Source organism: Vanellus vanellus (genome assembly GCF_965231255.1).
Source record: "Vanellus vanellus genome assembly, chromosome: 5".
Taxonomy (NCBI): domain Eukaryota; kingdom Metazoa; phylum Chordata; class Aves; order Charadriiformes; family Charadriidae; genus Vanellus; species Vanellus vanellus.
This window is the reverse complement of record NC_138910.1, coordinates 31,720,861-31,865,039: the sequence shown is the minus strand read 5'-3', so window position 1 is coordinate 31,865,039 and position 144,179 is coordinate 31,720,861. Positions and strand designations below refer to the sequence as shown.

General features: G+C 40.1%; 1 protein-coding gene across 2 annotated transcripts; it reads left to right on the top strand.

Moving 5' to 3' along the window:
• Positions 1-74,744: 74,744 nt before the first annotated feature.
• Positions 74,745-142,784, top strand: SPATS2L (spermatogenesis associated serine rich 2 like). Of its 2 annotated transcripts, none has more exons than XM_082483663.1 (12): positions 74,745-74,763; positions 97,201-97,261; positions 109,196-109,304; positions 112,869-112,918; positions 113,902-114,142; positions 119,582-119,782; positions 120,212-120,347; positions 132,670-132,728; positions 136,172-136,281; positions 136,827-136,929; positions 139,997-140,217; positions 141,390-142,784. In XM_082483663.1, exons 2-12 carry the CDS (start codon positions 97,223-97,225, stop codon positions 141,786-141,788), a joined length of 1,668 nt encoding a protein of 555 aa, XP_082339789.1. In that variant the 5' UTR covers positions 74,745-74,763; positions 97,201-97,222; the 3' UTR covers positions 141,789-142,784. The 2 variants fall into 2 exon arrangements, with proteins under 2 accessions (XP_082339789.1, XP_082339788.1); XM_082483662.1 differs by lacking the exon at positions 74,745-74,763 and adding an exon at positions 96,802-96,866.
• Positions 142,785-144,179: the final 1,395 nt, after the last annotated feature.

The following is a 144,179-nucleotide window of genomic DNA, read 5'->3' as shown; positions in this document are numbered from 1 at the left end:
TGTATATTAGAGCAAGTCTGAGGCTGGGTTGAAGGTAGAGTTGTTGCCCACCTATGGGCTGCATGTCTGGCTATGGTTGACTGGAACTTTTCTCCTCTGGACTTGATGGGAAATGCTTTGAGCTGAAGAGGGCTGGCTGTGTAACCCCAGATCTAAAAAAATGTTGATAACGTTTGACTATGTGGGAGCTATACAGAGATTACCAGACTCTGCTGACAAGAGGTGTCACCAATAAGGAATCAGCTTATGATCCCTGTTGATTTGAAAGTTAGAAATACCAATATAACTTGTAGCCTGCCAAATAAAAATTTTCCTTCCAGGTATACACATTTTTCTATGTTTCAAGGGGGGCTGTTTCTGGCTTTTTATATGCACTGAATATTTAGAGCAATTTTTCTGCTTATTTAAAAAAAAAAATATGTAAAGAGGCCGACAGCAATAGCCAAGAAATGCATAATGCAGACTGCTTGTCCAAACACATTCCTCCTAACTTGCACCATGTTCTTTTAGTCCCTTCCTAGAGCTTGTGTGAATGGATAAAGCAGGTTAGAGGTCACTGGCGCCCTAAGCTTTTTCCAAAAGACCTTAAACTGCAGTTCTACCATCAGAACTATTCATTGGAGTTGTCCATAGTGAGAGTGTGAATGCAGGTCCAGCTTTGGACATTTTTATCACTCCTTAAAGGAGCTACAAAGTTAAGAGCGAAAAATTCTTAAGTTCAAAGCAAAACAGACAAAAAGGACTCTCTCGGGTAAATCTAAATAATACCTACTCTGAAGTGATGGATTTGGTATTGCTAGTAAAGCCAATTCTTGTGATTAAAATCAACATCTGAGAAGAGGAATCCTGTCCAGTGTGTGAAAGGGAATAAGCCCTTGAGCTCAGGCTCAAGTCAGAAGTTTGGTCGTAAGTAGACAAGATTTGTACTAGGATGAATCTCTGCCCAAAATGAGCTTTCCCTTGGAGAGTTATGATGAAGACAGTGATAGGAGCTGTCTCATTTCCACTTCCCATCTGTCTGAATGTATTTCCATGGGCAGGCATGTCTCTACAATATATATGAAATTTATCACCAGTAAGCACATAGCAGCAATAATTTTGTTTAGGATAAGGAGAGGAAAAAATAAGTTCCACTCAAGTCCTTAAAAGTATGGTTTAGACGTTTTACTCTTCTCTCCATTGCCACTCTTCCCCAAATTCAGTCTAAACAATTCCATGATGGTTTCCTTCATAAATTGTTTAAGTCTTTTTTGAATGCTTTCTCTTCATTTATTTTCAGACATAACCCTCAGATTGTTACAGAGCTGTATGTATTTATCATTGTGGCATTTGAAAGTGTGCAAATGACTTGCAGATGCTCTACCGGACTGTAACCAAACTTGGCTGTGTCAGTTTTAACATACACATGACAAAACCGCATTGGCTCTGAACAAAACTCTGCATAATAAGCTCTCTAGGTTCTCCTTCTACATAAACAATTTTATGTTCCTACTAATTAGAAACAGGAGCCTGTTTCTTTCAAAGTTCATGTGATAGCAATCAGGCCAAAGAATGAGGCACATGCAATATCTGAATGGTTTTATAATAATATTGCCAGGGATCTGAAGTTTATTTTTTTGGGAAATGTGTATGTATACGTGTATATATGCATATGTGTGTATGTATCTATACACACACATATATAAAAAAGTTAAACAAGCATAACCAGCAAAGTTTCCTGGAACATTTAATGTGGTACGTTTAGAGTTCATTCATTTCAGTATATATTTCACATGGCATATCGCTGACCTTAAACTTAAGTGAATATTTTCTTGCCCTTATGTCTTAATGTCTTTCAGCATGAACAGATCTTGAAGCTGCTTTATGAATTGGCAACAGCACTGTGGTTTACTGAAATAAAAATATGGAACAATCTGTTTTTAATTATATAAATCTCCATACAAAAACTCCTTTGGGTTGACTGTATGTTAGGATTATATATCAGTAACTTTTATCTTATGGCACTACTTCATAATATGGCAATATTTGAACATGAAGTACTTATTTGTGGCTGATTTAACTCTGGACAAATGGGAAATAACTTCATTATTGACCATTTGTTGACAAATAAACTGGCACAAGTAAGTGAGGACATGGTTTGACTACAGCAGTCCAATTACTTAAGAATTTCTTGACAAAAATTACTCATCCACTGTGCCAATCAACAAATACTTTTCAAAATTTCCTTTGATTATAAATCACCACAAACTGTAACTTTCTTTGCACTGATATCACATGAGTTGCAGCTTGGTAGATGGTACAGAAGCCAGGAAAGAGGATGGAGAGAAGGCAGATGGTAATGAAGAAAGCCCTCCCTTGCATGAAAGGGCATGTTTACAAGTTGCAGTGACGATGGGGGTAATGAACAAGCAGAGATTTCATCTCCTTAGTAGACCCATCTGTTGGGGCTGTTGTGGTACTGGAGAATAGTGGGAAATTCAGATAAATGTTGATAAAAATTCCCTAAGTCGATTGAAGAAGCCAGAAATGTTGATGAATAGCGCGCTAGTTAATGTGGACTGCTTCATGAAGATAAAGATGCGGCCTGGCTTAGTACATGTAGTGGAATCTGTTTCCCTTCAATAACTCATCAGCATCTGTTTCAGTCCTGATCGCTTTCCATCACCAGTTCATACAACTTTAAACTCCCCCAAAAGACCAGATTCATATTTTCTTGTTTAAGTTTCCGTTCCCACCAGAATCCCACTCCAATGGAAACAAATCCTGCTGCTTTTGTCCTGCTTTGTGTGAATGGGGCAGTAATGTGTATCCCAGGTGAACTTTTCCATTTAATTTTTTTAATGACCTTGTACCTGAAAGGATTGTGCGATTTTTCTCAAAGTCGTTAACATTCAAACTCTTGCTCTTCAGAAATATTATTTCTTGTACTTTGTAATTCACCTCTGTGCTTCAGGAAGATGTAAAAATAGCTATTTCAAGTACTTGCTTCAGCACACCCATGGGAGCTTCTTTCAGAATCTTAAGTTACTGCACTGCACTCACCACTGATGTGAAAGGGATGAATCTGTCAGTTACCTGCCTTTCTCTTTACTATAATCATATACATGAAAAAGCTATATATGAAGACAGCAGGTTCTTACCATATTGTTATTTGCAGGCTGTCCCCATCTTTTCATCTCTCTTTAGAGAGAAAGTATTTCAAGTGTATTCTGGAAACTAGCACTGTATTTGTTTATCTCTTTTTTGACTGTGTAATGAAGAAATGCTAGCTGTGTTATCACAACTCAATTTAAGGATTTCTTAGTCTGGATTGGGCCGTGTAATATAAAGGCTTGAAAGTGAGCTAGTTCGGACGTTGCAACCCTGGATCAGAAGATTCTGAGTTCAGTTTCTGCTCCTTCCCCTGAAATTTTACATGATCTTGGATAAAATAGTTTATTTTTGTGCCTCTCCTCCCTCCAGACAGTAAGGACTGACTGTTCTGCTTTTCATCCAATACGCTGTGTGTATGTGTGCATGCATGGGCTTAGTTCCAAGTGACAGAGCACTTAAATGTGAACATGGCTTTATTGACATGGAAATGTTAAGATAACTATGCGTTCGTACAGCACCTAGCAGTTGAAAAGCAGAGTATCATTTGGGACATCTAAAGACTATGATGATACATATAATGATGGTATGGTTTGCCATATAACAGAGGGAGCATGTGTACTCTGGCGGCAAAGTCTGTTTTAGATAATTATCTGCATAGCAGATTGGGAAGGATTTTAGTTAGCTACAACACATAAATGAAAAAGCATGACACTTTGACAAGGAAACATTAATTTAGGAGATTAATCTGCAGGATGGATGTTGATTGTAATTTCTGAAGGAAATGAAAAGGTCAATACTTGTTCTAGAGTTTGTAGAGCATTAAGATAATTAGAATGAGGTACCTTTTTATTTTAAAAAAGTCGTTTAATAGCAAGATGATATTAGTTCTACAAAAACTGTCTTACACTGAGGCTAAAATATCATAATTAGCGATGACAGTTCAAAAACTCATGCTGCCTAGAAGTGATTTGACAGTAAGCTTTATATATTTTACTGGTGTTGAGACATTGAACTATAACTGCTGTAGAACTTGTAGGTTTTTTCATCTTTCAGCTTTCTTTCCCAATCAACTTCTAACTTCACTGCACTGTTTTTTAAATAAACATCTATTCTGTGCAAACTACAAGAAGATTAAGCATTTCGAGGAAGTCTCTGGTTAAAGCAGAGTAATTGCCAAATTTTCTTTTTGGATTGATTCTGTTTGTTATTTGTCCCTGGCTCTAATGGAGAACTGTAGAGAGAGGCTCATGTGTCTAATGCTAGTCAGCAAAGTAAAGCCAGTGTGTCACAAGGGATTTTTTTATTCCTTCATAGATGGAGCCAAAGAAATTGTATTGTGCAAATAGAACCTAGACTAGCATGTATTCTTTTCCATCTGTACTGTTTTTTCTAAATTAAAATCCCTGTAGCCTGATTCACTTTTCAATTCTGTATCCTTTTCATCCCCATAACCAAGTACTTTGAGTATGTTTTTGTTAGTGCAAAATACCATATTTTACCTGAAAGACAGCATCTATTAAATCCTCTGCTAAAGTGCGGGTAACGGAAGGAGTTCCCAGAGCCATGGATGTCTGGATTTACAGGTGAGGTTTTCCATGCAAGTTTGATCAGACCAATTTTGCGTATATGGCTGTATTTGTAACATAGCATGGTCTAGCTGTAGGTCAGGTAGCAGAGAAGGTTACTATACTATCATATATCTTTATAAGATGGGTAATTTCAAAGGAAAACAGAGCTCATTCCCTATGCTTCCTTCTATAGATTATAAAAATACATAATAATTGACTACCTCATCTCGGCTTTCAGATAAGCGATAAAAATGACAAGAAATCCTACAGTTCTTTGAAACTTACTTTCCACATTAACAGTGCAGATAGGCAAAAGGAAATTAGCATTTTCATAAACAACAAAGGACATGAAATATTTTTCAAGTCTCAGCTGAGCCAGTGCATGAACAGCTGCCTGTCTGTGCTCAGTGCTCTCTCCACCTGCATCAAAGCAGTCTTTTTCCAGAAAGCATCTCATTCATGAGGCAACCTTACAGGAGTTTAATAGTGAAGGAGTATGCAATATGGGGCCATGGTGGATTCCTCAGGTGTTTAGAAAAGGAAAGCTAAAGATGTTTGATTTAAATATGTCCAATGGAAACACGTCACAGCTCACATCCTTTCTCAGGCCGGGATAAACCCAGGTGAAAAAAAAAAAGCCTTTTTGTTTTCTTTAGTGACCTGCATTATTGTGTGTCCAGTTTCATCTCATTAAGTACACAACACAGATTCTGCAAAGACATTGCCTTTGCACTCAGTCAGGACCCACCAAGGCAGGCACCCTTTCCTCACAGGAGATTCTCCAGGGTGACTTTGCAGGCCCAGGGTTGCGATTGGCATCTTCTGACTTAGAGGAGGATGGAGATGTGTGAGTACCAGGAGAAAGCATAATTTTACTTTCTGGCATCATCTATAAGTTTTACCCCTGACACTAGAAGAACGATAGTAAAGTGTGTATCAGATCCATAAACTCTAAGTTTGAGACCTGAACGCCTTTTCCCAACATCTTTCTGTAACCCTGAAATTATTATATAAATAAGACTGTAGAATGACCTCCCCCTTGTGTTTAAGGGGACAGATTCTTGTTCCACCACAACAGCCTGAGCATCTCAGTCAGGCAGAAGGCCAACAGGGTTCTGACATGTTTTCAGCCAAGCTTGAGGTGCATAATTACAGTCTGAACGGTACATGGCACTTTCAGCACTGAAAACACACAGCATCAGCTGAAAATCAGCAAAATAACCTTTACCCAGCCCTTCATGAAATGCTCCTGTTTTCCTCTTGCTTGTAGAACTTCATTATTTTATAAAATACACAGCTCTCTGTTATAATTAGATGCCTTTTTATGATCCCAGGGTCACACATTTATGGAATTTGATTCTAGTTATACCGACGGTGATATCAACTGTCATGCTGGTAGCAAGCTCTTCTGTTAGTGACACACCCACACCTCACAGCAAGCAAAGCCAGGATGTTTCACTACCACAGACAGCAAAGAAAACACTTTCTCTTTTACTAATTCAGTGAAATTCCATAAAGATGAAGGGTAAGGTTAAAGTGAAAACTGAGTTAAAACAAGAATTCAAGGGAGAAAGGAAGCTGATGCCAAGAATGCTTAAATAACCTTTATTTGCCCCAGTGTTTGTATCAAAGTAACCTCTTAGCTGCTTAAGCAAAAGGCAGTATTTGTTGTTTTCCATTCAATCACTTAGTCAGGGAAGCATTTAGTCCCACATATTGCATATGCTGTGATACAGTAATAGGATTTGTGTACCATTGATAAATCAATGTGGGAATAGTATACCATCAAGAAAGGCTTTGAACTTCTCTCTTACTTTGGGACAAAATGAGCAACTGAAGTAACAACTCTGGTTTCTATAGATTTCTGTTTCATAATTTATGCGAACTTTGACTTTTTTGCAGTTGCAAAATTTATGAGTAGTTTTCCAACTATATTCTCTGTCTAACAAAATCCATTCCCTTAGCCAGATGCTGAAGATAGTGTTCTCTATCTAGCTGCCTGTTTTCTCTTAATTATTTCCAAATTGCCTGTTCCTCTGACAACTTTGTTTGAAACCTGCTAATAAATTTATAAGTTACACAGGATGTGAACCTAGATGCACAAAAAATTACTCCTGCATTGTGGCTGTTACAGTCCCATTTCCTTTGGGAACCAGCTGATTAACCCAAAACAGAGAGAACTCCTTGAGCTGTCAGGAGATGCTTTGTAGCCGAGGGCTAAACTTTGTCACACAGCTTGCCAGATTAGTGCTCTCTCATACCAATTTAATGACTGAGTCAGGTCAGTCTTTTTGTTTGTCTGAAGGCTGGGTTGTGAGATGTGTGGTGTTTGTCATGAAAATAGGTCTATGTCCTGTAACACAGACTCATTGGAAAGCTCCAAGATAACTCTGGAGTCTGACAGGCCAACCCTCTTGCCTCATGGTGGGCTGATACATGCTTATGTCGTGGTTTGTAGTCATTTGCCTGCCTTATTCTCAAATAACTCCATTATCTCCCCAGGCAAGATATTTTCAGAATTTCCCTACTGTTACCAGAAGACCTTGCTAATAATTAACAGATTTTTTGAAAGTTGCAAGCTTTGCTATTGATTATATGCAAGTGAGAGTCTGTTGGTCTCGGCGCCATAGAGGAAAATGTAAAGTATAAACTTTATCAACTGTATTTAATCCACTAATATACACCATCCTAGCAGGGCACATATAGATTTCTTCCCTATAGCGCGGCCTGTAAAGTATCCAATTTCTGTTCTGCACTGCTGGTTCTGTGCCTCTGGAGGGGAACAGACTCTGATGGACCCAGACTTTTCTGCCCATTTCTCCATCAAGGTGAATCCTCTTTTTTCTCTTGTGTGTCCCACTATGTACTCATCCCCTTCTCTTTTTTATTGGCCGCACCAACGCTTTCACTCCTAGAGCTCTGTTGCTGTAACAAAACAAGTGGGCTAATGATTGAGTTATAACCGCACTGTTTTAAAGATACCCGCAGTGAGCAAGGACAATTGCCTGTGAAAATGGCATAATAAGATCGCGCTGCTTTCTCTCATAAATGGGGTTATTCTGCTTGCTCTACAAAAACTCAGCTATGACCTCAGACAGGAAAGCTGAAAGAGTAACAAAATCTGTTATAAACATCTATTACAAACTCCACCCAAATGTCTAAACCTTCTGGGCTGTTCCTCATGCTAAAGCTGCGAGTTTGTAGGGACGCTAGCTCTCTGAATTTCCAGACCTGTTTTGTATAAGAATAACCTCACAAGGACAGGAACATGTGAGGAAAAATTTTCCTGCTGGCCCTGACAGGAAGGTCCATCCTGCTGGTGGAGGGGCATTGTTTTCAGTGGTCAGTGATAACCTCTCACCAGAGCTGGTGGCTCATAATCTTCCCCAAAGCTCAGATCAGGCTACTCTGTAGAGCCAAGGAATTGTTTGCTGCCTGCTGATGCATCTGTGAGTACCTAGTAACAAGCTGATCTGCAAGAACTCATATAATTGAAGACCTTTCCAGATTGCCTGCCTACATCATTCTCTGGGAGGCCATCTGGATGTTATTCGATAATCTTTTCCACATCTCTTTTTGTATGGGGGGTGTCAGAGTTCTTACACTCAAGGTGTATAGCTGCTGCTCTTGTGATCTGCTGTGTCTCTGCACTGCTCTGCTGAGCAGCCTGTATGCAGATATGGACCCTCCTTTGTTGAGAGCTACTTCTTAAGAAAGGCACTGTTGCATAACAAACAGTTGCTAATATTTCCTGTCTTGTGTTATCAATCATAGAGTGGTTTAGGATGGAAGGGACCTTAAAGATCATCTTGTTCCAACCCTCTTGTCATGGGAAGGAACACCTCCCACTAGACCAGGTTGCTCAAAGCCCCGTCCAACCTGGCCTTGAACACGTCCAGGGATGGGGCATCCACGACTTCCCTGGGCAATTTATTCCCCTGCCTTACTACCCTCATAGTGAAAAATTTCTTCCTAATATCTAATCTAAATCTACCCTCTTCCAGTTTGAAGCCCTTCCGCCTCGTCCTATCACTACATGCCCTTGTAAAGAATCCATCTCCAGCTTTCTTGTAGGGACCCTTCAGATACTGGAAGGCTGCTTTAAGTTCTCCCCAGAGCCTTCTCTTCTCCAGGCTGAACAACCCCAACTCTCTCAGTTTGTCTTCATAGGAGAAGTGCTTCAGCCTTCTGATCATCTTTGTGGCCCTCCTCTGGACCTGCTCCAACAGGTCCATGTCCTTCTTATGTTGAGGGCTCCAGAGCTGCATGCAATATTCCAGGTGAGGTCTCACCAGGGTGGAGTAGAGGGGCAGAATCACCTCCCTCAACCTGCTGGCCACACTTCTTTTGATGCAGCCCAGGATACAGTTGGCTGTAGTAACTTAGTTATTGCTATCTCATGTACATCTTAAATGTTACCTGGGAGTGTCCTTTTTTAACACTGGACAGATGCCTCTGGAAAAATCTTAACTTCCATATCTGTCTGTAATGTAAAACTTACAGTTCTGGTGAAAAACATGAACTCACATGGTAGAACAGGAACTGAAAGCCAAAAGACCTAGGTGCTCTTACAAACTCTGCAATGGACTTATGGCTAGATCATTTTGCTTCTCAGTTGTTCTGTTTCCCTTTACCTTTTGTCTGTTTAGATCATCATTTCTATGAGGAGTGTGGTCCCATATTATGTATGTTTACCTGCTGTAGGTGAACCTGCTCTGGCTGGGGGATTGGACCAGAGGTCCCTTCCAACCCTGACCATTCTGTGATGTTATCTGTCTTATGCTTCTGCCATAATACAATTAAATAACACTTTTTAGTGTCTGTAAATGAACTGAAGTCCGTGTTTAACAGCACTCCAGTGATAAATCTGTAGTGATCACAGAAAAGCAAAGTTAACTTCTGTTAGCAGACTAGCCAGAAGTGTCACTGCCTGTTCGTCAGTCCATGGTTCTTGCCTACATAGCTGCAAATGACACAAAGCATTCTTATAACCACTGCATCCTTCGGGATGAGTAAACACATGCCTTGGAAGAATAGTTTTGGCCACTTATTGTGACTGGAGGCCAACTCACTGTAAGGTCATTTATTAAAAAGAGAGGGTTCTGGTACAGGTCTGTCCTACCTTGGCACCCCAGAAAATGGGACAAATGAGTTCGGTGGCTTCTGGGCCATATCTAGCACTGCTAGAAATTAGTGCAATTCTGTTGAGACAAGTGGAGTTATAGTTACTTGTTACCATTTTTAATTAAACAGGCAGAGTTCATTATTACAGTGTAGTAGGGAGAAATTGGGAAATTAAGTAGACTCATAGTTATTAACAGGTTAACTGCTTTTTAAAATAAAATAACCATGTCACTAATTCATATGTTACCTCAAGGTTATTGTGTTTTGATGCAGGTGTACTTCAGAGCAAGAGTTTTGTCCTGTGCAATAACTTAGTTATGTCACTTACCACTGTCGTCTTATTTTTCGGTGTTATCTGATGTATGAACAATATGCTAGAGAACAAGTGTATAGAAAGCCAATACAAAGTGTGAAAATGTAAATCAGGTGCCTGCCAATCCAGGACATGTGTGAAACAACTGTTATCACAGTGGTGCTGACAGGTGTTAGCGGCAGCCAGCATGTGGGTTTTCTGCTAGTGTTTTTTATTACATCCTTTTATTAAGTGAATCTCAGCTCTCATTTTTCCACATGAAAGCCTTCTGTCCTTTTATTTTTCTTTTTTATTCTATTTTTTCTTTTTAATAACAACAGATAAGTAATGTGGCGTTGTGACTGGTTCTGGACTAGTCCAGGCCCTGCAGCCCCTGGAAAGGGGTGGAGGGCCCTGCTTTCCTGCCTGCCTCCAGCTCCCTGTGTAAACCTTGAGAGTTCACCCGTCCTCATTAGCACAGATAGAAAGTGGTGAAGGTGGTTGAATGCTGAAATGAAGTACAAGTTGTGTTAGGTCTGCATATCTTGTGTTGGCCCTCTTGAGATGCACAGCTTCTGCAGCAAGAAGCAAAATGCCATATGGTGAGGCAGGTGGGGATGAGTTCTCTGAAATTTTGGGGGTGGGAGTGGGAAAAGAAAAGACATGAAGGCATTTAAAACCTCAGCTCAGCACATGCATTTAGAGCAATGCAGAAGGAACCCTGGAAGCTTGACTGGGAGCAGGACATAGGGAAGATAGAGTACTGTGTGAAGTAACACTGAAAGGGACTGAGGGACCATCTAAATGAGCAATTGCATATGCATTCCCAGTGTGATTCTGCAGCTCAGTGGAGTGATTGTTGTAAGCAAGGAACATCGTGTGGCTGTGGGGAAGAGACATTAACAAAATCATTCCACCAATAAGTTGTCTGGGTCTTTGGTGTCCATGCATTCAAAACTCTGTTGTACACTTGGAATACACGTTGAAAGAAAAAGTTATTTGAGAGCTTGGAAGGACTTTTGGGTGAGGGATTTAAGACTTACTTCATTTCAGTCTTAGTTTTGAGAGAACTTGCTTTCTGCTAACAAATATATAATTGGGGAAAATACATCTGGTAGCTCTCAGTTTAGCAGAGAATGGTATGTAGGATCTAATATTTGGAAGGTAAAGCTAGACAAGTTCAGATGAGGACCATATCACAGGATTTTAGCTGCGAAAGACCAATTTACTTTGCATGTGATGGTCTTCAGGTGAGGAATGTCTGGAATCTGAAACTAGATTTCCCAAATACCTATGCAAGCTCACATGAGAGTTATGTGTACAGATGCAGAAAAGAAGTAGAAAGAGGGGAAAAAGGGGGGGGGGGGGACACGGACACCAAACAAGCAGGAGATTCCAGTAGAGGCTTTCTCAGCATGAGAGGAACAGACTATTTATGCCATGTGTCGTGTAGGCTGTTCTCTGTGTGTGTCCTCAATGGGTGCGTCTCACTGTCTGCATGCAGTCCTGAGGTACCTAACCCAGCCTCTGGCTAAGGAGGGATAATCCGTTAGGGTCTTCCTCAGGAGCATTTACTGATAGCTTAACTCCCTGTCTTTCCAACAGGACCTTTCATTAGGTTCAGTGTCATTTTCATCTCTAGGATCTTGCTCTGTGAAATGCAGGTTGTACAGCTGTGTTACTCCCAGTCAGTGGCTGAGCTACTCTCTTTTGGTATTGGTCAGGTTGTTACTTATTGGGCCTTACTTATCTGCCTTTCTGCTTGTTTCCTTCCAGTTCCCCTATTCAACTGAGCAAAAACATTCCCTCATTTCAGTAGGTGAGTATAGCTCTAATAGACAGGTCCTGTATTCATAATCACAGTGCTGCCCCTTTACACATTTTAATTATTTACTGTAGCAGGCTGCAACCTTGTCATATTCCCCTAAATTGCCAAAAACATAAAATCACAGCTGATTTACTCTTTTAATATCCTTGTAACTCATCTTAAATGGCAGTAATGTTACCTAGAGAGAAAGTTTATGGCATAAAGGAACACCTTATGAGCTCTTCTGATGAGGAGCTGCACTAATGTTTGCCATGTGAGAATCTTACCCATTCTGTGGGAATCTGTTATGTATTTTTCTAGATGTACCGTGAGGCCTGGGTCCTGTGTATAATTTTACTTGCTGGTTGGTTCCATTGCTCTGTGATTATCTGCCCCCTTATTGAAACAGAATAGCATCACAAAAACTATTGCTGAATAAAGAGCTGTAAAAAATCTGTGTTGGAAGGGGTATCCATGGTCTATTGCCCCTAAAATTGTAGGACCCATCCAAGTCATCTAGAAATGCCCGTGGTCATTAGGTCTGTTGTGTGATCTGATGGATAAACACACACAGAGCTATGTATTCCATGCTTGTAAATATTCTCAGTTTACCACCATTTTTTGTCCACGGGCACCAAACATCATTGTCTCAAGAGGCAGTTTACATTGGGAGTAATTAAAAAAGGTTACTGTTAGTGTTGAAATGGAGTTGATTACGTTGTAGCATGAACCAGACTTTTCTTCTTGTGGCAAGACCTTTCCAGCTTCAGATTTAAAAACCTTAGGCCCTGATCCAGTCTTTCCAGTGCTTTTGCTGACAGCTGGAATAGGCCTTCAGTGCTCACATATTGGCTCGCTACCTGCGAAGTCCTTGGCTCCTCTGTTTTCTGGCATCTTCTGCAATAGATTAGATGATACAAAAAAATGCCTTGGCTTCTAGTTGCAATTTCACATATGGTAAAGTGAGCTCAGCACTTAGTTATTGGTTGGGTTTTGTTTTGGTTTCCCCCCCCCCCCCCCTTGATCATCTCTCCTGGTGACAATTCCAAGAGTGTATTTGGAAAATGGAAGTGGAAAATAAGAAAAATTAAAGCAAGTAGCAGAGCTGTGAAAGTATGGAGGTCTTGATACAAGCGTGATATGTCAAACAAACTTCTTCAAACTATCTTTGCCAACTCATAGAACTAAAGATGATGAATGGGTTTTGTGCAAAAGATGAAGAATCTGGAATGTTAATGCTCTTAGCTAATTTGAAGGTATCTGTGCTTGCCTGATACAGAGGCGATAGCACAAATGAGAAGGATTAAAACCTATTAGTTAGCCAATACTTGTTGGAAACAGAAATTGAGTCAAGCACAAACAGAGCTGACAGGACAGGAAACATCTGTCATACTGGCATAGTCAGCACTGTAACTGAAAAGGACCTTACCTTGCAGCCTTTGCTAGGGCAGGCTGCAGAATTTTAAGTTGAACTGTATAGTTAACATTTTAGAGAGCACATTCCAATTTTTTGCATCAATGACAACTGTGTGTTATTTTAAGATGACTAGACCTTATTTATTTGATACTGAATGGGATTAGTTAAGCTATCCACTTGATAGACCACTACTAAATGTCTTCCTTATACACACATTTGCAGTTCAGCCACTGAATTAAGAAAAATTAAAAAAATCATCTGTAGTCATGGCCATTATGTCTAAACATTTATCTCTTTTTAAATGCAGTATTCCAAAAGTCATTAAGTGTGGGTCTTTTTAAGTGACAGAAAAAGCAGTATTGCTGCTGAAAGTCAGGCACTTCATTTATAGAGAAACATCAAAGTTGAGTAACCACAGTGAGTCCAAGTCTATCATCAGTTCTGCTCTGTGCAGTAGTAATAGAAAGAAACTTGCTTGTTAAAACCATGTGCAGGTGGGATCACCCAATCACTTTACGCAGGCTTACCAAGCAATTATCTCAGCTTGATATGTAATTACCACTCAACGTACAGCATCTGTTAGGACATGCATGTTTTTGACAAAGCTTATAACAGACATATATCTGCCTTTGAGCCCACTCTTAATTTCTTTTTCTTGCGTAACCGCTGCTGCAGCTTTATAATACAAGATCATATTGCTTGAGCTGAATGTAACAAAATTAGCATCAAGATACAATTTGGAAGAATAAAAGAACTTTTCAGATGACAAACATCAAAGAGCTGATAAATGCTCCCTAACGAACATCTCTGCTATGAGGCTTTGTTTACATGTTTCATTTAATGGGCAAATGATTAACCAGCAGCCTGTGTCAAAATCCTCTTTTAGTCTGGCTTGCTCTTACTGGTTTTCTAGTAATTTAGGAAAGTGCTCCTAGCCATTCTGCAAGGCTGACGGAAGAACAGACCCACGAGATTTCAGAGATGCAAGCAAGATCCTCGTAGCTGTAAATAAGAAATGAATTTTGATGTCTTCACATTAGGTTGTATTTAGAGTTCCAAATATATCCTGCTGTGGGCTCTGTGGGAGATGTGCTCCTGCTGTGCACCTCCCCAGGGATGGCAGGCTCTTCCAAGGTCATGCAGTGCTTTCAGTCTTGCTCTGCAGTGTGTTTTCCTCACTGACGTGCAGTGTCAGCACTCTGTCCACAGCAGGGCTCTGCGTACACCCGAGGGAGAGGCTTTGCTTCTGCACTGTGCCGTATGGAGTCAAATTGTTTAATGCAGCCTGGTACATTGGTGTACTTCAGGCTTGTCTCTGAGACCATTATGGTTGATGCTTCACTCTTGAATGCAAAGATCAAACAGCCGTGAACACCAGCTGGACAACTCTTTTGAAGAGGAGAGTGTTCAGCTCCTGATGAGACCAGAGACAGGTGAATCTGTTGATTGTGGATACACACAAACACACTCTTTGGGGAGGAAAGGAGCTGGATATCTGTGTAGCTGTGGCAGGGCCACTACCACAGGGGTCCATCCAGCAGACAGCTTACCCAGTATAACTACGTTGGTTGATGTGGTTGTGATGTGGATGCAGGCACAAAAGAGCTGAGTATTGTCACTGTAGCGTGTCCACCAAATGTCCTAGGAGTATGTGCCTCGTATGACAGGAGCTGAGAGAGAAGGGACAGCCTTCTCAAATCTTCTGTAGTAAGTCTGCCTCTGATACAGGACTCTGACTAGATGCTGTGGCTGCAGTGGATTTGTGCTTGGGTTGAAATGAACCTTTAACCTTTACAAAAGAACTGGGTAAAGGAAGCAAAAGCTTTTTGATCCATAAACTCACTTGATCTGAAATCAATACCGACATTTCCTGGAACTCCTAGGCAATGATGGCTGGGGATTTCTTGAAATTGAATCTCATCAGCCTCAATATTTGCTTTTGCTGGAACAGTATTACATAGGTGCATCCTGGGACCATGACATCTTACTTACTAATGCAAAAATTAAATCAGACTGATGCTTTTTGATCCGGCATTCTTATCTGCATGTTCTCAGTTCTTAGCGTAGCATTGGTGTATGCAGCCTGATTTTTATTAATTTTCGTTAGATGGATGGGCCGAAGTCCGTGATGTTTGAGACTTTACCATGACTTTTGCATACAAATGTCTTAAAATACAGGAATTGTTCTTGAAGCTTATGATAGCTGAAACTGCCTGAAATCACCTTTATACTAAGTTTGTGTCTCACTTCTGCAGCAGCAATGAACTCTCTGTTACCTAGCAAATGTTGGTTGTTTTAAACATGTGACATTAACATCTAAGAATTATTAAATTTTTAGTAATTATTGTAATTCAGATGGAAAAGCAAAAATTTGCCCTTGCAAATTGTACTTTGAAATGAAGGATATAATGGCTAATTGCTGGGACTTAATCAAGTAGTTAGAACAAGTACTGGTACTGATAACTATGCAACTAGCGTTGAATGGTTTTTATTATGGCCAAAGTGATTCAGTTTAAGTGCTATATGTTTTATTGATGTGAGAACTGTTATGTTTGCACTTGACACTGTATTGAAACCAGTACAGAATCGTCAGGGTACAGGGTGTGTTTAACGGGTCACCCAATAAGTTGCTGTTTCCTGCAAGGACTTGATGACAGGAGAAAAATTTTTGTTGCGTGGGCTTACACAAGGTATCTGAATTTTTGCAGAGTACTGTGGTATAACTTTGTGAATTGAACTGCTAGTGAAATGAGTCCTGAGAATCGATATAATTAAACTGCTGAGAGCTGTAAAACCACTATGTTAAAGTATGACATGTACTTATTGTAAAGGATGATCTGTAAAGTTTCTGGAATAGAATCTAGCTACAAATTGCCAGCAGATTTTTAAACTCTTATGCAAAGCAGTTTCATATTTGGAAATCTTCATAGTTTGGGGTTGATAGTAGCTTACTTAAAAAAAATTATGGGTCTGTTCTCTCCTGATACAGCCTCTTCATTCACATTTATCCAGTGGAAGTTTATTATTCAAGATAATAAATTAAGCAAGATAGGGATCTGAGATTGCTCTTCTTGCATCTTATGTACAGTAAGGTTTTTGGTACAACTAAACAATAAAGTGTTAGTTTATAACGTGGTACATCCCAAAGTATTTAAAGCTTTGTCATGAATTGCTTTTTATGTTCACTGTGACTGATCTTCCACGGTGCAGGTCTGACATGGAAAGAGGTGTGGGAGAATGAGGTAGATCTTTCCTGGCCTATGAGTGTTGATCTGGAGGGGAAGGCTGTGGAGATTACTAGAATGAGTACTCAGCTTCTTAGCAAGTAGGGGAGAGGAGGATTCCTCATTCCAATACCCTGATATAAATTCATAGAAAGCCTATTCAGGTTTTTATCCAGGGAGAAGAAACTGAATCATCAGTACTCATACAGCAACATTTTATTGCCTTTAGGAATGGGATTTTGCCACCTTTACCTGCCACCAAACAGAGTAATAAATTTCTACGTTTCCAGTAAATCAGCTTATGGTCTAAGACACAATCCAAGATGTGTGTGTTATTCTGAATCTGGCCACCGAGTGCTTAATAGAGGTTTTAGATAAAAGATAACACAGATGTAGTGAGGCTGCCTTGTTTTTCTTGAGTCACAGAACTGGAATAACAGGACATTTTTGTCACTATTCACTGAACTGCTCATTTGCATGTGGAATTCATTTGCATGCCATTGACATTTTGGGGGAGAGCGCTGGGAAGTGTCTGGGAGGATCCACTCTCAATGCAGAACAGATCTCTGGCTGCAGTTGGATGGGAACAAAATTAGCCTGGCCTGTGGGAAAAACTGACAAATTAAACTTGGCTTCATGAAAACATCTCTCAAGTGTACATTTTTGTTTGGAAAGATGCAGCAATGCCATGTAGGTAAGGCAGAGTTGTTAGGTATTGGTAGGAAGGAGAATCTCATTGCAAATCACGTTCTGGTCTGCATAGCTCCTTCTCTCTTTGGGAATTTCTTGGCGATTCACTTTTTCCACCTTCAGAAACACTTTTCTGGTTTATTGAAAGGTTCTGTAGAGTCCAAAGTTCTATTCCTTACTGTGCCCACCTGGTTTATGATCTTGTATGAAAGAGACTTTTTCAAAGATAGCCTGTGAATGCTTTCTGGCGTTCTGAAATAGACCAGCTAAACACTTGTCAGCAAAATGTTCCTTTGGTTTAATAGGTACAGGAGCCAGGAAAACTTGTCCAGTGTTTACCAGGACCAAACAGTCTGGTGGAAGGAGTATTCAAGGTAGTGAACCGTGGCTGGAGTGAAGCAAATGTGTGTGGACACTCTCAAAGCTGTTCTTCTGCTTGGGGTGAATGTTAATAACACTTCTGTGTTTCATGATGGATTCATTCAGACATTAAGTCACTGGAAAAAATACTCTTTGAAAAATATGCATGTTCCTGCTGACTCAAAAACTTGTAATAGCAGCATGCCTACAAAAAAAAAAAAAGTTGTAGCTATTTTGTGATTTTAAAAATCAAATGTTGCCAGGAAATGTCCTGGATTCTGGTTGAACACATGGTCATTTGGTCATTTCAGCTTGTCCAGGATACTTAGCTTCCCTGTGGCTCAGTTAAAGACTGGGAGCTGAGATGTCTGTAAGTGAAAAAGCAGCCCCTGTTGCATAAAACCGAAGAGGACTTGGAATAATTGGTGACGTTGGACTGGAGAGAGGATATTTATCTTAAATTACTGTATTTGGTAAATCATTCTTTTTTAAAAAAAATACTTTTCAAAGACGATAACAGGGCAATGGTGGTGATTCCATTTATTCCCTTATTGCTATAATTGCTTTAATTTCTAGACTGGCACTGAAACTTTATCTAATCTTAATTAGTGAACGACTACTGTCTGAGCAAACAGAGCAGCACCTTTTGGGACTGCACCTGAGTTTGAATACATTAGGACATTTTCAACTCTGGCAAGCAGTAAAAGTAATTGCTTAGCTTGTGCAGTTGTGATGTGAGTGTTTTTGGCAAGGATTAGCCAGTTCTGGATTTGATGAGCCTTCCTCTGTGACTTTGGTCAACTTTTACTTGATCTTTCTTTGCCTCAGGTATGTCTGTTGAAGAGGCTGATCATTTTCCTAGATTTATTGGTTTGGTTGTTCTGTAAGGATCGTACACTCTTCCAGGGAAAGCTGTCTCCTTACTCATTGTGTGTATAGCAACTGGCACAGTATGTCCTCATAGGTGCTATTGTAGTACAGAGCTCACTCCTATTAATAGTTATAAAGAATTCCCAGCCACGTGAGCAGGAACTGAGCATCAGTAAAACCAGGGAAAAAGCTTGATTGGATGAGGTGGAGGGTGCGCTGGCCTTGTGCTAGTGTCACCCAGAGAAACATTAAATGTCTGCAGCATGAAGCAGGGCTGGGCATTGTGTAAGCCTCCAGGGTTGGTTTTTTTGGTTTTTTTTTTTTTTTTTTTTTTGTTTGTGTGAGAAAGCTTCAGATGGAGGACGAACTTTGAATTCTGCATTTAGTTTAGGCACCTGGAATGTTTTCATTACATTGTGTGTAGTAGCTGTACAATGAAGGTTTACGGGAGTTCAGTTTAGGGTGGGAGTGGGAGAGGAAGAAATGCATCTATTGAAGAATTCCTCTCCATTTCTACAATGATGCTGGCCATGTGACCAGCAGCTGGCATCTCCTATTTAGGGAATACTTGCATATGTGCTTATATATGAGCAACCCCCCCGTTACTAAGATGCTCTCTGCTAAGAAATGCACAGCAATAAGCTTAAGCAAGGAACTGATAAATCCATCAAAAAATAGTGGCTTGCCATTTTCTCCTTGCAATTTTTTTTTAACATGTATGCATGTTCTTTATACGCAGGAATAGGTAAGCTCACATGCAATTTTAAGCCTGTGGACAACACACACCAGCTTACAAATCAGTTCAGATGCAAGTGCTTAGACAGTATCAAGCTTGAAGGTTAATTTGCAGCAGAAGCTGCTGCTAGGTGAACACTAAAAGGAACATGAGTTTCCACTTTCTCTTTCAGTGGGTACTAAGAGGATCATGGATCCCTCAAGCCTGACATTATATAAAATTGTTATTACGATGTGGATTTCAAGTTTTGTGCCTTTTGGGTTCTATTCTTTTAGATTTAAGCATATAAAGCCAGACCTTGGAAAGGTCTGATTGGTGCTGATTTACATCAGCTAAGGATCTGGTTCAGGGGGCGTGTTGGCATCCTAACTTGTACAAATTCTGGTATGAAGCTGTTATTGTCAGTTCGTGTATTCTTGTGATGACTAACTTTGATTTTCACAGTGCATTGTATCTGAAATGTAGTTCACAGTTAAGCCAAAGTCACTTCTGAAAAGCTGTTTTTACAAGGGAGTTTATTTAAGTTTGAAATATATACAGGCACTTAGAAATGGCAGGTAAATCCCTCATTGCATTTGAAAATCCCATTTGGTGCTTACTCCCTGCTGACTTCCATGGGAATTGAGCTTGTTCGTGTTTTTTTAAAAACCCCGTGGGTACTTATATGCATCTTTATCTGCTTAAAATTCTGGCTGTTGACAGTTTTGAAAGTATCATCTGATGGCTAGCAAACTGGAGAGCTGATTTGTGTTTCTGTCCTGGATTTCAGTGACTGCTAACATGGTCCTGTCTACATAGTGTAACTTACTCTTTTGTTTAGCATGAAGATTACCTTCTGGCAAATGCCAATTGATTGATTTGTTGTTTATTTTGCATTTACAATGTTTCTTCTGCTGTGTGTTAAGGTGTGTCAGCTGCATGGGACAGAAAGGATTTCTGTGCCTGGAAGTTAAAGGCATACAACAGAAAACAGTGTTTACAGATGCGGTTCCCATTACATTGAGCAAATTTTCACAAAACCAGAGTCTGACCTTTAGAGTTGACAGCACTGTATTTAATGTGCTTTTAATTTATTTGAAGGCTTGACTGATTTTTATTTTAGCTTTTAATATCTGACACATTCCCATTACTAAGGGATCCTGCCAAAAGCAATCCAAATCACAACTGAAAAGGAAAAGATGCAGAGTGTGAAACGCCTCACCCCCTATTCACTCTTCATAGAAAATCTGAATGAATGGAGATATCGGATGTCTCCCTAGCCTGAGAGATTGGTGTTTTCTAGAAAGGGTATCAGCCAGCTTGCACATGTGAAGTGTGTCTCTTTTCTAAAGGTCCAATATTTAACTAGAAACGCAGGGTGAATTTTACTTTATGAAGTGTTGGTAATGAAGAAACTGACTGCGCATGAAAGTCATCCAGCAAAAATAAGTTGGATTTGAGTAGTTTGTGAACGTTAGAGTAATTTGTTCGTTGAGTGCTGGCAAGAAGCAGTAGGCATCACTGTTTGACTTGCTGCAATGATACCCTGCAAGAATAGGCAGCCAAGACAGGATGGACAACTGCAGCTGACACTGGCTGCTTGGCAAAAGAGCTCAGATAAATAGTTTTTAGTCCTCTGGATAAAGTTTGTTTGCTGCAGTTCCAGACCTAGAACTGCTTTGAGACAGCAAAAATTCATTAGGAAACAGAAAATCACAAATGCTGCAAATAGAGGTAGACATCACCTGATCTTCTGCTAGCCTTTCTAACAGGGAAGATCCAGAGGCCTTTGAGCAAAACAGAACAGTTTTTGCATCTGTGCTGGGTCTTGCCGAACGTCCATCCAACCTATTATTCTTCTTGGCCTTTTGGCTAAGATTGTCATGGCTGTTCTGGTATGCTTAATATCTGATAGGTCTTTGCTGTGAGGACTTGCTGTTCAAAAGCTCCGTGGAGCTGGGCTACGGACTGTGCACTTGCTTTGTCTTCTCACTGCACCAAAACCCATCAGTGACCCATTGTAGTAGAGTGCAGTAAGAGAACAAGGCAGGGAAAACACTGCTTCCCTGGGTATTCTCCCATCCTCCAGCAGTTTTCAGCTCAGGGATTTCCTAAACCAAAGTTGTTTGCCTTGTGGTTAGCTCTTGATGGAATCTAATAGTCATCTTAACAGACTCTTCATCTCTTCGAGAAACTAGTGATACGCGTGGTAATTAAGAACAGTATCTTTTGCTGGCTTTCTATCTGAACCTCAGTGGATCGCTGAGCTGCAGCGCTCAGGTATGGGTGGGTTGCAGAGGCTGACAGGAGGAAGCTTGAAGGTGAATTGTACTAAGTGTCTGCCAAGGACCAGAACCATCTGTGAGAGCTGCCTCTAAAACAAAGGCTGACCTGCCAGGCGGCGCTGTGAAGACTGCGGTCACAAGGAGCGTTTGCAGCAGAGCTGGTAGTTTATAAACCTACACGTGGCACTGGGCAAGTGGTGACAGTGAGACAGCTGTGACTAAAGCAGGAGCGTCTGGGGGCTTAAACTGTGGGCAAGCCAGAAGGCAGAAGCCAGAGGCTGGACTGCTTATTACCTGGACAGAAGACTTAAAAAATGTGGCAGAGCCAATGGGCCCCACATCACGCGGTATTGCTGACTGAAATGAGAGAGTTATTTGGCTTCAGAGATGACTAAGACTGTACGAATACAGAAAAATAGTGCTGGAAATGGAACTTTCGCCAAATTCAAAATTAGCAACTGTGACTGACAATTGTTAGCAGATGTCAGGTTTCTATTTATTTACTTGTTTTCTGGAATGTTTATAGGTTTCATTTTCATCTTTTTTTTTGTATGTTAGTCTTACAAATTTTCTCATGTGAGGTGCAGAGAATTTGTATACCAGCTCTTTAAAATGGCGTACTTGAGGCATCTGGGTGACAGTGTATATGACAAGGAAAATTCTGTGTGTAGGTCTTTGCTGTGAGGATCTTGTTTGTTTACAGAGTGAAATATTATTTAATAACTCGGGTGACCGGCTGAATAACCAGTCTACTCTCTCTAGGCTAGTGTTGACCATTATCCCCCACTTATCTTCTTTGCAGAGCCTGCTGATAAAATTAACAACCCTCCAAAAACTAAGTAACTGTCAAACAAGAAGTCTGGGCCCTGGCAAGGCAATGGCAAAACTGCTCCCCTCCCCTAGAAGAGAAGAGCAAGGACTTGCAACTTAAGCATGACACCGAGACACAGTGGCTCGGTGCTCTGGAGCCATCTGGCAACCTGGTGTCCACAGTGCAATTGCCAGAACTGTGGGTCTCTCCACTGATTCTCCACATTTGCAAGGAAAGCATGAAGCGAAAAGGAAGAGCTGTTTAATTTTGCTTCCAAGATAGTTCTTTTCACTCATCACTATTGACACTGTTCTTGGTCCAATAAACACTGCAGAAATCCATGTTAGCAGCTGTTTTCCCTATCAAAGCATTTTCTTTGGATGCGAGTGTCAGCTGGCTGAAGACTGTCTCCAACCGTTTGACTTTCCATGGTGGGAGCGTTACTTTTATCACCAATAAAATATGAGAACCTTTGGATGTGGTATTACCTGGCCGACTTACTCATCCTGGTAACATTTCCAACAGCTTTTTTTTTTGTGACTGTCAGCTTAATTTAAATCTCCTAATTTTTCTGTGCAGGGAAATCAGCAACACAAGCTGAAGGGTGGATTTTCAATGTGCTTCTTCCCCAAAAGGGGATACATGTTGTGTTCGGGGCGGGGGTGGGGAGATGGAGTGGGACAGGACAGGATGGGACAGGACACAAGCTCATTTCTCTGTAGTTTCAAAGGAAATTTGAAAATTTATTCTCATTTTATGTGCAGCTTCCTTGTGTAGGCAGCTAGACCCTTGGCAATGACTTGGTGTCCTCCGCTTCAGGAGTCTTGAGAATTTTACTTGTTGACTCTCTGGTTTTGTTCCATTTTAGAAATATATGGAGGGCGGGGATGGGGGGGGTGGGAGCGGGGCCTTCCCATGCTAGTTAAACTGTCGTCAGGGATAACCTGTCATTCACATGCTTGTTGACATCTTAGTTCTCTCCTAGATAAAATGTATTAAAAAGATCTCCCAGATACAAAGACGTTACTAAATGTAATAGGTTATCTGGGCATAAAAGTACTACCATGTGTTTGACATTGCTGTGGAGTATATGGAGAACAAGTGGTTTTCTAGGAGATGTGTAATCTTCCTGAAGTTTCTTTATGGAAAAATAATAAAGTACTTCATAATGCTCCTTTCTTTTGGTGGGCATTGAGACAAAATGGTGGAAATAACATTTGGTAAATATCTTCTTTCATCTTGGGTGAAATTGTAGCTCCAGGCAAGATAGCAGAATATCTGCCAAAGACTTAACTGAGGAAAGAGCTCACCTTCTGATTTAAATCTTGTTGCAAAAAAGAAATTTGGATTTGAGGCTGCGAGCCACTGTCTGCAGCTATTGCTTATTCAGAGCTCTAATACGTTGCAGAGACTGGAAGATAGTTACGTATTTTTCAATATACGGGTACTCAAAAGCCTGTCTTCCTTTCAGTGGTGGCAGTCTCTCAGCCACAGGCAGGGGTGCCGTTGCCCAGCGCTGTCTGCACCTGCCCGCAGAACGGCATCTTCCAGCTGTGCAGTCAGACTGCTCTGCTTAGTTGGCTCTGACGGTTTCAGGGGCCTCCAGTGAGTTACATCACGGGTGGACTTTGTCCAGCGATTCAGCCTTAATTTGAATTTACCACCTCTGCTCCCAGAAGCTAGGCTCTGAGCTTATTTTAGGAGTGTATGTGTATGTATGATAATTCTCATGTGTTTGCCTCAGCAGGGTCTGATAGACTGCTGTGCTCTTTTCTTTATTTTCCTTTTTTGACATAATGAATTGTAGCCACAATTGCATAAAGCCATCTACTAACTAATTTTTTCCAATGGTGACTTTTCTTTTTTTTTTTTTCCCAAAAGGTCACGGACTACACTGCTGCTCACTGTTTACTTAAAGAGAAAGAATGTAGTCACATATGTTCACATATATAAACCATAACTGGTCTGGTACTGTACTGTGTACAATGCTTTTTTTAAAATAACTGAAAACAGACCAGCACACAGAGCTTCAAAAGTTGAGTGCACAAGGAAAGAGGAGGAAAAAAAAAATGAGATTTACCAAGTATTGTGGGTACTGTAAAGCAAATAAATGGGTAACTTGTTTGAAAGTTAGGACATGGCTAACTGATAAAACTGAAACCCTGTTGTAAACATGTGGAAAGACAGTTATACTGACATGAGATCCCCTGGTACAGTGTAACTGAAGCATATGTAGCGCTTAGTGTTTCTGAACAGAACAGGAATGGCTTTGTGAAATCCTGCTTAGTTGGTGATTTCTGAAAAGAATAGGTCAGAGACTGTTGATGGTCTTCTTATGGCACTAAGGACTTCTTAATAAGATAACTTCAATACTTAGTTGAATGGGCTTTGTGTCTTCCTGCCAGAGGAGGTATGGCTTTCAAATTAGAGTGAATCACACCGCTAAATGATTTCTGAGGTCCAGTTATGACAGCTGTGTTCCAAAGGCTGAGGAGCACATGATATTTCCAGCTCTTCAGCTCTCACTCCAAGACTGTCAAGTAACTTGACTAGTGTGGTTCCAGGGACCTGGCAGAAGCTGCCTTTCTGTAAAAATTTGCTAGTGATTGCTGCAGCTTTTAGTTTAAATTGCAGGACATGAGAGGGACTGTGCAGAAAAACATCAGGTTATGGATAAGACACAGAGCAGAGGTGTAGAGGAAAATAAGCTATGAAATGTTGTAAAGGAGTAACATGGACTAAACACAGGAAGAAAAGAGCCCGTCGTGATCTTTGCTTACGTTCAACAAAAATTTAGTGTTGATTTATCAGAGCCTGACCTGCATCCCAACCATGGTTTACTCCACGCATTATGTAACACTCAGGGGACATAAACCATGCGACTCCGGGATCCACGTGGTTCTTGTGAAAAGTTCTGACATGTCTGGTTCTTCTGGTAATTCACAAATGGTCTGCACATGCAGACCTTGCTGCTTACATCATAGTATTGTTGTGTGAAGTCTTCTTGTTTTGCTATCAAAAGTACATTATTTCATCTTTAAGAATAAGGAATGAGGGTTACAGGAGCAAAGAGGAGACCTAGTACAGGTCAGTAATTAATTTTCTGGTTTTGAAAGGTTTATAAAAGATATGTGTGTTGAGATATGCTAAGTACGTGGATGTTGTTGCAAGTGTATATACAGCATATCAATGACCATAGAAGTATGCAAAAAATTATCCATACACAGTTGAGAATGCACTTCACTAGGACCACATACCCTGGCAGTAATGTAGATTTCCTGAAAAATGTTTATTTTATTGTGTCTGTATTTACTTAGATGGCTTAGTGTGCCCTTTGAAGCTATGGGGCTGCATTTGTGATTGTTTCCCTGACCAAGTATTATGTGGTAGACAAGCAAACTAGCTCATTAATGAAATGCACTAAAGAAAAATTAACACACTGATGTCCTCTGAGTACTCATCTTCCTCTGGATTAGAGAGTTGTGCTGTTGATAGTGAAATGATGCATAAGGACAGAGGATGATCAGTGAAAATCCAGTTGGAGTAACTGATAAGGCTTAAGAATGCTGGCTTTGATTGACAATGTCATTTAATGATGAGCACAGAGGAGTCCATTGTTGGACTGAAAACTATGCAAAGAAGATTGCTAGGTGATGTGCACTGTCTTTTCTCTGTGGGGTAGCTGTGAACACACTGAACTAAGACTGTCTTTGCTGCTTCGGTAGACCTGAGAACAGGATGTGTAATTAACATAGGATTATTGAAAATGGCGGAGAAGAATGTGTCCTTCAGATAACCCTCAAAACTTGCTGAAGGGCAAAGGGCCCTTTTACATACCAAGGCCCAAAGTATTGAATTCCCAGGAGAATAATCGCTACCGTAGCTGCTGCCGCCGCAGGTTCATGCTGTAGGACTCTCCAAGATACTTCGTTATTTTGTCCTCCTCCTTCTGATTTATTCATTGTGCTTTCCTCTGGTGTGTTTATATAAAGTTATCTATCACACAGAATTCCTTGCGACTAGGTAAAATTCGTTGAGGCTCCTTCATATCTCTTGGCTATCTTTCTGGCCATAAGGGAATTAATTGAAAAATTAGGCCCGTCAAGACTGAACCATTCTTTCTCTGACCCCAAGACTTTTCTCCTCCTCTGGATGCTGTGCTTGGAGAAGTGTTCCTTTGCTGTTTTTTAAGGGATATCAAGGAGGATTTCGAACCAAAAAAAACAAATACCAAAACATATATGCAAAACACTTTCCTCACTCTGCTGTGAATATTATGACAGTGAGTGTAGCAAGAAAAATATGTGTCCATTTAGGGAAGTAAAATAGGAAGGCATTTAGCAGGAATCCATCTGAGCTTAAAAGAATATAGAAGGAATTTCTGCGTTGTGCAGACAGAGGGAGGCTGGCTTATTATACCCAACTAGTTATCATGTGATTGCATTACTCTATAAAATCTCCTTCACAACTGTATGCAATATGATGCTGCAAAATCAATACTTTAGTTTCTGTATGCAATGTACTTAATGGCATGAAAAAATACAGAAGACTTTGTGTGAAATGGAGAATAACGTCAAGTCAGTAGAAAACTAAACAAAGCTTACAGTGTCATCCAAAGTCCAATGAATGCAATAGCATGATTTGTATCGGGCCCAAAGTAACTAACTTAAATTTATAGATGACGAACATGTTAATTTTCTTTCTGACTTTCTAATGGAGTAGTAGATTTTTCCAATAAGGCTGAAAATTGACTTTATTGTTTTACTCACAAGGGGGGAAAGAAGAACCTCAGGTTACACATTGATTTCTGTATGCAGAATGCTACATAGTCATTTGAAATTACTAAACATTTTCCATAGGAAAAGTGCCATTCACATGCTTAGAAAGTAAGGCAATTTTAAAGATAATTTATCTGCTGTCAAATTTAAAGCAGAAATCAACAAATGTTGTTAGCAAAAAAGAAAAAAGAGTGGATGAAGAACACTTCAGAAGTGTAATATTCCTATTCTACCTTATGAGCTATAGCTGAAAAAGTCTGTGAAAAGAAATCTGATTTCTGTAAATGTAAACCAGCCATCTCATGACACACCTTTCAACTGCAGTTTGTAAAGTAATCCTAGGTCCAGTTAAAAGACTGATTAAATAGTAATGTAGCCAAGGTTACACTATGTGTGTGTGCATAGTCACTGGATTCATAGTAATCTGTGCTACTTAATGCAATGTGGATTACTGTGAGTTTAATAACTCTGAGGATCTAGCTTAAAATAGAAGTGCAAGCATTGTTTGATACTGTTTTGGATATGTGTATCTATGACCTTTGCAATAGTTTTGCTGGAGAACAGTCAATTGTTCAGCTGCTGTAAATCTACCACATTCCAAAACCGTCAGTACATCTGCATTCTTTTGCATAAGCTGATACTCTCTCTCAGAGGATATTGTATTCTCTTATCCTAATACTAATAGCAAAAGCATGTAAATCAATTTATTAAGGGGAGTAGGCTCATGAAAAAAACTGTTGGATCACATCCTGTAAAATTAACTTCAGCTTAACTGGAAAAAAATAGATCATTGTTTTCTAAAATGGATACTTAGCAATAGATTGTTCATATTTGGGCAACTCTGTGAAGGAAGGTGCTGAGAATTGAATTCCCTACTCGTATTAGTGGGATTTCTACATAGCATACTTATCTGCCAATCCATGCAGAAAAATGATGCTGGGCTCTCTTAGTCAGAGTAACTCCTTAAGTTCAGTTTAGTTCACTCTCCTCACATCACAGCACAACTGCCTAACATTTCCACTTGCTCAGACTTGAGGCTTATAGAAAAGAGATGTCAGGAATAAAGAATCTGCACAGTCCATGGGAACAGAGGTAGATTGTCCAGAACGTACATGATGCTGGGAGTGATTGTGTTTATCAGCAATCCATCCCTGAACTGGTCTCCATTTGTAAGCTGCAGGTCAGTGGTACATTTCCTGGCATCTCCCTTGATTGGGTAGGGATCCTGTACTGATGTGTTTCCGCTGTAGAGAGGTCATATGCTTTTCCATACTAATGAAATCCATCGTTGCAGTGTAGTGTCTGGCCAGTAGAATCAGAGCTACAGTTTGGTGATGATTTACATAGCCATTAGAGGTAACGGGCACAAACTTGAACATAGGAAGTTCCATCTTAACATGAGGAGGAACTTCTTTACTTTGAGGGTGGCAGAGCACTGGAACAGGCTGCCCAGAGAGGTTGTAGAGTCTCCCACTCTGGAGACATTCAAAACCCTCCTGGACACCGTCCTGTGCAACTTGCTGTAGGTGACCCTGCTCTGGTGGGGGAGTTGGACTAGATGATCTCCAGAGGTCCCTTCCAACCCTGACCATTCTGTGATTCTGTGATTTGGACTCTGGTCTGATAGAAATCTTTACTCATTTCAAGAATAATAAGAAAATACATTTTGCTAACGGAAGAGACCCTACTTTTTCCTTGCATGTGTGTTCTCCCGTCATCCGCTCCTTCTCAGCAGTTCTAGTGCCCTGGCATTACACTGTGAATAGCTTCAGTCTGTGCTGTGGTAATCGTGGAGCAGCAATTCATTCAGGTATTGTGTATTCTTGTTCCACCACCATTAGTCACGGTGTAAAGTCATTTCACATTCACATAAAATAACATGTAATTCTACAAGAAATATCAAGTGTCTTATGCTACTTTAAATTGTAGCCTGTGAACCTGAGTCTGATATCTGAACCAAGATTGGGGTGGGAATTTGAGAAACAGCGAGCAATGGATAGTTTGTTCCACAGTCAAGAAAAGTACTTCTGATTCTGTCATCAAAGGAAGAAGCTGTGTCTGTATAAGCAGACCTGAATCCTTTTGAATGGGTTTCTGCACTCTTTATGGTCGCGGAGTGGCACCAATATTGGGCCTTCCAACAGCAGACCTCAGCCAGGTGAAGAAGTCCTATGACTACTTTTGAAGCTGATTCCTTCCTTGCAATTGTTCATGGAGAAGTTTCACTGGGGTTTAGTCTTGCCCAAGGAATATATTGAACTACTAATTTTTGCTTAATCACTTAAGAGTAATCTAGGCTGACGTCATGGTGTTGAGCTGAAAGTAAGTTGGTGCTCTTTTTCCACCTGCACGTTATATGTCATGTTGCAGCAGGGGCAAAACCAACATCCTACAAAAGCAAATTGAAGTACTGCAATACAATAAAAATCTTGCTGAAAAGACACTAGAAACATTTGCTGTGCTTCTGTTTTCTGTTCCAAAATCTCATTACCCAATAGGACTTGCAGAAAATATCCCACTGAGCTATGGTTAGCCCACCCATTGTGCCCTGGCCTGAAAGCATCAGTGGTTCAGTGAGCAGAGCAGTCAGCTACGAAAAGCAAAATTTTCTGGTTTGAGTTTGATCTGTGTTGACATGCAGGATGTGCATGCCATAAAGTAACCCACTGGTAAGCTGTTCCACCAAAATGTTTACAAACATTATGGTGGTCTCCCATTAGCCAGCTGAATAGCGAGTCCATCGCTAGGAGCTGGAGCATGCGGGGGGATGGAGGGACCCTTTATGACACAAAGTTGCTGTACCAGAAAATAGAAAGATAGCCTGGTTATGAAATTATGCGAGTTTGGATATGAGATTATGCTAATCTTTTGTATAGTGTCATCTTTTCCATCTATAATAGATTTCAATTATGAAATATTCTCATTTTGATTTATATATATTTTATACATAAAACTCATTTTGTTCATATCATAAATACCTCTCCAAGCTTGTCTGCATATTCCATTATAATTCATAGTTTTCTACTAAGATAGTCCCAAACTAATCAGTGCTTTACAAGCTAATCAGCTTATACTGTCACAAGTGGTATAACATAAGTAATGATGCTTTAATTCCAAACAAGGAGGAGAAAAAAAAAAATTAACAAGAAGCAGCTTATTGTGAACTCATGAATTGATAATCATGATTAGTGGAGGATCTCTGTGAGAAGATGCGGTTAAATCTCTTGCCTGTGACTCTTTCATTGGGCATGGTAGAAAAATAAGCACACATACTCCCATGGTATGTTGACCCAGCCAGTAGCCAAGAACCTGTAATCTCCAGCATCGCCTCCTAATCAAATCTGTTATCACTTCCATGTATTTAAAAAAAATCTTTTCTCTCTTAGACAATCTCACTATTAAATATATATATATATATATATCTCCTGGTTTTCTATATATCACATATGCATTCAAATGAAAGAACAGACTGTTTCTTTAAAAGTGCATAATGACAGTGAGCATGGATTCCCAGGTCCTGTTTTTCACTATGTTCTTGAATAACAGTAAACATATGGACAATAACTGTCTCTGTCTAATATTTATATAGAGATCTGCAAGGAAAGATGATATAAGCACAAAATAGCTTTGCTAGAAAGTTAACTTTTAGTATGGCTTTGTTTTAGAAAAATGCTTCTGTACTTTGGCTGATAATTCAACAAGACTGAAAGAGAAAACCTCTATAACCTTGCCAGACAAGACAGGTGAGAGATGAACCTTTGAGAAAGTAAAGGGAAGTAGTAAAAGTTCCGCTATTGCATCAAAAATGGACAATACAGTGCCTACTCTATGTCACAAATCACAAACCAAATAGACCTTGTTTCCCTTGAACATACATCAGTATCAAGCCAGAAGCTCCATTTTATTTAGCATAGGTATGAATTATTTCTAACTTGCACCCATTAGGCTACTTAGAAGGCAGTCGCTAAGTAAATTAGAACTTCTGTTGTATTAAAATTGGTGTTTGAGGAATAGATGGATTAGACTTCACTTGTATATTTACCTTTGCCATTCTGCAGAAATAACGAATGGCTTAAGAAGGGGTAAATCAGGATAAGACCCAGGCACATAGAGTCTGTCAGCTCTGCATTTTAACTTTCTTGGAAATAAAATTGAGATCCAGTGTGCCAGAAGAGAGCGCGGGGTTGCAAATGCAAACACTTTCCTATTGCTCTGGACAGAGTCTAGTGTAATATTTAGGATTTTTTCCTGTGCCAAGAAATTCTGCGTGATATTGGATGTTTAAATCTTATTATTTTTAGAATTTACCTATTCTGTAAACTAAAAGAATGGAACTATAGTTATCTAATGAGACTGGAATACAGATATTTTAAATCAGTTAAAAGAAATAAGCTTTTGTATAATATATAGGGTCCTTTGGCAATGAGTTCCATCAGTTTAAGTTCCAGAGATTAACAGGATTTTAAAAATTGTTAAAATGTAGACGGTGAAATCAACTGTTACATAGTTTTTTTAAGAGTAAGTTATATACTCCTGAACCCTCCAGCTAGAGGACATGAGAAAAAAATCTCCCTTTCATCAGGTCTTCAGTGAAACCAACTGCTCAGCTAACCAGACTAGAGATGGGAGATCTTGGATTGTTCTTCAGGAGTTGGTGGTGTACAATCTGCATGTGAAATGGGCTCTCTAATGTGCTGCAGAACTGACCACCGGCCTCCATTTGCTGCTTTCAGCAAACAGCTGGAGGCTGGCCCAGGGTCCAAACGTATGTGACCTACACTAGTGGCCTGAAGGCATTAGCTAAAATGAAATAGAAGATTTTGCGTCTTTTTACTTGGATTCCTTTGGAAGTATTATGTACAGAAAAATGGTGAAACAGATGCGCTACTTCTCAGTCTCCTACTCTTTAAAGGGTTTATTAGTTTGTGGTACTTTTTCCCCCCTTCTTTAAATCTTTCACTCTGGCTTGCTTTCTTCACCTTTTTTTATCTGTTAAAAGAATAAACACTGTATTTCTTCCTTCTCTGTACTAAATAAAGTGTCCCTGATAGCTCTGGGCCATGCCGTGCTATAAATGTTATTCCTCCAATGGGGTTATGGTAAAGAACTTTATTGCTTGCATTTCAAGCACATGAGCTTAGACTATTTTATTAGTCTTTCCGTATTTGTAATTTCCTTCTACATGGGTGATATGTTCATTGCTTTTCTGGAGAATGAAATAATAACTGGAGAATAATTTGTTTTGTTCATTTATGTCTTAGGGTTATATAATAGGTATATATGTAGGTAAAGTATTCCTAAAACTGTGCAGAATTGAATGCTGAAGGACTCTCGAACTGGATGAAGAAAATCCAGGCAGGTTCTGTGGTTGCAAGTCTGGGTAGTTGGAGTAAATGCAAACACTGCTGGTTTAGATTTTATTTTTTAAGTTTTATTTTTAAATGCCAGGTAGGCTCTGTTAAAGCACAGTACTAAATAAAGTGCCTCACATTCTAACCAGTATCTGACCCCAGCCAGTAGCCAAGCACCCACACAGCTCCTCCCTGAGCCCCCTCACCAGCCCATCACAGTAGGGAGAAAATAGGAAGAATAAAATCAAGACAACTCTTGAGTTTTGATAAAAAACAATTTAACAGGTACATAAAGAAGCAGGGGGAAAAAACAAGTGAAGCAAAGAAGAAGGCACACCACCTCCAGCCAGTCTCTGAACAGCCACTTTGGAAGAAAAAAAAAAGCTATCTTTCTCTTCCTGTACCCAGTTTTTGTTTCCGAGCTTGAGGATACATGGTGTGGAATATTCCTTTGGCCAGCCTGGGTCAGCTGTCCCAGCTGTGTCCCCTCCCAGCCTGCCGGCTGTGGGGGTGTAGTGGGAAACAGAGAAGGCCTTGGCACTGTGCAAGCGCAGCTCAGCAATAGCCAAAACACTGGTATGTTATCAGCACTGTTATATCCAAAGCATGGCACCATATGGGCTGCTGTGAAGAAAGTTAACTCCATCCCAGCCAGACCCAGCACAACCCCAAATCATATATATATATATATTTTTTTTTTAGTTTATCTTTGCATTTCCTGGTTTACAAATTCCAATTTCCTATTTTCTTTGGGATCATTTTCTCACTGTAGAGACATCAAATATTCAGCTTTCCTCAGGTGATTACCACATTTCATTGCTGCTGTGACTTCTTGGCCTACTCACTTGTCATGTTATTATTTCTGTACTGTTTTCCACTAGCACACCGGGGCCCATATTTTCTTACATTATCAGCAAAGTCTGTTTTGCTTAGCCTGGCTTTCTTCTTGGTACATGTGGTAGCTCTTCACAGGTTCTTTGAAATTATTCATTTAGGACCAGTAGAAAAAGTTACTAGCCCTCTTTGTTTTATTCAGTCCCCATGCATCTTTTAAATCTCTCTTTTACGATTGCTTATCTATCCCATATCTCCAAACGATCTTCATTAAGACAGACATCTGCCCTTGTCTTGGCAGATCATAGACTTGCAGGCACAGAGAACATGCTCACTCTATGCCAGTTGTCAAAATCATTATTATGATGTTCTGGGGCAATGCAGCATCCCCATTAGAGTTTACTACCAGACAAGGTGTGTCTGTTTTTTAATCAAATTGCCATGTATAATGTCTAGCTCTAGACTTTGTGTCACTGCATGTTTGCATATCCTCTGTATTTTTCTTGGGGCATTTCTGAGCAACTGACTTTTGCCTTTGCTGTTGTATTTCCCCATGACTGGAACTCACTTAATTCCTTTAGTTTCTCAATGTCTTTATTAAAATCGACAGCGCACACCCATCGTCATCTTTGCATAGCAATTCTTTCAGGTTACTGGTTTGAGCAGCTGGATACCAATTTCGCTCCCTAATTCACAGTGCTAAGGAGCCTTTGTAACCCTTTTTTTGCCTGTGGGAACACCCCGAACTTTGCACTGACCCACTCATACTATTACTCTGCCAAAGTCTCCTTGCCCGGCTTCAGATGTTCCTCGTGGCCCTGGAATAGATGGCTGATTCCTTCTTCTCAGGTCAGTTACAATCTTCCCTACAGCTTTTCTGCCTTTCTTTTCATATCTTTAGGTTAAAAACATTTATTATGTTCTGGTTTTGCGTATGGAGGGAAGTTAGTCATACAGTTTGCCCCCTTCACCTGCATTAGCTGAAATATATTACAAACACTCATTGGATCTGCGGAAAGGAAATCTTTTGATCTCTTCCTTTCCTTGGCATGCGTGGCTCAGAACTTTTGAGCTACTCCCTAGACTTCTCTCTGAGGAGAAAGCATTTACATTTGTTCCAAATTTCATCACCTTTATGAGAAAGTGAAACATTCCAGTAACTTTAAAATGTTTAAAATTCAAAACTGCTAGAGATAATATGCATGGGTTTTGTATATTATCTTAAATGTGGAAGGTGCATTACAGAATAGACATCAGTAAAGTTCCTATGCCAAATGTAATTGGAAAAAATACCGCAGGACAAGACAAAGGTTGTTGTGGAAGGATTGTGAATCTTTTGGCAGTGATGAGACTGTTGACTGACAAATTAATATAAATATATTAAACTGTAATGTATTCTTTTTTGATTGATTTAATGTTGTGGTGCTGTTTATACAAGTGCTTTTTTGGTTATTCATACATAAAGTAGGTCACCAGTTTTTGTGAGAACAGTACAAAGAACCTTATCCTGGAGAAGCTGGGATAATAATGAAAGCTAAGAAAATACAGCTTATGAGTTAAAGTCAGGGAAAGAGACTTTTTAGTCTAAAAAAGAAAAAGCTAAGTGAAGATAAAAATGAAAATATAAAAATTGTTCTAAGAAAAACAGTGGTAAGTTGTTCTTCCACCAGACATGGGGAAGTTAGTTTAATTTACAGCAAGGAAGACAGAAGTTTGGTCTCAGGAAAGATTTTCTGACTGTACAGGTTTTGAAGTGCTGGTGTATTCAAAGAGGCTGCAGAACTTCCCCAGCAATGTCGGAACAGACACCTGTTAGGATAGAGTAGGTGTGTTCTGGGAGACCGTTCTGCCTCCTATCTCTTTTCTCATACTAACAGCAACTTTTAATGCTATGATATTTTTGCTCTCACAGAAAGCTAATTCTTAATATTGTTAATGTTTGAGTAATACCAACAGTATAAAACCTCCGTTTTTCCATTTGTCCTCATTTTTTTCTAATCTTTTGGATACTTAACTTAGAGACACTTCTTTTTTTTCCTATTCAGTTGAATTTTTCCTGACATGAGTTTTACTGTTCACTCTCACAATTTTACTTTTATTTTTGCAATATATTATATTTTTTCTTCAAGTTCCAGCTCCTTGGCAGCATATGATCAGGTGAAATGTTGTTTCTGTTTTTTTAAACTAGTAAAAACATTTATTCATCATGGGAGTGTTTGAATCACAGCAAAGACTCAAAAAACCTAAAAGGTAAACAAATTATTTTTGAACGATATTACACTTCGAAGACATTCTCATGCTTTTGGGCATGCCTGGGTCACAGTTCTGGAGGTAGCCAGTGCTGAGCCTGTCTAGACTGTGCGAAGGTATTTTAATGTACTTTCCAGTGTTTCAGATAGGAGAGCTGACTGGCACTTACGTGATTTCTTGCTTCAGTTCCTGTGCAGCAAACAGGAAATGTCTCTGTGCAAATGGCAAAAGTGCCAGCTTTTGTTAAAGCAAAAGAAAAGATTGTCAGGCAAGGATTTTGTAAATGGAGAGAACTTTATCCGGATATAAGTTGCTTTCATTGAAATGTCTGGGTAACAGTGAGCTGGCTGAGAGCAGCTCTGTATTTGATTTACATAATTTGGCTTTTTAAGTTGTATTGTTTGTTTGCAGCCTACTGCCTCTCTAAGGAGCTTTCTCTGTGAATAAATAGCAGCACTGGATTAGAACCACCTCTGCTATATTGAGGTTACATTTTAGGGGGGAGAAAAATGGGAAAATAACTTTTTTTGTATGTATTGCAAATTATTATGAAATATTTCTGCCCTGCATATGAGGAAAAGCCAAACCTGATACATTTGGCTCTTTCCCTGGCATTTCAGTATGTAATAGTCATAACTTCTTTTTTGCTTTACTTGTCTGTGTACATATTTTAGGTTAATGTAGAAAAGTATCTCTCCCTTTCATTTATCTCGCACTCGGGACAATATTTTTCTGATTCATTTTACTGATAGCTCTAAAAACATGTATTTTCTTGTTTGCAAGAAGCTCTGAATCCCGGACTACTTTTGGTCTGAAACCTGCATTCCAAGAAACAAGAGCTAATTATTCATTAATTCTTATATGTTTAGTATGTTCAGGAATTGGGGATACAAATCTCCCTTACTAAAGTCGGTTGCCTTCAAAGGGGTTAGATTCCATCTAAAAAGCTGCATTATTTCCTTTCCTAGGATTGAACAGAAAGTGAGTTTTCCTTGTGAGCTTCCATTACCTTAGGCTGAAATATTATAATGCTTGCATAAAACCTCATAAAAGTTCTTTTGAAGTTTGCAGAAGTAGAATGAATAAAATCTCCAGAGTCTGGCCCAGTGTTTCTCCAGAATATACGTAAAGACGGCTTTTGTAAACACTGAGAATGTAACGCTGTTTAGGCTTGCCTTCTTTCACACTCCGGAAGCCTCAGCGCAAAATCAGCCAAGACTAAGAAAATGTCCTCCTCCTCCCAGTGTCTGTCAAACTTTAGTGTTTCAGCTCTGCAAGGGGCTTAGGAACCTGGTCTTGATTCAGGCAACTGTTTGGACTGTGGGAGTTGTCACCCATAGAAAGTGACACACTCAAGTGCTGTTTGGCATTTCCCTTGTTTAAACCCTGAAAGATTAAGATCTTGATCCTGATAATTTCCACCATAGCAGAAGAAAGGTGCTTAAGCTGCACATTTCTGGAAAATGGGAAAATTTAGTGGAGAAGTAGCATTGGGTGCTTTCTCTCGTCATACTCTTTTTTAAGCATCAGTTACTGACTGTGACACTGAGGGATGAGACACTGAGATCAGACCTGAGATCTGACCACGTAGCACTGATATTCAAGTTCAAGTGCTCTTTTCTGGCTGAAATGTCACTTCCTCAGCTGACAGGAGGTGAGTCTCTTCATGTTTAAATTCTAGAAATGAGCGTGCTTTACCAAGCAAATAATATCTGAAAACCACAAAATTGACAAATCTGCCTTTAGTCCTGGTGGTGCAAACTGCCAGGCTGCCAGGGCACAGAAGGTGAAATCCTGGTGGCACTAATGGCAGTGAGCCCATTGGTTTTTCTGTATTATTTTCATGGGACCAAGTGTTCTAGATGATAGGTTCAAAATTTCACTGCAGGACACCTGCTTATCTTTTACCTCTTCCAAATAACAAGTGGGAAACAAATACTTTAATAAAACATATTTTGTAGGAGATGTAAAATACTAAGACAACTACTCTTATCAGTATGTTTCCTCTTGGAAACACTGCTAGAGCATGTAGAAAAAGAGGAGGTGATTGGTAGCAGCCAACATGGCTTCACCAAGGGCAAGTCACGCCCGACAAACTTGATGGCCTTCTATGAGGGGGTTACAGCAGTAGCGGACAAAGGAAGAGCAACTGACGTCATCCACCTGGACTTGTGCAAAGTGTTTGACACTGTCCTGCGCGATATCCTGGTCGCTAAATTGAAGACACGTGGATTTGAGAAATGGACCACTCAGTGGATAAAAAACTGGCTGGACGTTTGCACTCAGAGTTGTGGTCAACGGCTCAATGTCCAAATGGAGACCAGTTACGAGTGGTGTTCCTCAGGGGTTGGTACTGGGACTGGTGCTGTTCAACATCTTTGTTGGTGACATGGACAGTGGGATCAAGTGCACCTTCAGCAAGTTTGCTGGTGATACCAAGCTGTGTGCCAAGGTAGATATGATGGAGGGGAAGGGTGCCATCCAAAAGGAACTGGACAGGCTGGAGAGGTGGGCCCAGGCCAACCTCATGCAGTTCAACAAGGCCAAGTGCAAGGTCCTACAACTGGGTCAGGGCAATCCCAAGCACAAATACAGGCTCAGCAGAAAATGGATCCAGAGCAGCCCTGAGGAGAAGGACCTGGGGGTGCTGATTGATGAGAAGCTCAACATGAGCCAGCAATGCATGATCGCAGCCCAGAAAGCAAACCGTATCCTGGGCTGCATCAGAAGGTGTGGCCAGCAGGTCAAAGGACATGATTCTGCCCCTCTACTCTCCTCTGGTGAAGACCCCACCTGCAGTTCTGCATCCAGCTCTGGAGTCCCCAACATAAGAAGGATATGGACCTGTTGGAGCAGGTCCAGAGGAGGGCCACAAAGATGATCCGAGGGCTGGAGCACCTCTACTATGAGGACAGGCTGAGAGAGTTGGGGTTGTTCAGCCTGGAGAAGAGAAGGCTCTGGGGAGACCTTATAGCAGCCTTCCAGTACCTAAAGGGGGCCAACAGGAGAGCTGGGGACTTTTTACAAGGGCATGTAGTGATAGGACGAGGAGGAATGGCTGCAAACTGGAAGAGAGTAGATTTAGATTAGATATCAGGAAGAAATTTTTCACTTTGAGGGTGGTAAGGCACTGGAACAGGTTGCCCAGGGAAACTGTGGATGCCCCATCCCTGGAGGTGTTCAAGGCCAGGCTGGACGGGGCTTTGAGCAACCTGGTCTAGTGGGAGGTGGCCCTGCCTATGGCAGGGAGGTTGGAACTAGATGATCTTTAAGATCCCTTCCAACCTAAACCATTTTAGGATTCTATGAAATCTCCCACTGCTCTGAACCTCTTAGGAGTATATTTAATGTCAGTACCATATGTCTGATATGATAGGAAAAGATCTTGATGTCTTAAAAAAAGTTGCTGGTTTATGCACAGTTAACATTCTTAAGATACATGTTTTTTCCAGACCTCATTTCTGGAGTTATCATTCTAATTATTGTTAAATACAAACAGTAAGAAACTAGCAATACATAGAACTGTAATGAAAGATTGTTTCAAGAACCCTCATAGAAACTTCTCAGTTCATTCAACTATCAGATGACCAGGTTGGCTAGCAATAAATCACACTTTTTAAGAGACAGTTGAATATATTTTATTTGGAATGATATTTAACCAGGCAAGAGTAAAAGATGTCAGAAAACATTACACTTAATTGATACATCAAATGATTAATAGTGGGTGAAATTTGGAGGTCCTTTCTGGGTTTTTGATTTGGTGCTCTACTTTAATGGAAGTTTGCCCAAATAAACTTTAAGTAACAACTGATTCTGAACCTCAAAATGTGACCCAGTAATACTTACCTCTTAATGTTTTGCTCTAAACTTTCAGAGCTCTTCTGTGGGTCAAATCTTCAACACAAAGGGGCTATTGAAGTGAGCATGATTTGGTCAATTAACCTGTTAAATCTTTGCGTACTAGGCAGTCAGAGGCCCACTGTGGTTTTGGAGAGGGGTTACTCGGATCTGGCAATTTACAATATGTTGAGAATCCCATAGAGGTTGTATCCAAGTAGGGGCCTTGTCAGACCCCTGCTCCTCGTGGAATAATAAATCACTAGGTACTTTTTCCAATTGGAAAGACATATTAACACATCTGCTGCTCCAGCTGGAGAGAATAAAATCATAATGGTTTATGATAAATAGCATATATTTCTTGTATCCGTACCATTTGTGAAATTTTTTTCTCTCATGCTGAAACTACACTGACACGTAGAAAGGGGTCTTTATAATGCACCAACCGTGCAAACTGGAGGAATATTAAGGACTAATTAAAAGCATAAGTCACCAAAGTTGATTAGAATGCAAACTAGGTCTAATTTCACGTAGGGTCCATTAAAGGCAGCCAAGGTTGTAGTAGAGAGACAAAAAGGCTGAAGAGATGCTGTGTTTAGATAAAAAAAGTGTACACTAAAGCCAAGAGTCCCGTGGATGGGAGATGGTCAAAGCGACAAAGGCAATAGGAAGCAGAAACCAAAGCAGGAGAATACTGTTGCTGGATTTCAATTGCATTGAAGTCTTCTCTGAGGTGACTTACCAGAGCAAACTAAGCAGGGTTTGGTCAGAGTCCTGCAAAATGGCGGATTGATCCTGCTTTCATGGAGGCAAAAGTGCCAGATTGTTTTTGCACAGGCAGTGCACGTAGTTCCCTCACACCCTGTCTAGTAGGGAAGACAGGGCCAAAGTGCTAGCAGTGGCCCTGAGCAAAATCAATTTTGTGTGACAGTGTTGTTCTTACTGCCCACCTGTGAAGGCCGTTTCCAGTTAGTTTGAATTGTCCGCCACGCTGATTCTTTCTCCTGACACTCCCACCATGAAGACAGCCTGTCAATGAAGCTGCTGGAGGCTAATTCCTCTGAAAGCACTAAGGGCAGGGCAGCGGTGGGGAAATCACTCACATTGCTTGGTAGGGACTTGGCCTGATGTTGACTGGGAAGAGAACTGAGTTTTCTTGCCCATACCAGGTGAAGAGATATGTAGACAACTTTTGTTTAAATTGTGAGCTGCAGGCCTAAGTATTTCTCCTTCAAAAATCAGCATGACATGATTTGGTTTGTTTTTAACAACCCTTTTGATATCATTCCTGTGTTGTGGTTATTAGCAATTACCATGCTGCTTTTCCCTTCGTCAAAAGCTTTCTACACGCTGATAGCAGCTTCACATATTAATTCCTAGCACCATCCCTGCAGCCAGCTGTGTCATCACAATCGCACAGCCATTTGACTCACTGGGGTTATTGGTTTGATGGATTACAATCAGGATTTTGATCTCAGAGCAGCTCTGCAATAGCAATGAATGCTGAGCATGATGAATGATATCTTCCTGAACCCACATTTGGCTAACTGCCAGCATTTCATCTTACTTGACCACTGTGTAGCTTTCTATCTTGTTAATCGCAACACTTTGATAAGGGGGTTGTAGCAAATTGTTGGTATGCCTGGAACGAGTACCAGAACTGAATTTTTCTGTACCTTTAAGTCCTACCTTAGATTTTATTCTAAATCTGAAGTTTTCTCCTTTCTTAGAGCTATTTTAGAAGAAATATGTATAGGCCTGTCTTTTCTTCATCGCCCTTTGTTGTTTGGGGCTTTAGTCTTGGAAATGCAGTGGTTCCTTTACATAATTTCATTAAAATTAACAACTACTTCCTAGCCGGTTTCATTAGAGCTCAATACTTCTGGGACTTAAGGTTTGATATTGCATGTAGTCAAGTTTGCCATCCTAAATTTACAGCTGTTACTTACAAAAACACAAATACACAGCAGGCATTTGGTGAGGTCCTCTGCATCATCCATTGATGTATACAGTAGATACAGACCATTTGTTTCTCATGGGGAAGATAAAACTTTGGGAATTCTGACACAGATTTAAGTGCTATCAAATCTACAGAGTCCTGGAGATCCCATAGGTGCCAAGGGTGAGCCCTTCAGATACCAAAGCAAGATCTATACAGTAGAAAATAACAATGAAGTTCTCTCATTGTTCTCTGCAGACATTACCCATCATTTTGGGAGCTCCATTAGGTATGCCTCCTCTTCTTCAACTTTCTTTTTTTAACAAAAGAATAGATTATGTGGATTTGATTGGCAAAGTTGCCAAACTTCCTCAGGTAAGTGCAAATTTACTCTCCATTTAGAAAGTTATTTGTATTTCTGCTTGATATTTATAGTCTAATTTCATGAGGTTTAGGAGTCAGAAGAGAGAAGAGTGCTTTGAAACCCGGCTAAGCAGCTACAGCACTTATTTGTCCTCATGGTATATTCTTTTCTGTGGCTCTTTTTGACAGGTGACGTTCACAAAGATAGTACCTTATTTTTTTCTGTAGTTAATTTAGACTTTTCAGTTGTTGGAGCTATACCATTCAGCTCATGGTTTGTCAGGATCAAGGTAAAGTTTCTGAACTGTGCCTGCAAAACAATGTCAGCTGTTACTGTAACGCTTATTACTGCTGCAGCTTGTAAGCGCTGGATGCAGCGTGGGAGCTATAGGAATGTTGGGATTCTGCACATAAATTTTGTGCTGTTTTTTCAACACTGAATATCCAGTTTTGACTTCAAGTGGAGTCATTTTTGCAACTATAAACAATGATGCGTACTGAAATGCAGCTTAGTTTAACATAAAAAACCTGTTCCACTTCAAAGGGTTTATTTAAATCTGGGAATCAAATGGCATAGCTGTTGCAGCCTGCAGCTTCGCTCTATCTCCTTGCTTTCTTTCTCTGTCTGCCCCTGTTCCTGTGGGCAAATTAACTCTTACTTTGCTGGAGACAAAACACAGGTTATATACTGTTTGTGACATAATGGAGAAACAGCTAAGTACTTTGTTATTTTGCGGTCAGCTCAGCAGGGTAAACTCAGATGACATGAAAGCTTTACAAGAGGAAACAGGTTGTTCAGGTGACTGTGTCCTCCAAGACCTACATGAGCAAACTACGCTGTTGGGTGGAGAAGATCATCTGGATCTTTCATGATGTTCACAGACACACACACACACACACTGAACCTGTTCTTCAGGAGACTAAGGCCTGCTGTGTTCTGCTTCCCCTACATTCTCTCTGTCTTCTCATCCTTCCCTTCCAGTTGTTTTCCAGCCTGTTTGTGCCAGAATACCATTTCACTGAGCCTTGCTCTCTTGATTTCTCTACCTCCTCCTTGATACATACTACTTGTATCAGCAATATTACTCGTGCAGCTTTGGTGAATGGGATTGGAAGAGGAATTATTTAATGTGAGAGAGACTGCTTAGTTATTTCACCTGTGTAGAGCCAGGTAAGAGCCTGAACCAGCTAGGAAGTGGTCAAACCCCTATTTGTAGCATTCTCTCCTTCTGCTCTTCATTGTTTAGACAAGGACAGTGTGCAAAATGTCAGAATACATCAGAAAATGCAATTCTGATGCCTTAGCGGCCTTCTCCTACAGCAGTTGTCATATTAATATTTATAATATGTTGGATATGCAGATCAGAAGTATAATGAAGGCTGGCATGTTACGTGTTCTTGACTACTGCTTTGGTGCACTTCACTTACTGTTTTACACTATTTCTTCATGAACCTGCTGTCATTTCACTGTACCATGCTCTTTCTTGTCAGATACAAGTGTTCTGTAGGCAGCAGCAACATGCTGATCCCTGCACTTGTGTATGAGCAACAAAAGACGATGCAGGTAGATTTTTGGCGCATTCTACCCCAGCAAATGCTTGTTCTGAGTTTTGTTTGATTCTTTTTATGCGTGTTGTACTGCAAACAGCATAATCAGCCTCTTAATGTTCAGTTAGCTTTGTGAAAGGACAACCTTTTGTTCCACCTTTCCTTTTAATTAAATTTTATATCAGATTGAGCTTTTAGGACACAATGCAAAATCTGTCCTCAAACATTAGTTTCTATTAAGATTCTGAACATGAAGTCAACTGGCAGTTCTGCAGAGGGAGGAATGGGGCAGAACAAAATGGTCTTTGCCTTGCTGTCATAGCAATGGCAGTGAAGTGCTGATAAGTAACAATACACATCTGTGTGCGTTAACTCCTTACATGTCCTTCAGGGAGAAGTGCTCTGGCATATAATAATAGTATCTTTTTCATAAAATCGTGAAGCCGGCCTAAGGATTTTAATTAATTAAAGAACTATATTCTTCTGTAATAAAATGGGTCACAAATGGGGCATGTTCATTGTGTTCTAGAAGACTTGGGGACTATGACTACAGAACTACTATCTGAATTCTGTTACATGCAGTAGGGCACTTGTACAAAGGCTGACCCAAAGTTTTGTTGTTTGGTTTTTTGGTTTGGTTTTTTTGTGTGTGTGTGTGTGTGTGTGTATAATGTATTCATCAGAAATAGCGTGGCGAGCAGGACTGGGGAAGTGATTGTCTCCCTGTACTTGGCACTGGTGAGGGTTCACCTTGAATACTGTGTTCAGTTTTGGGCCCCTCACTACAAAAAAAGACATTGAGGTGCTGGAGCATGTCCAAAGCAGAGCAATGAAGCTGGTGAAGGGTCTAGAGTGCAAGTCTTGTGAGATGTGGCTGAGGGAACTGGGGTTGTTTAATCTGGAGAAGAGGAGGCTCAGGGGGGGATCTTATCACTCTCTACAACTACCTGAAAGGACATTGTAGCAAGGTGGGGGTCGGTCTCTTCTCCCAAGTAACAGGCAACAGGACAAGAGAAAATGGCCTCACATTGCACCAGGGGAGGTTTAGGATGGATATTAGGAAAAATTTCTTCACTAGAAGGGTTGTCAAGCACTAGAACAGGCTGCCCAGGGAAGTGGTTGAGTCACCATCCCTGGATGTATTTAAAAGACGTGTAGAAGGGGTGCTTGGGGACATGGTTTAGTGGTGGGTTTGGCAGTGCTAGGTTAATGGTTGGACTTGATGATCTTAAAGGTCTTTTCCAAGCTAAATGATTCTGTGATTCTATGAAAAATGTGTATGTCCCTTTTTCAGTTTTGTCTTCTGTTCTTTTAATGTCAGCTCGGTCTTCTCTTAGCCCATGAGTTGTCCTTTCTGGTCTTTGAAAGTAGCAAATTGTGTTTGTGCATTAAATCAAGTAATTGCACCTAGACAGATTTTGTTCTTGTTTCAGCCAGAGTGCTGTTTTAAGCAGATTTTATTTTAGGGTAACTTTCAACAGCTGCTATAATGTAGGGTCCTGGTGAAGGGCTGCATTCAGTCCTCAGTTCTGACACAGCCTTGCTGTCCCACTGCGGGTGAGGTGCTTTCTGAGCTGGGACTCCCTCCCTGTTAAACAGAGGTGCTGCTTTCCCAGTGCAGAGAGACATAGAGACACTTCCCTTTTGCTTTTGAAGAATTTGGATTCTACCACGTTGAGCTTCTCTTAAGTCTTTTCAGAGACAACCAAATCTGTGCTGAGCATCATTCCGAATTAAACCTTAAGTTACCTTGGTCATTTCTGAATCACACTGCTGGCATGTTTTCTGTTATGATCATTGTACTTCTAAAGCATACTGCTAATTGATCAAACCTTGTTAACCCCTGGTTTTCTAAGCCCTTTTAGTTTCTTCTGTCCTTATTGTCTATTTTTTTACTTCTTTAACTACTACTTTCACTACTTTATTTCCTTTAATTCCCTGCATGCCATCTAACACTAAAGTTCTAACCCTTGCATTTATTATTTTTTCCAACTTGATTACATGTTTCTGCCTGGTAGCCCACCCTTTTTTCAAATCCTGTCAGACATGTCACTGTATCAACAACAATAATCTCAACTGCCAAACTCCTGACTCCAGTAATTAAATCATAATTTAAATGTGCCACTTCTATTATTTACATTACTTCCCAGATAAGTTTTATGTTGAATTCCAGATTTTGAAACCACATTCCAAAGCACTGAGTATCTTTGCTCTTCTCTTTTTCCTTCTATCTAGGATTATCTTGTGCAGGTGACTTTTATTGATGTGAAGGAGACTGGAGTAATGTCCATATGCAAAGCCAGCCCTCGAGTGGAGCCCCTACTTTGCATCTTCCCCTGTTACACACATTCATTCATTACACCAATTAAATGTCAGTTAAACTCCCATCCATCTCCAAGATGGCAGTGGAATATTTTGCTATAAGATTCAGTTTTTAAGGGAAGTTGTCTTTATTTGTGTGATTAGTAAATTATATGGTGTTTTTTACCTCAAGATTATTGTTTGAATTCAGCCTGGCTTACTAGTAGCAGAAAGTAAATTGCCATCTATAAACTGTCCTGGCCCCTGTGGAAAAAACTTTGAACTGTTGTAAACTATTCTTGTTAGCAGAAAGGAGAAGAGGGCAAGGCCTAAAGTACCATTTTGGTACCACCTAGAACAGAACTCTTATGTAGAAAATGGAATTGCCACACTTTCTGTGGAATGTTTTTTTTGTGTGTGTCCAGTGGTGTGGGAGAAAGGACTGTAAATAGTTTCTACTATAGATCATCTTGCACTGCAAAACTTGGAAGCAGATCTACATCTTTTAGATGTCAAATTTTTCATCTGCATCTGTCCTTAGCTCCCACATGAGATTAATCAGGCATGAGGACTGAATCCACTCTGGAGAAGTGGGACAAGATTTAATAAATAAATAAATTATAAAGTAATTAAAGTAAATTAAAGATTCTCACAGAGTTGCAGCATTTGTATACCGTATCCTCACGGCTGGAGTAGTTTGCTCACTGGACTATGACACAGTACTGAGTTTGCATGTTTTAGAGTTGCATTGATGCAAAAGACAAGGGCTTTTTCATTACATTTTGTTCAGTCAATGTGTTTGCTTTACCATCAACACTCTGAGTTGGCTGCACATCTTGTAAAGCTGATAGGGGAGAAGTGACGTCTGTGTCAAAAGAGCCAGCTCTCACAGCACCTCACGTATTTGGGCCTGGAAAGACTGGGCTGTTAGTTATAAAATGGAAATGGCAATGTTGAAAAGCTCTCATCTTGCTAATGAACGCTCTTTTTTTTTGCTCACAGTATTGAGTCCAGAGAGAGGACAGCGATCTACTAGTGCTACCACCTAACGGATGTTCCCTGTTCTTTTGTTGCTGGAGTTTTGGTGGTGGACTAAGCCCTTTTAGAACATAAAGCAGTAAGCTGCTGGAGTCAGACAGTGGCAGAGTGCCTCTGAGTTACTGATGGTGTTTTTTTTCTTATGGGCAAGTGCTGCAGTAAAGTAACACAAGTAACACTGTGACTATTCAGGTCATCCTTGCACTGTGGTTTTTCACAGTCTAACTTCAGGCACCTAATTCTGATGATTATGGGGCTGAAAGCCCCTGTAGAGTCAGTGGGACACCTGTCCTTCCCTGATATTTTAGGCACCGAGGCTGCTGGCTTAGGCACCTGAGTTGGATGCTCAAAGCTAAACAGTCAGACTATCCTCTTTAGTCCAGGGTCTAGTCCAGTCCAACCACAAAAGTCTACCACTGTTGCTAACTAAAGGAAGTACTTTTTCAGCCGTTCCTTTAGTGCTGAGCACATACCAGCACCCTAAGTGCTGGTGGAAGTCATCAAAAGATGATCATTAACAGTTTCAACGTTCTCAGACATTAAATTAACACAGCTTCAACATCCTGGGACTGCAAGCCATTAACAGAACCTCTTCCAACAAACCACAGCCTTTTTGGGGGTTGTCTGGTGTCACTGAGAGCTGTCTCTGTATCTTTACCCTCCTGTTTGGAGGCCTGCGCAGGAGCAAGAAGGCTGTGGTCTCAAACAATCCTGTGTATAGATATAGAATATTTTTTTCTTCCTGTGCCTTTCCACCTATTGATGAATTAAAAACTTGTGCAACAAGAAACACCTAAAGTGGGAGGACTGAAGACATCAAGCCTCATCTGTTCACACACTCTGCTACAGCCCAGAATCTGCTGCTGTGCAGAGTGCCCCTCTCTGGAGTCCTGGGAACCACAGTGAGGAAGAGGATGAGGTTGTTCACCCTGTACATTGCTCAAGCAAGAATAGGTGCCAAAGTCAGAGTCAGAATCCCAGGACCTGATATATCATGGTGTATTGTTAGCTGTGTTTGTTTTGGGGGCTTTTGGTAATTTTTCTTCTAGGTTATTGTCTCTCTATTTAATTATCCTTTTCAGAACTGATTTCCTGACTTAATCTGAATGTGCATAAATCTCCACCATAGATTTATCATCTCTATAGAAAGCGCTTTCAGAGCAGTTGTGCAGCTTCCCAGAAAAAGGGACACTGTTAGAAAATGAAGCTTTCAGATTCAACAATAAGCCTACTATTATGCTGATTTTTGCCAAGCTTTCCCTCACTTCTTTCCCATTTACTACAAGAGTGAGCTCAAGGCTTCTTTTTGTTTGTTTTCGAACTTCAGTCATTCTTAAGTGTTTACCACCCTGCTCAAGTCCACTCACTCTGAAACATTAGACACCACAAGATACTGCTGCATTGCTTCTGGAATCTGAAAATGCTCAGGTTATTTTTTCAACTGCATGTTTCTGTGAAGGTTTTAACCAGCCTGTTTGGCAATCTTAAAAAAAAGAAAAATAAAAATCTGTCTTAGAATATTTTACCTTGACTGTCACAGTCATTTGAGGATGTTGTATTTTTAACCAAATATGAGATCTCAGAGCAGCAGTTGAAATTATCTTTGATATAAATGATCTCATTGCAAAACAGATTTTTGTTTATATAGTATATAGTCTGCATGCTTGTAACCATTTAATCAAATTCAGACTTTGTCTGAGCAAACATAATGGCCATTAACTTATGTGTGGGTTGTGAATTATCCTTTCTGAATTTGATCTGTAGCTTTGAGAACCAAAAAAGCTGTCTTTTCTTGATTTTTATTTTTATTTTTTTGCTTGGGATCACACATGCAAATGCAGGGGCTTTTCTATTTCTGAAAAAATTTCTCAATGTTGAATACAACTTTCTGCTGATAACATGTAGAAAACCGGCCTCTCTAGGTTTCTGGTCCATTGTGATTGTCTGAATTTTTTGTAGTTATCAAGAATCTTGGTTTTCTTCTTTCCATGTTGGTACTCCATATAAAGTTCTTTGTCTCCACACAGGTTCTTTGAAAGGACCTTCTGTCTTTTCTTTGCTTGGCAGCTCGCTCCTAAGCCGAGCATGTAAGCATCTATCTCCTGAAGACATATCCCTGTTAATCACTTCTGGTGCCTCTCTTTGAACTTCTTTCCGTTAACGTTGCAGTTTTTAACTGCAGTTAACAAAAGCCAGGATAAAATGCTATTATCAGCCCTTCTCCTGGCTTAAAAGAGCTATGTTACGTTTTATGCCCCAGATTAGCAACTGCTGTACAACATGAGCTACGTAATTTGCTGTTTTCCGTATCTTCACCCTCAGATCTCTTGCCAGACCACTGTGACTGTACCAGTTTATTTCCAAATTTCTGTGTTGAATCAATTTTCCCCTGTTGTGAGCCAGAAACAGTTTTGTGCCAGGGGAATTTTAACAGATTTAATTTGTTGCCAGTTAACAAACGTATAATCACTGATTCTGGTATTGAAACCAACAAACAAATAAGTACTTAGAGAGACACACCTCAGCTCCCCTCCAGTTCCCTCTCCTCCCTGCTCCGTGGTCTCCAGTCCCATATCTGCACATGGCACCCAGTCCTTTTGGTGGCCCCACCAAATAGCAGGAGGTGAGGCTTTGTAGCTAGTGCATTGGGCAGGACTCGGAAGACCTGTGTCTCATTTCTGCAGCTGGGAAGTTCTCTGCACCATTTCTTCTGTGCTGCTCTCTCTTACCTGTAAGCCAGGAAAAATGGCAGTGACCTCCTTTGGGCAGTACCGTGAAACTGATTGCTGAGAAGCAGTCTAAGAGGACATGGTGTTCCTGATGTAACTGAAGCTTTGGAGTCTGTCAGTCTTGTGGGAGCAGTGAGTGAAGAAGCAAGGAGATAAAACAATTACACAGGGATGTATTTCATTATCTTTGTGTGTTCACTTGGTTCCTGTTCCATCCCTAGCCCCAATAGTAATCAAGTGACACAAGGTACAAACCCATATCGTGTGTGGCCTGTTCTTCCCCTTCAGGAACAATGAATCTACAAAGGTTGTGTTGTGACATCCCCCTGGATTACTGCAGCTTATTATCTGATGTTAGGGTATGACAGGTCACCGGCTGCCAGAGTTTCAATATCAGCTGAATCTGTTAAAAAATCTTTAAAGAAAAGGGGGAGTATTTTTAGCACAGGTCATTTCAGTGGTCTGGTCTGCTAGGAAGTTTAGCAAACTGAGTAGAATAATAGATTACAGTGCCAAGATGGAGATACGGAGGTTGCAAGAGTGCCAGAAATCATTGAGACACCTTTACTGACAAAGTTACTACATCGTACAGTTACACCTGGAGTATCTCATCACCTTTGTCCTATACACTGAAGTTTGGAAATTCCTTTCTTCTATTGCAGGTGGGAAACTGGGGCCCAGAGAAATTAAATGAGTTGTCTGTGGTCACATCAGAAATACGACCACGGTTGTATAGGAAATACTGTGAACTGAGGATTTAATGCAAAATCCAAATACAGTGCTCTAGCCAGGCCACCTCACTTCAAATATAGCCCAAAGTTTCCAGCTGGGATGTTTAATTGTTGTTGATCATCATTTTACCTTTATTAATGAATAACCTCTATAGAGGAACTAAACACTGCAACATGTGTTGACCATAAGGTTCATACTGCTATTTGGCATAAACAGAAGATGAGAACTAAACTCTGGGCAGCTGGCGTCCTCTTTTTGAAAATGTAGGCTCAGCATACAGCCAAATGTACTGCAAGTCAATGCAGGTCTGCACATTTGCTACAAAAAATAAAAAGCTGGTGGAGTAATGCTAGAACACCTTCAACACTGATGTTGAATCTGTGGCACCTCATCTGTGATCAGCTTCTGGATGTTGGCCCTTTATTCCCTAGAAAAAAAGTTGGCAGATCATAGAATCATAGAATGGTTTAGGTTGGAAAGGACCTTGAAGATCATCGAGTTCCAACCCCCTTGCCATAAACAGGGACACCTCCCACTAGACCAGGTTCCCCAAGGCCACATCCAGCCTGGCCTTGAACACCTCCAGGGATAGGGCCTCAACAACCTCTCTGGGCAACCTGTTCCAGTGCCTTACCACCCTCAAAGTGAAAAATTTCTTCCTAATGTTTAATCTAAACCTGCACTCTTCCAGTTTAAAGCCATTCCCCCTCGTCCTATCGCTACATGCCCTAGTAAAAAGTCCTTCCCCAGCTCTCATGTAGGCCCCCTTTAGGTACTGGAAGGCCGCAATAAGATCTCCCCGGAGCCTTCTCTTCTCCAGGCTGAACAACCCCAACTCTTTCAGCCTCTCCTCATAGGAGGGGTGCTCCAGCCCTTGGATCATCCTCGTGGCTCTCCTCTGGACACGCTCCAGCAGGTCCACGTCCTTCTTATGTTGGGGACTCCAGAGCTGGATGCAGTACTGCAGGTGGGGTCTCACGAGAGTGGAGTCGAGGGGCAGAATCACCTCCTTTGACCTGTTGGCCACACTTCTTTTGATGCAGCCCAGGATACGGTTGGCCTTCTGGGCTGCGATTGCACGCTGCTGGCTCATGTTGAGCTTCTTGTCAATCAGCACCCCCAGGTCCTTCTCCTCAGGGCTGCTCTCCAGCCATCCCCCTCCAAGCCTGTATTTGTGCTTGGGATTGCCCCAACCCAGATGTAAGACCTTGCACTTGACCTTGTTGAACTGCATGAGGTTGGCTTGGGCCCACCTCTCCAGCCTGTCCAGGTCCCTCTGGATGGCATCCCTCTCCTTCAGCATGTCTACTTCACCAAACAGCTTGGTATCATCGGCAAATTTGCTGAGGGTGCCCTTGACCCCACTATCCATGTCGCCGTCAAAGACATTGAACAGTACAGGCCCCAGTACCAATGTTGCATCAACCAATGTTGTGTCAGTCTCTGTATGAAGGGCTCCTGTTTCCTGAAGATTTGTTTGAGGCAGCCGTTCATGATCCTCACTGCAGAATATTCATGATCTCTTCTGTGTTCCCATTATGGCCTCTACTTTAAGTTGCTGTGGATGGTACATTCCTTGTGCCAGCTTTTGCATGCACCTGCAGGCTTCCCAAAGCTGTTATTCCTTCTCTAGTTGTTTACAACTCAGCCTTAGTACTTAGTGTTTTCCTTACTTGTGTTTAGTATCCAGACAACTCACCCTCAAAACTGTCCAAATATGCCATTTCTGACCAACAGTAGTAGGTGACAAAAAAAAAAACAAAACCAAAAAAACACCACCACAAACCAGGATTGATATCATTTCAGCGCACAAAAACTTTATTGGAAAATACATTAAAAGTAGACCACTTAATTTTATTTAACTTTTCTAAATAAATTCACAGTTCATCTTAAATAATTAACTTTCTTTAAGACACTGCTTTTTAAAAAGTCAAAAGTAAAGATATGGAATGAAGTTGCAGCTGAGGTTTTTCTTCCCATTACATTGTCACAGAAAAACCTAAGCTATTTCTGGCTGTTCTTATTTTAGGTTGTTCTTCATATACCATCTACTGTCATTGAAATTAATGAGAAAATAAAAGGAGTGACCTTTGGCTGAGCACATACAGTTTATGCATGAGCTAAACAGCAGGATCCTTTTTCATTCTTTTTTTTTCCCACATTCTCTTTCTCCCTGCTCTCCCCCATCCAAATATAATTTGTAAAGCCTTTAGAGCCTTTCATCCTGTGTGTTTCCACTGCGTTCCTTTAGATCAGTCTCAGGTCCACAATTCACATCTATTCTCTTGTGCTGAAAGGTCAGCAGCACCCTTGTTTTATGAACATAATGGACCGTTCTCTTGAACTTCAGAATCGTTTCCAAAACTCCCAGGCAAAATTCATACAGTTCAGGGTACAGATCAGTGTCAGCGATACTATAAAGAGCACTCTCAGAACACAGATACAAGCCTGGACATTCAAAGTTACGTTGTTTAAAATAAACCCGTATTTGCTGAAGATCTGAATAGTTTTCAAGACGTGATTCCAAATGAAATGTTAATTCTGAACCTGTGGCCTCACCATAATGTTGAGCGGCTGATTCACGCCCAGCTTTCTGCAGCAGGGGGACAAGTCCGTTCAACAGACACTCGTTCCACAAAGCCACTGCAATTGAATAAACTGCCCAGCGAGGTTCGCTTGGGCACTGCCGTCACAGAGAATCGCATGCTATCACACCGAGGCGGTTCCCTGCCTGCCATGAGGAAACGCTGCCAGCTCTGGCTGCTTTGGAGGGTGGGTGGGATACGCACTCATTAGAAATCTCGCCTTGAATGATTTTCTATGCTGCAGTTTGGGAATCCTTGGGGAATCCTTTGGGTGAAAAGAGTAAGGACCGAGTGCTGCCTCCAAACTCTGTTTGAAGGTGTAAGAAGTTAGTTTTCTGGCTGAGGGCAGGGAGTTCAAGTAGAGGTACATTATGACCAAGAGAGTCTCCGTTGCATTAGCAGGAAGAGAGGCATGCAACGATTTTGAGACGAAATGCTATGATTTTCCAGTACTTGTGGCTCAAATTGCTAACAAAAAGGAGAACTGATATGTGTTTGGGTTAAGGGAACTGCTGATGATGGTGTAAGACACCAATACTGATAGTAAATCCAGATTACAGTTGTTTATGGAAAATTTGCTCTGAATTTTTAGTTTAAGTGTGCGGTTGTACCTCCACATTCTAGTGTTTAAATTTAAGTGGGTAGTTATTTATTGCTCCTTTAGCTTTGTGTTAACAACCCTCACTATGTATTTTCTTCAGAGCTTTTAGGTAGTATTTTAAAACACTGATTACTGAAAAATTTGCGCAAAGTTTTTATATTCCGGTGGTTTGCCACGAGTATTCACAGATAGGGAGATCCATTTGCTAGCGATGATTTATGTTGCCCGCTTCAGTTTGCTCAGTTTTTGAATCAGTCTTTACACGAGGACCAGTGCTGTCACTGCGCGTCTTGGGCAGTTATCCATACGTGGCAAGCGGGGCATGCATAAATTACGAACCCGCTGCCCAATAAATCACCGGAATGCGGCGGGGGGGAGGGCTGCTCTCCGTCTCCCGTAACTCCTTGTCCTGGCTTGAGAGCATCTGTCGTTCGTTTCAGTGGCCACTCCGGCCCAAACCACGGCGCTCCTCGCTCCCGTCTGCCGCCCAGGACGCACCAACGACGCGCGTTGTGCTGTCGGAGCCGGGCTTCGGGCAGCTCACCAACCCCACTCCCGAGCGGCCCAGTGCCCCGGGCCTGTCCGCCCGCTCCGGCCCGCCGGCCCTCACCCGCCCCTGCCGCGGGCCGGGGGAGCGCGCCGCTGGCGCTGTGGGCGGGGGGCCGTTGCAGCCGTTACTGAGGCGGGCCCGGGGCGGCGCGCGCGTGCAGGGGAGGGGCGCGAGGCGTGTCCCCACCAGCGGGCGGCGGTGCCACAGCTGCGACCCACTACCGGCCGCCGCGCACCCGCGGGTCCGCAGCCTCCTCTCCGGCCTCTGCCGCGGCGGCCCGGCCTCGCTGGGGCCCGGCGGCTACCAGGTAAGGCGCCGCCCTCCCCTCTCCTCCCCTCGGTGGCACCTGCGCGGGGCGGCGGCGGGCCCGCCGGGAGTTTCCTGGCGAGGGGTGCCGGGGAGGGGGAGAACGGTTCCTGTGGTGCCGGGCGGCACCCCGCCCGCTGCTCTAGCGCTTCGGGTCCCCGTGCAGAGACCCGGCTGCGGGCGGAGGCAGGCGGGGCCCTCCGGGCGACACGGGGACCGCAGCCGGGCCCGGCCCCGGCCCGTCGGACCCCGGCCGGGTGAGCGCCCGCGAGCCGGTCGCCGGCGCTCGCCATCTCCCGCCAGCCCCCAGGCGCCGCCGGAGGCGAAAGTGGGCTGTGCCGTGGTGTGCTGTGCTGTTCAAGGCTATTCAGTAACAGCCTTGGTCATAAATGATTAACTGCACACCCGGGGAATAGGGAGCCGGGTCTTTCCGAGCGCAACCGTTTATCCCCGGCTGTCTTCGCGGCCAGACGCGCTGAGCCAGCGGTACGGTTGTTCCTGAAATGCTGCCTTACGTTTTTCCATGGGTTGTGAAAGGCTGCTGCGAGTGCTGACATACCACAAGGTAGGGACGAAGGTTGCTGTGCCAGAGCTCCTGTTTCTGCACAAATCCAACCCGTTTGAGGATTTGTTTTATCTGCCCCAAGGTAAAAGACTGCTAAGGTTATGGGGTTGGTGGTTTGTTGGTTTGGGTTTTTTTTTTATAATGTTTGTTGTATTTCTTACCGTGCATGAAAAATTTAATCATTAGGTGTGGAATTCGTTGATAAGCAGTGGCAGCTGGCAATATTCTTTTATTCTCTGTCAGAATGCAATGCTTCCTTTGTTGAGCTGTAAGTGAATAGTGCAAGCTTCTTCCCAACCCTCAGCCTCATCATCCTGAGATGTGAATCACTTGTACGACCAGATTTATTTTCTTTAGGAGAGCTGAAAGGCACTGCAGAAAATCCATCTGTTTCATTCCAGGTCACGTTCCCCTGGACTGACTTGGTTGATTCCAGCTTGAAAATGTGCAAATGCTTTACATGCTTCAAGGCAACAAATGATGTTTTGTGGGAATTCTTTTCTGTTAACTTTTACATTTGAATTATCAGTGTATGTATAAAGCTTCTTCCTTCTGTTTCTTTGAGCTCCTGATGCAGTCATAAAATATCTTCCAAAATGTGATGATTCAAGGAAAGTAAACTAAAAACCTTCTAAATAGAAAGTGGAAAAGACTGCTGCATGCAGAACGTCAAGGTTAACCAGGAATGTATTTGCGATGGCCATGAAAGAAATCCTGGGTGGTAACCTGTTGCATGCCACTAACTAGAGTCTTTAAGCTGCTGTGAGCAGGACACTGTGCCCTTGCCACAATTGTTTCTGTGAATGCAGTCAAACTGTAAATGCAGAATGATTTCCAGGTCAGAACAGGTTGATGAATTTTGTGAGGCGCCATCACAACCTGCTGGAGCTGAACACTGCTGCTATGCTGTGAGTGTTCTCCCACTAATTGTGTTATGGGAGTTGAAGCAGTTTGGTCCTTTATGAGAACAGCAAGATCTGTTAAATGTAATGAGACACTAATCAAGATAAGGCTTGTACTGTGTCAGGTGCTGTATAAACATGTAAGCAGGTAAGGTCACAACTCTGGGAAATTTACTGTGTAATAAAGTGTCGTGGTGAAGTACATTAGGTACCCTTCAAAATGTTCTCAGGATTATCCTTAAGTGAAGGGTCTATTTCCCCAGTCCTTATGCCCAGGCAGATGCCTGAGAAGGAACATGTGTGTAAGAGTTACTGTTTTCTCTGACATATAGTAATGAACTATGAAAATTGAACAGAGACATCTCCAAGTACTTTCTGTGTTGAGGGAGGTTTGGTTCTGAATCTAGATCACTTTTTTTTTATCTAGTATTTCTCACTCAAAGAAATTGAAAAGTAGGCTATGTCAGGACGCCTTCCTGCCATTTCCCAAATTTTAAGGAAATATCTGTCTGTAATCTAAATCGGTTTGGACCTATTTTTAAGAGAAAGCACGACAAAATTCCAATGGCTTGCAATGTGTTTTGTATTTTCTTTGAGTTTTCTTCTGACAATGGTGGAAGTACCAAAGCTGTGCCTGTCAGCAGTTGTAGGCAACCTGTATTTGATATTAATTCCTGTAGGCTGTTATATTTGTTTTCCTTTTCAACTATACGTGTTGCCTCTGTTGTCATTCTAGGGACTGTATTTCCTACTATGTTTTCAGGGCTCGTGTCTTAGAGGTCTTTGGACACTGTTAAGTAATGCTAGTCATGCAGAATACAAAAAAAAATCCTCAATCATTTTCTCAAAACAACCTGCTGTGGTTCTTTACACATCCAAAGGAAAGGTCAAACTCTACTTTTCACTGTGCACCAGAGGATAAAAGTAAAGCTGAGTAATGATTTGGAGCAAAAGACCCGGGAGCAGTGAGGCTTTGCACAAAGATCAAGAGAAGAAAAATAACTTGTAGTTAACTGTTAATTGTAGTTAACTTGTAGTTAATATTAAGGATTTTATTGCCCATGTTACTCTGGGGAAATATGACCCAATACCAATGGCTGGTGCTACTATCTCCTCCATTTTTTTCTGCACTGTCCCAATCCTTCAGTTTCTCACTTCTTCCTCCTCCTTTTCTTCCCTCCTGAGATGCTTCACCAGCTTTCTCTTCTTCACCAGTTTTCTCTTTCGTGTACAAAAACGAACAGTAGTGAAATGGATAATTTTGATAGCAAAGTGCCTTTATTTTAAACTGGGTACCTTCCTCTGCTAATAGTTGTTTGAAAGCAATACTCAGTAGCATTGTTATATCAAAGAATTTGGCCCTGAACTTCACTGAGATTAGCAGGGGCTGTGCAGTTCACATCTCATTGCCCTGTTTGTTTCTGAGCACCTTGAGGTTCAAGAAGATGGTGCAGCATTGTTTTGCCTCTGCTTTGTGTTCGCAAGATTCTCTTTACAGTCCTGAGGACTATAAGCTTGTGTTTTACAAAGTGTGAGATGATGGCACCTTGGGGGTTATATTTGGCATGTCAGGACTTTTACTTCCAGTGTATATCTGAAAGTAGCATTGTGTGTGATTCCCGCAGCAAATATTTTGACCCTGGTTGTGCTGTCTTGTAACATGCCGAAGACCAGCTCCTTGCTTGGTGTAATTTGATAGTGCGGTCGGAAGAGCTAAATCCAACTGACACCTTGACCAATGGTGTGTGCAAAATACGTTGCTTGATTTCAGGAGTGGTTGTGGGAGCACAAGGAATATAAATTCTGGGATGTGGCAGGAAGCTAGAGAATAGAAACTGTTGGGTTTTGACTGTTTAGTTTCACAGTACGTGGGTGGAAGAGACGGGTGAAGAGGGCAAGTCTGACAGCTGTGACTCTTGTTTCTGAATGGAAGTGCAGTAATTCCCTAGTTCTGGATATGGATTAGAAGAAATCTGGTTTTGCTTATTACCCCCCACCGTCTTTCCTGCTGAAAGCTTGCCCATGTGAAGCTTGTTTAGAAACTCTGTAATGAAATCATGTGTGCAAATCCCATTTTGGGTGTTTGTGCATTTGCGTGTAAAACCTGGGAATTGAAAATGTGATTGGGGAGGGTGGAGAAGTGAAACATTTCTTCTGAGAAGTCGTCAGCAGATGTAATCAACCCTTTTTTGTGAGAGACTTCAGAAACAGACTTCAAAATTAGAGGGTCTGATGCTGGTTTCTCGCTATAAAAAAATGTCCTTTTATTGAATAGGCCACCATATACTTTATGGGTGATGGCAAATTTGCTCAATTACTAAAGCAATTATTAAACATCATTGACAATGCTTTCACTTATTATACCAGTGCAATTATACTTTTACTAGATCTTGTACCAAAAAAGCTTCTGATTATTTTCTGTTTAGACAAGGCAAGTAGTGCTGCAGACCCTAATTAGGGTTTTGGAATAAAGTCAAAACTCTGCATGTGTTTTAAACTTCTCTTGTAAAACAATATAGAATGCCTTCCCATCTTTTTGTAATACGAAAGAGACTAATCTAAAAATATGCTTTGCATATACACAGTAGGGAAGGGTTGTGGCATAACATTTTCAAAGCCTGTTCTTTTCTTGGTTTGCTCTTAGCTCTTAAATGAACCTATACTGTTTCTTCAAAAACCATGAGTTACAAATGAATCTGCAATACTTTGTGACTCCTTGTCCTTTTCCTTCAGACAAAAGGCCCTTTCAATCCATTGTGGAACGGTCACCAATTTTCATGTGGTCATTCAAGAAAAGGACAGTGATTTGCCTTCGTAATAGGCCTTTCAGTACTCTCTGTGGTGGTTTGCTGACTAAAAAAATGTCTATGGCTGTGTACTGTGTCCAGTGTTTAAATTACTGATTACTCTCCAAGTGTTGGAAAGGTAAGAGTTCAAATGGCAAAGAAGCATCACCTGTTTGTGAATACCACTGTGCTGCTGCTCAGACTTGGGGACAGATTTTGGCATGTGTAAACTGGTACAGTTTTATTTGATATTCATTGACTGAAGGTTTGTTCTACTTCTTGTTTTTATAAGTGGTAACTTAAATCTGGTGTTTCTATAAACTTCTATGAGGGCTGGTGCTGTTTTTTGTTTTGTCATTGAGTGATGTTATCTGTTTGTGCTGTGCATGGCCAAGTGGACTGCAAGTATGCTTTCTTGGGAGGTGACTATCCTTGAAAGTTGTGGGTGTGTTTTGAGTTAACATTAAAGAAGCTGCTATCACTATTGTGTTGACAGCGCAGTCTCACTGAGTTGTTACCCTTCTGTGCTGGTAAGGCCAACCTGCCTGGCAGCATTTCAGAATAAACACCCCACATTCAGGGCAGGTAGGCTGGTGTTTGTTGTCCCAACCTTATGTAAAATGCACGTAAGAATTTAGGGGGGTTGTCTGAATCTTACCTGGAACAGCACCAAAAGATAGTGTTTGTGCTATGAGACATTTCTGAATTGTGGTAGCTCTTCAGGATCCTGTCTGATTTTGTTAGAAACCTGTGCAGAGCTTGCCCTGAAGGTTCAGTGCTGGGGTGTCTGCCTGAGTGCTTTCAGTGGCATGTGGCTTTTATTGCTGCTGAAGACTGATGCTTGCTGACAGCTAATGGGGTGGCAGATCAGGACTTGAGGCTTTCTTATGGGTTTAGGTACAACTGCCAAGAAATAATGTTTGGGCTTTGGATGTCTCTAAGCTCAAGCACGTACTCAAGTGGTTCTTTCAGACTGAATTTCTTCTTACTAATATATAAAACCAGCTTTCAGTAGGTACTGTCCTACACATGTCCAGTTTGTGGCTTCCACTTCTGCACTACACTTAAACTGTCCACTTTTAGTATTTGAATTACAGAGCTCTGTATGGTTCTCTGTGTAAAATTAAATGCAGCAAAAGCCTTGCACATGCAGTCTGGGTGTGGTGCTACTTCTGAGTGGGAATATAGTCAGAGACTGGTTTATACTAGAGGTGGAAAAACCTACAAGTCCAAAAATGTCATCGCTGTGGGACTTCTCCTTTCTGTGTTGATGAAGGGAATAACTATCTTGTGCAGTAATAGTAGCCTGTGCAGGATTTTATTTAGTGATCTTTAGGACTCAGTCTGAATGAAATGTTGCCTTTTTTTGTAATTCTGTGTTCCAATAATAACTTAGTGCTGGCTAGAAATTGTTTTGAGTTGGCTGGTTTGTTAAGCTGCTGGTGTGAAGTTGTGCTTTGGTGTTAGGATCAGAGCTTGTGCTTCTTGCTCTGGAATCGAGGAGAGGGATGGTGCGGAGATAGACTGCTTGCATAGCACTTGGGTGGAGAGAGGCTTCCCCATCTGTTCCTGCAGCTCCTGAGGTTTCCCATGCACTGCAGCCACTTTGTTACTAGAGTGAAAGAGGGAAACCTACATATCATTAAAATCCTCAAAGAATTGAGGGTTTCTTCCTGCACATTAGTCAAATTACATTGTATACAAACACAGTGGAAACTGGAAAGGATTGGATGATTCATCCGGCCAACAGAGAGGCAGCCAGGTCTGAAATGTACAGAAAGAACAGCAGAAAGGAGTTACAAGATCAGGTGTACTATGAGATGCACAGAGCTGTCATGTGGGTAGGGCAAGAGGTATATCTGCCAATGGTGCCCTGAAGAGGTCTGCAGTGTGAGGCAAATATAAATGAACTAGAGCAGCTGCTGTGGCTGTGTAGGAAGAGTGCCCAGAGGCTTGTAGAAGAGAGCGGAAGATGGTGGTTGGAAGGAGCCTTGGTGAGGGAGGAAGGTCAGGGAAGATCCCAGGGGTGGAAAGGAGCTCTGGCAGTCAGTGGCCACCAGGTTTTTGACCATGTCTGTTTAGATACTCTAGTGGGAATGGAATCTTGTGAGGTGAGGGTGAAACAGGGGAATTACAGGGAATATCTTTACTGTGTAATGCAATGATGGTAATACAAGATCAGGGCTTCCCTGGCCCTGATGGTGTTTTCCTCAGGTTTGGCCGTTTGGTTAAGGATGTGATGGAAATGATGGGCTTGCAGCAGTTCATGTGTTACTGATTTAGAGCCAGATTCTCTTGGGGCCTATGCTTACTGAAATCCACAGATACAGTCTGGCCCATTGTCATTTCTTCCTTGTCACTCAATAAAAACAGTTCTCCCTTTATCTGTTGCTAAAACTACACACCTGTCTTTAATATCTGTGCTTTTGTGCCTCATTGACCTACATAGGCCGATTTTTTTTTTACTGAATTGCTGGTGGATTGAAAGGTTTTGCAGAAGGCTAGAGAACATGGTTGGCATAGGGTTGACTACGGTAGCAGCACTGACTTTTTTTTTAATGTGGTAATTATTATTTTATCCTGAAAGAAGTAAAATAAATATCCAAACAGCGATGTGTTGGGAAGACCTTGAGCTGAGCAGAAATTCAGTTTTACATCAGAAGAGCTCTGACTTTCTACTGTTTATCTGTGTGAAAGGGGACTATGGAAAATGTCATAATTTTTCTGGCACGTGCTGAAGACAGGAAATCCTCAACATCAGTGGAGTTGCACTTTTGTGATACTGGTTTAAAATCAGTATCCTGCCATATGATCTTTTTAATATTTATATTAAATTCTCCTTTTTTGTGTGTGTTGTTATTTTTTACATTAAGTTTACTGGGCTTTTTGATGTTCTAATGGTGTACTACTGGGTCTGTATCACAGTATGGCCTGTAACCTCACAATTTTTTTTCCTGTAATGAGACACAAGCCCTTCACATGTCTGAAATAGGTGTAGTCTAGGTCCTCTGCAGCATATTTCCTGGTGAAGGGATATTTCAAACTAAGGTCCTGTCAGAACTCTATATGTTTTAGAAGTTTTGCAGCACTTTTGATGTGAGTAGGAGTTTGGCTCTGTCCTTAGCCAAGAATACAGCATGAGAGACACATCCATGGAGCAGACTGCAGCAGTGTGCTGCCTTTCACTCCACTACTCCTGTGTTTATGTAGTGCACAGTCCTGAAACTTGTTCTGTGAGAGGGCTTACACAGAGTGTTTCGGGATGAAGAGTACTCTATAATGTGAAGTGTTGTATTTTATTTGTAGTAAAGAGAGTAAGCCTACAAAACCAAGCAAGTTCTGAACAAGGACAGGCATTTGGCAGTCTGGAAAGTCACTCTGCTGTTGCCTAATGGCAACAGATGGTCATGTATGTAAATTCATCCATTGCACTGCCATCACTTGACAAAGAATGATGGGTTGCCTTTCTCTAACTGGCCAAGTTGAGGTTCCCATGTTAGCATTTTAACACGTGATTCGCTTCTCTTAAGTTACACTGTATCCAACACTGATTATTTTGCACACTACCCTATAGATGAAGAAAGGTTGGAAACTTCTAATTGCTTTGCGGTGTTGAATTTTCAGAGATGTTGAGTGCAGAAAGTTTTAATTGGAATTGTGTGTAGTCAGGTCCTCTGAAAATCAGGCTGTAGGTGAGTGGTCATACCTTCCAAAGCATTTTAATGAGAGTTGCCAAAGAGCAAAACCAGATTTATTAAGCTATAACAAGGACCTTGTTAAATGGAAGAAGGATCGTCTTGCAGTTGCAAGGTCTATTAAACTGCAAAAAGGTTAGTCATTACCATTGTTGCATCATATTAAAGGAATGAAGTAATGTAAATGCAATCATTAATGAAATTGAATAGCACACCTTTAAACTATCATGCACTATTTTAAGTGAATATCTTCTTCCTTTTGGAGAGCAGCTCAGCCTGATATTGAAGATTCATTTTCTGTAAATTAAAAAAGAAAAAAGTCAAGATCACTGTTACTTATGACAAAAAAATAGATATTTTGTATCATGGTATAGTGCTCATTGTGGGCTGAACTTAGCCTACCAGGCTGTGCATCCTCACTCAGCTGCCTGCGAAGTTTGGTGGGGGTGTTGGGGGATATGGTGTAGGGGAGAACTTTGTAGAGTAGGGTAGATGGTTGGACTCAATGATCCCAAGGGTCTCTTCCAACCGAGACAATTCTATGATTCTAAGTTAGAGCCCAACTCTTCAGAAGTGGTTTAATAGAGGGAAATGGTCAAACAACACTGTAGCGAGGGCTGTTTTCTGCAGTACCAAAAGACCTGGGCAAGGACAACTCATTTTAAAATCTTGGGCTGTAAGGTAGCAGTGTGATGAATGTGCTTTGCTACACGTGTATGGGAGCAAGGCTCTTGTAGAGCTGCATTCTTCCTGCAGGCCTTATGGCAGGCATGGGGAACCGCTGGAATTGGTGCCAGCTGGCAGCTGGAGTGGTTGGGATGACTGTGTTGCTGAGTGTGCTGGTTTTGTTGGATTTTGTCTTTAAACAAATTTGGTACTAGACTCCATAAAAGGCTTTGCTTTTTGCTAATTTAGGATTTTTCTGGGAGGGACCTCAGGGGCTGTTATGCACTACATTTTTGGACATTTTCACATTGCAGTACTGGCCACAGAAGAGAGCTTTGGGAAGGAATCTGCTGTTAATTGAAATGGAAAATATAGAGATACACTATATAGGCTCTTGAACAGCAGATGGGCTCCTTAAGAGAAAGGCCATAAATTATTAACCCTCCTTATCAATACAAATGCATAATGGTACCTGTTCATGGATTAAAGGTTAAAAAAAAGAAAAAAACCAAACAAAAAAACTCCACAACCAAGGAACAACCCCCCCCCACACACACACACACAGGAAAAAAAAAAAAAAAAAAAGACTAAACCACAGACACATTAAAAAGTATACAAATAAACTGTGTGTAGTTGAAGGAAGCATCCAAAGAGTGGTCAGATGGCAGTGATGGAATGGGTCTATATCAACCACTCATATTCAGCGCTATCTGAACTCTGCTACATAAGATTTTCAACACGCCATACAAGAAAGTCTAAGAAGTGTATGCATGATCTATCTCATTATACATACAGAGATAAAGACAGCATAATTTACTCTGGTCTGACTCTGTAAGCTTTTTTATATAACAGCTTTAAATTTTCATGTAGCTTCTTCCTTGAAAGAGTCTACTAGATTTACCTTCCTATAGTTTGATTCTGCATCAGGATCAACCTAGGAGGAGGAATGGGGCCCAACCCTTGCCTGTTTCTAGCTGTCTCCCCAGATTTTTTGGAACACTGTTTCTATATTCAGGATATAGGCTGAAACATGGAGCCATCCAGGAGTCTATTTGCTTTTGATTAGAATCTAGGGTTTTTTTGTTGTTTTTAAAACAAAATATGAAAAAAAAAGTTGTTAATTTTTGCCTCGAAGTAGGTAATGAATTCAGGGTGATAATTTGTATAAAAAATTTGGCCTGAAGTCATGTGAAGTAAGTGAGTTCTCCTAATTCCTTGAAAGGAGAAGCCAAGAAGAGAACTGCTAATAAGGTCCTAACCATTGTGTGTTAACAGCCATGTGATAATATTCATGTGATATTACTGACAGATGTGAACATTCCTCCGTGAGAAATATAAAGAGCTTAAGTGTGCTGAACTTCTCATCACTAAAATGAAAGGCCATAGAAGAAAAACATTCATACAGAAAGTGCATCTTTCAGAACTGTTACAAAAATGGCTCTGCAATTCCATTTCATATGCAATATGTATGTAAAGAGTAGGGCCAAAGCAACTACTGGATCTCTGGAAACTTGTCTGTGTTGATTAATAAGTGTTCGTTTCTTAGTAACAATTTCTCTTGTGGCATTAATTCTTTAGAAATCCCATTCTAGTTGTAGAGGAATTAATTTGCCAGTTTCTAAGTTTGTCTCTTACATAAAACATGAAAAAATACATGACTAAACAGTACTCTGTTCTATTGGTTTAAGTAAAGTTTATTAAACAACCTGGATCACAGGTCCTGCCCAGCCCTGGCTACGTCGCCTCCCTCATCCCAGCTCCCTTGCTGGGGCTTTACTTTGATCAAGTTCTGAATTACTAAATTATTATTTGATTAATTGTTGGGCTTTTTGTTTGGGTTTTTTTTTGTTGTTTTTTTTTTCCCCCAATGGCTCTATTCATTACCCTCCCATGATATTATAGTAGTCAAATTTAGGTCAAAGTATATCCTAAGGATAGGCTATGTTTCCAGAAGCCTTCTCTTACTTAAATGCCAGGGATGTGTGAGGGACCAGCTAATGGTATTTCTCGTAAACTGTTGGACTTTATATTCTAGTTCTGTCTTAAGGTTCCTAGTACTTTTATATAATAAATATTATAAAATAACTATATATTGATATATCTAGACATACCTAAAGTTTGAAGGTTTTCCTTAAATTTCTGTGATTGTTTTACTTAACCAAAAAGCAACAGCGCTGAAGGAAGATGGTTTCTTAGAAAAAAATAATGTTTCTTCTCATCTCCATTTACTTTTTCTTTAGAGAAGATGTAATTAAAGTAGTAATTAAAGTGTATGTTTTGGAAGTATTCTAGTCTGAATAGGAATTGAAATTAAAAATTTAGAAGTCTGCTTTTTTTCTTTCCTTTTTTTCTTTCTCTTCCTTCTAAGCTTGTTCCTGAAATCATGCCATGCCTCCAGTCAATTCTGCATGCAAAGTAGCATTCACCTAACACACCATTTCTGATTAGTGGGTCTTATCATGCTTTGGGTATGTCAGCTCCCTAATCAGATACTGCTGGCAGGAAATAACCGTGAGGAGTGACAGCAGTGGATTTTCAGCCATGCTTCAGGGCTGGCTTGGATACTAACAATTCACTGTTAGTATCATTTGTGTTAAATGAGGCATTTCATTATATACAAGATGTGAAAGGATGTAATCATTTCACTCTTACTTTGTAACTTGGTAATTCTGCTTTTAATGGTCAGCTTTTACAATGTGCTGGAGTCCTGAAAATGCACCTGGAGTTGCTTGTATGGCTTCTCAAATTCACTTGGAGAAGAGATGTATTTATGTACTAAGGTGGCTTATTTTTAACATACTGGTGATCAAGGTAGTGAGGCAGCATGTGTGTCTGAAATCTGCAGGTATGGATGTTAAGGTGCAGACGTGAAAGCTTCAGTTACTCATAATGAGGACTAGAGTTAAAAGGATGATGTTGAGTCGATTTCATGGGTGATGTGAGCAGAGCCTATATCATGCAGGTCCATCTGTGAAAGTCAGGAGAACTTGGAAACAAGAAAGGTAGGTTTAGTCATATTTATTTTTATTCTTTTACTTAAGCAGCAAAAATCTTAGGAAATAAAATGGAAAAAAAAAAAACACATCAATACACTGTGCGTTTGCAAAGCTAAAACAAACAGACCTCTTATAGTTCGCAAAGCAAAGGTTGGGTTAGAGATAGTAGCTTGGCCACGTTGCATGCACATTAAGTTTTCCGTGCAACTTTCTGTCATTAAATGTAATGTTACTTTTTTAGTGTACCATAAAATATGCAGACTATGTCTTGTGGGTGAGAGGATATTACTTTACTCTTGGTATCTTAAAGGCACTTGGAGCAGAGGTGCCAAGTCATAAGTTAGTTGCTGAGGCTCAGTGTCAGCAGTAAATAGATGTTTGTTCCTAAGAAAATAAATACAGACAGGAGTTCTGAATAAGTGATCCATACAGAAGGTGCTATGCCAATAAACTTGGGCAAACTGATTTCCTTTAGCGTACAGTGTATCTGATTTCAGTGAAGGCATTACAGATTTGTACCAGCACTCACTTTTATCCAAACTCATTAGCAGAAAAGAAAACTAAACTGTATTTTTGCTTTAATTTAGCCAAATTCCTTCATCAGTAAAAGACTGACACAAATGTTTCATCTGAAGCCCAGGCCAAAATATTTTAAATCATCAAAAAAACCCAGTACGTTCCAGCGTGAGAAGTTTGCTTCAAAACTTTGGGGGTTATTTTATTATTTGTATGTCATCCCCATAAAAATGCTGCTTTGACGTACAGATTAGTGTTTCATGGAACCTTCTCTCTTAGGGCTGTGAGAGCTCTGCGTGTTTTCCTTTGTGATGTGAAATACCACATGGGAATGAGATCTCGTTTACACCCATGACTGAGTCTGACCAAGATCCCCTGGGTAATTTTGCTTCTCCTTCCTATTAAAACTTCAAAAGAGGCTAGAGTTATATTTGTATTTGTAAATTGATTTCATTATTCATTTCTGTTCATTATGATACCATTCTTAGAATTTCTATGCAACAAGAAAAGAGGCTATTTCCTCACTCTAAATGGAGAGAAATAAGGGTTGGAGTTTTATATAAAAAGGAATATATCTAATCCCAGGAGCTCTGTACTATAAAACATGCTTCATGGTTGTGTTCAGTTCTTGTAGGAGTGTCAGGAAGGAGAAGTGTGAGAAACTGCTGAGACAATAGCTGGCTGGGAGTTCTCAGTCCTTCTCCTTTCCAGAGATCAGGTCAGCTAGGATGGAGTGAGGTGGAATCAGACTTGAGGATCCCATTGCCGTTGCAGTATTGGGCCCTGGGCAAAGTGGGTGCTCTCTGAGCAGCATGCAGTACCTGCTCCAATGGGTGATGCAGAGTGTGCATCCCTCAACTGAGCTATCTTCCAGTAAGAATTCCCAGGAGATGCTGTCTCCTTCCTTGGACTTCATGTCCACTTACATTGTCATAAAGGGAGAAGCAGCACTGTCATTATGACATGACCTAGTGTTGATGAAAAGTTCTGCTTTTCACATTCATGGTGTGATGTTTTTTTTCATAAGCACAGTGAGGTTGGCAGTAGACCAAGTCCCCTGAAGCCCCCTTATCTCTGGGTCCTCCTGTAACTTGGAGGGGACATCTTTAGATGTGGTATCTAGTTGGGGCTTTTTGGCGATTTAAATTCTTATTTATTGTAGTCTCTGATATTGGGTAGAACATGGTAAAACCTAGTATTGAGTGGGTGTTAGCATCAGAAAAAGTTGTAAACCTGTTCCTCGGGATTGAGCTTTTTAATGCATCTTGTAGACTTCACGATATCTGCATATTTCATGTGTTAAGTGCATGTCTGCTATAGCTGTACTATATTGCTTTTGGTGCTGATCTTACTGCCTTACCTGTGGTATTAAGCCGCTGTGATGCTGTCTACTAAATTGCAGCATAAACTCAGCATCTGCAGCCTTGATGCATTATCCACCACACATTTATTATGTTCGGTCAATATCCTTTGTCTCCTAAGATAATCCCACATTTAGTTAAAAGCACATGCTGTCAGATGTATTTTCTCTGCCTACTGCTTATTTGGATAACCAAATAAGTTTTTAAGAAAGCATCATTTCCATACTTTTCTTTCTCAGAATATGGTTATGTCCTGAAATGTGTACACACAAATATATACATTGGCTTTGTTATTAAGAAAATGACTATTTTGGTTTTGGAGCAGTAAAAAAAATTGCTTTATAGAGTGCTGAATAAAAAACATTTGACAGAGCAAGGGCACAACTGATTTTGCTTAAGTGTGCAAAATATGAAGTAATACTTCCTTCAGAAGCTTCTGTCCTTCTGTTGGGAGACCGAAGACAGATTACAGGGAGAATGTGCCAGTTTGAAAAAAGTGATGATTGCACTTTAATTGAAAATGAGGTATTTCAACTGTCATTAATTGTAGAAGTAGTAAAATGCTTAATTGTTCTGATTTGCTAGAGGTGAATTGGAGGATAGTTTTTGCCCAGAAAATGACATTGTGCATATTTTTGGAACTTAGTTACACTTTTTATGGTTGTCTTTTTAGAATTATTTATAAGGTTATGTTCTGTCTAAACTAACATACTCAAATTTACATGGCTCCACACTGAATTTTCCATTAAAACTATGGAGATTACTTTTAACTTATTAACACTTATGCTGTCTGAGACATAGTATTTTCAAGTTCTCAAGCCTCAGTAAGGAAGTTTTCCTGGCAGATTGACCTTTCAATGTGCAAAAACGGCAAGTAAAACTCACAGTGGACTCCCAAGGGGCAGCAAAAATCAGTTCATGCCTCTGGGTGAAAACTACCACCCCCTCTGGAGAGTCCACAGATTGTGTGGAATCTTTTTCTTATTCTTAGGATCTTGTGGCTCCTGAGGTATACAAAAATGGAGAACCCATAGCTCATCTAGGCACTGAACATATCCTGGCTCATCAGGGTATCAGCAATTGTCTTAACCAGGGCTATTCAGCTTTGTGGTGTTGCTTGGTTACCATCATTCCCACAACTCTCAAATAAAGCAAAGCAAATGTAAAAATAAAAAAACCCAACCAAAAAACCCCAAACTGGTTTCTATTTATGGGCTAGGCTACTATACAGATCCAAACAAAACAGAATTGTAAATCCTCTACAGCTTCTTTAATGATCACTTTTTTCCTCAAGTATTCCACTTGGCTACTCACAAAGGCTTTCTATTTTAAATATGTTTTTTCAGTATATTGCACTACTTCTAGGATTCTGCACAAACTCATTAAGTTCAGAAGCTGGAATCCTGACTGGAAGCAAGGAATAACAAATAATGGCTTGTGTCATCGGGCAGTCTTGCAAAGTCCAGCTGGGATGCTGCCTTTTCAGATACACTTTATGTGCATCCTCAGTTCCAGGGCAGGGAAAAGGGCAAAGCTTAGCTTGGAATGTGTTAGGGAATGTTTTCGTTAGTAATGAAGAACTTTCATAACCATTTGGCTGAGGATCTCATGTCATTTTGTGAATATTTCTGAATGTAACTTCAGAAGTCCTCTCCTGCCCTTAGGGAGTAATTTTGGCATGTGGACTCATGTGTTTCAGGAAAAACTCTCATCTTAAATCCAATTAGCTGGTCTTAACAAGGTATAACACTTTGTTATACACTCTTAACATTCTGAGAACTGAATATAGCATTGCTATTCTGTTGTCATCCCTGTTCCACAGAAGAATTCTGCAAAATGAAGAGTATAATTTTTTTTATTACCTTCAGGCTGAAAGAGATAACTCTGAGACAGGCATTCTACTGAGACATTACAAATGAGTATAAATTTATTTTAATGAAGTTAATTCCCAAAATAAGGCTTCTCTGGGAATGTGTGGATGAGTTTCTTGCTGAACAGAGAGCTTTCCGTAAATCCGCTAGGGTCGTTAACAGTGTACATAGCGTTGACTACAGAAAAGCTTTTACTGTTTCTGAGAGTGCAGAAAACTAAAATAAATGGAGGTATCTGTGAGTCAGCCAGAGATTGAGGAAAAATAAACATATCCAAGTAAAACATTCCCAGCTGTAGAAAAAACTATCTCCATCTATTAGAAGTATGGAAAGTGTAGGAAGCAAATAGCAATTCTTGTAGAACTTCTAGGTGTTGCGTTATGCCCGTTGTCTGGGAGCTGTGCTTTGGTGGGACCCACAACTCAGTACTGTAACCATTTTGGGTTTCCCGTGGGTCCAGTTCTTCTGGCAGTGGATTTCTAAGAGATATTTCATCCAGTGAGATACTAGGTGTTTAACTGTGTGGTATCGAATGAGTTATGTGGCTTATGTGCGTCTCTGTTACAGATCCATTTCAGCTCCAGTTCTGTCAGTAGGAATTGTGTTAGCCGTTAATGCTTCGGGAGGAAATGCTGACTGACGTTAAGTTAGGAGGAATAATAGACTGAAATAATGAGGGATCACTGTTAGGAGAATAAAGGTGCTTCCAGACTCTACATGTGGAATTGTTTTTAAAAAAAGTAGCTGTAAAGAGTCTGAGGCCCATCTTGATGCTTTGTCTCACACCAGTTCCCACACAACCAAGATGACTTTCATAGGCTGGAAGGACTGGATATACAAGTCCTTTAAGAGGTATAGATCATAGTAAACACTAGCGTTGGTTTGTTTTTTAAACCGTGCTATTTCATGCTGGCTGAAACTGAAGTGGTGCCAGTTGTATGTCTGAGTGCATTGCTGGCTCTCTGCTATGAGAGCCTTCAAGAACAATTTTTCTCCTTGACAAGACCACACAGCATTTACAGGTTTTCTTTCTCTTTGTAGCTGTTCTTCATTTACTGTAATTCTCTCCTATACCAGTGTTAAACATGGATCCTCTTCTTTGCCCTACTGTGGTATTATTATCCCACTTGTGTCACTGGACAGAAATCTGGCATGAGATGAGAGCTGGTCCAATCCTGAAACTTTTATTTGGTTGTTTTCCCAATCCTAAAGTCAACCGATTCTTTTGCTATAAAATCTTTGGCAAATATCAGATGAGGATGGTTTTAGTCAGGGAGCATATGCTGCTTTATAATCTTATGCATCTTTTGTTGTCATAAGAAATGGACATTGTAAATGTCAATATGAATTGTCCTCTGAAGGCTGGATCTTGCTGAGTATCCTTAATGCTGCATTCCCTGGCTGGAGTTAGAAACTGCAGTGCACAAAATGGAACATTGTGGGTTAGTTGTAAAGGCAGGTAGAGTTCAGCTTTGGAGGATGTTGTTATTAATTGACTGAATACTGAGGTGCAAAATAGGAGAATCTTGCAACTGTGTTGAAGTGTAGCAGTGACAGACAAGGAGCACCCCTTATTTACTTTGGCTACAGAACTTACAGTCTGTGTTGGGCTTAAGGTTGAGACTAAATGTCTTAAGGTTTGACTAAGTGTCAAAGACTTGGAGTTTTGCCTTCCATATGCTAAATAACTGCATTGGCAATTAGGGAAATGTGATCAAGTCACTAGCTAGGCCAAAATAAAAATAAAAAAAAAGGTCCAAAAAACCCAAGTCCCTAAACCCCTTAACAAAATATCACTTTTTTGTGTGTACCAGCAGACTCCAAATAGCTTCTGCACTCCATCATGTCACCATTCGGTAGATTTCCCGCCTTCTGTCAGCTTGCTTCCTCACACTAGATGTTCCATCAGTGGCCTCACTAGAAAAATACCCTTCAATGAAAACCAGCCATAATCCATTGTATCCTTGTGTTGCCAGCTTTCATCCCAGCTCAGCATGCCTCAGATTCCAGCAATAAACCTAGCTTTTAATTTTGGGGGGAAAAAACCACCAAAACCCAAACAAGTTATTCTTAACACTAAATGTAGAAGTGACAGGTAGAGACATCAAAATTAAACATGAGCATTGGACCTTGCAAGCTAGCAGAACTGATGTCTTCCACTCTTCCTTATGGTAGTCTTTTGTTGAGCTTGTGAATATGTAGTGTTGAGTTCAGTCTGATGTTCAGCCCTGCAATATCTCTCTGTTCATATGTAGGCTATGGCAGGCAGGATCTCGTGGCTTCTGCTTAAATTTGGGGTTGTGTTGGGTGGTAGCTGTGTTTTAAGTTGGGGGTTTTATTTAGGACTGGAGGACTTTATTTTGCTGCTGGCTCCCACAAAGGTAAGAGCTGATTTAGACGCAGTCAAGTAATTTTCAGTTCATTTCGGTGCTAATCTTTGTCACTGGACTATACTTAACAGTGTTTTTGACTGTTTAGGGTATGTACTCAGGCATGAAGGGATTGAAGGTTATGTTTACTGTTAGGATCTAGAAGGCTCATAGGTCTGCAGTGGAATTAGCAGAGTTTGGTTTTTTGATCTCTTCTGTGTGACAGGTGTATTGTGAAAACTTAGGTTAAGGTTGAAGTCAGGGCAAGGCATCAGAAAAGAAGTGGTCGAACAGCTTGTTTTACTCTTCCAAAGAGTAAAGATTCATATAAGATGAGGACTCCTGTCCAGAGTGTTATATAGCTCATGGTATGCTTTGATTCTGCTCTTCAGATTCATGAAGGCCTGCATCTCTATGAATAGCTGCTGTGATCTAGATTTAATCTTAGTATCTGGTTCTGGTGCTTGTATGTGTCACATTAATACTAGGAGTAGGGAACTGCTAAAAAGGTCAGAGTTCAGCATGGGGAGGGATTTAAGTGCTTGGTTTATTTGTATGTTCCCCAGGGCTGTGGAGATGCGATGAGCACTGATTCCTGCTGCTGGTTTTTGGTTATGTTAGGTTTGGTGCGGTTAATGTCACTGTGCTCTGATGTGAGGTTTGGGGATGTGATATCTGAAGCTCTGCCTTTTTTCTCTTCACACCCTGCAGTGGGGGACAGCAGGTGGAAAATTCTGAGAGGATGTTTCATGTCATCTCCACACACATGGCATTCATCAGCCATGGATCTGCCACAGAGGGATACGGGCCACTGTTTTTAAATTATATATTCTTATCTACAAAGTCACAGCACGCTTTCCTATTTCAGGGTCTTTTTTGCTTGAAAATAAAAATAATTTTAAGAATTGACCTTTCATTATGATAGGAAATTACCTTAAACATTTGCAGACATTAAGCAACAGTATTTTCTTTGATAATACATAGGTGAAATAAGTTTCCTTTTAAGTGTTGTACCTTTACTTTTGATTTCCTTTCTCCTCCCTTGAGTCGTTATTTCCTGTGTAATGCTTTCTTTATATGCCATGGAACATTGAGTAAGGACAAAATGGTGAGTTAGGAAGGTAATCAAATTATGGAGAGGTGTCCCATAAGAATCCATTTATTTATTTTTTAAGGTATTACATCTCATTTGGTCAAACTTGATAGATGTGGTATTGTTTGGAAAGAATAAACCTTTACAACATCCAATAAAACTTTTTTTAATTTTGCATGTGTTATATAGCTGTCTTGGTTGCAGTGATGCAAACCAAAAACTTTTGACTTCATTTTTTTGCTTGTGTTCCTTTGTCTTTTAAAATAGCCTTTAATAGTAGCAACCCTCAAAGTACAAGAATTACAATTCTAACTTGAATAATTTCATACCAGTGACCGTATTTCATACCTGAGACCATATCAAGAAAGGGGATTCTGAGATTACCTGTCACTTGGGTCTTCAATATGTCATGAACTTCAAGAGGACAAAAATTGTCAAAAGAACTCACTGAGTGGGGAAAACAATATTTTTTTAAGTTGTAAAACTCTTCCCATTTGATTTTTCAGATTTTAATTTTCCACTGAAGTTGGAGAGGAATCTCTCCCACGACTTGAGTTGAAGAAGAACAAAACTGGGGTTTAGCAGGCGGTGTGTTACGCAGGAAAAAAGCGGAATCAATAGCGTGTCTCAGTACAATAATGTGCATGATCTGATTTGTTCTGTTTAAATCCTAAAAATACCACCTGCAGACTACGGACATTACTGGAAGAAGTTAGATGCTATATGTTGGCGTAAGAAATGGAGTGATCATTAGGAATGTTGCTATCTTAGTATCAATTCGGGTGCTCACTAGACAGAACAGATGCACAGGATCTCCCTCAAGCTCAGCCCTTCCTTACATCCCTTTGAAGGGAATAAATAGCCAAGTCTTGCCCTTGCTTGCACTGAAGAACAAAGTACTGGTAAGGCCATAGCATAGGCCTCTTCCTGAGCTCTTGGCTAGGGTATTCTGCCCAAAGGCATGGAAGTGGGTTCCCTCACCAGGTTTCCAGCTCCTCTGTTCACCTCGTGGATCTGTGCCTGTTGTGTAGATTCCAACGTTCAGAAGTGCTCTTTAACACTGTGACATGTGTGAGTACTTGTATTTCTTCATCGAAGCATCGCATTTTAAATTGCTCCATTCATTCCTTTGATTTTGAACAAAACTGTGACTCAGCAAGCCACGCAGAAATGTGTGTTTAGATTGCAGTGGACTTTGCGACCTAAAGCTGTGAGAGCCTTTATTGTGGGAGCCTTTGCTAGGTGAAGTGCTTCAGGGAACTCCTTGCTGTTTCAGGTGCAGAAGCAATTAAGAGCTTTCTGCCTTGCTTTTAAAATAAAACCTGTGACTATGACAGAACATTTGCACTCTTAAACTTCACTTTGGCTTTGGCAAAGTATGTAGTTTCAATAAGGATAAACGGGACAGCAGTTATACTGCTATAATGTTGCTTATTGGAGAATGACTGTGCTGAAACTGCACTGGTACTGCTCAGAGGGATTTGATTAGTAACTGGTGAGTTACTGTAACTTGCACCTGTGGCCCTCTTGCATTAATGGGTAGAACAGTTCACATCACTTAAGGTTTATCATTCTGCACATTCCAGCGTGCTGGCTAGTTTGAGTTTAAAATATGTGTTGGTTTTAGAAATGGTTTTGTTATAGCTGGGAGAATTGTGTGTGTGGTCAAGAATGGGGCTATCAACAAGGCTTGGTAATTGCCTATGCTCGCATGGCGGTGAAAAACTGGTAATGGCATCTATCAGCACCCCCACACATTGACCAGAGCAGTAAGGGGATGAGAGATGTTTCTTCACAAAAGTCTTGTATAAGGAGAGAACAATAAAGTAAATCAAGAGTAAATTAACTAATTACTTTCTTTTTAACTTCCAGCTGGTTTTGCAGGAGATACAGTCTATTGGAGAAGATAGAAAAGTAAGAGCAGAAACTGGAGTCACTCATAGTGGTAAGATACCTTTTATACCTCTCTTTGCTAATCATTGTGACTAGCAGGTGACTGGGTAAATTCAGAAACTTGTAAGTCACACTTTCAACCTATATGACTGAGTTCATCAGGTTTCTTGAGCTGTCCTGCTAAAGCTGATCATAGTTCCACATGCCAGAGTGATCACAGGAAGAAAAAAAGACAAATGCAACAATTAGTAAAATGGTGCTTTCTAAATTCCTTACTATGTAGCTTTGACTTCTTACAAAGATACAGATTAGTGAGTAAGTGTGCCCAATTTCACATTGCGTATGTGTGTGATGGGTAACAGATTGGAAGGGGCTTTATTTATAGGTCTCTCAGTGTGGGAACAAGAAGCCAGGAATTTTGGGGGCTTCTTTTACCAGGGAAGTGCAGCCTATTTGAACATCTTGGAAGCTGCTTTGGTTCCTGTTTTGTCTCCGGAGTCTATCTCCCACCACTCCAGATAAAGGAAATAAATTTATCTTCTTTCTCTGTGTCATTAAGTTGATCAGTTCATACTATATTGTCCTACTGCTTCTCCTCATCCTTTTTTTTAAATTGTTCCAGCTGCTGTGGAGACGTATCATGGTTTGCAACTGAAAGTTCTGCTGAACTGGTATTCTGAAATCATCTCACACTATGTATAGCCCAAGGTGATGTTCAGAGGATGATAGGAAAGGGCAGCTTCATAATAATAATAAAAAAATAAAATAATTAGGTAAACCTATAGACTACAAAACTGAGAAACGGGGTCTCTGCAGTTGCCTCAGTTCAGAGGTAGTCTGAAGCCAGTGGTTTTTGTCACTACTTTTGAAGAAAATATTTGTTTAAACATATCAAGTAATTCCTTTTGCTGTTGTGTCTGAAAGTAGTCAGTTTCTCTCTGTCCAGCACGTTATGAAAGCATAAGCTCAGTCTGTTCCAAGCCTGAGTAACAACTGGGCTAATGACCTTATCATTCTGTATAATTCTAATATGGATGACCATTTTTTTTCATATGTCTTGGTTCTCCAGTCTATTTGCAGCTTAGGACATCTGGATTGTGTTCCCTATGAATAGCTTCCTGAGAAATCTTCAGTGAATCACTTAATGCCTCAATTTTATATCTGTAAAATGAGATAACAATACTCCTGCACTTGAGCATGGCTGTTGGGATGATAAATAGATTAGGTATTGAGGTTTGTGAAATGCTCAGACATTATAATAAACAGGCAGAAGGACTCATTTGCATATGTTCACTGCACGCACCCTCTTTCTTTGGCGGAGGGCATTTACACTGTTACTTAAGGATTTCCTTTTTGCTTGAAACTTTTTTTTTTTTACACAGAGTTGCTACATGGCCAAAGCTTTTGGTGGTGGAAGGTTTACAGGGAGTGGCTGAATAGAATTAATCTGTTAGTTAATCGTGTAGCGTGCTAAACTCAGTAGCGGTGAGCTGTGTGACTTCCTCAAAGGAAAGAAGAAAAGATATGGGTGCCCAAAGTGATTGTTACACATCTGCTGATCCCAAGCGTGGCCAAGTACATGATGAAATATTACTTGTCTGGCTCTGAGCTCTATTTACTACAGCTAAGTGAATCATCAGGTCAGTTCCTGACCAGACCTTGAGCTGTCAGCAACAGATGGCCTGCCTAGAGAGCAAGATACCTTGGAATCATCTCCACCCTTGTCAGCAACGTTACACAGTAAAGGGATTTCTTAGAAGAGCAGTGCCAGCATTCAGTGATTTCAGTGAAAAGATGGTAGTTTTTCAGCTGTACTTGGTCTTCCACATTGAATTAATGTCTTGTGGCTCTGAAAATAGGGAAATTGTTGCCGGCTTGTTAGTGCAGGCCCAGATTTGTGAACTAGATCATGTACTTGGAGGGGCAGTAGTAGGGATGTCAGTAAAGCCCTCACATTTGTAAAGGTCTGGTTTACCAGCTCTGAGAAACCTTCAGGTTGCTATTAAAAGATGACTGGTGTGCGTAAATGTTCTTCCTGGGAATGAAGCCACAATTTTCAATCAACTCTGAAAATCTTTTCCTATAGTCTCTTTCCATGTCTCTACCTGTCAGTAAAATGATAATAAATGCTTCCCCAGACTGTAGAGCTGTGCTGAGGATTATACTCAGCTGAGATATTTGGATGTAATGTGCCATACAAATATCTACAGAAATAATAGAATATTGTATATGCTAAATGTTGTGGCAAATTCTACATTGGAATCTAAGAAGAGTATAGTACACCAACCTGGAATGGGTTTTCTGTATGACTTGCTGTGGTGGGTTTACCCTGGCCAGCAGCCAAGCACCCACACAGATGCTCACTCCCCTCACCAGCTGGCCCCAGTGGGGCAGGGGGTGAAAATAAGAATAACAAAATCAATACAACTCTTGAGTCAACATAAAACTGGTTTAATAGGTGAAGAAAAGGTGGGGGTGGGGAAAACAAGTGAAGCAAAGGAGATGGCACACCACCTCCCACAGGCAAACTGATGCCCAACCAATCTCCAAACAGCAGCCACCTTGGAAACAAAAAACCCGATCTTTCTTCCTCTACCCCAGTTTTTATTGCTGAGCATGATGATACATGGTGTGGAATATCCCTTTGGCCAGTTTGGGTCAGCTGTCCCAGCTGTGGCCCATCCCAGTCTCTTGCCCACCCTCAGCCTACTGGCTGTGGAGGTATAGTGGGAAACAGAGAAGGCCTTGACGCTGTGCAAGCACAGCTCAGCAATACCCAAAACACTGGTGTGTTATCAGTACTGTTATAGCCACAGATTCAAAACATAGCACCATATGGACTGCTATGAAGAAAGTTAATTCTATCCCAGCCAGACTCAGTATGCTTGCTTACTTTTTAATGTAGTACTAAAAAAAGAATTATCAGAAGAACAAAATCCTATTGTAAGATCTTAAGAACAGAGTTTTCTTGATTAAAAATGTTTTCTTGCAGGTGTAGATGTGACATTTTCATTAGTATCACGGGCACTTCTGAAACAGTTCAAAAAGACCCTAAATATGTGCTGAAGTTAATTTTTCTCTGAAAAATGTCTCAATACACTTGTTTAAATTTCATGGAATTCAGTAGCGCTTAAGTGGTTTTTTGAATAGGGGCTGCATGTTCAAGCTGATGTTGTCCTGCAAGAGCAATTCTGAAAAATGGTCTGATGTTTACACTGGGCAAATTATTTCAGAAATGGATAGTTCTGTAATTACCTATAGATGCATCTTGTTACTGTCTGTATAAACATGTAATTTTGTGCCTTAAAATAATCCACTCTACAAGCTTTATGAGATGGAATCGTCTGCATTTATCATGAGACTAGACAGATAAAATGCTTTCAAAATTAAAACCTTAAGAATGAGAATTATGTGATTATCCTAGGAAACTGGAAAAATTAAAAGAAAAAAAAATCTGAGGTAGGAATGAAATCTTAGTTCACTTCTGAAAAAAAATTTGTGAATCACTTTACTGTCAGTGTCCTTGTTCTTCCCTGCAACACTATTTTTGATCATGTATGCTGCTGTCAATGAAAAATAACTGGCAGCTGTGTGATGCAAAGTGCTCAAGAAATAATTCAGATTAGATTTCACTGATCACTTTGATCAATATAAAAGTGTGAAACTGAAAGCAGGGTGAGCTTTTCTGAGGAAATAATCGATGTTAAAGGAGATTCTTGAGTTCTTGAAGAGATTCTTTATTTTTAGGATGTTTGGGCTGCTTGGTTGTTACTGCTGGCCCTTCTTTGTTCCGTTTCTGTTAATATTAAGATGGTTTTCACCACCAGGAATAAATGCTTATCCATCACAAAGGCTTTGGTGAATGTGTAGCAGTGTGACTGGTCTGAATCTAACAGTTTGACGTAGCTATCTTAATCTCTTGCTGGATTTGTCAGTTGATGCTATCCAATTCCAGGAGAGATACGACATTATGGGATTTAGTCGGTCACGTGGTAAGCACAGTGAAACTGAAACTTCAATGTCTTCATTGTCACGGTTTGAGCTGGACTAGCCACTGAATGAAAAACAGATGCTCTCTTTGAACTCTCTCTCTTCAGAGAAGGGAGAGCATCCCCCTTTAGAGGAGAGGAGAGAGAATGAGAGGAAGAGAGAACTTAAACTAAACTAATGAAATATTATTAATAACATAATAAAAAGAGGAGATCATATTAATAAGAAAATAATTAAATATATACAACTTGTATCAAGCTCCCAGGATGATGATCATGTCACTGGCAGGCACTGGGAAAGTCCCAGACTGGCATCAGCAAGGGATGAGAACTGGATTCTGGATCTGGATTCAGGAATCCATGTATTGGGGTCAAAGGCAGACAAACAGACAGAGTCCTCCTCAGATGTCAGCCATTGAAGAAAGAGACTGACCCCTTTGATTCCCCAGCTTTTATACGTGATGCAGATAGGATGAAACAAACCGTTGGTCTATTTTGGGTCACATCTCCTGTCTGCTCTTCCTCGCAGGTGTGACCCCTGTATACTATTCCGCTTCTGACCCTCTAACTTGGCACATAACAAAGTTAGCTGACCTTGGTTGTTACAGCATTAAGTATAAGCAGAAGCCTCTCTGCATACCATTCCTTGGTATTCACTATAAACATCAGACCTTATCTGCTAGAAGCAGACACTGTCTGAAAAATATGCTGTTCATTTCAGAGAGTTAGAAGAGGCTTAACTGAAAAGTAAAATTACTGAAAAGAAAATTGGTTCTCTTTTACCTCAAACCAGGACACTTCTTAAAAGGTGTTATGCCATTTCTCTTGGCTGTTCAATACTGAAGCATTGATTTGAATGAAGGTTTCCTTGAATTGATGGGGAAGAGTGAATATATTCATAAAAAGGCAGCCTACAGTGAAGGTAGGACAGAATCGCCCCCCCCTCCAGTATGTTCTGAAATGGTTCATGCTGTAAAGGTTCATGATCAGAGCAAGCAGTTTTTCTTCACCAGTGATAGCTTGCATTTTTGTCTTGTCTATGGAGCATTCACTTGGCTTAGGTTAGAAGAATTGTGGATATCTTTATCCTCAGCAGCAAAGGAACAAACACCTTCTCTGAGGATGAAGTGTGTGTCCTGCTAGAATGGAGGACCAAGGCAGTAATTTGCACCCTGTCCAAAAGCAGGGTGTACGTAGGGATAAAGTGATGAAAGAGTTCTTTTATTTTTCCTCCAACCGCACAGTTCAGGCAGTTTAAAAAGAGCCAAAGCATTCCCTGTTTGCTGTGCTCTGATTGTGAGCAAGATGGCTAGACTGTCTGGTCATAGTTAATGAGGAGAACCCTTGGAAAAATAGTGATGGATAAAGTTCACATCTTGGAACAACTTTACCTGTGTCAACTCTGCATATTTAAGGAAGGCAGCCAGTGGAGCTGAATCTCACGTTGCATAAATTGCTTCTTATACGTGGATTTTTTTATTTTTTTTTTCATTGTTGGAGAGGAGAGTCCAAATATTGAGCAACTATAGAGCCAGCTCTCTTCAGCCAAAATCCTTGGTTCTACAGATGCCAGTGATAGAGCTCTGTTAACCACAGAATCCAGTCACAGCTCACATCTTGCTGCTTGCAGAGCCAGCTCTGTGCATTTTGGTATGTAGCTAAATTGGAGATGTGAATTTGTGGCAGTCCTGACTGCGTGGTTTTGTCTGCACTAAGAAATTTGTACAAACGACTGCCAGAACTGCTCTTTGTGAATGCAGATGATAACTTTATGCATGGCTGCATGAAAATATAGTCAGACACTTAAAAATAGACTAGCTGTTCAGGAATCCCCTTTGCCGTGGCTCTAGAACAGTGAAGGAAAGGCATGACTAATACAGGGCCCTACTTGACAATAAACACTGTGGTTAGCTCTTCTGTGACTGCACAAGCCACGGTAACTTCCTGCTTTGATAAGTTCAACTTCCCTTTTTCCAAGTTTTGCTGTGATTTGGGCTCTCTGGGGAAGGATAAGTGGCTCATAGGGAATTTGATTAGATTTTTGGAGAAGTCTTGTTCAGCAGATGTTTTCAGTTATGATGAAGTAACTCCATCCACCCCAGCAAAACCCCTGTTTGGTTGGAAAATTCCTAGCCAGCCCAGTTCTTACTGCTTACAGGATGACTAGAGCAAGTTGAGATACTGAGAATTTGGCTTGCTTAGTGTTGTAACTGTTAACTGGCACTGTTTCTTTTCTAGTGTCTATATGCAATATATAGGAGCTTGTAAGTGCTATTGTAATGTTGCTCATTAACAGCAGTGGGAAGAGAGATTTAGTAGTTAAGGCAGTTTTGAAGTTCTCACGCAAAACATGCTTTTCTGTGCGCTTAACTGAAATGTGCTGGTATCCGTGTTTGCCAGTCTGACAGTTTCAACAGAACTGCAAGTAAGAGCTTAATTTGATGATTTTTGAACACTAGATTCTGTGGAGCAAATAATATGTTATTTTATCCTACAAAGCTATGTTAAATACTCCTTTGCAGAAATTCTGGACAGATGTAAAGTAAAGGTCTGTCTAATGTGCCACAGACTTTATCAATTCAGGGATTGTAGCATGCCAAAGATCACCTCCAGTGAATGGGCAAAAGCAGATGAGCTGAGAAATGCTCTACAGTATGTATCTGTGCTGTACAGTGTAACTGATCATACCTGTCTTTGAGAAAAGTACCCTCAAAATAAAACATGCATTTATTTTCTTTAAAATGTTCCTCAACAGGTGAACAAAACACCTTTTTTTTTATTCTGTTAATAAGATTATTCCATTTCCTGTTCACATGCTGTGTTCGTTTCCACAGCTAGTCAAATAGCTTGCTTTATTAGGATTGCCCTTGATAAGTTAAGAAATCTGTAATTTTTTTAAAAGCCTCTTATGCTTGGCTTAAACAAGGGCCTCAGTTCATGCATGTCAGGCAACACTTCATATGCTATTGACCTTCAGAAGCAGAAAGGTTTTCTGGCATTGTCTCCTAACTATTGGGGTGGGAGTGGTAGGGGAGACTGGTTAAGGAGCCTTTGCATATTTTTGGTAGTACACAGTCTGCATTGATTGCCTGTACTTTTACAATTAATTTTGATGTACCTGGGTAGTGCGGGCTTCAGCTGAAAAGAATAATTGGTTTCTGTTTTGTTTTGTTTTGTTTTGTTTTTTAAAGTGCAGTTCAAAGTCCAGTAAATACTGTAATAACCACTTATTTAACATGTAGTGGCAATTAGGTTGAACAACTGCATGAACAATAAGTAATTATAAGTTAACTTATTTAATGCTGCTGCTGCTGTTGTTGTTGTTTCCAGGAATGCCTTTTGTTAACATAGGAAATCAACGTTTTCCTTGGGGGTAGGAAGGTGGGGGAGGAGAGGAAGGCTAGCATTTGTTATAAATCTGGGAACACCAAAACGTCAGGGGTATTGTTTCCAGTGTAATGTGTGACTCTATGGGTACTGTTAACATGGGAATACTGCTGGGCCTGTGTCTGTCTATTGCGGGTATACATCAAGTCACTTCAATAGAGGAACTCTTAAGCATTTTTTAGCGTTTTTATGTACATTTTGTGTGTGTATACATATATATGTATAAAAAATAATTTAAAATACTGTTCAAAGAAGAACTTGACTCTTCTTCAAAGGATCTATATGAGGTGTCTTGGTCTTAGAAAATGAAAAGGTGCATTTAATTTCAGCGTTCAGTTTTGTAAGGTTCAGACTGCTCTGGCATATTTAAATCAAGTACTTACCTTCAAGCATATGCATAACCTCATTGACTTGTAAAGTATGCTTTGAACATATGTTAGTCACCTGAGGCCTAACTGCATAAGGCTTCTTTAGGTCTGTCTTGCCTCCTGTTGAATATCTGGCTTTATCAGTATTCATCAAAAGCAATTTACTTCCGGGAGCTCTTTCAGAGCTTTGATAAAGTTCTTCCCTTTCCCAAGCTCACCATAAACTTGCCAACTTGTCATCATAAGTGCGTTGCCTCCCTGCATGCTCAGCTAGGGCAGCTCCAGCGATTGCGTTCACAATGCCACTGCCCAGAGGCTCCTTTTCTATGTCTGCAGCTGATGGGGCTCTGCTGTGCTGTCCTGTTGTCCCAGCAAGTAGCTCGTGAGAGTCCACATAGCTCCTTGAATTCAAGGAGCTATTCCAACCTGTATTTGCTGAGAATTCACCCTCCACGTCTAGCAATGGTACGCTGGCTCTTCAAAGATGTCTGAGCCGGAGAGAAGGAAAGACAGTGTGGTCTTAGAACACTTAATAGAAAGAAGGCTGAAATGTGAATAGCTCCAGGAGTTTCTTTGAACTTGAGATTTATTCCAAGCTTCAGAATTTACTATAACAATTACAGTGTACCAGTCTGCTGGTGGAAGTTTGATTCCTTGTGATAATTTTATTTCTTAACATCTAAAACAAGTGTGAATTTGAACACTTCCTAAAATTTGCTTCTGTCCCTCTGTTCTTACTGTTTAGAGAAACCACTGTGATTGAGGCAAGGTATACTACTACATTACATACATCGTTATTAGAAATCCCATGACATACTCTTCTACAGCCCACACTTGGGCAACCACAGAAGCAAATTAACTGACACCATCTCTTGGCGTGCCATTCTGAGCTAAAATAGGAGCCGACAAAAATGACTTTTAATGACTCAAGACCCTGGCAAGAATGCAAGAATGGCTTGTAAGATAATACGTAGTTTGTAAAAACTGAAAGTTAACATTTTGGGTTTTTTTTTTCTGTTGTTTTGTTTTTGGTGTTTTTTTTTGTTTTGTTTTTTTTTTTTAGTTTTGCAGGGGATTCATACAAATGTAGAATTTGAGTATATAATATTTTACCATTTCACTGCTCTTTATCAGTATGTTTGGCAAGATTCCTTCAGGCACTTGAGGAAGAGCAAGATGCTAATATTGGCAAGCATTGCTGTGGAAAGTGAGTTTTCTCAGTCTGAAATCTTCTTTCCAGATTCCACATTGTTTTCTCCTGCGTATCAGAGACAACCATTTTACTGTCCATGTAGCTGAGTCCAGCTATTCTGAATTGAGCTCAGCTCTACTAGTGAGATATATGTAGTAAACCCTAGAAATTTGGACATCTTTGGTTTATGCTGAATCAGAGTGATGCTCTTCAGATGCTCCTCTAGGATGCCAGCCAGCAGAACATAGGCTCTAGACTCTCAGCACCGACTCTGGCAGAGTGGGGAGCGTATAGAGCCCCTGGGTGCAGTCCCTAAAGTGGAGACCACTGGGAGCCCAGTAAGTTGCTACTTTATCCTGGGCAGCTGCTGGCAGTTGTGATGTTTCTGAAGTGGTGCTGGAATTCTTGCCTTTGGACCTCTGGAGTGGGGAAATGCCTTCACTGGCTCTTAACTGGTGCTGGGAAACTAATAGGTGGGATTGAGGGGAAGATGAAAACTATTTAGAGAAATTCCCCTTCTCTTAGGAATGGCCCAGGGGTTAAAGCACACTTCTAGTATAGCAGGAGGCTGGTTTGAAACAGGCACTAGATCTTCAGTATCTGCAGGCTGGAGACATTCCCTTGTCACTGAGCTGCTGGGATGAGTTTTTTCAGTCTCTTCCATTTGAGCGGTTTCATTTTGTTGTAAATAAATGTTTATCAGGTGGATTTATAGAACAAGGCTTCTCTTTCTTTCAGAAGTTCTGATTTTAATGAATCGATAATTTTTTTACTCCGAAATGAAAAATTGTTGGAAGACTTTCTGGCCTATCGTCTTTCGGCACTTTACAATTTTTGGTAGGTTGGTATAGCTTAATGTGGAGTAGAGTTTCAGTGCCGTTGGCAAGTGTTTTCTTAGGTAAAAGGGTGGTATAAATTGTAGGCGTCAGAAAGAAGAGCAATGAGAAGTGCTCTCATGTTAGTTTTGAACTAAATGTGCATTCTGCCACTCGCATCCTTTCAGTGATATGCTTGACAGTTGTTCAGGTCAAATCAGATCATATAGCTCAGCAGGGACGCAAAACCAATTGGATAGGGTGTTTAAACGCATGATGACGTGTATACCAATTGAGGTGGGAAACTGTTGGCTTTAGATTACTGGCACTTTCCTTCAAATGGCAACAGTCGTGCAGCTTTAGAGAGGGTCTGGCTTGAAAAAAAATGTTTGGCTACTTATCAGTATGGTAAAGAGGACTGGAGAGGTTTTTGGAGGTTGTGCCTGAGTCACTTCCCTGTTCACTAGGAAACAGCTCTTATATCGTAAACTACCTGTTTGAGCAAAGGCCTGCTACTGTGCAACAAGACTCCCCTCCAGAAAATTGACATCTTTTGAATCCAAATTCCTAGGGTTTGTTTAAGAAATGTGCTGTTACATGTGTTTTGGGGGTGTCTTTCAGTGTTTAGAATGCTTTCTTTTTTTAATAATTGTGCTTATTATTTTCAAATTTATTTTACTTAAGGTATAATTATTTCATAAAACATTTAATATAGTCATAGTTTCCACCCATTGAACTACTAATGAACTGACTAGAATGTGTTCTTAGAACACTCCAAGGTAACTAAACTTTTGGTGTTCAGTATTTAGCAAAGACTTGATTAGCTTTTCTATAGTAGGATATTTCATGATTTCATAAAGTTTGAACACCTCTTCATCCTTACTATCTCTTCTGAACAAAGATGGAGGGTGGGAAATTGATCTGCCTTGTAGCTTTCTCTCTGTTTTTGCCAACAGTATGACATAATCTTTTGTTTTTAATTCATTATATCATTAGAACTACTGTGATTGAATTTAAATGCAATTTAATACAAGTTTGCCAAACAACGGAGAAGAGAAAGTAGTGAGAACTTTACAGGTCTCTGGACTTCTAATTGCTTGCCCACCACGCAAAGAGATTGAGGATCACTCATCCTAAGCTCATTGCCACCCTAGAGTAGTTGACTGCTATCCTCTGGACTCAGTAATGGATCATAATAGGCCACACAAAATTAGTCAGTTTGGATATTTGTATTGTGTGTGTTTTTAATGCACAGGTGCAGAATGTGAGGTAGGGAATCAAAGATCTTTTTATGGTTGGAAGCCAAGCAGCCATCAAAGGAAGTTTATATCACATGGAAGCAAATAATTGTTTACTGTCTGTGTTAAGTACAGAAGGTGACTGCTGGTGTTAAGAATGCTGGTGTATTGCTATGGAATGTATGTATATATCATCAGAAGCAAAACAACTTTGTTCCAATACAAGGGTTGCTGGGCAGGGGAAGTTAATGTGTTTTGTAGTGAAACTTAATGATGCTGTGATTGTTCTTCGGCAGGCAGTAAAAAATGGGTGCATCTTGCATATCTTGGCTCACAGGTCGCCACAGAACAACTTAGCAGGTAGCATTTCTGGTTATGTGTATCTGCCTGCCTATATATATATGTATCAGCAGTTACAGAATATCTACTTTGTGCTGGTACCTGTCTGTTGCAACATGTATACATTGCTCTACGCAGGACTCGGATGCGTCCCCTTCTGTGTCCTGATTCTTCATTCCAATAATTTGCTGCAATTAATGCAGAGCTCGCCTTTTTCAGTGTTGTGATTCAGGTGTCTTACATGGCAGAGTTCTTAGTCGTTTCATTACAAATATGGTAAGAGCAGGGATCACATTTTGCAATGGGAAAATGCAAGGAGGTGGCAGAGATGGCTTTAGAGTTCAGCCTGAAGAATTATAAAAAGAAAAATAACTTTTAATGTTTGGTGTTCTTGAGCACACTAGGCTAAACTTCTTGAACAAATTGCTCAGAAGTGCAAGAAAAGATCAGCAAGATGTTACCACTTACTACCTGTTTTATCATTATTGCAAACATGGGCATATATTCTGCAGCTGTCTGGGTTCATCTGTGTCCTCAGCCCAAGGTATATTTAGGTTCTTATACTTACACATTTCTGGGATGGTAACTCTGGTGGTAACTGTCACGTGGTGTCAGTCACTTGGCACGAATGAACATCAGCTAGTACAATGACACTCACTGATCTTTTGGGGAAGCCACACTGACACTTGTGTTAAAGAAGAGCTTAGCTTGGACAGGACAGACCCAGCATTCAAAGACTGTACAGCAAGAGGGTTTGCAAGCAGCCTTTGCTGTAGTAACAAGGGTGTGTTGTTGTCTATAGACCAATGATAGGAAATACAGCCAGAATCTTTTGTGATGTCCATATCAAAAGATATGGCCATATCACGGAGTACTTGTAAACTGTTTGGATTAAACATTAATGGAATTTGGGCAAGATGCCAGTCAAGTAGCTTTCTTCTGTCCCTCTCTCAAACTGACCTTGATGAGGGCTGGAACGTTCCTCTGCAGGACTCTGTTACAGTGGGGGCTGCATCACCAGGTGCGTGGAGGACCTGAGGATCCATCACACACCACATTACGCTCTTTCCAGCGTGAAAGCACAGATGCCTGTGGAGCCTGCATATATAGTGGCCTCTCTTTGCTCATGCACTGGAACTGGGAGAGGGAAGTGAGCTACCTAACAGCAGAGGGGAAGCACAGGCTCTCCCTGGGTTATATTAATAGCACCACCTCTGCTTAGGAATAGGAGAACAATGTGGTATATCAGAATGAGGTACAGGACTTACTGGTGCCTAACCATTTTGTTGTGACACTGGTCGGTCATCACAGTTACTGTGATATCTGCTTAGAACCATTCCTGCCCTTGGCAGAAGTCTGAGAAGGATAGGAGACAATCTTCAAAGGATGCTGACTCCGGTACTCAGGACTGTCCTTCCTCTCATATTCCACTCCCCCTTTTTATAAAAGATAGGTCTGCAGTCACTCAGGTATGGATTTTATAGTGTTAAATAATGTAACTGAGTTCCTGATATGCCATTGCATATTTTCCAAACTCTTATGCCTTACAGTCTGTTTTCAGTATCTCTGAGACATCTGCTTCTTTCTCAGATTGTAATGTCAATCATTTCAGAAATCCTCAGGGAGGAGGTGATAAACAATGGGGGAGCATAAGTCTCTTTTCTGCAGGAATCCAGACCTACATGTGGAATTAGTGACCCGTTTTATTTCCTGCGTCCTGTTTCCGGCTCTGCAGGCAGTAGCTTTCAGGGAGAGTATGGTAGCTATCAGGGACTCAGACTGCATTAGCTGAGCAGAAGGGAGAATGCAGAGGCAACTACTGTGTTCTGCGGCTGAGACAAGCACGAGCAGGGGCCGGTAGTGGGACTGAGCTCTGCAAATGGGGGATATTCTGGAATGTGTGTGCACTCACGCACATATTTATGGATGCTTTTAAAGAAAAAGGTACTAAAGGTGTCAGATATCATCACGCTTACCTGGTGGCACTTAACCAGCCTGAAGTGGCTAATCTCAAATTTCTGAAAATGAGGAAATACAAAATGATGGTGTGTACTATTTCTGGGCACAATCTTTAAAAAGGTATAAAACAGCAGTTCTGTATTAATTACAACTTACATTGTTTTTACTATGTGTGTTCATTTATAATGACAGAGAAGGCTAAAAGGACCACTAGGAGGACACTTGTTAATATGCCCTAGATTCTCTTGACACTTGTTATGTTTATGCATTTGTTTTTTATTATATTTATCTTTAGACACTAGACTACAGCAAGTCATACCTGTTGCTAATCTCAAGATAGTGAAGTGTCTAAATCTCATGCTATCACTAGTAGTTTTGCAACCACAGTGGCTTTATGCATAACTAAAGACGCTAATTTTTGTAACTAAGAATTATATGCACACTAATGTTTAGCCTTTGACCTAATAAGGTATTTTTTTCTGCTGCTATTTAAATAAAATCTGAGTGAAATCCAGAAGAATGCCTTTCTGAAATACTTGAATTTTGGAATTACACTCTTGCAGTTTTGTCAGTCTTTCTGATACAAAAATGTTAACTTAAAACCACATCAGAAAAGGTGTGTTCATCCAAGCCTTCATCTGCAATTCTTTGGCACCATCTCTTTATTATAAAAGACAAAGTAAAACGTGTAATGGGGGCCACGTGTCTCTGATTCTGCTGGTTTTGTCTTTACCTAGGGCACGTGGAAGTCTGCAGGCAAGACAGTGTAATATAATACACATAGATAGATCAAAGAATCATAAAATGGTTTAGGTTGGAAAGGACCTTGAAGATCATCGAGTTCCAACCCCCTTGCCATAAACAGGGACACCTCCCACTAGACCAGGTTGCCCAAGGCCACGTCCAGCCTGGCCTTGAACACCTCCAGGGATGGGGCCTCAACAACCTCTCTGGGCAACCTGTTCCAGTGCCTTACCACCCTCAAAGTGAAAAACTTCTTCCTAATGTTTAATCTAAACCTGCCCTCTTCTAGTTTAAAGCCATTCCCCCTCGTCCTATCGCTACATGCCCTAGTAAAAAGTCCTTCCCCAGCTCTCCTATAAGCCCCATTTAGGTACTAGAAGGCTGCAATAAGATCTCCCTGGAGCTTTCTCTTCTCCAGACTGAACAGCCCCAACTCTTTCAGCCTCTCCTCATAGGAGGGGTGCTCCAGCCCTCGGATCATCCTCGTGGCTCTCCTCTGGACATGCTCCAGCAGGTCCATGTCCTTCTTATGTTGGGGACTCCAGAGCTGGATGCAGAACTGCAGGTGGGGTCTCACGAGAATGGAGTAGAGGGGCAGAATCACCTCCTTTGACCTGCTGGCCACACTTCTTTTGATGCAGCCCAGGATACGGTTGGCCTTCTGGGCTGCAATTGCACACTGCTGGCTCATGTTGAGCTTCTCGTCAATCAGCACCCCCAGGTCCTTCTCCTCAGGGCTGCTCTCCAGCCATCCCCCTCCAAGCCTGTATTTGTGCTTGGGATTGCCCCAACCCAGATGTAAGACCTTGCACTTGGCCTTGTTGAACTGCGTGAGGTTGGCTTGGGCCCACCTCTCCAGCCTGTCTAGGTCCCTCTGGATGGCATCCCTCCCCTCCAACATGTCAACCTCGCCAAAGAGCTTGGTATCATCGGCAAACTTGCTGAGGGTGAACTCAACCCCACTATCCATGTTGCCCACAAAGATGTTGAACAGTACACGTCCCAGTACTGACCCCTGAGGAATGCCACTCGTCACTGCTCTCCACTTGGACATCGAGCCATTGACCGCAACTCTCTGAGAGCGCCTGTCCAGCCAGTTTTTTATCCACTGAGTGGTCCATTTTCTCTTCAATTTAGAGACCAGGATATCATGTGGGACAGTGTCAAATGCTTTGCACAAGTCTGAGTAGATGACATCAGTTGATCTCCCCTTTTCCACTGCCGCTGTAACCCCTTTGTAGAAGGCCACCAAATTTGTCAGGCATGACTTGCCCTTGGTGAAGCCATGCTGGCTGTCACCAATCCCCTCCTTCTATGTGCCTCAGCAGAGTTTCCAGGAGGGTCTGCTCCATGATCTTGCCAGGCACAGAGGTGAGACTGACTGGCCTATAGTTCCCTGGGACTTCCTTGTTTCCCTTTTTGAAAGTAGGAGTTATGTTTCCCCTTTTCCAGTCTGCAGGAACCTCGCCAGACAGCCACAACTTCTCAAATATGATGGCTAGTGGCTTAGCGACTTCATCTGCCAGTTCTCTCAGGACCCGTGGGTGTATCTCATCAGGTCCCATGGACTTGTGCACCTTCAGGTTCCTCAGGTGGTCTCGCACTTGATCTTCACCTGCAGTGGACGGTTCTGCATTTTCCCAATCCTCGCCTTTGCATTCTGCGTCATGGGCAGTGTGGCTGCAGTCCTTGCCAGTGAAGACTGAGGCAAAAAAGTCATTGAGTACCTCAGCTCCATCTCTGTCCTGGATAACCAGTTCTTGCGTTTCTTTCCAGAGAGGGCCTACGTTTTCCCTAGTCTTTCTTTTCTTGCTGACATACTTAAAGAAGGATTTTTTTGTTTGTCTTTATGTCCCTGGCCAGATTTAGTTCCATCTGGGCTTTAGCCTGTTTAACCCGATCCCTGGCTGCTTGAACGATTCCTCTGTATTCCTCCCAGTCTACTTGTCCCTGTTTCCACTCCCTATAGGCCTCCTTTTTCCTTTTGGTCATGTCCAGGAGCTCCTTGTTCATCCATGCAGGCCTCCTGGCTTTTCTGCCTGCCTTCCTCTTTGTAGGGATGCATTGCTCCTGAGCTTGGAGGAGGTGATCCTTGAATATTAACCAACTTTCTTGGACCCCCCTTCCCTCCAGCGCTTCATCCCATGGCACCACACCAAGCAGATTCTTCAAGAGGCCAAAGTCAGCTCTCTCAAAGTCAAGGGGGGTCAGCCTGCTGTGCACCTTCCTCGCTGCCTCGAGGATCTCGAACTTGACCATTTCATGGTCACTACAGGCTACCCTTGAGTTTGACACTGTCTACCAGCCCCTCCTTGTTAGTAAGAACAAGGTCCAGCATAGCTCCCCTTCTCGTTGGCTCCTCCACCACTTGGAGAAGGAAGTTGTCCTCAATGCAATCCAAGAACCTCCTGGATTGCCTATGCCTGGCTGTGTTACCCTTCCAACAGATGTCAGGGTGATTGAAGTCACCCACGAGAACCAGGGTCTGTGAACGTGCTGCCGCCCCTGTCTGTCTATAGAGGGCTTCATCCGCTTGGTCGTCTTGGTCGGGCGGCCTGTAGCAGACTCCCAGTGTAGTGTCCTCTGCTGCCGATTTCTCTTTAATCCTGACCCATAGGCTCTCAGTTGGCTCTTTATCCATCCCTAGGCTGAGGTCCATGCGTTCCAGCTGCTCCTTGGCATATAAGGCAACACCACCTCCTCGTTTCCCTTGCCTGTCTCTCCTGAAGAGCCTGTAGCCTTCCATGGCAACACTCCAGTTGTAGGAGTCATCCCACCAAGTTTCTATGATGCCAATGAGATCATAGCCTTGGAGGTGTGCACACATCTCTAGCTCCAAGATAGGAATCCGATTTGAAAATGAGATGTAATTCTGTAAAGGAAGTAGAAGTGCAGAAGATGAAATCATAGTGCAGGCTGCTACAATCTCGTTAGATACTTAGCATTTAGATTTATTTTTTTAAGTTGGCTCTTAAAATATTATTGCTTTGTTCTACCCGTACCTTGCATGTTAGGTTTTCAGAGCTGGGGGATTTTGACTGACCTATTTGGAAATGGGTGAATGATCCTTAAATAAAAATAAAAAAAATCCACATTCTAGCATTGATCTACTTTATGCATATATTTGGGTGACAAAATTTTAAACTCCGGTTGCTCTGTTAACAGTGAAAGCTTACTCAGTGACTGTGTATAGGCTTGCTTAGTAGGGCTTATCAGTGGTAGGGCCATGTATCTATCTCCTGCCTTGTGTTGCTGGACTGTCACCCAAAGTGTCTGTAGCCATGGGATCACCTGACTTGTAAAAGGGAAGAGGAGGGCAGTGCAAAAGAACCTGGCCAGAGGGCTTTTTGAGGGTGCTGTGAGAAACTTCGAAAAGGTTAGTCATGGGACATTTGAAAGAAATTAGCACAGTGAGAGGAAGGATTGGATTAGCACAAGGTGCAGCAGATGACTGCAGAAGCAGATAGGAATTTGAGAAGCATTGGCAAGGGTCAAGTCAGTTTGACGTGGGATTCATGTTGTGCTGGGGCTGGGGGGAATATTATAAAAGGAAAAAGTTGCAGTGGGCAGGTGAGGAAATACGTCATTTTGGGGGTGTAAGAGTCTATTCATCCATAAACCTACAGATGTGAAACCCTTCCAACACTGGATTATTCTGTGCTATTTCTTGGGGAATTTTCTGGTCCCCATTGTCAAAGTACAACTTATCTTTGGATCTCAGAAATGGTGGAACAGGTGTCACACACAATCTCCTCCACTCTGATAGAGCTTACTGCCAGGGTATTTTCACAAACCATATCGTTCTGGCAACATTTAGACTTTCATAAATTCATTTCCTCCTCTGTGTATTTGCAAGGAGATTCTTCTTTATTTTGTTGGAGGGGAGCATGTTTCTTCTTTTTCTGATATTGTTTCTAAATCTGAAATATAAACGTGCCAGGTAGTGATGGCCAGGTTTTGCATTAGGGGCAGGGCACATGCTTGGTCTCATGATTCTCTGATGCTTGAGATGCAAGCAATTCCACCCGTGCAAAGTGTTGTATAAAATAGACTGTTTGTCAGCTTTACCCCAAGGCCTGTCTAGCTGGAAGGTGTCTGTGAGCTGAACACCTCTGAAGGTGGTACTACTGGTAAGGTGGCAGGTGTTCTTTGGAGGTTGAACACTGCAGCAGTGGGTTTTCAGAGGTGCTTAAAGACAGAAAGAAAACTTCTGTAAGGGCTGGGCAAGCTGCCATGTATTTAAGGCTGTGACAGGTGACCTCTGGCATATTTTGCTGTAGTGGTTAAAGACTTTTTCTAACTGGCTGCCCTACTGGGCATTGCTGCTTGCAGTAACAGCAGAACAGAGCATGCGCCAGCACCTTAGCTGTCTCGGTTCAGTTTCATGTTAGCTTAAACCTGTGTAAAGTAACATTAATTGCTTCATTTGGTAGGGGAGAGAAGTAAGACTCTGCCAGACTTAATCCAATCTCCTCTGCAACATTCCCTTGAAGTACCTCTACTATATTTTTTGTTGTATTGAAACGCTTCATTTTACAGGGCAGGTAAAATGTCTCATTTGGACATGTGTAATAGGTATAGAAATAACACCCTTCCATCAGTATTAGGTCAGGATGTAACAAGCAACTGAGAGTAATTGCCCATTGCAGGTAATGCATTTGGAAATCTGTATTAGAAATTAACGACCTGTTTATATAAGAGATTCTGTAATATTTTTTTTCTTTCATTCCTTTTTCATGGAAGTCCTGGTGGTATGACACACAGTGCCATTTCAGGAGCACAAATACAAGCAAGAGATGTGAAGAAAGACAAAGCATGTAAGCTGACATTCAGCTGAGAACCTCTCATATAGTGTGTGTTTTGCGCATTTAGTGCTTGTGTTTAACAATCTTAGCTGCTGCAGAAAATATTCTGTAAAATATCTTTCTCCCAATCTTTTTTTTGGGTGCATGCTGTTAGTGACATGTAAAGCACTGTTCTCCCTTGGCTTTAGGGGGTTCAGTTGAGAGCTGTATTCTGATGGTCCACAGCTCAGGCAGAAAGAATCTTCTCTGAAGAGTTAAGGATGAGAATGTAACAGCTCAGATTTAGATCCAAGCCTGGAGCTAAAGCTTCTATACTTCAGTGGGACTATTTTGTTCATAAAATTATCCACATGCTATATCTTTTTTTCATATCTTTTGTCACAGGATTAGAAATGCAGTAATTGTTCACTACAGAGATTAAAATATCATCAGAGGAAAAATATCAGTTAATTTAATAAATCAGTTTGTGCTACAACGAGAAATTCAAATTGATTAGCTATTAAGTATACCATAAAGGATATTTTTTAAAAATTAATGCTACACTGACATTTTCCTTTTAATGTATCATTTGTATTTTATGTAACAAGCATTGCTGGACTGAGTTATATGAATGACCAAGTGTTTTATGCGGGTTATTTCATTATCTGTCCTTGGAGAAGGTGAATGAAAAATAGCTCCAACTCAGTTTTAGCATCTTCATTTTGACAGCTGTAATATGTGTATTAAGGAATAGTCTGAAGTGTAGAGGAATATGTCAATTTGTAAAAGCTGGTGTCCTCTAAGTTCTTGATCTTAAAAGGGGGGAAAAAAAAAGAGAGAAACCGAGGGTATGTTTTGTGTGGTTGCCAAGTCTTCTTGAAACAGCTTGCACTCTTGAAACTAGGTGCAAGCTAGCTGAATCAGCACCACATTTATCAGTGGAAGACACTGATCACAGTAATAGCTGGAGCGTACAGCAAAGAAGAGACAAGTCAAATCTGACAAGGTGTTGTATGAAGTTTTTACGACCGATTTTAAACTGAGTCTGAGCATTGCTACAAAGAGTAAATTTGGCTAAGTGCTGTGGTAGGGTTTAATCAGCAAATTGAATTTAAATTTGAAGAATTATGTAGCTACTATCTTTGAAGCAACATAAATTGAGAGGTGTGGGTCTTTCACAAAGTACGATTATTGGGATTAGTTTGCTTCATACAAGATGCAGTTTTGAAATATACAGTTTTGGTATGAAATCAGTAAAGAGTGTGCTGAAAAAGCAGAACCTGAGGTTTTCAAGTGACAAAGATATTTTCCCATTATTTATTGTTTTGTATAGATTAATAGATTTTTTTTTTTTTTTAAGGCCAGAGAGGTTTGTTACCTGTAATCTCTTTTGTACTTGTTTCTGTGCCATGTGTTGGTACCTCGAGAACAGTTTTTTCCTATTTTTTTATTAATGTTCTTGTAAGGTGTTGGATCAGATTAAGTATTTAAATTGGTATGCCAGAGGGCAGGCCTCCATCAGTTGTCTGTAACATTACAACAGCTGCTAGATAGTAGATAGAAGGGCAAACTAGTCAAATAACTATTCCTTAGCATACGATTATCTATTAAACAGAGAATAATATCAGTCCAGCATGGTTTTGATGTCACTAGGTAGAAGGCATGCTTTTCTGAAAAGCAGTAAGGGAGATGAAGACTTGCAGAGTAATTTTAGAGCTAAGTTTTCCAGTCTGCATGGGAAATTTGATGACCTATATCTCATGTTCTGTTCCCGTTTGAGATAAAAAATAGCTAACAGCAAAAGACAAGAAGTAAATAAAAAAATGTTATGTAGGGACTACAGACTACAGTCATTTCTCAACACTTTCATTTAGTTGTCGGAACACACTAAATATTCAAAATGGAGTTGCCCCAACCTCATATTCTGTGTGATCTTCCTGCCTGCTGTATCCAGACATTTTATAACTCTGCTTCTAGCCATTGGGTGGGTTTGACAAAGAAACTAATTTGACTTCTTTCATCCTTGATTTAAGGAGGGGCGGGGAAACATTCTGATCTGAGATACCAGCAGACAGTAAGGCATTCAGAGTGGCAGAGTGGCCCAGTTGCCACGAAGAAGTCTTGTCGGACATAGTGAGACTCCAGCTCAGTGTCTTGGCAAAGTGGTTGAGCCACTGACTTAAGACAGATATAAGGTATGTGACTTTTAATAGAGAGTATCTGTTTATGGTATAGTAAAATAGAGATGGCAGGAAGAACCTTACTCATTTCAAGCATTTTTTTTTTTTTTTTAAATAATGGGCAATGGAAAGGGTTACTTTTTTTCTTCTGGCTCCTTATTTTTGAGGGTTTTCATAATTCAGTGTCTGCTCTTTATCAGACCAAAACTCAAAAATTCATTCCTTTTTCTTTCTTCTATCATCTTTTCCACATTTACCACAAAGTCATGTTATTTTTGAAAATGTGCTTCCTTGAATCTCATCTCTTTAATTAGAAACAGATGCATACAAAAGTTAATAACAAGATTTAAGTGCTATCAGTGGATACTGTAATGGAAGCACTTAGTTTCTGGAGTTTGAACTCCACTGAAGTGCTATGTTTCAAAGCAGAAGTTAAGGAAGGATTGTTGAAGTGCATTAAAAGAGATTTAGAAGAATTACGGGAACTATAATATCAGTCCACGTAGCAAAGGGCTCAAATGAGGAAAAGGAGAAAGTGTTTAAACTTAAAAACTTGGAAAGAACTAAGCTTTCCTTCTCATTTATGTACATCTATACCTTCTTATCAGTGTATAATAGAGTTAAATTTGGTTACCAAACCGAGCTTTTACTCCGTTTTGACTTAGTCTTTGCTGTTATTCTTTGTGTGTGACTTAATTTTAAAATGTGAAGATTCAAGCCTGTTCCTTACTGAAATCTAAGGCAGTTGGTTTTGACGGAAACAGGATTAGGCAACTAGACTCCCTTCCCTGTATTATTCTTCACCATGTGGTACAGTGTGTCTCACTTACTCAGCCACATAACTGGAAATAGAAAGCATATTGCAGGGTTTCTTAATCACATGCAAATTCCATTCATGTGCCCAAGTTTTCAGAGCAGACTTGGAGATTTAGCTATACAGACCCTGTATAGCTCAATAGGAGCTGTGTGGCTAAATCCTCTAAATTAGTTTTGGAAAAAAAAAAAAACAACAAAAACAACAAACCAGCCATGGAGCACTTGTCAGCCTAACCTCTTGGCACATTTAGCTGCTTTTTAAGATGGGATCTTCAGACAAATTTTCTGGCAAAAATTGAGGTTGCTGGTGAATGAGAAAACAGGAGCCGTTGAGTTCGTCTAAGGTATTCCTCCTCTTTAAAGCCTCAAAGATATCAATAATGACTAGGGCCCAAGAGACATGGCTGGGAGAAGCATGATACCCCTTCTATCCAGATTCATAACTATGAGGCAATTTAGAATGTTTTTGCAGAACTAATTCGGGGAAACTATGAAATTTGGACTAGTTTTGCTTTTTGGCAAGATTGAGCATTGCTGTGCAGGACATTAAGTGTTCTCATGTTTCTCTAATTGCACGTGCTTACCTGTAAGCATTAGTCTTTATAGGTGTATCTTTGACAGGTTGGGATTAAAACCTCCAAATGAATCTTTATTTTTGTTTTCTTTCTCCTTTCACAGCCAATATTCTCATTGAAGAGAGATGGCAGAAATCAATTCTCCTGTAAATATCAAGGAGAAGGTAGGTTCAAGTAACAGTACAATTCAAACCAAAATGATATTTGCATGCATAGTTCATCCCTGCTCCTTCCAACACTGTTCATGTACGTAACTTTAATATGCATTGACTCTGTGCATAAAGTTAAGTACACAGGCAGATATTGATAGGATTAGTATATTAAACTTGGTTGGAGAGAAACGTTTTTGCTTTTCTGCAAAGAGGCAATGTTTCGTCGGATAGACTTCTCTTATTCCTTTCTGATTCCTGTGCATGCTGATGCTGTGGAAAATAGCGCTTTGTGATGGTTGCTGCTGTACAAAATACAACCTTTGAAGAAACACACCCTTTAGAAAATAATTTTTCTGACCAAAAAATGTCATACCTGTAATACTTAAAGGCAATTCCTAAAATTACAGGGGCTGAAAAGAGTAGAATTTTTTTTCCTATGTAAGTACCTCTGCTTTTAACTGCGTTATATATGCTTGAGTATGTCCTCTCCATATCCTGGCTGATGTTAGACCCTCACTGCCCTTTCAAGAGCAGTAAAGAACCTAAAGTTAATTAGTATACAAATTTAAGGTAGGTCAGGAGATCTTTTATGACTTCCAGCAGGCAGATTGTGAAGAGACAATCGAACCCATAGATACTCCCCACCAACATAAGTAGGAAACCAGGACATTTGTCAAAGAATAGGAAAATAGGAGAGAGAGAAGTGGGAAGACTGTAGGAGTATAATGTGATAGGGTTGCCTTTTAAAAGAAGCCAAGATTTTGAGAGTTCTCCTGAATCATCCTGTTTTTATAAAATCAGGTTTTGTTCTATTTCATGTTGAGGAAGAGAGGTGGAGCTTTGCATTTAGGAAGTTCAGAAAAGACTAATGGATTCCTTGATTTACAGCTTCATTAAACCCAACGTGGCTCTGATACAGACTTTAAGCCAGTGTAATAAATGTTAAAGGCCAGAATCCAATTCTGTCAGCGAGCCCAAGTTTGTCCAGGTATCACTGAAAAGTTGATTAGGCCCATTCACTTCAGGAAAGATGCACAGGGAGAAAGGAACAAGACTGATTAAGTATCAAGGAAATACAGAACAGTGAGGGCAATGTGAAACTGAGAAATGTAGTCATCTTCTGCTGTATCATAAGACCTGCCTGTGACACATTACACATCCTGCAGGGCAGCAGGCATGTGAAATATTCTCGTCTCTCTAAGCCTGTCAATGAAATGGAAAAGAACAAAAATGTGTGTATGATTCCTTGGATTAACTCTTTTCCTGAGCTGATGGAAAAAATTATTCAGCAGAAAAAGATTTGCTTAACTTCAGTCTTGCAATTCAGAACTTCAGTTTTGCAGTTACGTGGACTGATAACAAGGGAGGAATCATTTGGCATGAGGAATGTGTGCAAGATACTGTAAATGTGGCTTTCAAATCCAGAAAAGTCCCAAGAAGTGATAGAGAATTAAGATGTAATATACTGCAGCATGACAGAGAAAAGAAATAGCCTTGAACTAGAGATCAGTAGTCAGATTTTTGTTAACTTGCTGTTTCGCTTCTGAGTTCACAAATAATTAACTTTTCAGTCAGGTAATGTATTTCTCAGAACTGATCATGACTTAGTAGTTAATGGCTTAGACATTGCCTTTGGTTTATAAACACTTGAGCAATCACAACAACTGCTGAGGTTCAAACTAGGCTTCCTCAAGTTTCAGATTGCTAATATTTCCTGAAAGAACAGTTACAAGCTGTTACCACCCACCCACGCGTGAATGAAGCTGCTGAGGAAACAGCGTAGCAAGTGACAATTTATACTAAGTAGTTCAGGTGGGAATAAATTCCTGTTCAGGCTCTTGTGTCCACCTGTCACTGCTTGCTCACTTTCTTTGCTTTCAAAAGGATGTAGACCCTTTTTGCTTTATACCCTCTGATAGGAAACAATTCTTTACCCGATGCGCTACCCAGGTGTCTGCTTTTTGAGTAGTTTTTCGTCGTATTAGTTGTTACCTCCTGAATCACTCATTGTGCTTGAGGATTTGCTTGTCAACGTGAATCTCGGTGATGACTATCTACCATAGTCCTTAACAACAGCACAGGGTTGAAATATAGAGCAGCATGATGGATTTTGCAATAGAAAGTAATGCCATCAAATCCTATCCCCTAGTGCCAGAGTGCTGGAAGGTAAATTACAGCAACTCTCAAAATGCAACTCAGTAAATCAAGTGAAGTTCTGCTTATTTAGTGTGTAGCTTGGATTTTTTATTAATATATTCAGTTTTACAAGTGCATGGTTTCAGAAATCATCTGTTTGTCTTTTGCTAGTTTAAGAATGAAGAACTGCAACAGGACTTTATTCACACTAGATATCTGCTATTCAGAATCTAATATCTGCTGGGAGTATTTAAAATCAAATGTTTACGAGCATATACGTTTTAAGGCAAGAAAATAACTGGATCGATACGCTCAGTAATAAATAGTTCCTCTCTTTATTTCTGTATCTTCCATCAGTATTTAGTGCCACTAAATCCCTATGCGAAAGTGAAAACCTAGGTTAACAGCAATTAACATTTTATTGCAAAATCACTGGGTTTTATTCTGGAAAATATAGAATAATAACCTACTAAAAAAAAGCTTAGTGACTGAACAGCATAAACTTTGTGAACTCTACTTACATCAGCTGACCAGCTAGCCTGTCCATTTCACCTGGACAAATCTGTCTTGTTTTAAAATGAGATTGCCATGGCGCAGAACCTCCATTTGACATCTCATTCAGCGACAAACTGAGTAACTCCAAAGCAACTGTAGCTCTAGAACCCTCCCAGTAATGCACTACAAATATGAGGAAAGGGTTCAATGGATAGGTCCTGTTGAGTTGGCTTTAATTATGTTTGCACATAGACTGCTAAACATAAGGACTTCATTTAACTGTTTGAAAAGCAGACATATTGACAGTGTCCTGGTAAGAGGGTACAAATCAAATCCATTTCTCACTTAGAAAACTTACAGAGCAAGATGTGGTCATGTTACACAACAACAAAGCAGTGAGTTTAATACTTACTTTTGTCCACCTTTTTTGCAGGGGGTATTTCTGGGAAACAAAACCAAGATTTATAAATCTTATTACTTTTGCTGAGCTCCACAAATCCATTGCCATCAACACAAATATAAGCAGGTCTTGTTTAAAAACAGACTAGAATACAGTTTCTTCCCAGTTCTCCTTTTCTTCTACCTCAGTGCTTGCAGATCGTAATATATTTAAGACTTTGATCCTGCTAAGACTTAAATGAAGCCAAAGGAGCTGTACATCTGCACACAAATACTTATTCTTATAAGTTTCTGCAAAAGTAGAACACAAGTTTCTCCTTAAATTGAACACTTTCTCTGTGACAAAAATGTAGTACAGAGCCCATGAAGTTTTGGCATAATGTTTGGTTTGTGTGTTGGTTTTGTTTGTGTGGTTTGTTTTTGCTTTTAATGGTGGCCTTTCCTCATGTTCTCTCTGTTGATCAAGGAAATAAGACCTCTGCCTCTGTTCTAAGGGTGATGTGGGGCTGAGGCAGACATTTTGGGCATTACGCTCACACATGGGCTCTGTAAGACCCTGACCCCTAACTTGAGTCATAAGAGAATGCTACTGTAGTACTGATACTTGTATAATTCATTCTTGGCATTTCAGCTGAAAAACTTCATAAAGTCAATAGGTTAAACATCCTATTTTATATCTTTTCTTTTTCTTTTTCGCCCTGAGAGATTTACATAAATGTTGGCCTGCAATATCAGGAAGGCTAATGGAAGTTTCCATAGCTGGCAGAGTCTCCTGCAGCTGTGATAATCTTGTGGGGAGCCAGGACTGTTCTGATTACCATATTTTCATGCATATAACCTACAGATTTTCTGGAATAACAAAAATTCTGTATTTCAGCAGCCGTGAGGGTTGTTACGTGCCTGCATAGCTAGTACAAGAAGTTTACCATCAGGATCTTTCTCAGAATAATTCCCACTGCCCTCACCCTTGCTGCAGTCTTCCTTCACTATGCTACTCTCCCTCTTTCCTCTGATTATACTTATCTCTGCCTGAAAATACAATATAACTGAGGACTTCTTTTCTAGTATCAGGATTTTCTGAGACTGAGTTATACACAGTTCAGATACTATGCACACAAATTCACTGGATTAAGAGATAAAATGTGCCAAACTCATTGGCTTCAATCCAAAATAATTCCGTAAAATAAATGGAGGTATTCAAGCATTAACCTCATCACCAGAAGAGGTGCTGAGATTCTGAATGACTATGCCTCCAAAGAAGAAGCAATTTGAGTAAGGCGTACAAGTGAGATATTGTCTCCTGCAACAATTAGACCATCTTAGTTTAACAAGAGGAGAGTGAATATCTGGCACTCCCCAGGGTAGCCGTTAAGCTCTTGCACATGATTTTGGTTTTGATCCAAAGAAATATTGGGAATTGTTCAAACCTCAGGGCTTGCTGTTGGGCCTATCATATATTCACATATTTGAACAAGTGAGATCTGGTGCTAGCTGGAATTAGCAAAATTCTCATTCAGATGAAAATTCTCTTCTTGGGATTCTGTTAGAAGTGAAATTTTGCTGAAGTTCTCTTGAAAGACTTGCTTTTTCACTTGTCATTTCCAGTATCAGAGCTGTAGGAGCAGATGGGCAGGATTATTCCATAAACTGCAGGAAGGAATTTTTTTTCAGATGTGGTTTGAGGGGTTTCATAGTTTTGTTTACATTACATCATAACTGTGGTTTTCATAAGTGACAGTCAGCATGCAAGAAAAGAGTAGGATTCATAGTGGAAGGAATGGAGGTAGTATATAAATTTAAAATCATACATTACAAAAGCAGATGTTTCCAATCTATGATTTCAGTAAGTCTCCTTAAAGTTGACCTTTGCAGCTGTTCCTTGCCCATGTGTTAAAGTAGATGAACTTAGTCCAAAGACCAACAAAGTTGATAAAAATGCACTTGTGTCACTTGATGAGCCATTTAACTTGGCTTAAAGATATTGTAGATTCATGTCTCTAAATAGTGCTGTTATTATTCAAGCAGAACAGTTCCTACTGAGCCAAATTTTTAACATGTTCTTTCAGATTGTCTATTTTTTCAACTTAATTCATTTAAAAATCTGGGGCATAGGGGCGACATAATAAATCCATGATGATTGCCTAAAGTAGTTTACTGCAGCAAGTAGAATTTGTTTTGTGTTTATTGGGGATAAATGATCTGAAGGTATCAGTGTTATCAACAGGTCATGTTGTGGAAACAGATGTGCAGACCTGACCAAAGCTTTTATTTTGCTCAAAGGGAATGCTAAGAACACTTGTTCAGTGTGTCATGATGAACTTGGTTAGTAAAGCTTCTGGAAAAATGTCTCCGATGTAGGAAATAGGCTCTTAATGCAGCAAAGTGAAGTTGTATTTATGAAATATGTTTGTGTAGGAGTTCTTCAAAACCTTTACAGATCCTGCCATGAAGTGCTTTTAAAATGCTTAATGTAGCCAGGATATCTGCTAATGCTAAATTCCTAGATTATAGAAACCAACAGAGTTCTGCAGTCCGCCCTCCTTCCCTGCATCCCTTGCAGGATTTGGGTCAACCCCAACTGGAGGTGTAATCTAGTTGAACATGACCTATACTGCTACCTGTCCTTAGTTGCAGTGGGCATATACAGTGTGTATGTGTACATAAAGATTTGTTACTGACATGCAGTAAAAATAAAATAGAAAAATGTCAGTATATTTGTTGATTACCATACTTCTAAATGAATTTAGGTCCTAACTTGGAGAAAATCTGTTGATCTTAATGTTTAGTACAAAGTGAAGGTGGATCTGTGTTGGTGTTCCTAACCAAGTAAGAATATTTCTGAGTAAGTGACCATAGTAGTAACGTACTTCAAGGGGATTAGAGCAGCTGTATTCAGCGGTTCAGAACAGCCCTGAGCTTTCAGCAGAGAAGTTTAATTTGTCACGATGTCAGAAATATATAAACAAATTCTCTGAACCCCGGATACGTTACTTATTCACCAGAAACATCCTCTTTGAGATGATGCCAAGGGGGAGCAGATGGAGTAGAGCAGCAAACAGGCAGTGGTTGATTCCATGTTATTACAGTTGCCTGGGAACCATTTGAAACTTGATAGAGAACCTAAAGGACTCGGATGAATACACAGTAATATCAGCTTGGTTCTTGGTGCAGAGGAGGTAATCTGCTGTCACAACTTTCAGGCAGGCTGTATTTCTTTTTAAGCTTGACTTATCAGGAAAGTCTCATGAGATGGGTGTTCAACGAGGACTTCAAGTAAGATACCATGAGAGGTTAGAATTTCAGTGTCCTCCTCTCCTGTGTGCAATGCTGCTCAGAAGTAACCTGTTACAGAATTTATTTATTTTTTTAAGGTGAGCCAAAAATTTGTCCCAAGTGAGATTGCCTATAGTTTAACAGTTATCCTCAGAAAAATAGTCAAATGTATCTGATCAGACCTTGGGGATTTTATTTTCAGGTAGAAACATCTTATCTTGGAAGGACTTGGAACTTTTTTCAGTTTTGATATCACTTCTATGAAGTCCTCAGCAATTTGTGTAAGAGAGTGATAAAAATCACCTCATGACTGTGGAATTCTGGTCCTGACAAGATGCAACCTGGTTCAAATTGCAGCAATTTTAACAGAGCTTGAGCAAGCATTTCAAGCGAAGTGTGTGCTTAAGACTTCAACTCAGAAAAGTGGGTAAAACTCTTCTAAACTTTGAACTAACTTTAACCTTATCCAGAAGAGTAGCTAGGTCCACAGGAATTAAATGCATGCTTGCAAGATAGGTCTCTGGATCGTGGGTTTAAATGGAGGTGGACTTGGGTTCTGCCTTCCATGTTCTTGAGCATACACAGTTTTCAAGATCACAGCTTTATATTTTAGATCTGTGATTGCTTTGAAGTATTTTTTGTAAGCTGAAATTCTGAGCAAGTCATCTTAATAGTAAGCAAAGAAATGTGCTTTCCGGTCAGGCTACAGGAGGGAAAGTCCAAGAATTTAATTACTGTCAGTGACAGCCTCTCAACTAATGCTGACATTAACAGTACAGTTATCTGTGGTTCAGAAGGTATGTTGCTGAATTCTCTTCATGTCCTGGAATGCTTGTCTAGCATCCAGATGATGACGGAAGTTCACTGGGAATCTACACTGGATAAAGACAGCATGATTCACAAAATCGTTAAAATAGTTGACTTCCCTGCAGTCTGTCTGGTAATTTTGTTCTTCCTATGATCAGGTTTCACCGAGTAGGAAAAAACTGTTTTTTCCCACATACACAGAAATAAATCTAATAAAGTAGAATGCTGTGAGTTTGTTCTTGCAGACTGTTAGGTATTAATGCAGTATCACTGCATGTTAGGAGATTCTTTGGCTCTTGTACTTTTTTTTCATCCTTTAGGATGTTAAATATTTTCAAAAAGGAATTTGTTGATGAAAAGTCGTACCATCTTTGATTACTCCAGTTCCATAATCTGTTGCTTACATGTTGAGAAGATGGATGTTCTTGGTAAGTTTGAGGAGTGCAAGTTTAGAGAGAGAAAGCTGGGAATTATCTCCTGCCTTGGAATACCTACCTATCATACCTTTAATAAAAACTAGCTGTATATAGTTTTCTGGATTGGGAAGTGCCTGACTTCTCTCAGGCAGCTGGAGACTTGTAAGCAGTTGAGGTATACAGCTATACTGGCAAAAGGGCTGGTTTATCATGTGAACTATCAGGTGAACCAGAGGAGCCAGCATACCTGGGCTGCCTAGATCCAGCTCACATCCAGTCCTTTAATATATCTTCCACTTCTCATCTTGTATTTGTATAAGCGTTCCTGGAGCTTTGCTGTGCCTCTGTTCATCACAGTCTGTGATATGTCTATTATGACCTTCAGCTCTAGAAATGCGTTAGTGTTAGGCTTATGCTGTCAGGAAGGTTGTCTACCCCTCCCTTTGGCTTTTCGCTATGTCCCTTTCCAGAAATATGAGACACGTTTTGCATGTGGAGACAGACCTGAGCTTCAAACATAGAAATCTACACACGTTTTTGAAACCAGGGTGAAAGGACTAAGAGGTAGAATATAAAGGATCTTGAAATTTGCATTTCTAGGCTAAGGCTGTCATATGGCCTTGTCTCCTTCAACATGCCTTGTCTTCTCCCAGATACACTGCCAGGTCACAGTTTGAGACTTGTAGCCGTTTGTCAATAATTTCTGGATGCCCACAAATCACTGACTTTTTTGTTGGTTGCGTACAATAGTTCCAGTGTATTCTGGATGAAAACATCAGTCAAGCAGTGCATATGTGGGAGACCTGGTGTCTGGCACACAGATCTGTCTGGTTTTGAAATTCCAGAAAAAAAATATGGTAACATTATTCCATTTTGTTCATAAATTTTTTTAAGACAAAATATTTTATTTCGGAACAAAACCTCTTAGGATTTCTCCTCTGTTGGAATTCTGGGTTTACATCTGCTTTTGTTGTTTCTGAAAAGAGCAGTATATATATTCTTTTCTTAATATTGACATATCCTACTGGTCACAAATTTTAGTTTTCATCTGTCTTATCCTGCATAAGTCGCTGCAGAAATATGAAAAGCAGAAACACCAACAACTTGTAGGTATCCTGAGTATCATAGCATACATACACGATGGAAGCAGATTAAGAAAGTGTAAGTCACTTCTGATTTGGAATTTCCTAAGTCCTGGATGCTTTACTTCACAAGCTGGTGTTCTTTTCCTGAGGAAATTTTTCATGAAACTTCTTAACTTTTTGATTTTCTAAATGGAAAGATAAACAAATGTATATTTTGTACAACAGTCAGCTAAGGATATTGTTGGGTTTTGACAGTAGAACTGTTGAGCTCTGCAGTACATTTGTGTTCCCTAAATTGAATTTTTATATAGTCCAACTAAAACGGGACTCTGTCCACAGTGTTGGTCATATGCTTAATTTCTTTTCTCTGTATTGACAAGTATTCTTCCTAAGATCGTCATCTTGCATTTTTTGGGGTTATCTTCACAACTAGAATGTTTCCGTAACCTTTTTGTATTTAATCATAGTATTCATTGGATGAAGCATCATTTAGCTTTTAATTCCGTTTTTTCTATTAATCAAATATTTCTTAACAAAGACTATACAGCACAAACAAAGTCTTCAGTAGATTCTGTAGTCTAAAACAGTCTGCCTGATCGAGTTCTTGTGTGGCAGTGTTCTCCACCCGACAGATGTTCTTCTTAATGTCTTTAAGAAATTTCCAAACTGCAGTGTGTGGCGAGTTGCCTGATCCGTCCTGTGGTCTTGGCCTCACTTTGTTGTTTCCAGATGCTTCTTGAGGCTCCCAGGCCTTTCATAGCAAAGAAGGGCCTAGAAGCCATATGAAATTCCCATGCTTACATTCAAAGATGGTTAGAATACACTAGATATTTCCTTTTAATATTTTTCCTGTAAGCAGTTGCCACAAGGAGATTATGCAATTCTGAGTAGGCAGAGAGATGATCCACATGATTGTGAAAGAAGGGGGGTGGAGGATGGGGTGAGAATATGAAGATGTAATCCACATGGTGGAAATGTTTGGCAACTACCAGCTTGAACATAAAATGGACTGCAGCTTGTGGCCTGCTCTACCCTAGTCTTTGCCAACTTTTATTGTTATGGAGCCAGCTCAGTTCATACTTGTTGCAGCTTTATCAGAAGATGAATAAAACTCCTTTTTCCAGGGCTTTCTCTGCACATCCTGTTGATTTGGAGTGTTTATCACTTGAATGCCTGCAGTGTACAGAGAGCTATACTTGCTACTTCCCTCCCCATGCGTACACGTCAGCTGAAGAGATAAGCTTGAGGAGACAGAGATTTTCTGCGTAGTTTCTGGCAAGCCTCTGGTTCAAGTGGTCCGCTTGGCAACCTATCCTGTCTGAACTTCCAACATAAAGTTACCTGTGTTTACTGGAGACTCCAAAGCAGCTAGCTGTTGGGTTGGGACCTAGCTTGTGGGCAAGCCTGCAAACATTAGACATATTAGATAGGCCTTTGAAGAGGGTCTTTGGGAAGTAGACAAGCAATTTAACTCCACTGCCCTCTAAATTATGGTTGTGGTCTGAGTTGTCCAAGGCTAGACTTGCTACTTGAAATGTGAGGTTCACAATTGTGAGGTTGCAGGGATGGGTGATGAGATGAGGGACAGGAGCAGAGTAAATAGTACTAAGTGGATGTTCTAAAGTTGTGTTCTGAAGTCAGAAAGTGGCCTTCCTTACATAGTGAAAGAGAGAAGCTCATCTAGAAAGCATCTTCCAGAAAGTTTGATCCTGTGTGGATTTAGCTGAAGCAAGTATCAACCTTTTGCAGTGCTGAACCTAAGTCCAGCAAGCATCGTGAATCAGAGCTGTCATCAATGTGCATTAACAGAACCTGAAATGAGTTGTGGCTTATGTTAGTGTACAGGGCAGGGAAAAACAGTGGTGGAGGAATGGGGTGAACATACTACAGCAAAATAAGATTTTTTTGGGGTCATAAATCTGAGCACTGGTGCTCACCAGAAGATGAGCACTTCACTGATAGGGACTCCATAAAGGGTATCTAGAAAGATTGTTCTTCAGCATCTAAATGGGCAGCTAAGACAGGGTAGAGTGAATGCTCTCACCACGTAAGCCAGCCTAGTTCCCTTAAACAGATCTGTCTTCACATATTATTTTTTTACAATTATATGTCACAGTACAATAAAAAGTCCACCAGTGCTTCACAATCAGAAATTAGTGTGACAACATTGTCATGCAGTAAATAAAGTACACTTTAATCAAGGATGTTTTCCCACAGAGAGATAGCAAAGAAGGGTGCCGGGTAAACATTTGCAGTGCAATAACAAGTTTCTAATAGTAAATACATGCTGGATAGCTTGACACAGAAGCTCAAAAAGCTGATTTGGAACAACTAGACTGGTTTTGGCACTGATTCTCTTGGGTTTTTTTCAGACTACTACCATAGGCTTTTATTAGTTTTGTTAATTAGGTTTAACCAAGTATTTTTATTTTGGTACTACCTAGTAAAGCTTGTTGAGCATTAAAACAATATAGTAATTAAGTTTCATGTAACTATTTATTCTCAGCTATTTTACATGGGCATGAGAAAGTAAATCATCAACATGATACCAGTAAGAGTATTTTATTTAAAACACAGTGGGTTGAACTCCTATTTGGTATAAATGAATACTGAAAACAATACAGTAATAGCAAATGCTGTGAAATTGAAGCGTGGCATGCCAGAATCATCTGTGGGTGTAACACCTCATCCATCAGCAGAGTTTCCTGAAGGAAGCATTTGGCTTCCCATGTCCTTTGTTCAGGATTTTGTTACACAAGCTTCCTGGTCACATATATATGGAACAGCAAACTGAAACTATGCTGAGCAGCCACTAGAGCTTTTAAAAATGATACTGTTTTCTTTTAGCCTGTGACTGTTTTCATGAATATGACTGTTTTCCAGATGTCAAAAAAACGCCAATCATAACTTTGATTTAGTAAGGCCATGCAATAGCCTTGTTGAAGTTTTTGTGTACTCTGTAAGTTTGTATAGGTAATATGTCTTGTCAAGTCGCATGGCAGCAAATAGAACATTTAGGAAAGAAGCATAAGGCTAAGTTCTGTCAGTTTAGTTAAACTAGTTCTCCTGCTGTGACTGGGGGATAGGATTTGGTTCCAGGCTTGCTGGCTACCAGTTCTATGATTTGGTCTCTTGAAGAAATTGTTTTCATTATTTTCATGGGCCAGGTAAGGAGAGGATGAGTATTGCTTCATACAGATATGTTGTTGCATACTCGTAAGCATGTCATGTATAACATGCATTTATATAAACATACATTGGCACAGAGATACCTTGTTGTCTAAAGGAGAATGATAAACCCATATGTTATAGTCTTCCATTTTTTTTCCTTCCAGATCAATGCAATCCGATCAATCGTTCCAAACAAAAGCAATAATGAGATAGTTCTGGTGTTGCAGCAGTTTGATAACAATGTAGACAAGGCTGTTCAAGCTTTCATGGATGGTGAGTACAGTGTACCTTTTTCACTAAGGCACGAGGGATTCAGTTGCATGCTAATGCATTCATTGTCTCTAGTGGCTCAAAATACATTCTGTTGTTCTGCTGAAATGCAGATCATTGTGACACTTAAAAAGTTTGTGGTTGTTTTTATTTTTATAATTGATCCTCCTGTCTGTGTCTTTGCTTTTTCTCAGTATCAGTTTGCCATGGCTGTTTATCTGTTCTACCTGACTTTTTGTCACCATTTTTTGGTGCCGTTCTTGTTGCAGACCTTCTTATTCTGCATGAAAGTTAATGATTTTTAAAGTAGACATGTCAGAATATGGTTCACTATTGAAGATACAATAACTATTAAGAATTTGGGATAGTTCTGAAGCAGATAACCAGGCCCCTAAACCCCTGGACTTGATGCATACATTGACATTCAAACCTCAATCTGAATTTTGCAAATAGCCTTGACATTTATAATGGCTTAACCAAGACTCCATTGAAAGTTCAAGCCATTCTAAATCTGGATCTGAGTTTGTATTTTGCATTATGAGACCATCTCTAATGAAAGGTCACTTGTATTTAAATAACACTTTTCTGATACATATATAATGGCAAGTATTCTGAACTTTCATCAAAGTCTGTAAGAAACCCTTTGCAGGAATAATAGCATACCATAAGCAAATCCTCTCAAAAACTTTGTTGCTTGGGTCTACTTAAAAGATACTAGAAGTTTAGTGGTCTCAAAAGCCTTGTATATTTCAAAAATGCCTCATAATGTTGGTTTGCCATCTCATCAAGTTGCTTATTTCATATCTACTTTACTTCAGGATAGTTTTGGGTTTGGTTTGGATTAATTTACTAAAATGTATCAGCCAAAAAGCATCATGATGTACTAGGAATTACTTACCAACATGGTAAAAAAGCAGATGCAATCAAAATGGACTATTTATAAATACATCAGAATTCTTCCATCAGACCTATATGGTGCCTCTTGATTCAGACATCTGCATAGGCAGTCAGATTCTGATAGATGTATGGAAATCGGAGTTTGTGCACACAGAAAGGAAAATGTGATGCATCTAATTAACAATAATTTTGTTTTCCTGTAATATGTGTCTTGGGGAAAGTAGTGGAGAGTTGCTCCATGATTATTCAGTAAGTTCCTTTCATTCAATTTATTTTGTCTCAAGTTACCATTACTTGCTTGTGGTCTATGAGTTTTTTCTAATGGCTCCTCAAAAGGGGAAGTGCTTTCATAGACATGTGTTGTCATCTGCTATGAGGAAGAAACAGAATAAAAGCAAGCTTTGCAAGAGTGCAAATAAGTCTTGAAGAAAAGCAAGCTGTTATAACTTGAGTTCAAATGATGTTTGAACTTCACCATTTTATGATCATTGTGCCTTGAGATCAGAAGCCTTTGCAAGTGAGTGTTTGAAAACAGCCAATATTTGTTACTGTCTGGAAACAGCATGAGAAAAGACATGTGTCCATTCACTCTGTCCACTGTGGATAGAGTGAATCTAGCACTTCGAGTACCTTTTCATGTGAATGATAACAATTTCTAAGATTGAAATATCACAATTGCATTACCGCACGCAATGAAAAACATGGGGACAGCTGTGCTGAGAGAAAAGGCTGAGCACCTCCATTTAATGCTTCTCTCCGAGGTGCTGTGTGCTGAATGAAAAAATGTCCAAATTTAGTTTCCTGAGATCAGCTCCTGTCTTGCTTCGTATCTGGAGTGGTGTATAGTCTCTATTATGAATTTACTTTTGTATGTGAAATTTGAGTTAAATAGCGGTTCAAATGTTTTATTTGCTATGTTAGTGTTTACCTAATTAAGCATAATCAAAAGGCCCATTCAGCTGCTTTGTAGATGTGTTCAAGAAAATATACTGGTGGATTCAAATTATGGCTTTGGGATTTGAACAGTCCATGCATTTCCAACAGGAGGAAGCTGGGGTTAGTTGGGTGAATCCCTAAAATAACCCTCACCATGTATAGTATTCACAGGAAAGCTGAGGGAAGGAAAGCTAAGACAATACCAGCCAACACAAAAAGAGTGTTGGACGATACTGTGAAAACAGTTAACAAAGCTGTCAAGTGAAATGACATATTTTCATCAGCATGGAGTAAAATGGGCAGAAAATGTCTAGGTTTATTTCTTCATACTGAAACGTGGGGTCTGTCAAAAGATAGCATACCTTTAGGAGAGGGGGTTCTATTTATATATACATAAGTATGTACGTGTATAACGAAATATATATATATATATATAGTTATACACATAATAGAAGTTTTCTTAGCCTTCTGTCTGCATTGTCATGTCATCTAGAAAACAAAGTCTGGCTTTGATGGATTCCAAGCACATTTTTTTTTTTCACAATTTAACAAATTAGGCTTAGCATTGCTAGCAAGGCACACTGTCTCTCCTGATGCGTGTGACAGATTCACCAGATATTCTTGGATCTGGATTATTGTGATAGAAAATTAATTTTGGTACATTTGAAACCCTCACACTTCTTTGGCTGAATACATGTTGACAACTCATGATGGTCTGAAAGCAGCATTATTTCTTAATATTAATATCATCAAAAGTTCCCTGAAATGAGTGAGAAGGATGGCTGAGTATGAAACCCATTTGGAAAGGATAATAAATGAATGTTTAGTAGAATTACACAGTGATGGTAAAGGGATTCTTAAATTTAAGCAGAAGACCTTTAACCTGGTTGCGATTAAAAGGATTACTGTGGCAGACACAGCCATAGTAATTTGGATGACGATTCAGACTGCATGCTTACTGTGAGCATCTATTTTCAGCTTTAGGATCCAGAACAAAATAATGATGTTAGCTAGATGCAGAAGGGTTTTCTTCTAATGTGACAGCTGTCACTGGTCTGACTAAGGCCCTGCTTGCTTTGTTCCGTAAAACTATCTAACCAACTCATTAGAGATGGCAGGCAGAATTACAAGCCTACAAAATTGTAATAATTTTTCAATATAAGTTTTAACCACTTTTTTTTCCAGGCCTAAGTTTACTGTGTTTGTGTGATGCAGAATTTCTACAGCATTCCATGAGATTACTCTTTTGGATGCTAATTAAGTCTTCATTTTTATGTTCTTATGTCTTCTGGATATGACAGACAACACATAGGAAGTATATAATAAAAATGCCTAAATATTTTAAAACTTTCAGAATTTCTAGAGTCAGGGTGGACTATCTAGTTTACCCAGTGCTGAGATACTTCCCTTTTCAGGCAAGAGATTTGAGTGTTGATTTTTCTGGGGCTTATGCTAGTGCTTTTATATTAGGCACACACCTAATCACTTTGTGGAATGAAGGCCATAAAAAGTAGTAGTGCCAAGTGTCATCCACTGTATGTAGTGTAATCAAATAAAACGGGTAACTAAAAAGGAGAAAGGCGGCAGTTCTCATTTTGTTCTCCCCACATAAAACAATACACAACAACAAATGGAAATCCCACCTAGTTAGGAGACTAGTAACTGTTCTTGAACAAACTTGTTCTTTTTCACAGCTGAACTTTTGTTGAAATGTTTTATCTTTCCTTTCTCTAGGCAGCGCAACTCAGGTTCTAAAGGAATGGAATATGACAGGTAAAAAGAAGGTATGAACTTGCTCTTGAGAATCAAAGCATTCAGACCATTTATCAGCTGTGTGTAACTGAATGTAGTACTTTTATTCTGGCCAGTACTTTGTCTGACTTTGCTAACAAAGGTGACTTCATTCTGACCTGTAGTCAAAATACTTCAAAGCAAATATGTGTATTATTTTTAATTCTGTTCATCTGTCTCTCTACTCCAGTGTTCTGAGAGAATTTTGGAGTCAGCGTATGTGTGTACATGTGTGCGGGAAACTAACTCTGGACAAGTACACAACAAATCCCAAAACAGCCCATGTGCAGAAACACTTGTAATAAGCAGTTGTATCCTGGATAGACACAGCCGCTTATAGTGCTAAAGTTTTTGCTGATAGGTGTAAAAATAACTTATGCATAGGAGTCATCCATTAGGAGTCATGCATTAGTGATGCTATCAAGTTAGATACTTCAAGTATATACTTTGGATATGATCTTCGTGCTTATGTATCTCCTAGCCAAAGCTGTTCTGGGAGGTTGCCCGGTGAGTCACTGTCATGGAGACTCCTCTTTATGGTTGTGAGAATTACAGTAGCAGTGGCCAACCTGTGTCCTCTGTGATTGCTTCCTGGCTGATCAGAGTGATGCCTTATGGGTTTGTCTGTGTTACTGCGTGGATGTCCCCTGGGTGGTTAGGAACTACTTGTCCTAAATGACTGCAAATGTTTTGAGCAGCATCTTAGCAGAAGTTCTGTTACCATTTTTCAATGCAAGTAATTTATGTGGAAGGAAGGGGAAAACCAGTTTGGAGCTTCAGGTTTTAGTTGAAACGGTTTATATATTCAGCTGAACAGATGCAATGTGTTGTATAGCACAGCACGGCTCATAAATTGCATTATACTGATGTCACTTGTATGGTATTTTAAGAGCATGGAAAATTTACTGATTGTATTTTGAGTTTATATGAGTTGCACTGAGTGCTGTCTCTGTTCTTGCAATATTTCTCTGTTTAGAACAATAGGAGAAAAAGAAGCAAATCTAAACAGCACCAAGGCAATAAAGATCCTAAAAATAAGAATGGTGGACCTGAGAAGGCATCCCAAGAGCCCCAGGGAATATATAGCTGCCATCTGAATGGATGCTCTAAGGACAACTCTTGCAGTGGTTCTGCCAATCAGAAACTGGAAACCGCTTCTCTTGAGAACAAAGGCTCAGGATTTGTAAAGTCAGTACCGATCTATCCAGAAATCACAGGTCAGTTCATCTCGCACAAGACACCTTTTTAACTGGCAATAGCCAAGCCCCCATTTACATAAAAATCATGGTAAAATGTAGTAAAAAGAAGAGAGGGATGTTTGTGCCAAATAATGCACAGAACTGTTAAAGTCATGCAAGTAGATTTATATCTGGGCACAATTCACCTTGCAATATAGAATCTTAGAATTGTGTGTGTGACCTTTGAGATCAACTAGTCCAACCATCAACCTAACACTGCCAAAACCACTACTAAACCATGTCCCTAAGCACCACGTCTACCCATCTTTTAAATACTTCCAGGGATGGGGATGCCACCACTTCCCTGGGCAGCCTGTTCCAATGTTTGATAACCCTTTCTGTGAAGAACTTTTTCCAAATATCCAATCTAAACCTCCCCTCGTGCAACTTGAGGCCATTTCCTCTTGTTCTATCACTTGTTACATGGGAGAAGAGATCAACCCCCACTTCTCTACAACCTCCTTTCAGGTAGTTGTAGACAGTGATATGTTTCCTTGCAAAATTTTTTTTTTTTTTTCTAGAGACAAAAGGATCAAAGTATAGTTAGATGCCTAGTTGATACAGAATATTACAGATATAAATACAGAAGAATGCAGGCTTAGAAAATGGCTTGAGTATAAAATGGTGAAAGAAGCAATACAGTCCCTCATCTGGAGCAAAGTCATCTGAGCAGTATGAGCTTGTGTCATATTACAGAATTTATTTATTGCCTACTCCAGACTAGTCCATTTTTTCTTTTCTCATCTTCCTTGAATAGGCTAGTTGCAGTAGATCTCCACTGGATTTCCCAAACAGGGAAGGGAGGCCCTTTGTGTTGAGGGAAAGCAGTCTGATAGCTTCTTAGTACAGACGTGTTTCTGCTAGGGTCTAGATACTGATTCTGAATTTCTGGGAGACAGTAACACAGAAAGCTCTTCCTCACTGTGTTGTAGTAGAGAGTACAGAGTTATGATTATAGCAACATTAATGAAAACAAACCTTCTCCTCTGGGAGAGAAGCTCTGTGAAAGTTTTTGCCTTCAAATATTCTTTCATAAAGCTCATATTTAATTGCTGTCAGTATTGGTAATGATTTTTCAGCTCTTTGCATTTCAAGCTTCTGACAGCCCTAGATTATGGCTGCTGTGAGTATTTTCTTCCTGTGTCTTAAGTATGTAAGACTGCATTAAAAGGACTTTCCATGAAATTCCTTTTTCTGTGATAGCAAATACAGCTCTGAAACCTCATTTTAAAGGAATGTGCCAAATGGACAATTGTCCTGAAGTGAATTCTTTGCTGCTTCCAGATGACTTTGATGGTGCCAACCTCTGGTCAATTAAATGAAAATGCTGCAACATATACCAGCCAAATAGACAAACTACTTATCAAGAAATTTTGTCCTAAGAACTTGGCGCCTTGCAAAAGATCAGAGATACTCTTCCTGCTCTTGCTAAAGATACCCGCTTACTTTGGATAGACTACGCCATAAACCAGAAAATTCTGCATTTCCATAATACTAAAAGCATTCTTGTCACTTATTCTGCAAGATGTAAACATTTGTGGTATAAATTTATGTCAAGCTCCCACATCAAACGTCTTAGAGTTGCTTTCTTTGAAACAATGCATGCATGAATAAATACATAGACTGAATTGTCTGTGCATGGGGAGTGTTTTCTAGGGGGTAACAGACCTGAATGCAAGAGGAGTACCCGTGTACTTAGTGATCTTTTTCTGTGGGATTGGGATTGAGTCCTTTTTTCTCCTAGACATGATACAGCATAGAGTTATAAATACCAAGGCCAAAAAGTATCTCAGAATCTTTCTTTGCTTTTACAAGTGACAAATGAGATATTACCATAGATTTGCAATTTTTATAAACTTTTACACATATACCAAAACTAGCAATTGGCCCTTTCAAAAACAGGGCAAGAGAGGGAGAAAATAAAAGAAAAAGGCGAAAAAGAAAGAAAAAGAAATGGAAAGAAAGGAAAACCTGAAACTTTAATATTCAAGTTTCCCTTGCATAGTAAAATAAGTTCCTGGCAATTTTTTTAATATGGAGAAGGAAAGAGTTTCTTCACTTTCAGTTGCACTAAAATCCTGGTCTTTGCAGTCAGTATAATAGCTACTTTCTTAAAGGTTAAAAGCCACCTGTGTACATATTGTTAAATTTGTGCTGAAGTGCATGGAATTAAACAGAAGAGAAGGGTGATCAGGATCCCTCAGGGCCCAGCAACTGTGCCGTTGTGGTTTCTGAGCAAGTCACACAGGCTGTTTAAAGCAGTTTGAAATGCTGAAGTGAGTCCAAAGTGTACCTGTTTCACATTGCTCCTTCTTGTGTTGTAAAGTTCTTTGTTTTGTCTTTGTCTGGCTTGTTTGTTTGCATTCCTTCCCTACCAAATTAATGTTACTGTAGTCATTTCACAGTCAAGTTCAGACAGCTCACAGCTCAGAAGGATTGTAGTCAGGTGTCTGCTGACGGTCCCTTATGCTTTCCTCCCCATGAGGAACGTGAGGTTGAAGCTTTGCTTATACCAACCCACAGTCTGTGAGATTAGGTCTTTCAGAGCCATAAAATCCTGGGTGCCTGGAAGGGACTTCAGGGACCAGAAGGGAGAACGCAGTGTAGCTCATGTTTCTCTATAATTTGTCCCATGCTAGAAAATTATATGGAAGAACATGTGGCTGTCACCTTTAGTTCAGGTCTGCTTATTTTATGCCAGTTTTCCATCTTCCTTTTTCTGAGAAGTCTTTAGTTAATGATTTTTTGTATGATGGTTTTCCACAGGGAATCAAGACCTGCTAGAGAAAATGAAGCACAGAATTGAAGGCTCTGGAAAGCCAAATTGCCTCATCATGGAGGGCCTTAGGGAGTGTTTCACTTAATGATGAGTCAGTTCAGGGGCTCTCCCTCTCAATATCTTGAAGGGGAAAAGGCCCACAATAAACCAGATTACTTTAAAACGATGACCAGAACAAACCTTCCAACTACCCTCCTTAGACTCCTTGGCAACACAGGATCTGAAGGACTTACAGCTACCCTTTCTGTGCATGCCCTTGTAGAGAAGGGACATGGAAGCATTGAAAGGATATTGAATGCTGCCTTGCCATGCTATTGCTTTTGCAGGGACTTGGGTAAATCCAGGTACAAATCAGATACTGATCTCTTTCCAACTTCTTAAAATTGTTTTTCATGTAGGATGATTTTTAGTGAAGCTATCAAACTTCCTGTTTATGTCTCAAGGGAGGTTTTTTTTTCTTCTTTCAGCCAAAGAATCCATTGAGGTTCACTTTATTTTAAAGGTCTTGAATGGCAAGCTGTTATTAAAAGATAAACCACTCATTTTGAAGATAGCAGCTCAGCAGATTTCAAAGCAAGTTTATTTGAGCTGCTGCCATTACTAGTAGGTCTGGTAATACTTGATGGTTAATAGAGCAGAGGTCACACATTAGACTAATTCCAAGCCACCATGTACCGAACCCTGCAACAGTTTACTTGTAGCTACTATTACACAAATCTTTGACTTCTCTTTCAAGTATTTTAGAGAGACTTTGTCCCTAGATTTTGTTATACATGTTTCTTAGCTGGCTCAAGTCTTGAGAGATTTGATGGAGACTTTCTCAATCTATTTTTAGTTGTCTGTTTTTAATTGTTCAATCAAATTTCAAGGTTCAGTTGCAGTATACAAAGATATTGATTGCTAGCCTCTGGTGGTCATCTTGCTGCTGGGTTTCAAAGTAGCTCGTGTGTCCATTGGAAGAAAGAGTGTCAAAGTATATTGCAGACAAAAGATGATTTAAAAGTTTTTAGAGTATAACCATTGTTCTATATGACCTTCTCCAGGCAAAAAGCTATCAGTCATTTGTCTTGACAGGTATGCCACAGCTCCTAATTAAATGCAGTAAATAACAATTTTGCACTTCAACAACAGATTTCAAAATATCTAATCTTGTGGATAGAACCCAATAGCCCTGGCCTTTCTCTATAGCTTAGCTGATAGACTGCTTGTTTCTAACTATCTGTTGGAGTTATTTAGCAAGGCCAGCCTCAACTGACAGTAGAAAGAAGATTCTTTATAAATCAAAGCTATCTGAATTAGTGTGAGAGGCAACCAGGGTTTCACAAAATTAATGGTGGTTATCTCAGAATAGAGTTCCTGTTCCTGTGTGAGACTCATATCTGCATTGAACCTTTCATATGTTCAGAGTGCTGCATACCTGGTGTTTCTTTCTTTCACAGACACACAAGTTTCTTTAACTTCTTTAGATATTTTATTAAACACTTTTATGTAACATACTTTTTCTGTTTGCAGACTCACCTTTTAAAGCCCGTAAACAAAAGCTGTCTTAGAAATGTGGGCACTAATCTTCTTCCCTGTTCCTCTGGCATTATGTGATTGCTGTGGAAACATACTAAGGTGTACTTTACACCAGTTCTAGTGCCCAGTCAGGGCACAAAGAAGTCACCGGTTGATTTCCTGGAGCTGTTCGGGTGATATCCCTCAGTCCTAGCAGTGTTAATCCCACTCCATGGGCTATAATACAGCTGTTCATCAGACAAACCCCTTTTCTCCACATACCACACAATATCAGCTGAATAAAGCAATGCATAAAGAGCATTGTCAGAACAAACTATCATTCATTCATCAAAGTGAGTACAACTGTTAGAAAAATCAGTTAACAAAAAAAATCATTTTCTATGCATGTTTCCTTAACCAAAGTTCATAGTAGCAGTAATAGCTGGCCTTACATGTCAGTCTTCATAGCCATTCTTTGGCTGCTGTCCGTCTGTCGTGATGCTGATATCTTGAATCCCTTTGGAGTCCTGGAAAGAGTAAACCAGGTCATCTTGTGCCAGCCAACCAGGCTCAGGCGTTGTTATCTTGTCCCTCTGAAACTGTTGAACCCAGGAGCCTAACCTTTGACATTGTTTCATATCCTCCTTCGTCCCTCTTAGCAGCTACTTTTGATAAGAAATCTGTAGTCAGGAAAGGTAAGTATTTCAGGTAGGAATGTTTAATCAGTGCTTCTAAATGCTGATTGAAAGTCTCACGCTTTCCATAGCAGACTTCTGTCTAGTTCTGCTCTCTAATATTTGGGCAAAGATGACAATTGATAGTACGCTTTCTGTGTCCTGAGGTATTTTTTCATATCAGCATGGAAGAGTTGATTATTTTATTAACAGATTCTTTCTTTTTAGACTGCTGAAGCATAGATGTGTTCATATTAGTGTTTAATAACAAAAAACATTTTGTTTCTATTCTGTCATTACTTTCTGAGGTCCTTTAGAATGCATGCCAGTGAAAAAAAAAACCACTTAATTTTTCCAGTGCATAAACATAACATCATTTAGACTCAACAATAAGGCTTCATATCTTTCTTAATCTTATAAATCCCTGTTTTCTATGTTAATGTCTTCTACCTTAATATTTTCTTGCAGACAAAGAAGAACAACACCAGAGAGTAGCTGTGGAATTAAACCCAAAGGTTATGAATGGAGTAGAACGGCATGAGTCTCTTCAGTCATCAGTTCAACTCCAGTGTAACCTAGGCAGGCCGAAGTCAAAATCTTCCTCAGTTAAATCGTTCAATGCTACAACTCAACTTGAAACAAAGACAGATGATTCAGTCAAAAAAAGAGGTAAATTGGATCCCTGGTTGCTGTGTGTTGAGGTGATCAGACAGATGATGTCTCTAGGAAAGAAAAAGCGCATACACGAAGAAGAATTGTGTTGGAAAGTGAGAGTAGAATCATGTTCAGCATAACGAAAATGAGTAGAAAATTTATGGTCTGTTTAATATTATATTAAATGAAATTTAAAATAAATAATTTTAATTAGTAGTGCTGTTTTAACATTTATTTGATTTGGGGAATGAATTTGAGCAAACATATTTAGAAACCAACAAGCACCATGGAAGGAATATGGAAAAGTTTGATTTATGGACTTCAGTAGGATAACCACTTCACCCTCATCTGGCCAAATAACCTGTTGAATTATTCCTGCTCCCTCATTCAGAAAAGCCAAAACCAGCTTTCTGACTTCTGTGCAATTTTTGTTTTCTATTTTAGGGCCAAACATTGAAAAATCAGTAAAAGACTTGCAGCGTTGCACTGTCTCTTTAACCAGATATCGTATGATGATCAAAGAGGAAGTGGATAACTCAGTGAAGAAGATCAAAGCTGCTTTTGCAGAATTACACAGTTGGTAGGTAAATCAGCTTGAGAGATCCATCAGCACCACCTGAGAAAAGAGGGGCTAATCAGGCCACTGGCATCAGTGGGGAGGGGTCACTTACACCCTGTTTGTTTGCAACATTTGGTTTCATCAAAAAAAATACGTGGTGCCATTAAGTAACTCCTTGCCAAACAGGAATTAATATATACATAAGTGTATGTTTACATACATAAATAAAGGGGGACAAAACCACAGTTCTTTGACAAAATCTCACTATGGTTTCTTTTTTTTTCCTCCTAAGCGATCCATCTTGACCTAATTCTTTTGTGTCAAGTTCAGTGGCAGCATATCTGAGCAAATGAAAGCTTTTCCACAAATACTGTCTATGGGGTTTTCTGAAGTCTTTTACTTTCTTTAAACCTCTTCTTTCTATACTTTTTCTTTGATCTTCTTTGGCAGACAGTCCTTTACTGTCTCTTCATTTCCCATAATTTCTGCTTCTTACCCCACAATTATTTTTTTTTTTTGCTTTCTCTCATGGTTTTGTCTAATTTTCACATCCATCACTTCATTTCCAGTTCTCATCTCTAGTTCATTCTTTTTCCTCATTCTTTTATCTCTTCCTTTATTCTAAATTTTTTCCATTATAATTTTGGTTATTCCTGATCTTCAGTATAAATGTCCACACCCTTTGAAAATTTGTAGCAGAAATAATTTCTGTAGTAGCAAGTTGCACATTTTGTATATACTTGTCATAGAAAAATATTTTCTGGTTTGAGTTTTACTTGGTCTTTTATTAAGCATAGATGCCATATAAAACCTGTGTTTCATACAGTGTTGCAGTAAACAGAAAAAGTCATATTAAAACATATAAGATTCGGTCACAAATCACAAAAGAGTACAAAAACCTTTCACCCTTAATTCGTCCACAATATTTGTCAGTATTTTTATGAGCATATCTTATGAAAGTGATGTAGTATTGGCAGAAGTTTAACTCTGGAGTTTAGTGGTGTGTTCGTTGCCTTCAATGATGCATCTAAAGTGACTTCAGTGCCACTGGGGCTCCGCTTCTGTATGGGCAGAAAGTCCAAGTGCTAATGAGCTGATTTTGTGGAAGATTCTGTTGCACTGAGCCGCCAGTATATCATACTGTCTAGCAGGGAGAACTGTGTTTCTGTCTCTGTACTCCAATGAGTATGGGTTGTGATAATCAGTTGTACTAAACTGTATTGTTGCCAGGAGTGCTCTGGAGCCAGTATAGCGATGTCTACTTATGAGCTAAAATGCAGTAATTGTATTGTTGGTATATAAAAATTAAGTTCATCAACTTCTGGGTTGTTTGGTAGTTATCAGAGGTGTTTTCATATGATTTTTGAAAACTTATGTTTATGGCTTCTGCTGAGAAGGCTCTGGCGTTTTTTTTTGAGTAAACTCAGAGTTGGGTCTCATTTTCTGTGGAGTTCTCCCTCAATTATTTTTTTGTTAAAACTATATAATGTCACTTACATGTCTAATCTTGTTTGCAGGCAGTCACATTCAATTCGATCTTTAAATGATAGTCGCTGTGGTCATGAAACAGGATTAGAACTCTATCATGATCTAAGAATGTGGGGGAGGTGCTATATTAGTAAAACCAGAATGGAAAATCTTCATTTATCGTGTATTCATGTTTTAGCTTGAAAAAAACCTAAAAATTTTTAGCCTAATGCTAAAATGTGTTACTTACTAGGCGAGCTTAATAGGGAAAAGACAAAATGACCCCAAAAGAGTATGTAAATCCAAATAGACTTATAATGATGAAAAACAGCCTGAAAAAAAGTTTTGAATAGGCTTCAGTTAATTTTATCTCCTACCAGCTTCAGTGCCTAAATTATTGCAGTGGAGTCTGCCAGAAACTCTAGAATGTAACAGATCTGTGGTCTGAATATTTAGGCCTCACAAAGCAATTTCATGCATGTAGCATAACGTTGCAACAAGGATAGTATAATGTCAGGAGACGTTTATGGATATATCGATGCAAGCCACACTGCTTTTGACAACTCATAAGCCTGATATTTAGGTTTTTCTTCAAATGAATGAAAGGAAAACTTGGTTTAAATGGTAAATTGCATGAATTAACACCTCCTTTGCTAAAATTAAAAACAGTTTGGGGATATTTCATATGACCTTGTGGCTTAAATTCTGGAAAAGATGGGAAGAGCTGTCTTTAGTGCCTTGTTTACAAAATCTTGCTGTCAGCTGCTGTAGATTCACTGGATTTGAGTAGAAATCACCAGAACCAATGATATATACAGCTTCAGACCTTATACAGTCAACACATTGTATTCCTCGGCTGAACGGCATTTACGGTTATTTACATGGCAGTTTCCTTGCTTTAAAATTGAACAAAGCATCACTAGTGGTAGTGGGAGGATAAGGTAATTAAGTGAGCACTCAGCCTCTTGCATATTTATCAACCTCCTTGGGCACAGGAATTTTGCTATGGCACAGTCAACTTGTCTATCAAGGGAAAATGAAGCAATTCAGCTAAACTGTTGCTCCCGGAATACTATGGAGCAACCAAAAGTAAGGACACAACAATGATATCTGGTCTTCTTTGGGACAGTGATTCCAAAGGTTTTTGCAAGTTCTTCTCTCACTTGCTGCTGGAGTATGGACTTGTTGAGATGTACAGCAGATAAACATACAACAGCAACTAAGTGCTGTCTGTGGTCAGAACTTGCAGGGAAAACTTGAATGAGCTCAATACTGTAACCTTGATGGGAACTTAACCAGTTTCTGTTATACGCAGCTGTCACCACCTAAGGGGGTTTAGTGAAATGAAGTCAGGAGCTTTAATCTTGCATTGCAACTGAATACTGAAACACGTACTAGTTTCTGTTGTCTCTCTTGGGTTTGTTTTTCTCCCTTTGGCAGTAGGATAAAAGACCCTTTTTGTGTGCTTTTTGCATTTACCATCAAGGTCAGAATCAAAACTGCATTTCAAGAGTCAGTAATATTTTGGGACTTCCTAATAATTCTTTTTTAATCTTGTAATGATTTTACTAATCACAGAAAGGATGAAGAAGTGCAAAGATAACATCATGTATCTTCTTCCTACCTCCAGATATCATGTGAAAGCATTATTATGGAGATAAATTAATAGCATGTGTGGCCTAAGATGTCCTGAAAGATTCCGCAGAAAGATTCACAAAACCTTCTCCTTTTAGCAGCAGAAACCGTTGGGTAATAGTTGCCAGTGGAAGTCCATGTCTCTGTCTGGCTCAGTATTTCATAGGTTGACCTAACTGATGAAGGGAAGTTACTCTTGAACACACTCAGTGAGTACTATGCTGGAATTTACAAAGTCATCTGGGAAAACGGTGCATACTGCCCTCCCACAATCTAAAAAAAGGAGTAGTATGGAGCAGGTGAGCTGTTAACACTTGTAAATGCTTGAGAAAAAATGCAATGCTTCCTTCTGGTTTTAACTTTTTAATGAAATGGGGCCAAAAAAAAATCCCAGAAGATGTTTATTTAAAAATACTGCAGTGGGCTCACTTTCTCTTTCTTAAAATTCTTCCCAGGAGTTCCTTCCAACTGCAGTAATGCTCTGCATGCTCAGAACAAGTGATAATGACTTGCTTGTATACAGTGCTTTTAATGCCAGAAGACACTAGAGCATTTTACAGGCCGTGGGCTGGACCAGGCAGGGTACTTTGTCCCACTCAGCGAGAAGTCTTTTGCAGTCTCATGTGGACTGTGCTGCTTCTGTGACCTAGCACTCCTGTCATCCCTGCTCTTGCAGGGCTTTCTCTGACATTGCTTTCCCCAAGGCTATGAGAGCACTGGGCAGAGCAAGCTGAAGGGCACTGTTTCTCAGACTCACATATGCACCTGAAAGCTATGAGGAAGATCCTTCTAACAGTACTCCCTGAGCAAATATTTCTCCTCATTGCATCCAGCTTTGGTGTACGGTTGTCAGGAATACCTTTGCGTGAGTGAGAAATAACGTTGCTCCCTTATTGCTTGGATGTCAGAGCATAGCCATGTCTCACAGTGTAGGGTGAGGAAAAGAATACCAAATAGTGTTTAAGTTGCAAGGGAAGGTCAGAAAAGCTAGGTGAACTCCCGTCTCACTAGAATACGCTTGAGACATTTGTTGCCAAGGTTAAAACCCGTATGCTGTAATTGTATTCTCACTTTTCCACCAAGACTAATGATCTTGAGAATGAAAAGAGAGTCCCAGGAAATCTGAGTGAAATGTATAGAGCACAAAAGGAGCCACAGTTCCTCATAACACCTCTTGCCTGAAAATAATTTTCATATATTGAGCATTTGCACTGTCCTACGGAGAACTAAAAGGAAACATCTGCTACTTGCCCATACGGTCTGTTTTCAACCACAAATGGAAAATAGTCTGTAGAAAATAGTAATGGCCAGGTTTAATTACACTGCATGCAGAACTGGACCAAAGAAAGACAAGCCTCCTCTACTCTTTGTATCTCAAACATATTGGTATGTGCAATGCTTCATAAAGAACACAAAAACCAGCACAACTGAGGACTTTTTGAGTGAACAAAAAGCACTTGAAAGCTCCATCATAGGCTGGAAAAAAAAGTGACTGTGACATAATGCTGGAAAAATTGAGTTTGGCAATACTAACAATTTAAATATATATTAAAATACATTCAGGGAACAACTAGGAAGAATGTACTGTATGTTTGGGGAAGATAAAACAGTTATTCTATTGTTTTCTAAGTTAAAAACAAAGCAGAGGAGTGATTGAATGGGGTAAGATGTCAATTAAAAGAACATAGTTGTGTCTGTACTAACTCAGTGCTCGGTGATGAGCAACACTGTCAGTGCTCATAGTTGCAGAGCAGGGAGTGAACACAGTCATCCCCTTTCAGGGACCCCTACTTGGCAAACTGTAAAGATGATGGTTTTCTGTTTCCCGTAGCCTGGAATCAGTGCCACCAGATGAAGAGTTGCCTGTCTGTGTTAGTGATGTGGTAGTTTAGAGCATGGGCAGATGGCTGGAAAGGCCAGGGCTGGTATTGCTTTACACTGAACAGAGTTCCTGTGCTGTTTCTCTCTGCATTTCCAGGCAGTCTTCATTAGCTTTTTGTCTGTGTCTGTCTGCCAGCTGACCTTTGGTAGTCCTTATGCCTCTGAAGTACAGATTTTCAAATCCTTTGCAGTTTGTTCTGATATTTGTTTGCCCATCAGTCACAATCCAGTCCATAACCTTGCCAGTGCAGAGAAGGAAAAAAAGGTCTCCCAAGCGTTTAAGTTCCCTTGGGCCCAGTTGGGTTTTCAGGTACCTTCAAACATGAGTGCTTTTACTGAGGCCCCGGGGCCCTTCTGCTACCGCCTGGGGGTTCTGGGAGGACTTGATCCAACTGCTCTGGCCTCAGGTTGGCTACTTGCCTGCAGAGCTGCAGCACCAGGAGAGGGGCTTGTGCTTTCTCTCTTCTTGCAACCTCCAGCAGTTTGGGATTACCCTTGCTGTGTATTAGTGGAGAGAACAGATGGAGCTCATGAAATTGGAGAAGGTTGGGTTTCAATGAGATACATAATGTTCCCCTTCTGGCCCCTTTGTCTTTTACAGATACTTGCTTTATCCCCATATTTTTTACTAAGCTTGCGAAGGTGGATTACAGAGATGAAGTTCAAAGTTGGATTACACTTTCTCTAAGCCTATTCGTACTTCATGGGCTTGTGTCTCCCTTCTTTCCTCCCAGTCACTCATAGGTGTGTTTGTCGCCCTCAGTAAAAGACAAGCACATGTGCTTTTTGGGGCCATGGAGGTAGGTTGTTGCTTTTGTCCATATCATTGTGAATGAAAAGTGAATATATCCTTTCTGATCTCATTATTGTCCGACTAAGGAGAAATCTACCTTATTAAACACGTATAGGGAATAATTATCTCAAATTTCAACAAGTGTTAGATCAAAGAGCCAGACTCTTCTGTCTTTGTGGCTACTTTCCAGGGTGCTTTTGGGAAAGTTACCTCTCCTCTGTAGCAGGAGCCCAAGAACAGGGACCACAGTCTTCTGCCATGCCAGAGGGTGTTTAGGCTAAATTGTATAAAGCCAGTAAGATATTCAGATACCTCAGTAGTTGGATCAGAACTGAGACTCAAATAGGAAAGAAATACTTCACAAATTTGTGTAAAAATGTGCAGGATGCTAACAAGCCATGGTATAACTCATACTCACAATTATTAAAACTCTGCCAAATCCTGAGGTGATGCTCTCATTTCCAAATAAATAAAATTTAGAAGTGTTCTTTCAGGAAAATATTTTCCACATCAGGTTTGAGCTTAAACAAATTTTTATGTTCAAGCAATAAATTTCTAATTGTTTGTAAAGAGATCTTAAAAAAAAATAAAAAATGCAAATATACCTTCAATTATGATGGCTTTACCAGACCCCACTGTGCTAGCTGGCTGCTAAAGAGAACAATATTAGTGAAGGTAGATAAAGAATAGCAAAAAATAAACTTGAATAACTAAAAGCCTTCAGGCATTTTTACTTTTACCAGATGGTACGCTGCAAAGAGAAGGATTTCAGTGAAATTGATTTATTTTGTCTTTTGTTTATCTGCTTATTGTCAGACTGTATTTGTGGTCAGAATGAAAATTTGTATAATCTGTTTTGCCATGTAAACACTGTGCATATGCTAATACAGTGATCAAATAACAACCTTTAAGCACCATGAACATTTAAATACTATTAAGCTAATACTGGTAGAATATCACTTACTGAGACATTGCAAAATACATAGTGTAACAACAGCTTTTCCTACAGGTTTATTAATATAAAGGAAACTTGAAGTATCATTTCTCCAATTACAAAATAGCATGGTTATTCAGTAATCCTATAAAGCTTGTAATCACCCATTAAAGGTGATCGGGCTTTATATTTACGTTCTCATCACATCATTCTGGTTCCTTGTGCTGAAAATATAACAGGGACAGTTCTGGTTTTTTGGGTTGAGGTGGGGGATTGTTTTGTGAAATACACAATTGGCTTAGAGGTTCTTTTCAGTTGTCTTTTCACCCCATATGTGGGTCAAATATGTTCATGCTAGAAGGGAAATGTGTACAGGAAATAAGGCATAATGCTTAAAGACCAGCGCTGAGCTTATCAGAACTATCCAATGATTTTGCATGTAATCTTAGCTCAGATATAGCAAAGGCAGTGACAGTACTAAAGTCCCTCAAACGTGCTTGAGTTTGTCAGCAGATTGACACAGCTGACTGTGCCTTCCTCAGTGTCCAGAACAACATTCATTCTCAAACTATGCACAAAGCTGGTTCAGGGGAGAGTGAAGCTGATTAAATACCTCAAGGAGAAAATTTGGCATTTGGGGGGGTTTAACAGGGTTTTGAAAGGACTCATTTGAATTACACTGTTAACAGTAACCTCTGTGCCATGCAGCTGTGGATTACCTTTGTGAGTTGTATCAGCATGTTTGCTGCTGTGTCAGCTTGGTCTTTTTATTTCCCCATCTCTTCAGGCACAATAGGTTTATCATAATGCCTAGAAGAGGCAGAAGGAAAGAGAAGATTCTGGTCATCTGGAACCCTTCTGATTCTCATCAGTAAAGCTATAAATCAGCCAGCCTGGCAATCTGAAGCAGCTTTTCTGAAGAGGCACTAATAACTTTAATCATTTTAGTGGGATTTTGAGGTATTGCAGCTGACTGAAAATATATTTTCTTTTTCACTGTGCAAGCACTAAATTTCATGCAGTAAACTGGAGAAAGATTAATTTGTTTCCACTAATGTCAGAACAAATTCTGAATTTGTTTTGAGTATGAAACTGTGAAATGAGGCAGCTGTCAGCATAATTTACCCCTGTCATTGCTGTGCCGGCATTGCAGTTTGGCGATGGCAGCACTTTTGCCATTGTATACTAGTGTGAATTCTGCCAGCCTGCATTAAGTCCAAGGCACGAGTACTGTCCAGGAATAGGACACGTATGCTCTTGCCTTCAGAATCACTTTAGCAAAATGAATCATAGAGATCTGCTGTTTTGCCTGCTGCATCTCATATCTCTGCAGCACAAGCACTGGCTGTGTCCTGGCCCCATTTGCATGTCCTCTATATTAAGCCTCTGCCTTGCTGTGTTCCTTCAACAAAATTGTCTCCTTCCTGAAGCCCACCTCAAAAATCCACCTGGATATTAAAATCAAACAGTATTGAGACCTGCACTCCAAACTACAGATATTCACCTGCAGTGAACAATGATACAATGCTGATAGCTAGAGTTTGGTATGCAGGCCCTGATCCTTAAAAAGTGAGGGGTAAGAGAAGAACAGAATTGGTCCTTTCGGAAGAGAGTTGTGGCAAAGGGAGACAGAGAAGAAAGAGGTAGCAGTGATCTTATGTTTTGGCTCCAGCATCAGTCATGGAGTATAAGACTCACTTGATTCAGATCTGTCATTGAGCCTGGTCAATGGGAGAGGGGATTTGAGTCCCAGTATTTGCTCCAGCAAGTATTATAAATGTATCATAAAAAGCTGAACACCTATAATAGAACTGACAAATACTACTACAGCAGGGGATCCTACGAACTGATGATCAGGGCATGGATTCAGGTACATTCAGAGAGGGAAGTGGTGGTGACAAGTTGTGTGTTTTTCACAGGAGTCTTAAATTGTATATGGAATGTACTCAAGTGCTGATGTTGGAGTGAAAGAGAAGGGATGGCTGAAGCCTGACAGAATGTTTGTGCTGGGAGTAATAAGAAAAAAATGACAAGAGTATGACCTTTCCAGAACCTCAGCTAAAGAAGCATGTTTTTGATTTTAACCCTGTTTCTTAACATCTTTAGAAGACCCAAGAAAAACAGCATAACTAGAGAGGAAGGAATTAGCAGAACGTTTTCCCTGAGGTGTCTTCAGGTCTGAAATGCATTCTGTTCCTTGCTCTGCTATAGCCCAAATCTGGTGATATGTGAGTGTGTGGAAAGTTCCTATAGCACCCAGTATCCTGTTCTCCACAGCACACCAATAGCTGTAGGCTGTGCACTGGAGTGTACCAACTTGATATAACATTTTGATATCAAGTGGACACTAAGAAGCAGTGAAAGAAAATGCATTCCCAGGAGGTATTGTTGAGCTGAGCTTTGAGTAGTTCTCAGTAATGCTAGCACTGTGATCTGATTGTCATCATCCTATTGAGGCTGAGTAGGGCATTATTCCAGAAAATACATTAAAACCAGTTAAACTTCTCATAAGTTAAGAAGCTGTTCAGCTTAAGTGGCTCTCTGAGCTTCGTGTGAAAACAGTGGGATCTTAGCAAGAACAAGAGACAAGATTTGATCCATTGATTTTTCCATAGTGTTCTTTCTCCTTCTGTGTCTGTTAGCATTTAGTTTACTTTTTGTATTTATTTTGTCTTTCACCCTTTCTTTTCCAGTCCAGTTTTACAGCTTGCTTTCTGTCATTTTCTTTTGTTTATGACTTTGCCAAGTAAGATGGAGTTGTTGTTGATCAGTTTTGCACTGAAGTGTTCTATGTAACTAGAAAGGAATCAAATTGATTCCTACTCTGTTTCCTTAATACTTGACCCTTATGTGAACTAAGAAGAAATATAGCATTTCCTAGTGCTGGTTGGCCTATGACATTTCTAAAGAAAAGTTAATTTCCCCCATTATTCCATGACATATGGTAGTTCATGATTTCCAAGCTGAGAAATGTGGCTGTACACTTCAAGATGAGAATTAGTACGTTCCATTCCTTTTGTTGAGAGAGAGAGAGAGAGAGTCTGTGTCCTCAGCTGGTAAAAGTTAGTAGAGCTGCATTGTCTTCAGGGAAGGGCAACCTCATGAAGATCTGTCTGTTAACAAAATTTAGTTTATCGCATTAACTAGTGTCATATTGACAAAGGCACCAAACACTTTTTCTCCTGTTTTATTCTTTAGTTTTCCCAATGTTAGTTTGTAGCTACAAGGGAAGGACTCAGGTGGTTGTTCTCCATCAAATTCATCAGAGTGCTGGCCTCTACTACTATAACATCCAAACACTTTCCTGCAATCTTCATTGAGAGACCACACTAAAACATTAGGGTAGGAAACCTGTCTAGTTACAGATGAGATCTGTCTATAAAATATGATAAAGAACTACTATGGCCTTGTTCTCATTCTGATAATAAAAATGTTTTTATTTAGCATCAAAATAAAATGTTAGGGGCCAAGCAGTTCAGCAAGGATCTGTTGTTGGAGGGGGGAGAGGACAGTCGTGAAATGAATTGGGCCAAAACGCAGTTCTGAGGAGCTCTGCTGTTGTGAGCTTGTTGCTTGAATATTTTTCCCAGGCAAAAGTTTATGTTTATATAACCTGTGTAGTACCCTAGGGAGGCACTTTTGTAACAGAGACAGCAAAAGCGAAAATGTGCAGACTTTTTAAATTTAGGGGAAAATACTAAAGACTATTAAAATCTCTTTTTTTGTGGATGGTGGAAACAGGTGAGATGATTCATTTCAGCCACCTGCTGTGAAAGCCAAGGAAGTTTATTATACCATGTATTTACAAAAGCTAATTGAAAATAGATTAATTCTGAAAAGCTATCGCTATTTAGATTAGCAAGCTGGAATCATCACCTGCCTATCTGGAGTCCAAGCTTAATGCTTATGCCTGGAGAATATTGAGGGCCAACTGGAACAAGTGTGTCCTTTCATTGTAAGTGTATGCCTCTTAACTGATTTATTCTACTGTAAAAATCCCTGCTGTTTTATTTCCTCTGGTGTGTAGGTCACACTAAATTGATCTGGCAGGCCAAAACAGTATTTTTAATCTTGTTTATATGTATGAAACAGAAAAATGTGTTATGCTGCAATTTTATTGTCTTGCTGCATCCTTTGCCATCAGCCAACCTGCTTCCGTCCCTCTTGTTGGCTATTGGGAGGCAGCGTAAAGGTAGTAGCCTCTCCTCCTCTAAAGTTGGCATGGTTGAATGGTAAAACCCGAAGACAGGACTCTGCAGAACTTCTGTTGCAAACCTCCTGTATGAGCTTGGTTAATTTATGGGAAGATTTCAAGGAAGGCTGCATGGCACTTGAACACATTCTAGCTGGTAAATTTCTGGTTGAGTCAGCTGTCTATCTGCCATGTATTCCCCACACTCCCTGCTCCCTAATCTTTCCTTGGTTTAGTTAACAACCCATCAGTCCTTCTCTCTGAGAGTCTTCTGGTTTTGATTGCTGCCCACTGAACTCTGTAGGATCTTTCCTTTCTTGCTAAGGGCATTCTAGACAAATGTTTTGTTCTTGAGTTTTATATAATGTCTTCCTTCTGAGGAAAGCTAATTCACATATAACTCAGTGTCTTCACTGGGTAGAAAAGCTTACGTTTAAGGACGATTTTACCAAAAGGGTTGAGAACTCGGCTCTTCCCTTGAGTGTGTGCCTGGATTTACTCCTGGTGTTTGACCTACTTTTTGCAATTTCCCCCCAGCTTACTTGAGTTTACTCACTTATGCAAACACAAACATTAACATTGGTGGTGTTTATTAGAGGTGAAGATGACTAAGAATAATCTAGTAAGGGGAAAATTGAGTGGCACACCAGAGCACTGTCCACTGGACACCACTATCCACTGGACAGTACTTCACTGAACAATGTCACTGGGTTGATGATGTGAACAATTTACCAAACCCCCTATCTGCTCACTGTAGACCCACCTGATCAGTTTGCACTTTGACAGCTTAAAAGTCCTGTCAGGGATTGTGCACCAGAGACTTGTGAAAGAGGCACACGAGATCTTTAGAAAGGCCAGGTAAAAGAGGAAGCACACCTTTCCAGTCCTGGAAAGAATGGGGGGCATGGAAGTTGACCTCTATTAGGGAGATACGTTAGTGCTTATTTATATCACAAACCATTTTCTTGTTTACCCTGACATATTTTGAAAGAATATTTCTAAGGAAGAAAAGGATCTTTTTCCACATGGCTTTAATTCTGTTTTATTCATAATATTGCACTGAGAGCTAAGCTTTATTAACCTGGGTAGCAGCACTGGTATATCTGGCCTAATTAGGAAAGAGACTGTTTAGTCATTTGAGGAGTGCCATGTCCAGGCAGTGCTGAAGAGATAAATCAGAGTGACTTCCACATCTGTGCAGACACATGGGCAGGCCAGCGAGATGTTTGTGTAAATCAGCATACACCGATTATCACTAATTTTTCGTAGTCAGTTTGCCTAGCTATTTCTTCAGCTTCCATTTTTTAAGTCTTATTAATTTCAAAACTGCCCATAACTAAGGACTGAAGTCTTTGTGTAGTTATAGCTTTTGATTTTGACAGAGTTCTTGCATGGATTAAATTGTGATTTTTTTCTGTTTGTTTTTTTTTTTCTTTTTTAGCATCGTAGACAAAGAAGTGTCATTAATGGCAGAAATTGATAAAGTTAAAGAAGAAGCCAGTAAGTAAAAAAATGTGCAGGGAACTTTTGGAATAGTCATGGAAACATTTGTTTGGCAGAAAATTACACAGTAGATATATTTGGGTAGCAGCATTCCAGCATCTTTCATTGTACATGTATACAATCAAATAAGTCTTTGATATTTCGGGATAGTTTCTGTATAGTTTCTATCTATAAGGATTGTGCATCAAAATTTCAATATTATGAAATTAAGGTAAAACAAAAGTTCATATGAAGTTGGATTTAAATGATTTTTTCCTTCTGCTTACTTACCAGAGCTTTTTGACCACTTTTTTTTTTTTTCTTATTTCTGTGGTTTGTGGATTACTTCATTTCTATTTCTTAATCACTGTTTGCTTGCTTATATTACATATATGAGTTAGGATACTGGAAATTACTATGGAAATAGGTTATTGTGTGGCCTTGCATAGCTTTAAGGGATATAATCAAGCTTATGAATTAGAACAATAAAAAAATTAAAAAACAGCTGTTTACTGTAATCTGTTTTTTTAATAATCTCTGGGAGTTTATCTGATTCCAGGCTTTCATGTCGTTTCTGTTTTTTGCGTAGGTAAGATGTATATATATTCTGGTTTGGGAAACAAAAAGCAACATGAGCTATGTATTAGGATACCATAATATCTGTCTTATACCCCATCTGAGATATGCTATTCATGGCCCAGTAATCAAGGGGATGTATTTCAATAGAGAGCACTAAGCAAGAAACTGAAGAATAACCAAAGTATTGTTAGAATGATACTTTGCTGGGCAGATGAAAATATCACTGCTGTGTATACATCCAATCCTTTTATTGATTTAGGAATTTAAGGTCCTTCCAAAGAGGGTCACAAATATATGTAACATTCTTGAATGCTTCATTTGCATTTAGAACTCTCACTTAGTTCACAAATGTATACTAGTTAAATTTTTATTAAAAAAAAAATAATCAAATCCTCTGCTGCTAGCTAAGTCTCTTGCAGTTGTATATATGTGGAAACGAAAAGGTATGAATTGTTACAGCAAAGATTGGCATTAGTTTGGAATTTTGTATGCTATTGTTTCTAGTACTAACATGAAATAGATGTGGATTTGGAGTTCTGTGTTATTCTGGGGAGGAGTTGTGAATGGAAACATATCAGCAGATTTTTGGTTACCTGCAGAGACGAGGTAGCCATAATCAGCTACGGGGCATGCACTCACTCGCAGGAAAACCAATGGTAAAATTCCTATTGATAGCAGCAGACAGGTGTCTAAGCCCTAATTGCATAAACAAAAACACATTTTGGAAATCCACCATCCAGGGCTGATGGTAGCATAAGGCCCCTTCTTTAATCTTGGCCAGGTATAGTAGTAATTTTTGTGGAAAGTAAACCTAATTCTTAGCTACGGACATGCAAAGTGCTGCATTTGCACATGGCAGGTTCTGTTTCTCTGCTTTCATGCCGACACCACGTGTGACACTGGATGGTTCCTGTCCCTGTCTTTAACAATGCAGTTTCTGCTGTCTCTCAAGGCTGTTGCAGGCTTGTAAAGTGCCTTCAGAACTTTAGGCAGAAGGTTGTTATAGGACTGTAACATGCTAACCAAGATTTACATTATTATTTATTTCCACATCTTTTTGCTGCACTGGAGGACTGTTTTACAGTGGGTAATCTTACTCTTACTGTCAATACTGGGAAAATTTCCAAATATGATAATTTCAGGGTTTTTTTTAAAATAGATATTTGGCTGTCATCTCTTGTGGAGATAAGTGCCCGTATGAGATGAGGTCATGTGGTTTGGGCAGTCACTTCAGCAAAGGGTATACTGACCTTGGGGAGAAACAATATCAGCATTACCTGGAATAAGCAAAACTATTGGACAAAGAAAAATAGCTAGTAAACTGTTCATTTAATCTGATAAAAGTTTCTCAGTTTTGTAGACCGTATTCCATAAAAATGAAATTAAAATATCATCTAGAGAGATACACACCCGTTCTTAGCATAAGTAATAATGTAGGCACAGATTTACCAGCAGGGCTAAAGGAACCATAGCCACCTGCTGCCTTCCCTGCCCTGTGTGACACAGTCTCCTCTATCATATGGTTTGGTTGCTCCCACACAGCTGTACAGCCACAGCTCTGTGTCCCTGTGTCTGCTAGACCATGCTGTACTTGGTGAAACACTGAAACAGGTTACCCAGAGAGATGGTAGATACCCCATCCCTGGAAACATTCAAGGTCAGGTTTGACAGGGCTTTGAGCAACCTGGTCTAGTTGAAGATACCCCTGCTTATTGCAGGTGGGGTTGGACTAGATCACCTTTAAAAGTCTCTTGCAACCCAAACTACTCTATGATTCATTGATACTTTCAAAAGAAGGTGTCATCTGATTAAATAAATGATAATGGATTGAGAAACAAACTCTCTGTGAAGTATCATTGATTCTCGCTTAAAAAATGGCATTACAAAGCATGAGCTGTTTAGGTCTGCTCTGGAAATTTGCTCTGGCAAAAGAAGGCAAAGAAGCCAAAGTGTCCACAGCTGTAATGGAGTCTGTGGCCTTAGGATAGTTTATAACTACCGCTCACCCTGGCTGTAGGCATAAGCTCTAGACAAAAGGCTATGATTATTATTATTTTACATTTAGATACTATCCTTCCTCTCTCCCATAAATGCTGATCCCACCAGCCAATTAATCAATTGTTGGTTTTACATTGAGTCACCACGTAGGTAATAGTTTGCATATATTTAATTTTCCACCAAAATTGTAATGTATTATCCTGCATGTAAGCGGACTGTTGCTTTGTGGTTCATGGTTAATCTTTTCCTATGAGAACGTAACTATTCACCCCTTCCTTATACAAAATATGCAATAGAGGCAGTAGTGAATGCTTAGTATTTTTACATAAAGGCCGTTGGCCTTTGTAATACTGCTTTGCTGTAGAAATGGCAACTGTGTATATCTGTACTTGAAAGCAAAATTGCAATGCTGGGGATTTTAACGTAAACTATATATGAATAGATTTTCTTCAGAGGAACTGAAATGCCCCTGTCTAAATGAAATATAGTGTGTCTTCAGAAACAGGCTGTTTACTCAATGTAACGCTTCTTTCCATGTGTCCATGGAAGGCTCCCTGATTTTGTGCTTAAAAAAAAAAAGTCCTGGAAAACTCAAAACAACATGTCTCTGCCCCTTTCTGTATAAATGTTGAAGGACTGGTTTAACTTTGGTTTTCTGACAGCAATCCCATTCCCAGATCTTTTCCAACATTAGGCAGTTCAGTTAAATACGCTGATCGACTTAATCTGTGCAAGCAGCAATATTGGAAGTCCAGTTGAAGTCAGGGGTCCAAGATACGTGTATTTGTCTCACATGTCATGTACAGTGTTAACACCCAAAGAGTAATGAATTACAGAGCAATTTACCTTCTTAGCATTAATTATTGACTATTGGTATTTGGCAGTGGAAATCCTGACTGCTCGGCAGAAGAAAGCTGAGGAGCTGAAGAGACTGACAGACCTCGCCAGTCAGATGGCTGAAGCACAACTCTCTGAACTCAGGGCTGAAATTAAGGTCAGGCATTCACTTCTGCTTGGGTATTTTAGCTGTTTGCATAAATGCCAGGAGAGAGCTATCACGTTAACATGCCCAGGCTGTTCATTCCTGCTATGGGCCAAAGGGTAACTAGCTTTCCATGGGGAAAGTGTACCTTCTTAAGCTTCATAGCACCTCTGAGCAGTGTACAGATGCTATCAGAGAAGTGTAAGATATCCCCTTATAAGTGGAGCAGTGGAGACTTTTGCTGTTTGTGTATCATTTATCAGACTTAGTTAACAAGTAAACCTGATAGCTTAAGGTTCAGTGATCAAACACATATACTCCGATGAAATTACCCACTTCCCAAATGCGGGAGCGATCCATCCATCTCTGGGCTGTGAGATATGTAATTTGGTAAGGATGGGAAAATACTTGGTTCTGCACAGAGATTCTCTCTACAGGGCAGGGTCAAGAGTTTGCTGAGCCTTAAAGTGAACTTAAGTATTGATTGGTTTCTATACAATCTGTATTGTCTTTTGCTCAGAATGCAAATCACTGTTAACTTGTCTGTATTTTTGCAGCACTTTGTGAGTGAACGGAAATATGATGAAGAGCTGGGCAGGTCTGCCCGATTTTCCTGTGATACAGAACAGCTGAAGACCCAAATTCAGCTCTGTGGAGAAAGTAAGTGCTGGTGATTTCTCACACCGAAGTTCTCAGAACAGTGTGTTCCACATATTCATCCAGGAAATGGCAGCAGAAGTAATGTCACTGCCAGAGTGTGTGTGTATGTGTGCGCATGTGTGCAGGCAGCCTGACATGAATGGTATGTCTGGATGCAGCAGGCTTGCCGAACACGCTCAAGTCAACTTTACAGTATGCAACATGTTAGACTCACTGTACACGTGCTGCTCAGTCCATCTGCATGTGCACAGTGCCCTCTTTGTTAGAGATTTCCAGGTATTACTCAGATCAGTTGGTGTTTTCCATCTAAACAGGATTTCCAAGTGGAAATAAAAGTCAGCTCTGGGGAACACTCAAATTCAGTAATTTATGAATAACTAGTAAATTGGAAGCTTCTCTGTCTGAGCATAATCTTATGAGACCAATTCAGATCTCTCCTGCTAGGAAGTAACTCCACAGCTTTATAACAGTAATCACTGAGTTTTTCGGGAGCTAAAGGTAGTCCCAAATGTTCCTGTTTCCACATCATCCCCCCCCCCCGCAAAGAAAAGTAAATGCTATAATGCTTTGCTCCAAATGTTACCCTGTCCCATGATATCCTATCACTCAGGAGAAAAACTGTTAACACAATACTGAACTACTGCATCTTGGCAGAAGGAAAACAATTTTGGGAAGAAAAATAATTCATGTTTTCAAGGAGTTACTAGAAATAGAAAAAAGAAAAAATATCACATAATCTGCCAGTAAGATCTTTCGACTGTACAGCTAAAGAACTGACTCCTTTGAGGCATAACCAGTTTAATTCATTATACCATAAGAATTGCTTTTGCAGAACACTTTGAAGATCTGTCTAACCCCGTATCCTGTCTCTCATTGAAGCCAACACAGGATGTTTCAAAGGAAGGCGTAAGCTTCCCAGTAATGCATCTAATTGTTCACAGTCACCTCATAGACCCTATCTCACACCCTGAAGCTTACGAGATTGAAAATTCTGTAAAGATTGTCCTGAGTAATATAACCACAGCTGCTATTGATACAACCATAGACTATTTTTTTAAACTCATTGAACTACTTTCCTAAATAACTTCGAGCTGCAGTTAATTCTGCAAGTTAATTATTTATACCTAATTTCAGTAAAATATGACTTAAGCTTAGTTTGATGCTGTTGAAATCAGGTCAGTGAAATCAAAAGAACAGCTGTTACCAGGGAACCAGTGCCATCTTACAAATGACTGATAGCACACTGGCCATCTGAAGAACTTAGCTCTAATCTGCCCTCAGTGACCTTAGATGGGCAACTCATGCTGTTGGCATGTCTTTGATAAGAGCTCTTCAGTGCAAAAGATGTTTCTCTTTGGAGCATCTCATAATGAGGCCCGTACCCTGCTAGCAGTTGCAAGTACCCCTTAAACAGAGATTATACCAGGCCTGTAGCTAAGAACAGCCACTGTTGAGGGCTTTAACAAAAGCAATAACCAAAACCACAGAGCTTCTGCAAAGGAAGGCATGTTCTAGCTTGAAAATAGGGTAGGGAGCATGTACTCACGATGAAGGACAGGAAGAAACAAAAATAGTTGGACTGACATACATCCAGAATGCCTGATGGTGGGTTGCACCCCTTCCTTGTACATCTTTTTTGTTAACAATACATTTTTATGACACGCACCTGGATTTTTATACAGGCTTTCATGTACAGCAGTCTGTTTTAGACAAGAGAGAGCAATAGAAGTCAGTGACAGCCAGCCTCACTGAACGTGGGACAGAAAATTCAGTTCATTGTGCATATCATTGCATTGTTTTTCTGAAGAGGACACCTAGTGGGAGAAATAGCTGATGTTGGCGTAAGTGAAAAGAGCCTCAAAAAACCTAATAGTTGAAGCTCAGTTGCTAAAATTATTCTGCATCTTCTTTCTCTGTACTAAAAGTGGACAAATAGAAGTACCTCTTAAATAAAACAACAGATGTCTCACTGAAGTGAGCCTCTGGTTGGTCATCTGTACCAGAAGGAAACGGAAAAATTCTATAATCTGAAAAATCAGAACAGCAAATTAAGATCAAGGACTTTACTTCAATAGCTTCAGAGTCCTCTTTGAGACTGCTTAGGGGCCGTTGCACAGAAACAGGCAGCTTGAAGAGCTTGTGGAAATGAAGAGAGGTAGGAATCAAGGATTTGTTTGGTGCACTTCACATCCAGACGTGGAAGTGCTTAAGAAATCAGGCAGTCTCAAAATACTGAGAAGTAGGGAGCAGGAATATACCGAGATGAGCAATAGTGGTTCCTGATGGTGCAGACTGCCATGATCTACGTGGATTAGTGCATTGCATTCAGCTCCAGGTTTTACAGATATCCATGGTACAGAAGAACCTTCATACCATCTCCTTAGAGAGGAATGAGGAACAGGCACTAGACTCTTTTTTCTTCTGCTTGAAAAATATTTAGACATACTAAGGAAGCTTTCATGGCTATTACCTGTGTTGTAGCTAGTACATATACAGACAGCAAACGTCAGCCTCTTCAGCCTTCCATGGTCAAAGAATAATTTGGAATCAAATCTAGTCTGTGGTGTCTGCAGGCACAACTTCCTTTGACCTCAAGCAGTCAAGAGAGTTACTGGCATAACACTCACTTCCTTCTCATGTTTCTTCCTTTGTTGCCTGCAGACTCCCGTTAGGAGCGTTACTGATAGGACAGCAGTGCATGGGGCAGTCCTGACAGCATGTGTTCAGCTCAACTGCTTAAAAGTTCACAAGGAAAACCAATAGGTGCCAGGAATTTTAAAAAGTTTTCTTGGATGACCAAATCTGGCCTTTTGCTGGGCTCCTTCCAGTTTTAGCACAGTTCCACCACATTGGCTCCACATTTTCTTTCCTGAAGTGCTTCGAGATGAGGCAGTTTCACAGAAGTAAAACGCTATGGCCTAATTCTGACCCTAGTTATCTAGCTTATTTCATTATGTAAAGTAAAGCTAGAATGATGCTATGAAATTAACTGTAAGCAGGGTAAGAATACAGCCTTATGTTTAGATGTTGATCATTTAGTTGATAACACAGAATACCTTTTTTATAGTTTCTCACCCAAAGAACAACTATTCCTCAAGAACACCATGTAGTTCAATGCTGTCTTCAATGACCTCGCATGCAACAACTGGCAAGCAAAATACGCACAGCCGAAAGTCCTCTAGTAATGCCAAGAACTCTGATAACAAAACAGCCAGCACTAAAGCACAAGGTCATCATTCCTCCAATCCTACAGAATCTTCTTCCCAAGGAATCCCAACAAATAAGCAGGTAAGACACCATTATTTTAAAAATTTCAGAAAAATATGCAGCATTGAATGCTGTTAATACAAAATCTGGTTTGCAGTCCACATGTTTGATCAATAATTTTTGAAAATATGCAAGTATATGTTTTCTAGCTTCATTTTCAAGGCGGTGTGAACACACGGGGTGGAAATACCAGAAATGCCATACCAGCAATGACTGCTGTCTGATGTTCAGAAGTGACTAGTGGCAGCTAATAGACTGAAAAATAAAAACTCTCCATAATAGCTAATTGCCCTATATGCTGTGATGGAGAAACATTTATTCCTGATCCTTGACAAATGATCAGCTGATGTGCTGTTGAAGCATGATTATTAGATAGACTTTGAAAGTGGAATCCTGCCAGGTTTAAAAGCGTATTACTTCAGAAGCTGTATAATACAGCTGATAGTATTGTACTACATTGCTAGCTATTTCATCATCAGAGCACCTTAGAATGTCCTTGTACTGTTGTGCTTAGGTAAAGCTGCCACTGAAGTTGGTCTGAATTTTGTCCCAGTAGGGATTTTAGGCTCAAGTAGGTGTCTGAAGGGAAACACAGGAGCATTACGCAATCTCCGTGCATGTATGGAATCGGCTGCCCTGGGAGTCATGCAAGTAAATCAATTCAGCCACTTCCCACTAAGGATCAAAGCTTCCTCGTAGCAAGATATCACAATGGACATCTCTCCCACCATGTGGATTCCTAACTTTAATTTACATGTGAATTTCTGTTCTTCCTGCAGTCTTACTGTAGTATTTACACAAAATTTACTAAGAAAAGTATGTTCCTGATTTTGAAAAAAAATTGGTCAGTATCAAGTTCTTCAGTGCTTCTTAACTGCTGCTGTTGAGATATCTAGTATTTCATCCCCTTTTCTGTATTCTCTTGAATCATGGCAGATTTTAATTTGGCATCAGTGATGAACCTGCCATCTATATTTCCAGGCTACTCAGATGTAGCATGTTACTCATAGTTCAGTTTTTAAGTGTTATAAATAGAGAGCTCCAGCAACAATCAAAACTGTAGAGTGTTTTCCCTCTCCTAGTTACACTGAAAATTTTATTCTTCAATTTTTGTTAATTCTGATTGCTGTATTTCTTGTCCTGTTTGGGAGGATTCAGATAACCTAACAGTTATCCAATTTCTGTTTGGGTAGAACGGGCCTTCTAGCCAGAGGCGAAGATTCAACCCACAGCACCAAAACAGCCGGCTCAATGGATCTCTTAAGTCACAAGGTGCCAGTAATGAGGCAGATCAAAATAATATAAAGAGTGGTTCCAGGTCTGAACACAGAAGACAGCAGCATAACAGCTTCAGATCTAAAAATAAAGGAGCCATGAAAAATCAAGAGCAGTCCACAGCTACAAGAACCACAGAGAATCCGTCGCATTCAGAAAAGACCCGACGAAAGCATCATACACCAGACGCTGCAGATCACAGGCCCTTCCAAGGCAGTGTCGGCAGGGTGCCGCAATGCAATTTATGTCCTGCAAGGATGGAGGTCTCTGCTGACGCCACTGTTCTTTCAGTGCCAGCTGTGACTTTAGTGGCTTAAAATGTCATGGTGACAGCAGGCAGAGAAATTTTAATCTCTTCATTAAGTTTCTTGCTCGAGATGCTTGTTGGTGAAGAAAATAAGTCAGAACATAGTCATTTTAAATCTGCTGCTGCTTAAAACTTGTTGATATCTTTCTTACTTACTAATTATCAAAATTAATTCATACTTTCAAGGCTTTGTCCAATATGTTCACAGTTATTTTGTCATGACAGTACAGAATCTTACCAAAGCAGCATTTACTTCTTAGAAAAATGAAATCTAGATTGGGAAAATAAGTTTATAATTAAATTCATAATAGCAAAAACCTGTTGTAGATATGTGGTTATACCAGTCAACATTATTGTTTTTTAGAGCAGCCTGTGTTAGAAGGATCCCAGGAAGTCTGTATGCTGTGGTCTGCAATGAAATCAGATAATCTTGTAGAGTTTTTCAGTAAATCTCTATACACTTCTTTCTTTCTGTGCATGTATACATGTACATGCATGCACACTGTATACGCAGAGAATATTGTTATATACAAGAACATTTGAAAAAGCAGTAAATTTGATTGTAGCTTATTATTCCATAATCTGAGATCTTTAAATTCAAGTATAAATTGTATTAAATGTATTACATATTGGTATTTTTCATTGACAAACTATTTTTATGAGGCTGAGGAAAAATGCTTATTTCTTATGTTTGGAATGTATATAGTCATGGCACAGCCCTATTCTCCATCCTTATCAGCCACTTTTCTATGACTACTTGGATTTATTTTTTGCATATGAAAAGTTACAGGTGTTCTAGACTTGAATCCAAATTATTTTTCTATATTTTTGCTGTAGGAACCATCTGCCCATAACGCGAGCTGTGACTAATAAATTTGTTACAACAACATGCAGCAGAATGTGGAGGTACATATTTGAGCAGATACTATGTCCTTCTGAGTTTTCTATTAAAATAAAAATCTTACTTAGTCTTAATGTTCTCATTCTGTATTTCAGAAAACCTGTTTCTTCAAAACAATTAAAATTTCCTTTCTAAAATATTCTGGTGTTTGCTGCTTTGCAGTGCCTTATCTTTGTGATCTTACTCAAATTGTATTTGCTTAATTCAACTGGTATCAGTGGGAGGCATTCAGCTGAGTTTGGATTGGACCAGGTTTTTGCTTTTAGCCAGATTCTAATGCCACGAGTGCACAGAAGAGAACCTTCCCATGAGAGCCGCCTCCATCCCAGACATGCTTTTAATATAAGTTATTATTTAACACAGTAAGGTGTTAGAATCCAGACCTGGCATCAAGTGAAATAGTGGCCTAAGTGTCAGAATCAGAAAGGTGTAAAGGGTCAGCAAGACTGACCTCCCACTGAAGTCAGTAAGAGCAGGACACTTGAGTATCTTCAAAAGTTTATTCCTAGGTTATTGTTTGCTATTGCTTTTTACCAGTTTCCTCTGCCTAGTTTCTGTTAGCTGACTGCAGGGTTCCTTGGTACTGACTGGTTTACTTTTCCTCTGAGGCCCTTGAAAAATAATCTCAAAGTGTAGAGTAAGGTGCATTCCTTATGGATGATTTTGATTATTTTTATTTCTCTTGATACCTGTATACAGTTTTCCACCTGTGAATATTGGTAAAAGCTGATTCTAAAAGGCAAATAACTCATCTTCATCTGGAGAAGTGGTGAAAGAAAAATAAACATGCATAGGTAACCACTGGCTTTCTTAGAACAAGCACTGCTTCTATCCTAGTTAGTTACCTATCACGCTTTTAAGCTGAATGTTTTGAGTAAATGGAACTGAAATTCCAGAATCTTTGTTGTGCACACCCATCAGATAGGTAGCTTTTCGAAGTTTATCTGATGCCTTACAGTTTGACCTGTAAGCTCACTGTAAGAGATGTAATCATAATTTCCATGCAGATATTACACAGGAATCTTATTATATTGTGCTTACATAATTTGTGAAATTTATTTGTCTCTTCTTGTAACCCCTTCTAAAAGAAAGAAAATCTAGCTTATCTAGAATGACTTTTCTTCTTTATAGCTTCTCCACTTTACAGGATTATTGAAAGTTATTTTATTCCATAAGTCAGCTTCTCCCAGGCAGGCATCTGCAGATAAATAAAATCTGTAATGTAAGTCATAACTCAGCACAACAGGACCACTTTGCACTCTTCGGTACCTTTGATGTGCTGGAGGGTCAGTGTGTGGCAGACCCAGGACTAACAGGTGAGAGACATCATTTCTCTTCAGACTGTGATGCAAACACGTTTTCTTTGACGAGAGATGCAAGTGGGGATTTGGTTGGGCTGAGGAGCGGGCTGGTTCTGGGAACGCTGCAGCCTTAGCGCACCAAGCGTGGTTTAGTATTGCAATATACGTCTTTGCTACATTTCATGGCTGTGCTCAGAAG

What these genes read in the sequence shown, in the direction of transcription:
- SPATS2L (XM_082483663.1), top strand. Translation starts at nt 97,223, where the DNA reads ATGGCAGAAATCAATTCTCCTGTAAATATCAAGGAGAAG. An exon ending in GATCTATCCAGAAATCACAG is followed by an intron (nt 114,143 to 119,581) that starts GTCAGTTCATCT and finishes ATTTTCTTGCAG; the next exon opens with ACAAAGAAGAACAACACCAG. An exon ending in AATTCAGCTCTGTGGAGAAA is followed by an intron (nt 136,930 to 139,996) that starts GTAAGTGCTGGT and finishes CCTTTTTTATAG; the next exon opens with TTTCTCACCCAAAGAACAAC.